Source organism: Nilaparvata lugens, chromosome 14, assembly GCF_014356525.2.
Source record: "Nilaparvata lugens isolate BPH chromosome 14, ASM1435652v1, whole genome shotgun sequence".
Lineage (NCBI taxonomy): Eukaryota > Metazoa > Arthropoda > Insecta > Hemiptera > Delphacidae > Nilaparvata > Nilaparvata lugens.
The window spans coordinates 19,580,308-19,708,036 of record NC_052517.1 but is presented as its reverse complement, the minus strand read 5'-3'; the positions used below and the strand labels follow the sequence as shown (position 1 = coordinate 19,708,036).

The 127,729-nt window shown below is 36.1% G+C and overlaps 7 protein-coding genes and 1 non-coding gene across 10 annotated transcripts; 6 read left to right on the top strand and 2 right to left on the bottom strand.

Annotated features, from left to right (window-relative positions):
* Window positions 1-12,277: 12,277 nt before the first annotated feature.
* Window positions 12,278-63,008, bottom strand: LOC111056750 (dnaJ homolog subfamily C member 16). The gene is made up of 16 exons (XM_039441004.1): window positions 62,715-63,008; window positions 61,855-61,921; window positions 58,136-58,311; window positions 56,322-56,455; window positions 53,705-53,851; window positions 49,775-49,955; window positions 48,295-48,496; window positions 43,130-43,358; window positions 38,065-38,342; window positions 33,803-34,002; window positions 26,120-26,350; window positions 23,720-23,821; window positions 20,440-20,650; window positions 17,564-17,689; window positions 14,204-14,517; window positions 12,278-13,353 (listed from the first exon to the last, which is right to left on the bottom strand). The coding sequence occupies exons 1-15, from the start codon at window positions 62,861-62,863 to the stop codon at window positions 14,380-14,382; spliced, it is 2,571 nt and encodes an 856-aa protein (XP_039296938.1). The 5' UTR covers window positions 62,864-63,008; the 3' UTR covers window positions 12,278-13,353; window positions 14,204-14,379.
* On the top strand, window positions 56,690-56,808 carry LOC120354303. The gene has a single exon (XR_005572932.1). It is a non-coding gene; the product is annotated as a 5S ribosomal RNA (ribosomal RNA).
* Window positions 63,009-74,973: 11,965 nt separating the features above from the next.
* On the top strand, window positions 74,974-78,561 carry LOC120354293 (odorant receptor 22b-like). The gene is made up of 3 exons (XM_039441203.1): window positions 74,974-75,100; window positions 76,617-76,727; window positions 78,391-78,561. Exons 1-3 carry the CDS (start codon window positions 75,026-75,028, stop codon window positions 78,559-78,561), a joined length of 357 nt encoding a protein of 118 aa, XP_039297137.1. The 5' UTR covers window positions 74,974-75,025.
* A 1,509-nt stretch (window positions 78,562-80,070) lies between these two features.
* On the top strand, window positions 80,071-81,564 carry LOC120354292 (the record flags this gene model as incomplete). Its single annotated transcript, XM_039441202.1, has 2 exons — window positions 80,071-80,219; window positions 81,417-81,564. Coding segments are annotated over 2 exons (186 nt in total), but the record flags the coding sequence as incomplete, so codon positions are not given.
* Window positions 81,565-82,495: 931 nt separating this feature from the next.
* On the bottom strand, window positions 82,496-102,208 carry LOC111056754 (proteasome activator complex subunit 3). 2 transcript variants are annotated; one of them, XM_039441035.1, is made up of 6 exons: window positions 101,924-102,176; window positions 99,503-99,681; window positions 94,692-94,799; window positions 92,513-92,621; window positions 89,689-89,859; window positions 82,496-85,050 (listed from the first exon to the last, which is right to left on the bottom strand). In XM_039441035.1, the coding sequence occupies exons 1-6, from the start codon at window positions 101,951-101,953 to the stop codon at window positions 84,862-84,864; spliced, it is 786 nt and encodes a 261-aa protein (XP_039296969.1). In that variant the 5' UTR covers window positions 101,954-102,176; the 3' UTR covers window positions 82,496-84,861. The 2 variants fall into 2 exon arrangements, with proteins under 2 accessions (XP_039296969.1, XP_039296968.1); XM_039441034.1 differs by lacking the exon at window positions 94,692-94,799 and having other exon boundaries at window positions 92,513-92,729; window positions 101,924-102,208.
* A 767-nt stretch (window positions 102,209-102,975) lies between these two features.
* LOC111062856 (cytochrome b5 domain-containing protein 1) lies at window positions 102,976-112,413 on the top strand. 2 transcript variants are annotated; one of them, XM_022350581.2, is made up of 3 exons: window positions 102,976-103,443; window positions 108,700-108,918; window positions 111,953-112,326. In XM_022350581.2, exons 1-3 carry the CDS (start codon window positions 103,135-103,137, stop codon window positions 112,181-112,183), a joined length of 759 nt encoding a protein of 252 aa, XP_022206273.2. In that variant the 5' UTR covers window positions 102,976-103,134; the 3' UTR covers window positions 112,184-112,326. The 2 variants fall into 2 exon arrangements, with proteins under 2 accessions (XP_022206273.2, XP_039296970.1); XM_039441036.1 differs by lacking the exon at window positions 102,976-103,443 and adding an exon at window positions 104,214-104,771 and having other exon boundaries at window positions 111,953-112,413.
* A 2,704-nt stretch (window positions 112,414-115,117) lies between these two features.
* LOC111060687 lies at window positions 115,118-124,221 on the top strand. Its single transcript, XM_039441201.1, has 5 exons — window positions 115,118-115,314; window positions 116,552-116,751; window positions 119,668-119,748; window positions 121,951-122,132; window positions 123,997-124,221. Exons 2-5 carry the CDS (start codon window positions 116,568-116,570, stop codon window positions 124,219-124,221), a joined length of 672 nt encoding a protein of 223 aa, XP_039297135.1. The 5' UTR covers window positions 115,118-115,314; window positions 116,552-116,567.
* A 660-nt stretch (window positions 124,222-124,881) lies between these two features.
* Window positions 124,882-126,897, top strand: LOC120354291 (multiple organellar RNA editing factor 4, mitochondrial-like). The gene is made up of 3 exons (XM_039441199.1): window positions 124,882-124,893; window positions 125,575-126,052; window positions 126,191-126,897. Exons 1-3 carry the CDS (start codon window positions 124,882-124,884, stop codon window positions 126,805-126,807), a joined length of 1,107 nt encoding a protein of 368 aa, XP_039297133.1. The 3' UTR covers window positions 126,808-126,897.
* The last annotated feature ends 832 nt before the right edge of the window (window positions 126,898-127,729 follow it).

Here is a 127,729-nt window from a genome sequence, read left to right as displayed (position 1 = left end):
ATAAGGTACACCAAGCAAAGCCATCAATTCTGTGTTATTGGTTCGTTTACAGTCCCCGTATACAGTTTTTCCCTATCTTATGCACTGTGGCGACTAAATGGCACCTAAAGACTGAACCATTGCTCGGTTGATATGCAACTCAGTGGAGTGATGGGGGCAAAGTTTTGGAATGCATAGGTGACTCATTCACAGACACCACCCCATTATCAATAGTTTTGTGCAGCAAAAAAACTGACACTGTTGTACTTTTTACAACAGCGCGACTATCGGAAGGTTAAAATTCAAGAACAGTAGTTAATGTTATACCATAGAGAAGAGATATTTACCATAGTTTGAGTGTCATTTGTGTAGATAAAGATATTAATGGAGAGATTTTGCTTGTTTGGAAGACCAATATTAAACAATAAAATATCTGATATAGCCTAGATTATATGAGTCACTATTACTATAAGATCCATGTCGTAATGGCAGTGGAGGAAAATGTAAATAATATTCCCATGAACTTTAATCAAATATTTGTTGATTAATTCCCACAAACGTTTATTAAATATTTGATGTGTGATTCTTAGGTATGCAGTTAAATAAACTACCTACATTGGAAAATATTCTTTTAAATGGGGAATAAATTTAACTTATAATTGAAATTTTATATTTTGATTGAAAAAAAAGATTTTTTCATCATTGTATTTTTTGTGAGTTAGGTTATGATTGAGGCCTATCTGTTATTTTTATTAAAATATTCAAAATATTTCATTATATTTTTCATTTTGTTATAAATTTTATTTCAATATATATATATCTTACCATAGAAATTTATTAAATTAATGAGAGAAATTTTAAAAGGTTGTATTGTTCTTGAAAGAGATTAGATGAATATTATCCTTATTTTTAGTCATCTAGGACAATAGACAAATAACTGAGTTTAGGTCTACTATTTAGTTAGACAAAATTTATCTTATCATTATCTCACCACTGACGAATAAAATATAATTGATTATTTTAAACCAGAATGAACAGTTAATATTACATTAAATATACCAGTATCAGCTATCCTTTTCAGAAGGGAGTGGCAAGGCGGAGAACCGGCAAAGATGTTTTCCTATCTTTTTCCACTATCATTATAACGAGGACCTAACTACATAGGTACAGTACCGTACCTAACTTACATATTATTATCACTTTGCTATCTAATTTGCAGTCACCTCAAAGATATATTCAAAGAAATATTTTTATAAAATGTGACATCTCATAAAAATTTCCAGGTTATCTCAATAATAGAATTGAATGTTATTCTCAAGATTCAAATTTTGAAAAACTGTTGAAAATGTATGAAAATTAGCAATTTTTTTAATAAAATCTCCCCGCAACGATTTTGAACGTTTCAAATACGTGACGACGTACAGGAGGTTAGGAGTCCGCGCATGCGCAGTAGACTACACCCACCATATTGCCATTAAAACATCAAACAGATTGACAGCATTTTAACAATGTTTTCGCATTAAAATCAAACAATACGTCGAATTTTACTCACCTGACACTTTCTAAACTCTAAAATCACCAGACAACACAAAATTTCATCCTCAAATTACGTGGGACACGAGAATTTTCGATTTTCCAGGCCTGGATGTTGGAACACAAACGCTCTAGGCGAAGTTCTATGGATAACTTGGAGATGGAGATCCGAGAAACGAACAAGAACAACGCTCGGCTTGGTAGCAAGCTGATATTCGGCTATCATCGGGTATCATCGGGCCTGCAAAACATTTGCAGAGATTCTATGATAAATTTTATAAAAACTCAATCAAAAACATAGAAATAAATCGATTTTGAGAATATTTCACAATGGATTACACTATATAAACACATAACAGTGGGATACTCATACAGATATAACCTCACTTTTTAGACTCTCATTTGATGATAAATCGAAAATCTTGATATTTTTAGTGGAATAAGATATTTTCAGGTTGTAATTGATAGAAACGATATTCTGAATATTTGTGATCCAATTTATAGTACAAGAGACAATAAATTATACATATATTGAGGACAGGGAACTTCAAGATTTGTAAGGTTGGTAGTACGGTTATTACCTTTTTGGCGCTTTGATTCAAATTCAAAGCGGAATCAAAAATTCAAAATGTGTCTATTACTTGTTAGACCAACCATTGGAAAATATGTTGTTCCACTCTGTATTGTAGCAAAACATCCTATATTATAGAACAAAAATTTCATGAAATCCATGAATATATAATATCATAGAATTTTGAAAAAATGGTCAAAAATTAAAATCGCTCAAACTCTGAGGAATGATAGTACTTGACGAGAGGAACAATAATATGTCATCACATTGGCCAAATTCGCTCCTATCCTTCAGTTATAAGCATTTGAAGATGAGTGATTTCTCTGAGTAGAGTTAAGATTTTATATTTTAATGAATAATTAACCCACCCTGTATTGTAGCGAAACGTCGCATATTATAGCACAACACTTGTTAGGTCAACCTCTATCCATAGCCCGAACCCGAATATCAACCAAATCTGGGAGATTTGCATTCACCATGAAATCCCTGAGTTTTTCATATATTATAGCACGACACTTTATTATATCGTTTATAGTCCATTTATCCTTCCTACAGATATCTGGGCAACTAAAATATAACTTACATTTCTATAATATTGATGATAGATTGTCTACATATTTGAAATGCCTACTTACCACATTATCTTACCAGCAAATGGATGTAAATTATAGTATTAAACTTTTCTTCAATCATAAAAATCTGGTGTGGCGCACTCACACAACTTTCCTTGCCATTATGAAAATTGATCAACTGACGCTAGTGTTCCCGCGCATCTCAAGTCCACTAATATTCAAAGATCTGAGCCAGCTGGTGACAGGACAATGACGCTGGAAACACACGAGGTCTGCTATCTCTTCATAGTGAATCATTTAATAGAATCAACAGTTGCCAACAGTTTGCAATTGGATAATCACGTATTCTCGAATTTCGAGCTTATTTTTAATCCTAGGTGAAAATGTTACTGGTCATTAGTTGTAGAGATTCTCATGCTCAATCTTTTCCACTCGAAATTTTTTGTTAAAATTGTATCTGAAGCCTGATAATTGAGAATCTAAAATCAAACTTTGCATAGATGGGGCGGAGCTCCTAAAATTTTTACAGATATGGGACTTGTGGCAGTTGATAGAGCTTATCAATGACTATTTTAGGTATAAATTTGATCAAAATCGTTGGAGCCGTTTTCGAGAAAATCGCGAAAAACCTTGTTTTTGACAACATTTTTTCCATTTTAGCCGCCATTTTGAATTTCATTTGATCGAAATTGTTCGTGTCGGATCCTTATATAGTAGGGACCTTAAGTTCCAAATTTCAAGTCATTCCGTTGAATGGGAGATGAGATATCGTGTGCACAGACGCACATACACTCATACACACACACATACAGACCAATACCTAAACACCACTTTTTTGGACTCAGGGGACCTTGAAACGTATAGAAATTTAGAAATTGGGGTACCTTAATTTTTTTCGGAAAGCAATACTTTCCTTACCTATAGTAATAGGGCAAGGAAAGTAAAAAACACTCAATTCCTTACTTCTGTCAGAATTGCTTATATATATAACTAACACAGATTTTCCCATCCATCTAAAGCTGTCAGATCTATGTGAATCTCAATATAAATGCATAAAAATCAGGTGCTATTTGAAATTAATTGACAAAACTCAAATAAAGCCAACAATATTGAAATTGGATAAGGTGGTAAAATAAACTATCAGTGAGTACTTTTTATAATCAACAATATTATCTTGATTGTTTCTGTTTTACATTATACAGAATAAAATATACATGTAAAATGTAATACGGTTCACAATATGCGCGTATAGGCTAGCTATATTATCTACATTATTATTCGATAGAGAAAGTATAGCTTACAATAATTTTATCAACAATTAAATATACAAAAACAAACAAAACCGATGTACAATAGAAGGAAGACAAGCATACACATTCTTCGAAAATAAAACTGACAAAAAATAATAAATAATTTGGAAAAGTTGAAGACAAAAAATAATAAATAATTTGTAAATTTAGAAAAGTTGAAGACAAAAAAATATTGCAGATGATAGTAATTTTTCTAAATATGATTTTGTGAAATAGTTTGAAATTTGAAAGGTGAGAGAGTAGAATAACATTATTAAAAGAAACTATAGTGAGGTCCACGTTATAATGGCAGTTGAGAAAGATAGCAGAACAATGTTGCCGATCCTCTGTCTTGTCAATGCCTTCTTTAGACGGTAGCTGATACAGGATTATTGATGTAATATTAACTGTTCATTCTCGTTCAAAATAATCAATTATATTTTTTCCTACAGTTACGTTGAAAAGTGGCCATTGCTGCACTGATTACAGAACGCAAAGAATCACTTTTCCGCTCTAGTGCGGGAAAAATTTTTCTGCACTCCAGATTTGCAACATGACAACGCAAAATACTTTATAGGTTATATGGAGCAACAGTGCAGCAAAATCAAAATGAAGTTGGTAACAGTGACTGCTGTGGCTGCTATAGTGAGCAGAGGTGCAACCAAGCACAACGAGCAAATTATTAGTATTAGATATTATAACCAAGGACAACATTTTTATTCAATTTGACAATAAATTAAGGTTTTTATCAATAATAAAATTACACAGAAAAACATTTGATGCATTTCAGGCAATTTTACCCATAATTACCCACTTTTCATATTCAATGGTAACTGTAGGAAAAACTTAATGTGAAATACGTGCGCAAAGTTCCTCTGCTGCACTCAAGAAACCATTCCGCCCTCTTTCGGTGAACGTTTCTTTCGGTGCAGCAAACTGTCACTTTGCGCACTAGTTGCACAAATAACTATTTCAATAATTTCAAAGTGAACTTACATAATCAAGATGAAATATTTTGTTAATTAATTATTAATTCTACATTGTTAGAAGACGATCTGGCAACCGAGCAAAACGAGAGAGATAGCGCTATCCGCTTTGTTGAATGATAGACAAGGATAGCAATACCATTGCTAATCAAACACTGCCATTATAACGTGAACCTCACTATAGAACAATATTCAAGTCTATTATTTCCTTACAGTTAGATAGCCTAATAATCAGGTTATTATTAATTTACAAAGCTTATAAAAGTGACTATATATACCAAAGTATGTGACCAACTTGAAATCAACCACAGAGTATATATAGTGAGATGGATTCAATTAGAAATGTAAGAATTGATTGAACGGCAACCATCCATGTTATTTATAAGGAATACTAACTTCTGTTAGATACTACAAAATCTGTGGTTTTTGACAAATTCTTAATACTTTCATTTAATGTGAATGATTACCACAGTATAATCTTCTCATCTACACAAAAAAAATTCTAACCTCCTTCAAGAATTTTCCTCTGAAGAACATTCACTTTATTTATTTATTTGTGGACAGAATCACAAATCATATAAATATGATTAGGAAGGAACAACAGGCTTGGCCCAAATCTATTCCATTCCCAAATTTTGATAAATTAATAAAATGTCAAAAAATAGGTTATGTTTCTACTGTAAAACGTTCAAGTTCAATTTTCGTCCAAAAATATATATAAGCTAAACATTTTGAATTTAGAGAAATTAAATCACCAAACTATTTCTAAATATAACAATTAATAATTATCACTTCACATCGAATTGTTTTAAATGAACTCCATTGGGTGAATAGGATCCCACTATATACCTTCCTGTCAATTTATATCAGTTACTTTACAAGCACTCTCAATATCTATGGTAACTATTGGCGAATTGATCAAAAATAAACAAAAAATTAAAGGAACTAAAATCAAAATCACAATGATAAAATCGAACAAAACAATATAAAATGATACAAAATAGATATAAATATAATAAATATAATTTTATTGATAATAAATATAAATTATTGGATATGCAGACTATTTTTCGAGATTTGAGTATGAATGAACAAATTATAAAGAAACTATAGTGAGGCCCACGTTATAATGGCAGTGAAGAAAGATAGGAGAACATCGATGCCGATTCTCAGCCTTGTCACTGCATTTTATTGAGGATAGCTGATACCGTTATAAGTTATCTGATGTAATGTTAACTGTACATTCTTGTTGAAATTTTATTTGTCAAGAGAAAATATTTTTTGATGAAAAAATTATTAAATTTTCATAATATTATTGACATGAAAATGTTTGTCAATTTTTCTACATTGTTGTAGTATGATGTGGGAACAGTGTGGAGGTGGTAGAGGATAGCGCTATCTGCTTTGTCGAATGATAGACAAGGATAGCAACAAATCAGACACTGCCATTATAACATGGAACTCACTAAAGGTTTGTAACAGACAAATTGAAATAAATAGAATGAAATATACACACATTAATTAATAAAAAAATAGCAAATTCATTCCGATTTTTCATTCAACATCAACAACATAGAATGCAGTTTGCGAAAAATACAGCAATATGGAAACAAAGAATCAATGATTGGTTTGTAGAAATACACATTTTTAAAACAAGAAATACACATTTTTAAAACAAGAAATACACATTTTTGAAAAGAAAAGTTTTCAACTGCACATTTTCAAGTTTTCAAAAGTTTTCAACTGCACATTTTCATCAATATAGTTATACACAAGGGAATGATACAAACTGAATTCATACACAAAAAACTATTTACAATGAGGCTCAACTGACACTTGGGCGACTCAGGTCGAGAAGAGACTGGACTCTAGTGGAGAGCATGTGTTTTCAAATGGTGACACTCAGACCAGTCGATTCTAGTCTCCGCGACGTCACCATTTCAAAACACATGCTCTCCACTAGAGTCCAGTCTCTTCTCCACCTGAGTCGCCTAAGTGTCAGTTGAGCCTAAGGGCATGATAAACATATACATTTATAACAACATACCATACTATGGTGAAGAAGCGGCAACAATGTTCAAATATAAATAATATAGTAAGAAGATTCAGTTTCAACTGTTAACATTGCCTATAGTGAAGACCACGTTATAATGGCAGTGGAGAAAGATAGGAGAAAAACGTTGCCGATCCACTGTCTTGTCAATGCCTTCTATGGAGGGTAGCTGATACCGGTTTATTGATGTAATATTAACTTCTCATTGAAAATAATAATTTGTGTACTTTATTTATTTGAAGATTTTGTTTATATTTATTCTTATTTCTTTATTTCAGATAGAATTTTAGGGGCTTTATATGTAAGATTTTTTTGTTCATTACAGTCTGACTTAAGGGTTTTAGTGGCTTATTCATAATTAATTTTAATCAAACAAAAAATTATATGTTTTAATGATTTCATGATGAATTTCCATTATCAAGATGAAATATTTTGTTAATTAATTATTAATCCTACATTAATCCTATTATGCCTTCTATAGACGGTAGCTGATACAGGTTTATTGATGTAATATTAACTGTTCATTCTCGTTTAAAATGATCAATTATATTATATTAAGCAAGAAATTATATTTTACAATAACTTCATAATTAAGATGAAATATTTTGTTGATCAATTATTAATTCTACATTGTTAAAGGACCACCTGGCAACAGAGCAAAGCGAGAAAGAGATAGGGCTATCCGCTTTGTCGAATGATAGACAAGGCTAGCAACACCAATGTTAATCAAACACTGCCATTATAACGTGGACCTCACTATAGGAAGATGATACAGAGATCACCTCAAAGTGATACAGTATCAACAAAATATGATACAGTATCACCTGAGCTTCCAACTGAGAGAATTGGTTAAAAGGCAAGGATTCTTGTTATTTCTATGGATAGTGTTAACAGTTTGAAGTATAATTCTCACTATAATAATATAAAACAAGGTATATTCATTTCATTCAATGAATAAATAAATAAATATTAAGAAAACGGTGAACAATTTGAGCATAAACTTTACAATATGTATTGAAGAAATCTACCAGCCACAAGAGCTGCGCGAGAAATATTGTAAAATATTACCCTAAAATCCTAATTTTATAATAAACCGTTACTGTAGTAAATATGCCTAACAATTACTGTATATAATTAATTATTATTAAACTTACAATTAGAATCACGGCTTGCTTCAATTATATAAATTAATTAAAAGTCGACTAGATTTTTCGGTTTCAGTGTGATTTATTTACTTCGAACTGTGAGCAATGGTTGAAGAAATGAAATGAAATAAAAATTCTTTACTAGGCGGAGTTAGGACTAAGTCCTCTCTACCACCCAACCTCGAAATGTTGATATTATATTATAAAAAATGCGCACAGTTTAAAGTGAATAACACTACAGAATCATAGAGAAAAGATAACACAAGACGATACGCCATTCAAAGTTTAGACGTTTTGTATCAAATTATGGTGTTGTGTATCAAGTTGTGATGATACTGTATCATATTGTGTTGATACTGTATCATTTATGGTGATATGCCATGGTAAAGGACCGTTATGTTGCAAATGTGATTGTTGCAAAGTTTGGATGTTTTGTATCAAATTATAGTGTTGTGTATCAAGTTGAGATGATACTGTATCATATTGTGTTGATACTATATCTCATGCCATGCTAAAGGACCGTTATGTTGCAAATGTGAGTGTTAACTGAAGCCGATAGTCCTAGTAGTTGTTATTGGTGAAGCTATGTGACGCTGGTAGTCTCTCATACTGTGCCCTTCTTACACTCTTACACTCCCAACAACACACTAATAATAGACAGTGTATAGGGTGTCTATGTTGCAAATGTGAGTGTTAACTGAAGCCGATAGTCCTAGTAGTTGTTATTGGTGAAGCTATGTGACGCTGGTAGTCTCTCATACTGTGCCCTTCTTACACTCTTACACTCCCAACAACACATTAATAATAGACAGTAGTAGACAGTAATCGGAGAATAAATTTGCAACATAAACCATGGAATATCTTCTTATGCTACATTTCTCTATGATATACTGAATTATAAATAATTGTAGATTAGATTAGAGTTAATGATAACTATAAATTATTTATTATCATTTTTTTACAATACTATAAACTATACTAATGGTTGATTGAGACAATGTTTACACATAGTAAAAGGTCCACGTTATAAAGTCAGTGGTTATAAAGATAGGACAACAGTGTTGCCGATTCTCTACGTTGCCACTGCCATCTATAGTGGATAGCTTTCCCAGAATATCTGATAAAATATCGATTGTTCACTCCAGTTCAAAATATTGTATCAATCAAGAATAGTTTATATTTCTCAATGATTCAATAATGAATTTCCACAACTGAGATTGAATATTCTGGTAATTAATTATATTTCAACATGGTTCAGATACAGACAATCTGACAACGTTGCGGAGGTGGTAGAGGATAGAGCTATCTGCTTTGTCCAATGTCAGACAAGGATGGCAACACCAATGTTAATTAAACACAGCCGTTATAACGTGGACCTCACTATATCATCAACATGAGATTCTAGTAGTTTTAACAATATTTTTATAACTTGTATCATCTATGATCAATGATATAAATTTATTATCAATTTGTATTATTTAATCTATTGAAAGAAGTTCATAGATATCTAAATACGACACAAAAATTGTAATGTCAAGAGTTTAAAACTTAGCGATAAAGATATAAATTTGAAAAATGATTGTTCAAATTTTTTACCAGTATTTATTGATTGTGGCGGGGAAAATTTGAAATTTAAAATCCGAGAGTTGGTCAGTGGAGAGATTCATTTTCAACTATGAGCGTCAGTAGAGTGGCAAGTATTTAGTTATCTATACTATAATAAAGGAAAGAACTGGCTTATACACGTAGGGCATAGGAAATTCACAAATGACGCATCATCACGTCTCAACTACTCAACTCATTAACTTGAAATTCTGCATATAGATTCTTAAATTTACCGAGGATGGTTATAGGAGTATTTAAAATTCTCCAAGATTTCTTCAAGTCAAATTTCTAATTAGATCTTTGCGGAGCACGGGTTACCTGCTAGTATTTTATAAGGAATGCTTCAACAATTTAAAATGAATCTCTATATTTTATTAATAATTTATGAATACAAAATTTTTATTAAAGATAAGATCGGGTAGTGTTTATGAATGTGTTTTTGATTTGAGAGAAATGTTTTTGGGTTTGGCAAGTTTAAGCTTTCAAAATTATCACTAAGTGCCGGTTGTACCTACAACAGCCGGTTAAATTTTAACCGTGATTAATTCCACGAGAACCAATCAGAGAAGCCGTCTTTTCAAAAACGCCTTCTCTGAATGATTCTCGAGAAATTAATCACGGTTAAAATTTAACCGGCTGATGTACTGATGTACAACCGGGCCTAAATCTATTAAGATATATATATATATATATATATATATATATATATATATATATATATTATATATATATAGTGAGATTCACTTTAAACTACATTACATTCCCTATCATATATATAGGTATAATATCAATGCTTTTCATTCAGCCTATGCTCAAAGTTTTAAAATAATCTCAAGAATAAGAAAGGCGTATTATTACAATAGATATTATACTCCTATAGTGGAGTCCACGTTATAATGGCCGTGTTTGATTAGCAATGGTATTGCTATCCTTGTCTATCATTCAACAAAGCGGTTAGCGCTATCTCTTTCTCAATTTGCTCTGTTGCCAGATCGTCTTTCAACAATGTAGAATTAATAATATTGATCAACAAAATATTTCATCTTAATTATGAAGTTATTGTAAAATATAATTTCTTGCTTAATAAAATATAATTGATCATTTCAAACGAGAATGAACAGTTAATATTACATCAATAAACCTGTATCAGCTATCGTCTATGGAAGGCATTGACAAGACGGAGGATCGGCAACGTTGTTCTCCTATCTTTCTCCACTGCCATTATAACATGGACGGGATTAGTTTCTACTATAGTGAGGTCCACGTTATAATGGCAGTGGAGAAAGATAGGAGAACAACGTTGCCGATCCTCTGTCTTGTCAATGCCTTCTATAGACGGTATCTGATACAGGTTTATTGATGTAATATTAACTGTTTCATCTCGTTAAAAGTAATCAATCATATTTTATACGTCAAGATAATGTATTCTCCAATGATTGAATAATAAAGTTACATAATTATTGAGATAGAAAATTTTGTTCATCAATAATTATATTTTCTACATTGTTGTAATAAGATGTGGGAACAGTGCGGAGGTGGTAGAGGATAGCGCTATCCGCTTTGTTGAATGGTAGACAAGGATAGACACCAATGTTAATCAAATACTGCCATTATAACAAAGACTACACTATAATTGGGAATTCGCGTAAAATATTAATTTAGATTGAAATGATAAAATTTCTGTGCATAGAAGCGGTACTATTAGATATCATATTGATTGAGTAAAATTATGAATCAATCCTCAATTTTATACGCAATTGATAAATAATTATAATGAATTAATTACAGTATTATATAGTAAACTAAAATCTAAATGTCATTTATGAAACCCCCTCACAGATCACACCGCCTTATCGATTCATTCATTTTATACAATTATTACAAATTGTATAAAATAAACAGCATTTAATCCTTGATTTTTCTTCATGATAACCATTAATTTTAAGATATCATGTTAATATAAATAATTACAATTTTATCAATGAAAATTATTTTTCCTACAGTTACGTTGAAAAGTGGCCATTGCTGCACTGATTACAGAACGCAAAGAATCACTTTTCCGCTCTAGTGCGGGAAAAATTTTTCTGCACTCCAGATTTGCAACATGGCAACGCAAAATACTTAGTAGGTTATATGGAGCAACAGTGCAGCAAAATCAAAATGAAGTTGGTAACAGTGACTGCTGTGGCTGCTATAGTGAGCAACGAAGCACAACGCGCTAATTATTATTCATTATATATTATAACCAAGGACAACGAGGACTTTAGGATTTTAGGATTAAGGTTTTTATCAATAATAAAATTACACAGAAAAACATTTGATGCATTTCAGGCAATTTTACCCATAATTACCCACTTTTCATATTCAATGGTAACTGTAGGAAAAACTTAATGTGAAATACGTGCGCAAAGTTCCTCTGCTGCACTCAAGAAACCATTCCGCCCTCGCCTACGGCTCGGGCGTAAACGTTTCTTTCGGTGCAGCAAACTGACACTTTGCGCACTAGTTGCACAAATAACTATTAAGATATCATGTTAATATAAATAATTACAATTTTATCAATGAAAATTATTTTCTATCCTTCTTGCTATAAATACTTCAAGAGAAATTGAACACAATCGATTAAAAATTACAATTTAAATTAAAACTGAAATCATACAAATTACACTCAGAAACGACTTTTCAGGGAAATGAATATATTATTCTTTATTCGGAGAATATTTACAGGAAAAAAATCGTTCAGCTCCCACAACAATCTATGGTAGTGAAACATGCTCAACCACACACTTTGTTCCATGGACAAAATCGGCGCACAATGCTTGAAATCATTTCGTTTTTTTTCTTCAATCCAAGCTCAAATTTTTCATAATTTTTTGAACAAAAATCACCTTTAGTGTGACTCAATCTTCACTGTCAGTATTCTGTCCAAATATCACCATTACTTCCCACATTCATCTCAGGCTGCCAGTGGATTCCACCTCCATACCAACACTTATCTACGGTCTTGAAACTTGAAACAAAGCCACCAACTCTGCCCTATGGTCTTGAAACTTGAAACACAGCAACCAACTTAGTTCTATGGCTTTGAAACATGAAACACACCAATCAACTTTGCTCCAGAGTTTTGAAACATGTATTCCAGCAACCACCTTTGCTCAGTAGTCTTGAGATCTTGAAATATAAAACACACCTTCCAACTTTGTAACAAGTATTTCGCCATACAACTCTAGTTAACAGTTGTGAAACATGAAACACACCCACACCAACTCTGCTCTATGGTCTTGAAACATTAAACATATATCAACCAATTTGGCTGTTTTTTTCATAACATTCTGCATACATAACAACTTTGCCGTATGATCTTGAAACACGAAACACACCTACCAACTTAGTTCTATGGCTTTGAAACATGAAACACACCAATCAACTTTCTTCAAAGATCTTGAAACATAAAACACACCTACCAACTTAGTTCTATGGCTTTGAAACATGTAACACACCAATCAACTTTCTTCAAAGATCTTGTAACATAATACACACCTACCAACTTAGTTCTATGGCTTTGAAACATGAAACACACCTACCAACATTGCTCTTTGGTCTTGAAACATGTTGCACACCTACCAACTTTGTTCAAAGGTCTTCAAATATGAAACGCACATACCAACTTAGTTCTATGGCTTTGAAACATGTTACACACCTACCAACTTTGCTCTATGGTCTTGAAACACGGGTTCTGAAGCGGACCATCGATGATGACTGTACAAAATGACACAATTTCAAACCAAGAACTCGCTCATTTTCCGATGAAATCGGGCCAATAGTTGATGTAGTAGCGGTGAGTGGACCCCTCAAAGAGCCGATCCAGCCAGTTTGGCAGGCCATCCAACAGAGTCTCCTGGAAGATCACTTGGCTGTACTTGTCACCACCATTCTATGCAAGAAAAAACATCACATTAGAAACATGTAGATTACAACATACACTATAACCGGGTTTTGAGACAATATGAAAATGAAAATGAAAAATTCTATATTAGGCGGAGTTGGGACTTTAAGGTCCTCTCTACTACTCAACCTCAAGAATAATATAAATCAATAGTACACACCAATGTGAATCAGTATCTGACTTTATGATGTAGACTTCACTATGTAGGTAATACCATGGGGAAACGATAGCATAAAAAGATATGCCATGGTGAAGGACCGTTATGTTGCAAATATGACTTTTAACTGAAGCCGATAGTCCTAGTAGTTGTTTTTGGTGAAGCTATGTGACGCTGGTAGTCTCTCATACTGTGCCCTTCTTACACTCTTACACTCCCAACAACACACTAATAATAGACAGTGTATAGGGTGTCTATGTTGCAAATGTGAGTGTTAACTGAAGCCGATAGTCCTAGTAGTTTTTTTGGTGAAGCTATGTGACGCTGGTAGTCTCTCATACTGTGCCCTTCTTACACTGTTACACACCTACCAACTTTGTTCAAAGGTCTTCAAATATGAAACGCACATACCAACTTAGTTCTATGGCTTTGAAACATGTTACACACCTACCAACTTTGCTCTATGGTCTTGAAACACGGGTTCTGAAGCGGACCATCGATGATGACTGTACAAAATGACACAATTTCAAACCAAGAACTCGCTCATTTTCCGATGAAATCGGGCCAATAGTTGATGTAGTAGCGGTGAGTGGACCCCTCAAAGAGCCGATCCAGCCAGTTTGGCAGGCCATCCAACAGAGTCTCCTGGAAGATCACTTGGCTGTACTTGTCACCACCATTCTATGCAAGAAAAAACATCACATTAGAAGCATGTAGATTACAACATACACTATAACCAAGTTTTGAGACAATATGAAAATGAAAATGAAAAATTCTATATTAGGCGGAGTTGGGACTTTAAGGTCCTCTCTACTACTCAACCTCAAGAATAATATAAATCAATAGTACAACACCAATGTGAATCAGTATCTGACTTTATGATGTAGACTTCACTATGTAGGTAATACCATAGGGAAACGATAGCATAAAAAGATATGCCATGGTGAAGGACCGTTATGTTGCAAATGTGAGTGTTAACTGAAGCCGATAGTCCTAGTAGTTGTTTTTGGTGAAGCTATGTGACGCTGGTAGTCTCTCATACTGTGCCCTTCTTACACTCTTACACTCCCAACAACAAACTAATAATAGACAGTGCATAGGGTGTCTATGTTGCAAATGTCAGTGTTAACTGAAGCGATAGTCCTAGTAGTTGTTTTTGGTGAAGCTATGTGACGCTGGTAGTCTCTCATACTGTGCCCTCTTACACTCTTACACTCCCAACAACAAACTAATAATAGACAGTGTATAGGTGTCTATGTTGCAAATGTGAGTGTAACTGAAGCCGATAGTCTAGTAGTTGTTTTTGGTGAAGCTATGTGACGCTGGTAGTCTCTCATACTGTGCCCTTCTTACACTCTTACACTCCCAACAACACACTAATAATAGACAGTGTATAGGGTGTCTATGTTGCAAATGTGAGTGTTAACTGAAGCCGATAGTCCTAGTAGTTGTGTTTGGTGAAGCTATGTGACGCTGGTAGTCTCTCATACTGTGCCCTTCTTACACTCTTACACTCCCAACAACACACTAATAATAGACAGTGTATAGGGTGTCTATGTTGCAAATGTGAGTGTTAACTGAAGCCGATAGTCCTAGTAGTTGTTTTTGGTGAAGCTATGTGACGCTGGTAGTCTCTCATACTGTGCCCTTCTTACACTCTTACACTCCCAACAACACACTAATCATAGACAGTGTATAGGGTGTCTATGTTGCAAATGTGAGTGTCAACTGAAGCCGATAGTCCTAGTAGTTGTTTTTGGTGAAGCTATGTGACGCTGGTAGTCTCTCATACTCTGCCCTTCTTACACTCTTACACTCCCAACAACACACTAATAATAGACCGTGTATAGGGTGTCTATGTTGCAAATGTGAGTGTTAACTGAAGCCGATAGTCCTAGTAGTTGTTTTTGGTTAAGCTATGTGATGCTGGTAGTCTCTCATACTGTGCCCTTCTTACACTCTCACAATCCCTACAACACACTAATAATAGACAGTGTATAGGGTGTCTATGTTGCAAATGTGAGTGTTAACTGAAGCCGATAGTCCTAGTAGTTGTTTTTGGTGAAGCTATGTGACGCTGGTAGTCTCTCATACTGTGCCCTTCTTACACTCTTACACTCCCAACAACAAACTAATAATAGACAGTGTATAGGGTGTCTATGTTGCAAATGTGAGTGTTAACTGAAGCCGATAGTCCTAGTAGTTGTTTTTGGTGAAGCTATGTGACGCTGGTAGTCTCTCATACTGTGCCCTGGTAGTCTCTCATACTGTGCCCTTCTTACACTCTTACACTCCCAACAACACACTAATCATAGACTGTAGTCTGAGAATAAATTTAGAACATAAACGACCAATATACCATGGGATATCTACTAATGCTATCTTTCTATATGGTTTTACTCAATGAATGAACCAACACATTGGGTCCATTGAATAAAAACCAGAATCTAGTGGCTAGCAACTAAAGTGATGTCCACGTTACAACGGCAGATGCCGATTCTCTGCCTTGCCACTGCTTTCTATAGAGGATATCTGATGGAATATTAACTCTGTTCTTGTTCAATATAGGCTTAATCAATTATATTTTATTCTTTATTGATTGATACAATAAGTACATCATCAAAAATGATAGGGAGAGGAAAAATAATGTAACCTTGTGCTATTCCTCTCCCAAATTTAGATAAGGTTACATATAGTCCAAAAAAGATTAAGTCTTGTAGTTGTTCACTTCACTAAATTTTTAGATCTTGATTATTTTCAGAAAGTAGATTCTCTTGCCTTCTATAAAGAATAGCTGATACTATTATATCTCAAGTAATATCAACTGTTAATTCTTGTTTAAAATAATTATCAATTATATATTTTTCTGTGAAGAAACTTTATTTTGCAATGATAAATTTTTAATTGAGATTAAATATATTGCCAATTAATTATATTCCTAAATTGTTGATGTAAATACGATGTGGGAACAGTTCAGAGGCAAGGTCTATAAATACAGGTCATGACACAATCCCGTGATGCATTGCAAAATCGCCATTTTATGGGGTTCTAGTTCACCAATATTCAAATTTATCAGCTGTTATCATTATAGATTGAACAACATGATGTGTTATTTTGTTATATTGTTCAAGGATTATTGCTTGGCTTTAAATTGTAAAATGAATTCTTCCTACAGAATAAAAATATTTAGATTCTAACTAGAACTGAATTGTTGATTTTTATATCAACGAACTTCAAACTCTTTTTGAGGTTTGCCTTTCGTCCCAATGCCTTATGAATCATAACAAGTTACAAGAATAAGAACAATTTTTGAAAATAAAAAAATGAATTATTGAACCATTTATTATTGAAATTTCATTATTAAAAAATCGAAAACCTGAATTTACATGTTAACTGAACCAAAATATTGTTTTTAAAAAGCATAATGCATGATTTTGTTATGAGCAGATTTGAATATTTCAAATGTACCGCCCCCATAAAGACCCCACATAATGGCCGCTCCATGAGGAACACGAGTGTCATGACCTGTATTTATAGACCTTGTTCGGAGGTGGTAGATGATAGCGCTCTTTGTTGAATGATAGACAAGGATAGCAATACAATTGCTAATCAAACACTGCCATTATAACGTGGACCTCACTATAGAAACAAGATTACAGAGACAATAGAGTGGCCGTAATAGCTTAGACAGAGTAGATACTAGAGAGGTGAGATTGTACTGACTGACCAGGTGATCTGTGCGCAAGCCCTGTTCGATATCCGAGTCTTCACTGTCCTCTGATTGGCTGTCGTCGAAGCCAAGGAACGAGGCCCCTCCGCCACTCTCCACCTGCCGAGTCATTCGGCTCATTCGCTGCAACATTACAACACAATCTAATCACAAGAGAATATTTTAAAAAAAACTTCAAATTCTCAAACATGAATGGTAGGCCCCACACTAATTCCCTGTTTTATTTATTTATTGGTTAGAGTAGCCTAAACAATACAGTGAGTCGGAAAATAAAAACAAGCTATTGCCAAAAACTTCTTCAATTTCCTAATTTTTTAAAAATTGTCCAAGTATTTTACCAACTAAATTCAATATTATTTTTTACTTTCCTTGTCCTATTACCATAGGTAAGGAAAGTATTGCTTTCCGAAAACAATTAAGGTACCCCAATTTCTAAATTTCTATACGTTTCAAGGTCCCCTGAGTCCAAAAAAGTGGTTTTTGGGTATTGGTCTGTATGTGTGTGTGTGTGTGTGTGTGTGTGTGTGTGTGTGTGGTGTGTGTGGTGTGTGTGTGTGTGTGTGCGCGCGCGTGTGTGTGTGTGTGTGTGTGGTGTGTGTGTGTGTGTGTGTGCGCGCGCGTGTGTGTGTGTGTGTGTGTTGTGTGTGTGTGTGTGGTGTGTGTGTGTGTGTGTGTGTGTGTATGTGCGTCTGTGTACACGATATCTCATCTCCCAATTAACGGAATGACTTGAAATTTGGAACGTGAGGTCCTTACACTATAAGGATCCGATACGAACAATTTCGATCAAATACAATCCTAGATGGCGGCTAAAATGGCAAAAATGTAGTCAAAAACAGGGTTTTTCGCGATTCTCTCGAAAACGGCTCCAACGATTTCGATTAAATTCATACCTGAGATAGTCATTGATAAGCTCTATCAACTGCAACAAATCCTATATCTGTAAAAATTCCAGGAGCTCCGCCTCATATATGCAAAGTTTGATTTTAGATTCTTAATTATCAAGCTTCAGATACAATTTAAACAAAAAATTTCGAGTGGAATAGATTGAGCATGAGAATCTCTACAATTAATGTTCAGTAACATTTTCACCTAAAATTAAAAATAAACTCAAAAATCGAGAAAATGTGATAATCCAATTGCAAACTATTGGCAACTGTTGATTCTATTAAATGATTCACTATGAAGAGATGATAGCAGACCTCGTGTGTCTCCAGCGTTATTACCCTGTCACCAGCTGGCTCTAATCATTGAATAGTAGACTTGAGATGCGCGGGAACACTACCGTAGCGTCAGGTGATCAATTGTCATAACGGCAAGGAAAGTTGTGTGAGTGCGCCACACCAGATTTTTTTAAAATTGTCCAAGTATTTTACCAACTAAATTCAATATTATTTTTTTAAATAATAATTCATAAACATCTGACAAGCTTTCATTCATGAATACGACTATGAAAACTACATGAATTATTGACCATGTACAGGTAATTTGCAATATAGATCTAAAAAATTAGTGAGGTCCACGTTATAATGGCAATATTTGATTAGCAATGGTATTGCTATCCTTGTCTATCATTCAACAAAGCAAATAGCACTAAATCTTCTTGCTTTGCGCTGTGCCAGATATTTTGTCAACATTGTAGAAATATAATTAATTAGAAGAATATTTAATCTTGATTATGGAATCATTGAAAATATATTTTCTTGCTTGATAAAATATAGTTGATTATTTTAAACGAGAATGAACAGTAAATATTTCATTAATAAACCTGTATCAGCTACCGTCAATAGAAGACAATAACAAGATCGACAATGTTGTTCTAATATCTTTATTCACTGTCATTATAACGTGGACCTCACTAATCATGTGAACACTTTCATAAAATACTATGCTTTTCATTACCATTGATCATTTGAACACTGCCATTAGAACAAACGCTAGTCATTTTCAGCCGTCTTGTAAACACCCCCATAAGATGCAACGCTTTTCATAACCTTTGCTTATTTGAACACTCCCATAAGAACAACCGCCACTCATTTCCAGCCATCTTGTAAACACCCCCATAAGATGCAACGCTTTTCATAACCTTTGCTCGTTTGAACACTCCCATAAGAGCAACCGCCACTCATTTCCAGCCGTCTTGTAAACACCCCCATAAGATGCTACGCTTTTCATAACCTTTGCTTGTTTGAACACTCCCATAAGAGCAACCGCCACTCATTTCCAGCCGTCTTGTAAACACCCCCATAAGATGCAACGCTTTTCATAACCTTTGCTTGTTTGAACACTCCCATAAGAAACAATGCTATACATAATAATACTACATAATTTGCTATACATAATTTTCGTGGAAAAGATCAGTTCCAATCAAGCCACGACCGGAATCACATTAAAAACCCAGAGGTAGCCTCGGGCATCGAGGGCTCAAAATTAACGAGTTACATGTGGTGAAATATAAGTGTGTAAATTTTCAAAATGTTTAATTCGTCCGATTTCGTTAAGTTATTTAAACTATTTTGAATTGAGTATGTTTTAGATAGTTTATTATGAATAACAGTGAAATAAACAAAATCAACGTAGTGTAGTGCAAAGTTTCAGTGGTGATGAGATTAATAGTTTTAAAGATAGTTTTATTTCCGGCTCTTATCAACCCTTCGAAATTTAAAATTCATCAGTCATATCTCGAATACGTATTCTCTGAGTGTTAATCTTTGGTGAAAACAGAAATTTTAAACTTAACCTCACTTTGGACTATTTATGTGCCAAAATCAAGGAATTGAAGAAGTTTTGGGCAATTGCCTGTTTCTCTTTCCAAATATCGTGTTTGTGACTGTTCTAATAAATAAATAAATAAATAAATAATAATTGTTTACCTTATTAGCCCTCTGGCCACGGCACTCGGGGTGTTTAGCGTGATACATGCAGAAGTACTTCCTCAAGCCGTTGAGCGAGAGAACAGTGCCAATACAGTTGCGCGGATTGATGGTCAGCTCTCTCGGCTCAGACAGACTGAGGCTCAACAGCTGACTGTACCAGGCCAGGCCACGGTCCAGGTTCAGATGCGCGAATAGCAGCGTCTTGTTTCTGAAATTCACAAAAAAAAAACACAAAATCAACTAAATTCGTCCTCACAAACACAAAAATTTAACAAAAAATTAATCGAATTGGTCCTGAAAACAGAAAAATTCGACACAAAGTGAATTGAATTAGTCCTGAGAAATACACAAATTTAACAAAAAATAAATTGGTCCTGAAAACATACACAGAAAATAACATTGAATCTATCTATCTATCTATCTATCTATATCTCTAACAACCCTTAGAGTTAAAATATTGCCAAAAGATTTCTTAGTGCGCCTCTAAAGGGCCAACTGAACATACCTACCAGATTTGAACGTTTTTGGTCCGGTAGATTTTTAGTTATGCGAGTGAGTGAGTGAGTCAGTCAGTCAGTCAGTCAGTCAGTGAGTGAGTGCCATTTCGCTTATATATATATATATATAACGTTCAAAAACGTTCAAATCTGGTAGGTATGTTCAGTTGGCCCTTTAGAGGCGCACTAAGAAATCTTTTGGCAATATTTTAACTCTAAGGGTTGTTTTTAAGGGTTTAAAGTTCGTCTTTTAGCATGTATATTCTTCTTCTCTCAATCTCTCAATTATAATTGGAATTTCCATATCATATATCATATATGTTACTATAGAACTATAATCTAGATAGAGTACCTCTTCGAAACAGTTGTTAACTGGCAACTAAATTAATAATTTTGTCAGGTTGGCATTAAGTTGAGTTGACTTTGTTGGGTTGGCACCAAGTTGAAGATTTAAATGCATTTATCGCGGAAAAATTGATTGGGCACTGCTACTTCAATCCTGGGAATATTATATTACTAGCAGTCAGGCTCGCTTCGCTCGCCATATCCGTTCAGCCAGCCGTTTAGTCTGGACCCCCGACTGGATTGTCCTAACATATGATAAAAATGCCCAAATGAAAAATGCAAATGAAAATGCTGATCTCATTCTTGGACGATCCAGTCGGGGGTCCAGGGGGCGGAGCCCCCTTGCTAGACGGATATGGCGAGCGAAGCGAGCCTGGCGGCTAGTACTATAATAAAGAAAAGAACTGGCTTGTACACGTAGGCCTACGGGATGGGAAAATTATGTTTGACGCATCATCACGTCTCAACTACTTAACTTGAAATTTTACATATAGATTCTTAATTAACCGAGGATGGTTATAGGCCTATTTTCAATTCTTCAAGATTTAGGGCCGGTTTCCGAGCTCGGGATTTAGCCAAGTCCTAGACTTTAAACAGCTGGAGTCAGAAAATTGGCTTTCCAAAACGGGGCCTAGTCGCAGTCATTGTCTCAGTCAAGTTTGAATTAAATTTCGAAAAACTAGAAACTTGAACGCAAAATAAAATAGAGAGAAAATAGTGTAAAGTTTCAGCTATTTTGAATTATTTGAGAATGTCTAATTTCTTCAAGGAAAAACGTTTCCAATATTATAGAAATGAGAAAATAAAAACTACGACTACTTTTATAAAAGCTGCGACTACGCCACGTTTTGGAAAGCCAATTTTCTGACTCCAGCTGTTTAAAGTCTAGGACTTGGCTAAATCCCGAGCTCGGAAACCGGCTCGTTTTAAAACAGACCCTAGCGGAGCACGGGTTATCTGCTAGTCTATAATATAATAAAGGAAAGAATTGGCTCATACACGGACTGAATAGGTTTCAAATATTCTCAAATATTTTCAATATTTCAAGATTTCATTACGTCAAGTTTTCAGTTTGTCAAGTTTTAATAAAATAGACCGTTGCTGGAGTATGGGCTCCATAGCTTTGCCACCGTCACTTTGAAACGGCATATAGACAAGGTATGGTTCGCGGCGTGATATTCCTACTTTTACAAAAACATACGTCCAGAGTACCTAGATCCCAAGATGGAGGAAACTCCCTATAGATGGCCGATGTTTTTGAACGGGTAGTATTGTAGTGTAGTGGCTCTCCGCCAATAGGCAAAGCTACAGCACCCGGACTGTACGATGCATTGTTGGAGAGTTATACACCATAGAGAAATAATAGCGTAAGAGATTACGATTGTTTCTATCATAGAGAAACAATAGCGTAAGTAGATATCCCATGGTATATGGCGTTTATGTCGCAACTTTTACTGTTATCTCAAGCCGATTTCTATCGATTTTTACTGTTTTGACCGGGTAAGAGTGTATGAACGGCACAGTATTGATTGATTACTTTATTTATGTAGATTACAATATACTGGCTTATACACTTATATACAATAGCTTACAATACAGCAAAATTATAGATGAATTTACATAATATAGACTAAGAAAATAATTATTGAACTGTATATGATATGAAAAAGCAATTTGTAATATAATAACTAAAGATAATAATCATATTGTAATGCATGTACATAAATTGGCGGAGCTTTGGACATATCAATGTCCATTCTTCGGAAAGAATATTAAAAATATCCTCCCCACTAACTCTCTACCAAAAAGTTAATTTCGTTATTTAAACTAAGGATTTATTTATTAATGGAAATATTGTAAAAGTTTCAATCAATATGAATATTAAAGAGAAAAAAAACAGAAAATTGATAAAGTAAAATAATTATATAGGTAGATAAGATCAAATAATTGATTAATAAAATGTAGTAGGCTGAAAGTAGATCAGGGTTATCAACTTTCAGTAATATACAGCAGTATGCAGTGGATAATTGAAATAACATGAGTTTATATAATATATATATATATATATATATATATACAATTCGTTCTATAACATGGTTTGAAGGTTTATATTGGTGGAATGGGTGAGGGATGGTTGTCATGTGATCGTTCTAGGGCCGGACAGTTTCAGTCATTTGTTCCAAAATATGTTTTTTTAAAGTCAGGATGAAGCTCGCTCGGCTCTCGATAGACCTGATAGAAACAGGAAGTGTATTCCATGCACGACAGGCACTACCAGCGTCACACAGCTTCACGGGAAAGAACTACGTGGACTATCGGCTTGAGATAACAGTAAAAGTTGCGACATAAACGTCCTAAACCATGGGACATCTACTTATGCTATTGTTTCTCTATGGTTATAAGCCATAAAAGTGCAAATACTCGTATGTACTCACTTGCGATAGGGCCAGACAATCTTGTGGAACTTAGGTAACAGTTTGGCCCGCGACTGTGTGTCGACCAGCAACAGAATCGTACGGCAACCCGGCCGAAGCAACCTGCAAAGCAACGCAACACAACGTTACAATCAATTATAGTGAGGTCAAAGTTATAATGGCAGCAACTGATCAACATTAAAATAGTCAGTAAGTTTTTGATTTTGTATTAAATTTTTTTTAAATAAGTGCAATATTTCTAAAGTTTTTAATTTATTGTGATACATTCTATGATTCATTTAGAGTATAAAATCAACCTTCAAAATTTTAAATCATCATTCCTGGACCGAAAATCAAGTAACGGAGCAGTGTGTGATTACATAACCTTATCTTTTGGACAACATTTACATTTTATCAACATTTTTGGAGAGAAATAGTACAGGCTCAGCCTAGTTTTTCCTCCAATGTCATAATTGTATTATGATTATAATATTTTATACAATAAATGAATGAATAAATGAATGAATAACATTGGTGTTGCTAACCTTGTCTATCATTCAACAAAGCTGATAGAGCTATCCTTGATGTGGCCAGATATGTGTTTTTGGACCATATTGAAATGGTAAACATTAAAATAAATCTACAGATGGAAATGAATTGGAAGTTGCATTATTTGTTCAAACGCTCATTAATTAATAATTATTATTAAACGAAATTCCAATTAAATGCTGTATAACACTATGTAATTAGCATTACAATATGTAATAAGCATTTGAACAAATGCAACTACCAATTTATTCCCATCTGTAGACTGGCTGGCCGCTATGGCTTCGTATAAAATGGGCGCTGCTATCCAGAGATTGTCAGTTTGGTGTGAGGGTAAGCATTCCTGACCGGCAATTAGGAGGTACTGGGTTCGATTCCCAGGCTGACACATAATTTTAGTATAGTAGCACTCATCGAATTCCATCTAGCTGTTCACCCTGATGTCAATATTTGAATAGAAGTCTTCGGGGTGATTTACAGAATTTAATTGGGATTTTTATTAGTAATATTTATTCATTAACTAGCTGGCCCGGCGAACTTCGTACCGTCGACTAGTTTAATGCATCTCATGCATTACTTTAGGTGGATGCACACCTGAGGAGGCGCGATGCGGCATTTCATCTATATAGATAATTTTCCAACTGCAAATCAATCAATTCTGAACACCGAAGACAGCACAATTATTCGAAGCAAAGCAAAGTGTTTAGAGCATGTAAGTCTTTAACCTGAGGCCGCACAGCTGGATGGTTACACACACATCAGTCATTTTGTTTTTAGTCGGGGCGTTTGGAATAAAATACATGGGCGGTTATGGAGCAGCACACACTCTTGTCTACTATCTACCGACGGCTGTTGGATGACGCAATGATTATAACAGCTGATTTTTATTTCTGTGTGTGGCGCACTCACACAACATTCCTTGCCGTTATGAAAATTGATCACCTGACGCTAGTGTTCCCGCGCATCTCAAGTCTACTATTCAAATATTTGAGCCAGCTGGTGACAGGGCAATAACGCTGGAGACACACATGAGGTCTGCAGCTATCTCTTCACAGTGAATGATTTAATAGAATCAACATTAATTTGCAATTGAATAATCACATTTTCTCGAATTTAAAGCTTATTTTCAATTTTAGGTGAAAATGTTACTGAACATTAATTGTAGAGATTTTCATGCTCAATCTACTCCACTTGATTTTCTTTGTTTCAATTGTATCTGAAGCCTGATAATTGGGAGTCTATCTGCATTGATGGGGCGGAGCTCCTGAAATTTTTACAGATATGGGACTTGTGGCAGTTGATAGAGCTTATCGATGACTATTTTAGGTATGAATTTGATCAAAATCGTTGGAGCCGTTTCCGAGAAAATCACGAAAAACCCTGTTTTTGACAACATTTTTGCCATTTTAGCCGCCATCTTGAATTGCATTTGATCGAAATTGTTCGTGTCGGATCCTTATAGTGAAAGGACCTTAAGTTCCAAATTTCAAGTCATTCCGTTAATTGGGAGATGAGATATCGTGTACACAGACGCACATACACTCATACACATACACACACACACACACACACACACACACACACATACAGACCAATACCCAAAAACCACTTTTTTGGTCTCAGGGGACCTTGAAACGTATAGAAATTTAGAAATTTGGGTACCTTAATTTTTTTCGGAAAGCAATACTTTCCTTACCTATGGTAATAGGGCAAGGAAAGTAAAAATAATCAAATTCGGTGCACACATAAAAAAGTTATTGAATATAAAAATTTGAGGCTCGATTTTTATTTATATAGATTAGCATTTGAACAAAATAATGCCATTTCTAATCTATTTCCATCTGTAAATTTATTGACTTGCGCACTCTCACTCACCTGACCAGGCCGTTGAAAGTCTCGGCTCGCATCTCGTGCAGTTTGAGTTGTTGGTTGTTGTTGTTGTTATTGTTGTTGCCATGGCAACCGAATGTTGTTGATGACGTGGCGTTGCTATCGCTTGCGGCGAACGGCACACTGTCGCTGTCGCGTCGTTTTGTCGCCTGTCGCTTCGACGAGTGTCGCTTGGTCGACTGGTACTCTTCCTGAACACGCGTCTCCTCCAGGCGCCTAAAAACATTCGAAAAAATACAACAATTTATTATTAGATTATGTTATTAGTGAATAATAGATTTCATTAAAACTTCATTCTTGAGATTCATATTCATCAGTGTTATATGTGATGACCCACATTAGAAACCACGGTATTCATTTCCAAACAACGTGTAAACACCTCCATAAGAAACAATGATTTTCAAATCAAAATTAAAAATATTTTTAAAAAAGCATACAGAAAATATCCCAGGACTTTTATGTTGCAAATGTGAGTGTTAACTGAAGCCGATAGTCCTAGTAGTTGTTTTTGGTGAAGCTATGTGACGCTGGTAGTCTCTCATACTGTGCCCTTCTTAAGCTGCGTACACATATTCGTGCTTCCAACCCGCACCGAGCACGCTCCTCCCTCGTACCGCCCTCGTACCACCATCGAACCACAGTCGCACCGCCCACACACTCATCATGAACGTTACGGAAGATGTTAGATCTTCTCGCGTTCCCCGGTCGAACCACTCTTGCTCGCCGGTCGATCATCAATCGCTCTGCTGGAGTGACGTTCGGTTGCGGAGCAGAGCGACAGTCTGTACGCACCTTTACACTCTCACACTCCCAACAACACACTAATTTTATAGACAGTATTCAGAGAAGAAATTTGCAAAATAGACTATAATATCTCTTTTCTGTATAGGGCCACTTGTAATATAAATAGAAAGAAAAATAAAAATCGCAGTACCCTTTTTGAATTATTCCATCTATTTATATTGATGTTGCGATTATAATAATTCAAAAATGGTACTGAGATTTTTATTTAGTTTTGTTCTATTGAAAAAAGTATATTCGTTTTATATTTGTGTTGGAGATCAGTTGTCAAGTGTTCTTGTTGTGAATGAGCAAATAGTTTTGGTGTGAAGCCAAGTGAATTTTAATTAGGTTTCGTTTCTTACAAACTAACCTATTACCTGACCATTGCACATAGAACAGTAAATCAGTGCTTTCGTTTTTCAATTTTAGACTTGTTGTTTCAATGATTGTTATTGTTATCGATAACTGACTTGTTGGCTGTGTCATTGACGTAGTTTCACAAGAAGCCGGTTCAACATAACCTAAAGAAACTTTTTGGGCGGGAATCTGAGTCAGCTGATAGTAGGCGAAACATCTGGTTTTTGACAGTTCTAAGACACCTGATGACCTGACATCATTCTGCTAACTTTGGAACGTTGTCCTATTTTGAACATTCAAATTTGATAATTCGCATTACACTAAACAATTTTCTCTGCATGTCATTCAACTCTGAACTGTCATCGTTAATATCTATTATATTAAGAATATAACTATATTTTATCTATGATACATCAGTTAATCTTGGGTCTCTGTGTGGATGGATGATACATTGAATTTGATACATATCGGATGATACGGAACTAATTTCTTGTTTGATGAGTAATCCTTTCTGCAGAACGAAGAGAATCTACTCCGTAGCCTGTAACCTGCTGTTCGATTCTTCGTGTGATGAAAATATTTTTGAATTTTGAAGTCTGCGGCTCCTTATCAAAACAGAACTTTCATTGAGGAATAAACAACATCATTCTGAACAATTCATTATGATAAGATATTGTGTTTCTGTTTCCAGTCAAGTGATCTAATCAAGCTCTTCTCATTTTTAGCATCACAGTGGAGTTTGTTTTGAAAAAGCTCTCACATTATATAATCTTTCAACTTTTCTCAACAGTTTCAATTTAAACGTACTGACTTCTTCCCTTGTTATTCTATAATAGATAAATTCAGTTTAGCACTATTTCTGATTGAGGAATAGAATAAATAAAATTCCATTACAAGTGTCTAGTAATGAGTGGTGACTATCAAATAATGATCTACACTACTCTTGTATAGATAGCTAAAATATTCATATCCGTACCTACTTACAGTTTTGTATATTAATTACTTTATATTATTATTTTTTTTCTTCGTCTCAACTCATGGTATTATGACATAAAAAAGTTTATTATTACCAGAACCTATTATTTAATTAATCTACTATTGACTCTGGATAGAGGAAGGAATGGCTGACTTTATTGTTGGAAAAACTAACAGAGGAAATCCTAAACTGACCTTTAATAGTTTTTCTTACCGAAAAACAAATGTTAATTCATTAGGTAATATACATTGGCGCTGTCTTGCAAAGGACTGCAAAGCTACTATCAAAACTGATAGTAAAATTAGAAAAATTGTAGATATGAGTCAGTCCAGTTCTCACATTCATTCTCCCCATTGTGATGATGTGTCCCAGACCAACAATGATTCCACTTATGAGGATTTGGTCTGTGATGATGCGTCACTGCTTTCAGCAAATAATAGTGTTATTATTTCAGTTCGTGATTCTGCGTCAAAGTCTTCTACCCCTATTTCTCAGGTCAAAGAGGCTGAGCTATACGATGCGGCGGGATTATTGAGCGGTCAAAAGGCTGTAGAAAGTATCAACAACGATAGGATGGATGAATCTGTTTCTCAAGAAGTCTGTGTAAGATGTTATCATCTTGTTGAAAAGCTAACGATTGAGAATCAGCTTTTGTTGGAGGAGAATTCTCGTTTATTGGTACAGCGAAATGCGGCTTTAGACCGTTCTATCATGAATGACAAGTTGATCATGGAACTCAATGATAGAGCAGAGGTTAGGGAATTTGGAGTTCAAACGGAGATAGTGGATGAGAGTATGATTGAATCAAACAATATCAATCAAAATACCGATTGCCATGCTGTTAGTGTTGTTCAGAATGAGGGGATGTACAGCGAGAAAAAACAATTTCTTAATAGATTTTCCAAATTGCAGTCTGAGTTGAAGGAAAATGGACGCTTACTGTTGGATATGGAAACCAATGTCGAGAGAGCTAGGGTGGTGCTGAAGGGTTTTCTTCATTCATGCTCCATGATGAGTTCTGTTTTCAATGTACAAAAGGTAAAAAGTATTGCTCATTTGAGGAATACGTCTTTCAAAGTTCCTGTTGACAATTGTCGCAATGTTTGGCTGTGGGGAGACAGCCATGTGAGAGGCTTGAGGGAGCTGTTGGATAGGAATAATTCATTGTCTGGTTTAAAGTTCAAATCGTTTATTGCATCTAGCACACCAATTGATATTATTTTGGATGGCATTGTATCGTCTTTCAAGCAAGGTGAGATAAAAAAGAATGACACAATTGTTCTTATAGGGGGAACAAATAGCTTTGATGAATCCTCTGCTGAGGGTGATATTTTTAATTGTGTGACAAAACTCCGCAAAGTGATTGGTGATTTGAGGTGGAGTTGGTTCTATCGACAATCCCATACAGGTATGATCTGAAGGCGGGAGCACACACCAACAAATGTATAGAGTTTTTTAATGGTGTCGTTCAGTCGATTTCACATGAGTTTTCTCTTAGTATGATTAACGTATGGAACTATCAGGCACGATTTCATACTGGACATGGGTTACACCTGAATATACATGGAAAAAAACGAATTGCAGGTGATTTGTTGGAATTATTGGTGGGTGCTCGGGTGCGTGGTGGAAGAGAGCGGACTGTTTCTCCTGTCTCGGCTGGCAATCCTCCTTCTATTGTCCTTCCTGCGGTTGAATCTTTCGATAGTGACTCTTGTTTGGTTGTGGCTGGGCCTCCATCTCCAAGCATGGAAATACCAGTCATTACAAGACCTCGATCTTTTTTAGAGGCAACAAAAAACATAGAGATCCATGTTTAGATTATGTAGATATAGTGGATAATTTTATTGATTCTAGATTCTCCTCAGATAAAAACAATAGTTATGAAAAGAAAGAAATGACAGTCTTTCACTGGAATGTCCAATGCATCAGGAACAAGTTGGACTCGGTAGAGTATTATCTTGGAAAACTCAATGTCGATGTCGCCTGTATTGTTGAGACTTGGCTGGAGCCTAGTGAGGTGGAATTCTTTGGCATTGATGGGTATGTTGTTGGTAATGACTACTGTAGGGGTAACAGGAAGCATGGTGGGTGTCTTATATATGTAAGGAATGGTCTAAAATACAAAAAAATTGAAAGTATAAACAAGTTATCAGTAGAAATGGTATTGGAAGTGACAGCTGTGCAGTTATTGGAAACAAATATTATAGTCCTATCCCTGTACAGATCAAACACTGACAACAATAATTTAGAAATATTCTTGGAAAGACTAAGTGGGGTATTGGAAAATGCCTTCAAATACACTGACAGACTTATTTTATGTGCAGACTTCAATTTTGATTTCATGAGTGATGATAATAATATTAAAGGGTTAAAAGAGCTTCTAGTTTCATTTGGTCTCAGGGTGGGTTTCAATAGTATAACTAGGCCCAATGCATTAAATGGAGGGACATGTATTGATAACATTGTAACTACGATTCCTGAGAATTCATTTACATGTGAAGTTGTGAGAACATGGTTTTCTGACCATTGGGGTCTGGTTATCAGGAATACTCTCTCCACTAAACAGACGAAAGGAAATATTAATGAAACGAAGACAATACGGCACATAAACGATAATAACATTTCAGTTTTCCAAAATATTTTATTTGAAATGAATTGGACTAGTTTGTATGTAGAGAATAATTTAGAATTGAAAACGTCATTCTTTCTAGATACATTGAAAAAAATAGTAGATACAGCTTTTCCATTGAAAATACTTAAAATTAAATCAACTGCTCCCAAACCCAGTAAGGTTTACAATCTAGAACTGCTCGCTATAAAGAACACCTGTGATCTGTTGTACAGCGCTTACCTTGCTACTGGTAATAATGACATAAAAATACAATATAAGAGAAACAAAAAAGAGTTTAGGGACAAACTAGAGACTATCAGAAGAAATAAGAATGACAAGATAATTTCTGAATCAAAGAACAAAAGCAAGGCAATCTGGGATGTAATTAAAAAACAGTCTAGTAAATCATTGTTGGTGAAAAACAAAAGTCCATTAAGTTCAGACCAGTTCAATGAATTCTTCATAAAAAATATTAGTAAAGTTGTTGCTGAGGTTGAAAGTAGGAATTCAGCAAGTAGTCCAATTGATTTTTTAAATTCTGGTTACTGTAAACCCTCTTCTAAGTTTGAATTTGAATTGATTGAAAAAGACGATGTTATTCGTGTTCTTGGGAAAATGAAAGCCAGCAATAGCACAGATGTATATGATATAAGTCCAAAAATGCTGAAAATGGGTTGTGATTATATTATAGATCCTTTGATAAATTTAGTGAATAGTTCAATTATTGATGGTGTTTTTCCACAGACTTTAAAATTGAGTAAAGTCTTACCTGTCCATAAAAAAGGTTGCAAATCCGACTTAAATAACTTCAGGCCGATAAATATAACCACCACTGTGTCCAAAGTTCTTGAGAGTGTTTTGAATATGCAAATAGTAAACTACTTTGAGATTAATGGTCTTTTTAGTAACTCTCAGTTTGGGTACAGAGTGGGGAGAAACACAATTAGAGCTGCTGAGGATCTCTATAAGGATTGCTTGGACTCCTTAGAGAATAAGTGCTTCACTCAGGCTAAGTTATTTGATTTGTCGAAAGCTTTTGACACGGTTTCTCACAAACTCCTACTAGATAAACTCTTATTCTATGGGTTTCAGTCCAGATCCATAAGGATGATTGAATCATATCTCAGCAATCGTTTTCAGAAAGTTGCATTCAATGGATCAGAATCTCAGTACTTGCCTGTCTCTCATGGGGTTCCTCAGGGGTCAATATTAGGTCCAATACTATTCCTAATCTACATTAATGACCTCCCAACTATAGTTGACCCTCCAGCTAAGAGTTATCTTTTTGCTGATGATCTTTGTGTGTTTCTGAGCACGCCAACAGAGGCTTCCCTGAATGTTGCTGCACAAGAGGTTACTCAGTCAATTGAGAGGTGGTGCAACTCAAACTTGCTGTGTGTGAACTCCAACAAGGTTCAAGATTTGAGATTCACTTATAGGAGACTGCTGGTGGTAGATGCGGAAAAGGAAGCCAAATTTCTGGGATTCACTCTGGACAACTGTTTGAGTTGGTCCAGGCACATTGATAAAACCGCTGGAAAGCTTAATAGAGGAATATTTATATTAAGAAAGTTAAGGACTTGTGTCAGTGTTGATGTTCTAAAGGTAGTTTACTTTGCTCACATTCAGTCACACCTGTCTTATGGTGCTGTACTGTGGGGGTCAAAGGCATATAGCTCAAAACTATTTCGTATCCAAAGAAAGGCAATCAGGCTTATTTGTGGTCTGCCAAAACGCGCTCAATGCAAAGAGAGCTTCAAAGAATTAGAAATACTGACATTTCCCTCTATTTTTGTTCTTCAGTGTCTGACCTATGTGAGGGAGAATTTGAATGGTTTTGTTGAGCAGGGAGTATCCCATGAGCATCAGACTAGAGGCAGGAATAATTTGATCACCAGCCGCTACGAGTATTCTAGCACGCAAAAAACATTTCTATTCATTGGTGTGAAGCTTTTTAATATGCTCTCTGAACAATTTAGAGGTTTGCCAAATCTAGTTTTCAAGCAGAGGCTGAAGATATTCCTAATCAGTAACCCCATTTACACTTTCCAGGAGTTCTATGAACTGGCTAGGACTTTTGTTTGGACATGATATTAATATATCATGATATTGTAGTTCTTTTAGAATAGTATATTTCCAATTATTGTATTGTATGTGTGACATTTGCTGTACATTGTGACGGAGGTAATGCTTCTGAAGACCTCAGAAGCGGTTACATTAAAACTTATTCTATTCTATTCTATTCTATTTTTCTTTCTATTTAGACTATAATACTATGGGATATCACCATAAATGATACAGTATCACCACACATGATACAGTATCATATCAACTTGATACACAACACCATAAATTGACACAAAACTTCCAAACTGAATAAATTCTACAAAGCATGGCATTATTTTTCTTATTTAAGCTATCTTTTTCTGTATGATGTTAGTGATTTACATGAGATAGGCCATGATATAGCCAGAATGTGTTCCTTTCCTAATGAGATATATATATGAACACCCCCATTAGAAACAACAGTAATCATTCCCTGCCAACGTGTGAACACCCCCATAACAAACCACAGTAATCATTCCCTGCCAACGTGTGAACACCCCCATAACAAATCACAGTAATCATTCCCTGCCAACGTGTGAACACCCCCATAACAAATCACAGTAATCATTCCCTGCCAACGTGTGAACACCCCCATAACAAACCACAGTAATCATTCCCTGCCAACGTGTTAACACCCCCATAACAAACCACAGTAATCATTCCCTGCCAACGTGTGAACACCCACATAACAAACCACAGTAATCATTCCCTGCCAACGTGTGAACACCCCCATAACAAACCACTGTAATTATTGCCTGCCAACGTGTGAACACCTCCATGAGATACAATGGTTTTCAAATCGAAATGAATATTATTAAGGTGAAAATTGACTGACATGAGGTAGGCCATGAGATAGCCAGCTGACAGTATGGCAATAACTGTGGCGAAGACCGAGATGGCAGGCAGAATGTGCTCCTTGCCGAGTGACTCTCGCAGAGACTCGTAGCTGAATAGGATACGTTGCAGCAGCCTCATCACAAAGCCTTGTGCGTGCTCGTCGATCAGCTCACCCACCACCGCCTCGTGTGCCAGCGGCTGAAATCAATCAATCAATCAATATTACAATCAATTGATCGTTTAATCAATCAATCAATATTACATTCAATCTAAATTGAACAACGTCTATAGTGAGGTCCACGTTATAATAGCAGCACCTGATTAACATTGGTGTTGCTATCCTTGTCTATCATTCCACAAAGCAGATAGCAGACATATCAAATCATTAAGTTGAGATGGTATTGTATCATATCGATTTGATACTGTATCATGTGTGGCGATACTGTATCACATTGTGTTGATACTGTATTATGATGTGGTTGTTCTTGTTCTATAGTGAGGTCCACGTTATAATGGCATTGGAGGAAGATAGGAGGCCAACGTTGCCGAACCTCTGTCTTGTCATTGCATTCTATAGACGGTAGCTGATACAGGTTTATTGATGTAATATTCGCTGTTCATTCTCGTTTAAAATAATCAATTATATTTTTTGAGCAAGAAATTATATTTTTCAATAATTTCATAATGAATTTTCATAGTTAAGATGAAATATTCTGTTAATTAATTATTAATTCTACATTGTTAAAGACGATCTGGCAACAGAACAAAGCAAGAAAGAGGTAGCGCTATCTGCTTTGTTGAATGATAGACAAGGATAGCAATAACATAGCTAATCAAACACTGTCATTATAGCGTGAACCTCACTATATCATTCATATCATTGAACAAATTCTATGGTGAGGTCCACGTTGTAATGGCAGTATTCGATTCACATTGGTGTTGCTATCCTTGTCTATCATTCCACAAAGCAGATAGCTCTATCCTCTACCACCTCCTCACTGTTTCCACATCATTCTACAACAATGTAGATATTTAGTTAATTGAAAAAATATTTGACCGAGCGAAGTGAGGTCTAAGATTCAAGTCGACGGTTTGGCATTTCTCTCAATGTTTGAATGTTTAAATGTTTATATGTTGCGCATTTACGGCGAAACGCGGTAATAGATTATCATGAAATTTGACAGGTATGTTCCTTTTTTAATTGCGCGTCGACGTATACAAAAGGTTTTTGGAAATTTTGCATATCAAGGATAATATAAAAGGAAAAAGGAGCCTCCTCCATACGCCAATATTAGAGTAAAAATCAGACTATAGAATTATTCATCATAAATCAGCTGACAAGTGATTACACAGATGTGTGGAGAAGCCAGTCTATTGCAGTATTTCCATAAGGTCTATAATTTCAATCAGGTACTTGTGGATGAGAATACTGCATGAGTCTACTGTTCACAGAACTACTAGTCAATCTTAATTTATTACGAAAATAGATAATTCCATCATTGAAAAATATATTTTCTTGGCGAATAAAGTATAATTGATTGTTTTAAATGAGAATGAACAGTTACATCAATAAACCTGTATCAGCTACCGTCTATAGAAGGCATTGACATGACAGAGGATCGGCAACGTTGCTGTATTTTAAACAAGAATTTGGGAGAGGAATAGCACAAGGTTACCTTATCTTTTCTCTCCCCCTATCATTTCGATGATGTACTTATTGTATAAATTAATAAAGAAGAAAAGAAAGAATGAACAGTTGATATTACATCACATACACCGGTATCAGTTCTCCTCTATAGAAGACAGAGGCAATGCTGAAAATCCTATCTTGCTCCAGTGTGGAGGTGGTAGAGGATAGCGTTATCTGCTCTGTCGAATGATAGACAAGGATAGCAACACCATTGCTAATCAAACACTGCCATTATAACGTGGACCTCACTATAGAACAAGAACAAAACCACACAAATGATACAGATAATTAGAAAGGAATTATCGTTCCTATTAGAATACAATAAGAGCCATAGTTACCTTTAAAGAAGCACTTTGACAAATGCTAGTACATTCAAAACCTTACAAACTGAAAGAGGAGGCATTTAATTTTAGACTCTCATTTTTTTCAACTCTTTTCTCTCTTTGCTTCTCTCACTCACTCTCTCTCTCAGATTTGTGACTCATCAAAACATTTGTCTATTTGTCACCAATCGTAAAAATACTAACCAATTGCTGCCAACGTAAACAAATCAATGCAAATAAGAGTAGTTAGAATTGCCTTTCAAAAGGTTCAAATGAGTTCAATAATACTTTAATCTGTCATTTATGCCTGTGTTGTGTTGAGGTCCACGTAAACAATAAATATCGGGGACCGAGCTTCGCTCTGGAGTACAAAAGCATAAAAAAATATTACGAGAGAAGAAATATTATAATAACACTAGCCGTCAGGCTCGCTTCGCTCGCCATATCCGTCTAGCCAGGGGGCTCCGCCCCCTGGACCCCCGACTGGATCGTCCAAGAGTGAGATCAGCAGGCTCGCTTCGCTCGCCTGCATTTTTATCATGTTAGGACGATCCAGTTGGGGGTCCAGACTAAACGTCTGGCTAAACGGATATGGCGAGCGAAGCGAGCCTGACGGCTAGTAATATAATATTCCCAAGAATAGCTCTGATTGAAGTAGCAATGCCCAATAATTTTTTCCGCGATAAATGCATTTCAATCTTCAACTTGGTGCCAACCTAACAAATTCAACTTAATGCCAACCTGACAAAATTATTAATTTAGTTACCAGTTAACAACTGTTTCGAAGAGGTACTCTCTCTAGATTATAGTTCTATATTAACATATGATATGGCCTTTTTTCAATTATATAATTAAGAGAATAAGAAGAATATACATGCTAAAAGACGAACTTTAAACTCTTAAAAACCACCCTTAGAGTTAAAATATTGCCAAAAGATTTCTTAGTGCGCCTCTAAAGGGCTAACTGAACATACCTACCAAATTTGAACGTTTTTGGTCCAGTAGATTTTTAGTTCTGCGAGCGAGTGAGTGAGTCAGTCAGTGAGTGAGTGCCTTTTCGCTTTTATATATATAGATTCATACAGAGATGTTCCATCTAATCACAGTAAATTGAGATTAATTCCTAGAGGAATGCAAAAAGTTCCCTCACAAAGGCCCAGTTGCACAAAAGCCGGTTAAATTTTAATCCTGATCAATTTGTTTTTATTAGTTTGAATAAAGTAGCCCATAGTAAAGTGATTTTCAAATTATGTTTGTTTTGTATATCGACACCGTTCCTAATGTATCTGTACATGATTATGAATTAGTTATTTGTATATCTAGAGTGAAAAGTACGACTTTTTCTCCCTGTGGGAAAAAGTTTGAAGCCCGAGGCGAAGCCGAGGGCAACAATTTTCCTGAGGGAGAAAAAGTATTTTTCGCTCGTGATGTACACATTTTTCCTCCATCTACATTTTTTTATAGAAACTGCAAATAAAATCATTTTAATAACTTACGTATTGGTGACAATGTTTCCTAACAACATAACCTAAAATCTAAAACTTTAAAACCGGTCATCTGATTGGCACTGCCGATTGCGCTATCTATCGGCTAAAGTTGTAACAATCAGCTGGGTGTTTACCAAAAATGGCTGACTCCAGATCACGCGGTTCAGATTTGAATTGCAGATCAAAAATATTTGTTGGCTGGTATTTTGAATAGAATAAGATATTTTTAAAATTGTATAAATTTTTATCGTCTACTTATATTAAGAATATAATATCATACAAACATATATTTCATGAGTTGATCAAATTTCTGGTTGTGGTATTGAATTCAGTTGACTCAATGACAGACACCTCTTTATGCTTTTCTCATCTGAGCTTAGACCTTCTAACCTATTACAATGTAAGTTTCAAAATAGAGATGCTCCCCATGTTATTTAAATGGAGTCACTTTTACTCCCTAGGGAGTTTTTCTGTTTTTTACTACCGAGGGCGAAAAAGTGACACTTTAGTATTATGTTTCAGGGAGTAAAGTAAGTACTTTAGCCAGTAGGTGGAGGAAAATTGATTTTTTTTATATATATAATATATATCATTACCTTCCTTAATGATACTTGACCACTTCCTGAATAGATATTTTATTTTTTGATTGTATGTATTATAGTATTAGTATTAGTACTGACAAGTTACCTGTCAAATGGGATTATTCCCAAAATTGATGTAACGTAATGATTATGAATAAATAGTTTTGAATAATTGATACCTGATTAGTATGCAAGACGCGATCAATGGCGGCTTCGATACGCTGCTTGGTCTCGTTGTAGGAGTTGATGGGCTGCTGGTTGCCTCGGCTCTCGCGCTGATCGCGCAGCCACTCAAACTTGATGTGCGACTGGTCGCGGCGCCACAGAATGGCCACGTTGTGCAGCAGCGCTTCACCTCCGTCTCCTACATCTCCTTGGTCATGGCCACCACCTTCGCCTCCTGGCCGACTCTGGTCGGCGGCGGCCTCTTGCTCTTCTGCTGTCGAGGGCGGACTTCCTGCAATCATCATTATAGTCTTCATCAAATAGAATACAGTATAATAAATAAATATAATCTTAGTGAGAAGGCCTCATGGAAGGCCAGAATTTCAAAGCTTTCCAAGGGACAGCATGTAACTAGGGACACTTATAAGAGAAAAAGTCTTTCCATTCGTACAAAACTGAAACATTACAAGGCAGTTCTAAGATCACAAGCAATGTATTGCAGTGAAACACTTTTCAATATTGATGGAAATGGAATTAAAGAAACTATAAGAAGAGTTGAAAAACGGATTCTTAGAACCTGCATAAACAAAAAACATGTAGTTGATAACCAGTTCAGACTCTTTCCAAGAGAACAGATTTATAGAGAAATTGAACCAATAACTGACGCAATGCGCACAAAGAGAATTTCTTTCTTTGGACATATTCTCAGAGCCCCAGCGAATCGATTGTTAAGGAGACTTATTGAAAAATTCATGAGTGCGGAAACAGACAGAGCCACAATTCCTTGGCTTGTGGAAATAATAAAAGACATATCGGAACTAAATTTAACTATTGACGATGTCAAAAATCGCACAAAAATCTATAGGGAAACCATCACTGACAGAAAGAGGATCTTATCTATAAAAACAATTAGGAGAAGGCAACAGTTTTGTTCAGATGAATTGAGAGAAGAAAGATCTGACAGAATGAAAAGGTACTGGGAAGAAAGGAAGAGAATTGAAGCGAATAAACGAAGAAAGAGGACTAACCAGAGACTACAGTGATCCTATGTGGTCATAAAATTGAAAAAAAAAATAAACAAGCAAATGTTTATTTCCCAAAAAACTAAAACTACTAGGCCTACATCAATTACAGAAAATATTAGATAGTTTACAATATTACATACAATAGTTAGTTTTCCTCTTTCTTGTTTTAACATTTTGACAGGGCCTTGTTTGTACTGTTGTTTGTATAGTGATGAATATTTGAATTCTTCTGGGCTTACTTTAGAAGTAGTTATGTTTATGTGTTTATATAATGTATATCGTATATAGTTTTAATCACATTAACTTATAACCTTCTGACTTGCATAATGTTAGTATAGTTTTGACTTTGTCTATTGCCAATGTTGCTTAATGACAATAAAAATTTCTTATAATGTGTCCTCTACATGTTTAGTGTTTCCTGTGAGGAAATTGACCTACTCCACTATGGCCTACCATGTTCTAGAGTGGGTTTTGTTTGTTTTTTTGAGCGAATTAGTAATTAGTTGGTGTTTAGTAAGTCATTGGGTGGTTAGTTGTATTTGAAATAATGTTTTCTATGTTCTGTCTTCCTTTGCTCAACAACCAATTGTTCAATTGTTCACTATTGTTTTGAACTTTCTAGGATGATTAATCTGTGTGGCTTTACGCAACTAAATTGTAATAATAATAATAATAATGATTAATCTGTTTACGGTTTGCAGGAAGTCGATTATAATATAATTTTGGTGCTAAATGATTGAAATGTCTGGTATAATAGAACAGAATAGCTCATGTGTGAATACCCACATAAGAAACAACAGTTTTCATTTTCTATAAAAGTGTGAACACTCCCATAAGAAACAACAGTTTTGATTCTTAGCTCGCGTGTGAGCACTCCCATAAGAAACAACGGTTTTCTTTTTTTCGCACATGTGTAAATACCCCCATGAGAAACAATGGCTTTCATTTTTTAGCTTATGTATGAATACCCCCAAAACAATCAACAGTTTACATTTTTTACCCACGTGTGAACACTCCACTCCCATGAGAAGCAGTGGTTTTTATAATACTACACATGACATTGTGTGAATACCCCCAAAAGTTTTAATGATTTATTTATTTGCCAATAACAAAATACAAAAAAGCTTTACAAAAAATAAATATAAGTATATGCTACTGCACTTAAACCAAGATACATACATTTCTTTAATTAGATATAATAACGAAATGATATCCTTTACATTACAAACAATAGTTTTAAAATGAAGATTGAATTTATGATCACATGCATAAGTACAGTAGGTGAGGCAAAAACACCGGCAAAAGGAAGATTCCTTGTGCGCCAGTGTGAGTCGTAAATCAGCTTAATCAGGGATGTAATATATAAACTTGAATCTAGCGTATGAAGTGTTCGAAAATATAATTTATAATATGAAGTTGATTATTGTATAAAAGTCAACCATTGGAAATAATTCAAGTTTAGCCATGCCTCTATGGCTCTTTTTCTGTGTTTATTATTTCGGAAATTATTAAGTGGAAATTCACTTTCTAGTATATTTATGAATTTACTGCTAATGTTGCCTTAAAGTTGAAGTAAAGTTGCCTTCTAAGAAGAGCTGAGTTGGTGTTATATATTTCATATTTTCTTATTGTATTAGGTCTAAGATTATAATTTATGTCATCGGCTAGAGGGGAATTATGCTCGTATTTAAAACTGTAATTTGTTATGCAACTAAGATATAACTGTCGTATAGTTTTAACATCAAATTCACTGAACAAAATCTTACTATCATAAGTTCTAGGTTTGTTTATATATTTTATTTATTATCATTTGTAGGATTGTTTATATTGTGTTTTAAAACACAGGTTGAAAAGCTGCTACAGAGAACCCATTATAATATAATTATAATGAAGAAGAATTTTTCAATTTGCCTGTGGATGTGATACTACTTATTATGAGTGATGATTATTTGTGTGGTCCATAGAATTATCAGTTAGTTTTATAGCTGGGATTTTATTCTTGATGACACCTAATGTACATTGAAATGTAGAGATAGAAATACAAATGGCATGAATGTCTGATAAACATGTGATAAAATAATTATTCAAAAACGGTACTGGGATTTATATTTCAAGTATTTCATTACAAGTAGTCCTAAACAGCCCAGGTCAATTAACATCTCCGACAAATAAGAAGACTGAATGATACCAAACTCACAATGGCAGTCTACCACTCACTCATAATGTCACACATCCGCTATGCCATTATTGTGTGGGGTGGGTCGTGCCAGAATTTGGAGAGGGTGTTCAAGCTCCAAAAAAAGCTGTTAGAGCGATCAAAGGTATTATGCCTTTAGAGTCCTGTAGGAACCACTTTAAAGAATTAGGCATACTAACCGTTCCCTCTATTTATATCTATGAGGTGATTATGCATGTTAGAAGAAAGACAATGACTAGAAATGCTGATTCACATGGATACAATACTAGAAATAGAGGAGACAATGCTTCACTGTATCACAGAACAGCTCTTTTTGAGAAAAAACCGACATATATGGGCCTTAAATTTATTAGAAAGCTTCCTACTCACTTGAAAAATTGTGAAGATGTCAATGTTTTTGAGAAGGAATTAAAAAGTTTTTTGATGCTTGGAGTATTCTATACCACAGAAGAGTTTGTGTGTAGAGAGGGTTCCTTTGTGTGATTTTTTTCTTCTTTTTTTGTAATACTGTATGTATTATAAATTTTTGACAATTCCTATACTCTGATTAGAGTCTCTGGGAAGCTTTAAAAACAAACAAACAAATCTATTCTATTGAGAGCCAATAGTTTTCAGAGTGAGCGCATATACCTTGAGTGAGCGCATTGACAAACTCAGCCTGCCGTTCCTGATAAGGTGCGTACAGATATACGCGCCACCAACATGAGCTATTCAATTTTAATCAGCTGACTATATCTGTATTTTTACAGAAACGGTATAAGATATAGATATAAAAAGCTTGACATCAGCTGTTTAAAAATGAATTGCTCATGTTCGCAGCGCGTAAATCTGTACGCACCTATAGACGTACATGAAGCGTACCCCGTTCTCTTGGACTTACCCTCAGCCTTATGTGTGAACACCTCAATAAGAAACAACAGTTTTCATTTTACGCCTATGTGTGAACACCCCTATAAGAAACAACAGTTTTCATTTTTTGCCGATGTGTGAACACCCCCATAAGAAACAACAGTTTTCATTTTCGCCCATGTGTGAACACCCCTATAACAAACAACGGTTTTCATTTTCAGCTCATGTGTGAACACCCCCATAAGAAACAACAGTTTTCATTTTACGCCTATGTGAGAACACCCTCATAAGAAACAACAGTTTTCATTTTACGCCTATGTGTGAACACCCCTATAACAAACAACGGTTTTCATTTTACGCCTATGTGAGAACACCCTCATAAGAAACAACAGTTTTCATTTTACGCCTATGTGTGAACACCCCCATAAGAAACAACAGTTTTCATTTTACGCCTATGTGAGAACACCCTCATAAGAAACAACAGTTTTCATTTTACGCCTATGTGTGAACACCCCCATAAGAAACAACAGTTTTCATTTTACGCCTATGTGAGAACACCCTCATAAGAAACAACAGTTTTCATTTTACGCCTATGTGTGAACACCCCTATAAAAAACAACGGTGTTCATTTTACGCCTATGTGAGAACACCCTCATAAGAAACAACAGTTTTCATTTTACGCGTATGTGTGAACACCCCCATAAGAAACAACAGTTTTCATTTTACGCCTATGTGTGAACACCCCCATAAGAAACAACAGTTTTCATTTTACGCCTATGTGAGAACACCCTCATAAGAAACAACAGTTTTCATTTTACGCCTATGTGTGAACACCCCCATAAGAAACAACAGTTTTCATTTTACGCCTATGTGAGAACACCCTCATAAGAAACAACAGTTTTCATTTTACGCCTATGTGTGAACACCCCTATAACAAACAACGGTTTTCATTTTCAGCTCATGTGTGAACACCCCCATAAGAAACAATAGGTTTCATTTGTGAATTACCTTGAGTGAGCGCATTGACAAACTCAGCCTGCCGCTCCTGATAGACGTACATGAATCGCACCCTGTGCTCTTGCGCCTGACCCGCGTTGCCCTTGTACTCCTGAGCGATGCGTCGCAACGTCTGCCTCAGCGCCTGGTGCTCGGGTGCATACTCCTGTGAGACCAGCACGACGCACAGGCGTCGCCTCGAACGCCACCAGCCAACCGGGCACAGGGCGTCCAACATCGCCTACACAAACAAACAAACAAACAATCAAGACAAACAAATTCAGAATCAAACTCTAGAATATTGTCTAGAAATACGGTGCAACGTCAATTTATTTAGGCTGGTTACTAACAGGTGATGACATAACAAGAAGGTTGCAAAAGGGGCAATTCTGCGCATGTAACATTTTTTTTTCATTTCATTTTTTTCATCCCACTGACCACCTATGAAAGGGGTATAAGAATTTGTCAATTATAATTTAAGTCGTCAATCTTTGCATTCTATAATGCAAAAAGAATTCCTCACTGGAATAAGGACAAACCTGCAACAACTCCTCCCTCACCTTAATTCTGAACTTTTCACCTGTAAGAGCTTTTATGCGTGTTGGCAATGAATTATAAAGCTGAATTCCTGCACTCTTTACCCCCCTCTCATACATACCAGTTCGATGACTCGTCTCTGAGGTTTTGTCTATATCTGGTATTGTATGAGTGGAACAACTCTCCTATATTGAACCTATCTTTATTCCTATCAATAAAACAAAGAGCCTCTAAAACATACACACCTGGTAGTGGGAGAATCTTCAACTCTTTGAAATAATCTCTACAACTTGCTCTAATAGATTCACCCACCATCACTCTAACTGCCCACTTTTGAATCCTAAAGGACTCGCCACACCAAGCTCGCCAGTACCGCCGAGGTAGTACCGCTGGTGGTAGTTTTCTCGGCTGAGCACGCCACACCGAAAAACGTCTGCTAGCGGTAGTCTCCGAGTAGTGAGTCTAGTAGTGGGGGGTGAGACGTACTAGTTGCGTGGTGTTGCAAGGAGGAGAGGTGCGCATGCGCTACCTCTTCGAATCGCCTGCCATGTATTCAGGTTGAGCGCGCCACACTGAGCTCGCTTTGTCCGCCGTACTACCTCTCAGCGAACTTTTGTTGAATCGCCTAGCAGGCGGTCGTAGGTGGTAGTGCGCCGTACTACCGCCGCGGTAGCGAGCTCGGTGTGGCGCAATCAACCTGAATACATGGCTAGCGATTTTTAAAACTTCGCTACCGCCGCGGTAGCGAGCTTGGTGTGGCGTGCCCTTAAATGTATGTATTGCATGAGTTGAATTGCCCCAAAATATAATGACACCGTATGAAAGAAGAGAATGGAACACAGCAAAATAAACACTTCTAAGCGTTCCTGCATCCAGCAATTTCTTCACGGTTCTAAGAACAAATACTGCTGAGTTTAGTTTGCTTTTTAGCTGGTCTAAATGAGGTCGCCAGGAGAGTTCAGAGTCCGGCACTACTCCAAGTACCTTTGCCTCAAATTTTATAATAATTATTATGAATATTATTGTCTTATCTAGAATGATAAAACATCACTTTCATTAAAAATGCTTGGTACTACGCAACTCAAGTCGAGGCTCGACCAACATGTCGAGTCGACGCTCGACTAAGTCTCACAGTCGTGAGGTCGCGGAGACTTGAATCGACTGGTCTGAGTGTCGCCATTTGAAAGCACATCATGCTGCGTCGAGAAAACACTGCCTCTTCTCGACTTGAGTCGCGTAAGTGTGAGTTGAGCCTGACGGACGGTCGTGCTCTGTAACCGGCCATAGATGTCAAAGGCACTAATTTACTTGACGAGAGATAGTACCAAGGTTTTCTCAATGTATAGTTAAGTATAGTTTGGCGGGAACTATAAATGAATAACGTTATACCATAGAGAAACAATAGCATAAGTAGATATCCCAAGGTATAGGGCGTTTATGTCGCAACTTTTACTGTCAACTCAAGCCGATAGTTCATGTAATTCTTTCCCTTGAAGCTGTGTGACGCTGGTAGTCTCTCATATTGTGCCGTTCATACACTCTTACACTCCCAACAAAACAGTAAAAATCGGAGAGACTAGCTACGTCATAAAGCTTCACAGGAAACCTGATATGAACCTGACGTACGCACTGACTGACGGTTGTGCTCTGTAACCGGCCATACATGTCAAAGGCACTAATTTACTTGACGAGAGATAGTACCAAGGTTTTCTCAATGTATAGTTACGTATAGTTTGGCGGGACCTATAAATGAATAACGTTATACCATAGAGAAACAATAGCATAAGTAGATTATCCCAAGGTATAGGGCGTTTATGTCGCAACTTTTACTGTCAACTCAAGCCGATAGTTCATGTAATTCTTTCCCTTGAAGCTGTGTGACACTGGTAGTCTCTCAAAGAATATTGGACATTGATATGTCCAAAGCTCCGCCAATTTATGTAGATGCATAACAATATGATTATTATCTATAGTTATTATATTACAAATTGCTTTTTCATATCATATACAGTTCAATAATTATTTTCTTAGTCTATATTATGTAAATTCATCTATAATTTTGCTGTATTGTGAGCTATTGTATATAAGTGTATAAGCCAGTAAATATTGTAATCTACATAAATAAAGTACTCAATCAATCAATCAATATTGTGCCGTTCATACACTCTTACACTCCCAACAAAACAGTAAAAATCGGGGAGAGACTACCTACGTCATAAAGCTTCACAGGAAAGAACTACGTGGACTATCAGCTTGAGATAACAATAAAAGTTGCGACATAAACGCCCTATAGCATGGGATATCTACTTATGCTATTGTTTCTCTATGGTTATACCCTGATATGAAGCAAGGTGATGATTTACCTTTACTCAAATTACTATTCAAATGGCTATTTGAATTTTCATCTATCTGTTTACCCTGTTGTCAATATTTAGAGTAGCAGAAGTCTTCGGGGTGAATTACATCATTTCATTGGGATTTTCGTTTAATAATAATTAAAAAGAAGCAAGAACCAAATAAAAATATAACTGAACTTAATTCCCTTATATAGTAATGTCCACGTTACAGTATTTGATCAACATTGGTGTTGCTATCCTTGTCTATCATTCCACAAAGCAGAAAGCGCTATCCTCTTCTACCTCCACACTGTTCCCACATCATACTACAACAATGTAGAAATATATAGTTAATAACAAAATATTCAATATCAATAATGGAAATGTATTATTTAATCATTGGAAAATATTTTTTCCTACAGATACCCTGAAAAGTGACCATTTGTGCACTGATTGCAGGCTGCAAAGAATCACTTTTCCGCACTAGTGCGCAAAGTGAGTACTTTGCGTACTCCAGATTTGCAGCATGACAACGCAAAATAGTTAGTAGGTTATATGGAGCACCAGTGCAGCAAAATCAAAATTAAGTTGGTAACAGTGACTGCTGTGGCTGCTATAGTGAGCAGACGTGCAACCAAGCACAACGCGCTAATTATTAAGTAGATATTATAACCAAGGACAACGACAGCACAGTGCCACCACAGCACACACCACACAGCTGCCCCCCGCCATTCAAACACACATACATTATTCAGGCAATTCTACCCATAATTACCCACTTTTCATATTCAATGGTAACTGTAGGAAAAATTTAATGTGAAATACGTGCGCAAAGTTCGTTTGCTGCACTCAAGAAACCATTCCGCCCTCGCCTACGGCTCGGGCGTAAACGTTTCTTTCGATGCAGCAAACTGTCACTTTGCGCACTAGTTGCACAAATAACTATTTCCTACAGATACCCTGAAAAGTGACCATTTTTGCACTGATTGCAGGCTGCAAAGAATCACTTTTCCGCACTAGTGCGCAAAGTGAGTACTTTGCGTACTCCAGATTTGCAGCATGACAACGCAAAATAGTTAGTAGGTTATATGGAGCACCAGTGCAGCAAAATCAAAATTAAGTTGGTAACAGTGAGTGGGCTGCTATAGTGAGCAGAGGTGCAACCAAGCACAACGCGCTAATTATTATTCATTATATATTATAACCAAGGACAACGACAGCACAGTGCCACCACAGCACACACCACACAGCTGCCCCCCGCCATTCAAACACTACTACATTATTCAGGCAATTTTACCCATAATTACCCACTTTTCATATTCAATGGTAACTGTAGGAAAAATTTAATGTGAAATACGTGCGCAAAGTTCGTTTGCTGCACTCAAGAAACCATTCCGACCTCGCCTATGGCTCGGGCGTAAACGTTTCTTTCGGTGCAGCAAACTGTCACTTTGCGCACTAGGTGCACAAATAACTATTCCCCACTTTCACCTTGATTGAATTGTATAGTTATAATTATTATAGTTCAAAATTCAATACATTCAAAAATTTCACTTGAACAGCAAAAATACAAGAAACCAATCATAAGTTATAAGCTTACCTTGTTGAATCAAAGTTTTTCTATTGGAATTAATAGTATCGTTTTCTGTTTTGGTACTCGTCACCGACACTCAAACTGTGCTTTTGCTGGTTTCGCCCCATTAGTATATTATTATGCTAAAAATTATACATCTTATTCTAAAATATTAAATTTTGTAATCTGTATTTATTTGTGAAAACTTTTAGTAAGGCAATAAAATTTGATTTGAATTTGAAACTATATCCTATTAGGAAATCTATTCCGAAACCATTCCGACCTCGCCTATGGCTCGGGCGTAAACGTTTCTTTCGATGCAGCAAACTGTCACTTTGCGCACTAGTTGCACAAATAACTATTTCTTGACCAGTAAAATATAATTTATTATATTGACGTTTCCTACTAACGTGTGAACACCTACATAATAGCATAGAGAAACAATAGCGTAAGTAGATATCCCATGGTATAGGGCGTTTATGTTGCAACTTTTACTGTTATCTCAAGCCGATTACTGTCGATTATCGTCGATTTTTACTGTTTTGACCGGGTAAGAGTGTATGAACGGCACAGTATGAGAGACTACCAGCGTCATAAAGCTTCACAGGAAAGAACTACGTGGACTATCGGCTTGAGATAACAGTAAAAGTTGCGACATAAACGCCCTATACCATAGCATATCTACTTATGCTATTGTTTCTCTATGGTTATGAAGCAAGGTTCGGATTTACCTGTGAGGAGAGACGAGGCAGTAGTAGATACTGGTTGTTGTTGATGATGTCGTGAATAGTCTGCTTGGGAATGTCGGCCATACTGACTGATGCGACCGGCTGCTCTGTGTTCTCGTTGAACAGCAGCAGACTGTCTTTGTCTGGTTGCGTCTGGAAACGGGTGCGAATGCCAACTGTGTCTGCACTCGTTGTCTGCACAAACCTACACACAACAAATAATAACCTAACCTTGTGCTATTCCTCTCCCAAATTTATTTAGATAAGTTTTCACATAGTCCGAAATAGGTTAAGTCTTGTCGTTGTTCACTTCACAAAGTTTTCAGTCCTAAAATATGCACACAAAGTAGAATTTCAAATTCAGATGCTTCAAAACCAAACATAAAACAAATATTTTACACTAGCCGTCAGGCTCGCTTCGCTCGCCATATCCGTCTTTGGTAGAGAGTTAGTGGGGAGGATATTTTTAATATTCTTTCCGAAGAATGGACATTGATATGTCCAAAGCTCTGCCAATTTATGTAGATGCATTACAAAATAATTATCTACAGTTATTATATTACAAATTACTTTTCATATCATATACAGTTCAATAATTATTTTCTTAGTCTATATTATGTAAATTCATCTATAATTTTGCTGTATTGTAAGCTATTGTATATAAGTATATAAGCCAGTATATATTGTAATCTACATAAATAAAGTACTCAATCAATCAATCAATCAATCAATCTAGCAAGGGGGCTCCGCCCCCTGGACCCCCGACTGGATCGTCCAAGAATGAGATCAGCAGGCTCGCCTGCATTTTTCATTTGAGCATTTTTATCATATGTTAGGACAATCCAGTCGGGGGTCCAGACTAAACGTCTGGCTAAACGGATATGGCGAGCGATGCGAGCCTGACGGCTAGTAATATAATATTCCCAGGATTGAAGTAGCAGTGCCCAATCAATTTTTCCGCGATAAATGCATTTAAATCTTCAACTTGGTGCCAACCTAACAAAGTCAACTCAACTTAATGCCAACCTGACAAAATTATTAATTTAGTTGCCAGTTAACAACTGTTTCGAAGAGGTACTCTATCTAGATTATAGTTCTATAGTAACATAATTATGATATATGATATGGAAATTTCAATTATAATTAAGAAATTGGGAGAAGAAGAATATACATGCTAAAAGACGAACTTTAAACCCTTAAAAACCACCCTTAGAGTTAAAATATTGCCAAAAGATTTCATAGTGCGCCTCTAAAGGGCCAACTGAACATACCTACCAAATTTGAACGTTTTTGGTCTGGTAGATTTTTAGTTTTGCGAGTGAGTGAGTGAGTCAGTCAGTCAGTCAGTGAGTGCCATTTCGCTTTTATATATATAGAAGATTATTATCACTAAAATAGGAAAGATTCACATAATTGAAGAAATCATTTTGAAGGACAAAAAACTTAATTCTAAAAGCACAGCTGTCTGATGTATGATACTGACCCGAAAGCGACTCGATCTCTGTGATAGAATACGGTGAGCAGATATCTGAGCCGGATTGGCTCACTCTTCTGGAAGAGCAGACCCCTGACCAGGTTGTCACTCCAGCCAGACAGGAATTCATCCACCGTCTCGTCATTCACCGGCTGAACCAGTCGATAGGGCAGTCTGTGTCTCACAAATTCTGCAACAAATGAATTATCTATAATATAATAAAGGAAATAATTGGCTAACACACGTATGGGATAGGAAATTCACGAATGACGCATCAGCACGTCTCAACTACTCAACTGGCCACTCCCGTGTTTCGGATGGACACGTTAAGCCGTCGGTCCCGGCTGCCTAAAAAGCAGTCGTTAGGTCATGTCAGAGGCTCAGAGGCCCTGAAATTGATCAGCTGCGACCTGAAAACTCTGACACCAGACCTGAGCCAGCAAGGTCACTCGATATTATTATTATTATTATTTAACTACTCAACTGATTAGCTTGACATTTTGAATATTGATTCTTAATTATCACACTTTTTCTCAACATATTTAACACGACATCCAGTCAAAATTCAAGTGAATAATCAGATTATATTACTCACTGACTGTAGTACTTTCGACCGTCTCGCGATCAATTTCAACAGTGCCGACCGGAAATATTTTGTAGGTTAGGAAGAACACATGGTTTTATCTATATATAAAAGCGAAATGGCACTCACTCACTGACTGACTGACTGACTGACTGACTCACTCACTCACTCGCATAACTAAAAATCTACCGGACCAAAAACGTTCAAATTTGGTAGGTATGTTCAGTTGGCCCTTTAGAGGCGCACTAAGAGATCTTTTGGCAATATTTTAACTCTAAGGGTGGTTTTTAAGGGTTTAAAGTTCGTCTTTTAGCATGTATATTCTTCTTCTCCCAATCTCTTAATTATAATTGAAAATTCCATATCATATGTTACTATAATCTAGATAGAGTACCTCTTCGAAACAGTTGTTAACTGGCAACTAAATTAATAATTTTGTCAGGTTGGCATTAAGTTGAGTTGACTTTGTTAGGTTGGCACCAAGTTGAAGATTTAAATGCATTTATCGCGGAAAAATTGATTGGGCACTGCTACTTCAATCCTGGGAATATTATATTACTAGCCGTCAGGCTCGCTTCGCTCGCCGTATCCGTTTAGCCTGGACCCCCGACTGGATTGTTCTAACATATGATAAAAATGCTCAAATGAAAAATGCAGGCGAGCGAAGCGAGCCTGCTGATCTCATTCTTGGTCGGGGGTCCAGGGGGCGGAGCCCCCTTGCTAGACGGATATGGCGAGCGAAGCGAGCCTGACGGCTAGTACTAGTATATTCAAAAAGTTTGTTTAATTTGAAATTGGGTTGTTCATTTAATATGTTGTTTTTATCGAGGATGGTGGCTTTGTAAAATTCAAACTGTTCTGATGTGTTCAATTCATGTCCTTTCCTGTTTCCTTTAAGTATGGTTAGGTTGGTATTTATGTTTGTGTAGGTGTGCGCGGTTTCTATAAAATAAATAAATTATCTATGATATAATAAAGGAAAGGTTATACACGTAGGGGAATGACGCATAATCTCGCCTTAACTACTCAACTGACTAACTTGACATTTTTGCCTATGGATTCTTAATTTACCAAGGATGGCTGGGCTATAGATCTATCTTTAAATTCTTCAAGATTTCAGTGGGTGAAGTTCTTAGTTTTTCAAGTTTTTAATTCGATCGTTGCGGAGCACAGGTTACCTGCTAGTACATAATATTATAATGTGGCCATTGTTGAGCTTATGAACCTTAGGCTAGGCGCACACCGGTTAGTCAAGACAAGACATGATCAGACAAGTTTAGTCACAATACTTCACATTGTTGCTTATGACGCAGCACACACTGATTAGTCATTGCAATTAGACATGTCTTCATAAGCAATACTATGTGAAGTATTGTGACTGATCATGTCTTGTCTTGTCTTGACTAAGTGTTGTGCGCTTAGCCTAAGCCATCTTCGAACTTATTTATTTATTTATTAGATAGAGCAAACAATACAATAGTCGGAAAAGAAAAAACAGGCTATTGCCCAAAACTTCTTCAATTTCCTGATTTTGTCACAAATCGTCCAAATATTATGTAACTTAGGTTATGTTTACTTCAATTTCAACACTAAATCTTCAATCTGAAACTATGAATCAGAATATTTCTATTATTGGGCTTGTTGATTTTTGATTCAAGAATTGATTTTGTGTTTATTTATACATATTTTTGGTTTTTGGTTTACTATCTTTTGTTTTGTATTTTAGAATATTATCACGGCAATCTACCAATAATTTAAAGAATATTTTCGAACTCGTGGCTGGAGATCAAGGCTTCTTTTTCCAGCCACACCAATGTATATTAGTTGATAAGTTGATAAGAATAAAACAAAGAATTTCAAATTTAGATAGATTGATAATGAAACTTCCGTTAAAACAAAAACCAAACTTCAAATATTCACAAAATATAGAATAAAATTACTTCAATTTTGAGCTCGAAAATATCACTTTCACCATAGCTGATTATAGAAAAAACTATCATATGGTTGGAACCAGCATTCAATCAGCTGACTACAGACGAAAAATGATAATTTCTTAATTAATTTCCTCTACATGTGAGAACACATCCATAACAGCCAATGCCATCCATTTCCTCCGCATGTGTGAACACTCCCATAAGAACCAATGCTATCTATTTCCACCTTATGTGTGAACATTCCCATAAGAACCAATGCTATCTATTTCCACCTTATGTGTGGACACTCCTATAAGAACCAATCCTATCTATTTCCACCTTATGTGTGGACACTCTCATAAGAACCAATGCTATCGATTTCCACCTTATGTGTGGACACTCTCATAAGAACCAATGCTATCTATTTCCACCGTATGTGTGGACACTCCCATAAGAACCAATGCTATCTATTTCCACCTTGTGTGGACACTCCTATAAGAACCAATGCTATCTATTTCCACCTTATGTGTGGACACTCCCATAAGAACCAATGCTATCTATTTCCACCGTATGTGTGGACACTCCCATAAGAACCAATGCTATCTATTTCCACCTTGTGTGGACACTCCTATAAGAACCAATGCTATCTATTTCCACCTTATGTGTGGACACTCTCATAAGAACCAATGCTATCCATTTCCACCGTATGTGTGAACACTCCCATAAGACCAATGCTATCTATTTCCACCGTATGTGTGGACACTCCCATAAGAACCAATGCTATCTATTTCCACCTTGTGTGGACACTCCTATAAGAACCAATCCTATCTATTTCCACCTTATGTGTGGACACTCTCATAAGAACCAATGCTATCCATTTCCACCGTATGTGTGAACACTCCCATAAGAACCAATGCTATCTATTTCCACCGTATGTGTGGACACTCCCATAAGAACCAATGCTATCTATTTCCACCTTGTGTGGACACTCCTATAAGAACCAATGCTATCTATTTCCACCTTATGTGTGGACACTCCCATAAGAACCAATGCTATCTATTTCCACCTTATGTGTGAACACTCCCGTAAGAACAAATGCTATCTATTTCCACCTTATGTGTGGACACTCCCATAAGAACCAATGCTATCTACTACCACCGTATGTGTGAACACTCTCATGAGATCCAATGCTATCAATTTCCTCCGCATGTGCGATCACTTCCATAAGAACCAAAGCTATCAATTTCCTCCGCATGTGTGAACACTCCCATAAGAACCAATGCTATATATTTCCTCCGCATGTGTGAACACTCCCATAAGAACCAATGCTATCTATTTCCACCTTATGTGTGGACACTCCTATAAGAACCAATGCTATCCATTTTCTGTCAATGTGCGAACACTCCCATAAGAAACAAAGTGTTTTAAAAAACGAATACTCACCAACCACTTTCTGTATGCTGAACACGGACTGTTTATAGATGTAGGTCTTGCCTTCGATTAGGATTGCTAAGCAGGGCAGTCCATGCACTCCCACTCGCCTGGCCAGCATTGGCTCGTGTTCTGTGTGCACTGTAGCCACGCCCACACCTGAAATACACACAACAATTGTACACAAGCTGGAGATCCCGGGTTCATACCCACTCATCACAAGCATTTTTCAACCAGGCCAGTCATACACACAAAAATAATACATGAAATGTGTAACCGCCCCATATTAGGGCACAAGACACATCTCTATAGTCTGGTTTTCACTAGTTGAGTTAGTGGTCGAGTTACTGGCATACTAACTCTACTCTACTTACTTGGTCGAGTAACTGTTTTCACTGCAATTGAGAATAGTAGGTAAAGTGTGTTGTCTAGTGAACAGAACTAACCTTAAAATGTCAATACTTTTTTAATAAATTAACACTTAAACACCTATTGAAACTTTTTAATAAATCAATACTTTTTCATAAATAACAATACTTCTTAAACTTAATAGCCACGGCACGACTCTACTCTACTAGCTCGACACTGTTTTCATTAGCATAGTAGTGGTAGAGTAGAGTGAGAAGCGGTGGTGGGGGAAGGCAAGTGGTAGAGTACTATCCCACGGAGCTACCCCACTCTACTATTGGGGGAAGGCAAGTGGTAGAGTACTATCCCACTCTACTCTACTCTACTAAAAACTATACTCTACTATGAACGTTTTCATTGGGAGAGTTCACAAGATAGTTAGTACTTGCCCAGAGAATTCTGCCATCAACTCTACTATTGAAAACCAGGCTTTATTTCTAGAAGGGCGAGTTGTTTTATAAACAACAATGTTTTGCTTTCTATCAAGCTTCTAATTTTATTGGCTGAGCTAACTACTAAAAATATAGACAACAAATAATCTGTAACACTTTATTGCACATTTTATAACTCAAGAAAACTGTCTGTAAGATTTTGCTAACTTTGATCTGAAAGTCTAAGGCCCGATTCCACAAAAGCCGGTTAGATTTTAAACATGATTAAATCATTTCACAAGAACCAATCGGAGAAGCATTCTTAAAAAAAAAAAAAAAATGGTGTGGTACACTCACACAATTTTTCCTTGTTCATTGAACTGTAAGCCTCATTCTCAAACGAGCATAATTTAGGGGAACAACATAATGACAATTGGCGGCAACATATTTGCAACTACGATCAGACTACTGTATATGTGTATATATAATTATTGTTTTCAGAGTACTTTTTCCTTTGTGTAAATTGTGAAATTCGATGATTTTAAAAGTCGTCAAAACAGCTGTTCTACAGATGAAATATCTTGACTACGACTGTGTACTTTTTATAAACTGCTCTACCTACCTACCTACCTACTTCATGCACGAGATAGAGGTTACAAAGTCCATTTCTCAAGGATGGGGTGGACCCCCCATTAGTTTCCCGGGAAAAAGACTCATGCCAGTTGATAGATCTGATGAATAACTATACAGGGTATGAATTTGAAAAAAATCGTTAGAGCCGTTTTTGAGAAAATCGTGAAAAACATGGTTTTTTGGTAATTGCCATTTTTCTCAAGAATATTACGGAGCTCCTGCAATTTTCTCAGAAATGAGACTCATGTCAGTTGATAGGGCTTATAAATAGCTATCCATGGTATAAATTTGAAGAAAATCGTTAGAGCCGTTTTTGAGAAAAACGTGAAAAACAAGGTTTTTTAGTAATTATCCGCCATTTTTCTCAAGAATATTACAGAGCTCCTGAAATTTTCCCAGAAATGAGACTCATAACAGTTGATTGGGCTTATAAATAGCTATCCATGGTATAAATTTGAAGAAAATAGTTAGAGCCGTTTTCGAAGAAACCGTGAAAAACATGGTTTTTTAGTCATTATTCGCCATTTTTCTCAAGAATATTACAGAGCTCCTGAAATTTTCCCAGAAATGAGACTCATGCCAGTTGATAGGGCTTATAAATAGCTATCCATGGTATAAATTTGAAGAAAATCGTTAGAGCCGTTTTCGAGAAAACCGTGAAAAACATGGTTTTTTAGTCATTATTCGCCATTTTTCTCAAGAATATTACAGAGCTCCTGAAATTTTCCCAGAAATGAGACTCATGACAGTTGATAGGGCTTATAAATAGCTATCCATGGTATAAATTTGAAGAAAATAGTTAGAGCCGTTTTCGAGAAAAACGTGAAAACATGGTTTTTTAGTAATTATCCGCCATTTTTTCCGCCATCTTGAATTGAATTTTATTGGATTTCTTATTGTCGGATCCTCATGGTTTAAGGACCTTAAGTTTAAAATTTCAAGTCAATTGGTTGATAAGGAATGGAGTTATTGTGTTCACAGACATACACACATACACACATACACACACACACACACACACAAACACAGACCAACACCCAAAAATCATGTTTTTGGACTCAGGGGGACTTGAAACGTATAGAAAACTTGAAATTAGGGTACCTTAATTTTTTTTGGAAAGCAATACTTTCCTTACCTATGGTAATAGGGCAAGGAAAGTAAAAATACCAGTCTCTAATTGGTTCATGATTGAAGCTGACTATAGACAATAGACTGACCAATAGGCTCTAGCTCGTCGGTGACCCTTCGCCAGATTGGCTCCATCTGCAGACAGGCGAAGCACCAGTCCGAGTAAAAAAGCAACAGGTAGGGCTGGCGGTGACTTTTCGGCATCAGTACATTCTCGAACGCCCTGTATAACACACACAAAAAGACCAATATAAATTACCATAAACATATTACTATTGGATAGAAAACTAAGACATCGTCAAAATATTACTATTTACTATTACCATAGAGAAACAATAGCTTCAGTAGATATCCCATGGTATAGGGTATTTATGTCGCAACTTTTGCTGTTATCTCAAGCCGATAGTCCACGTATTTCTTTCCCAAAAAGGTGTGTGTGACGCTGGTAGTCTCTCATGCCAACGGCCATACCACGTTGAATACACCGGTTCTCGTCCGATCACCGAAGTTAAGCAACGTCGGTTGTGGTCAGTACTTGGATGGGTGACCGCTTGGGAACACCACATGCTGTTGGCATTCATTCCTTTTTTTGGTAGAGAGTTAGTGGGGAGGATATTTTTAATATTCTTTCCGAAGAATGGACATTGATATGTCCAAAGCTCCGCCAATTTATGTAGATGCATAACAATATAATATCTATAGTTATTATATTACAAATTACTTTTTCATATCATGTACAGTTCAATAATTATTTTCTTAGTCTATATTATGTAAATTCATCTATAATTTTGCTGTATTGTAAGCCATTGTATATAAGTGTATAAGCCGTATATTGTAATCTACATAAATAAAGTACTCAATCAATCAATCAATATTGTGCCGTTCATACACTCTCACCCCAACAAAACAGTAAAAATCTTCAATAATCAATAGTAATCGACTCGAGATAACAGTAAAAGTTGCGACATAAACGCCCTCTACCATGGGATATCTACTTAAGCTATTGTTTCTCTATGGTGATACTAATAAATAATACTATTAATAATAGACAATAGACTCTAGACAACCTACTCTAGAACATGGTACGCCATAGTGGAGTAGGTCAATACACAGAAAATACTAAACATGTAGAGGACACTTTATAAGAAATTTGTATTGTAACTAACCATTTTATGTAATTGTAAACTATCTAATATTTTCTGTAATTAATGTAGTAGTTAAGTTTTTTTGGGAAACAAACATTTATTGACCGAGCGAAGTGAGGTCTAAGATTCAAGTCGACGGTTTGGCATTTCTCTCAATGTTCAAATGTTTAAATGTTTATATGTACAGATACAGGGGCAAGGAGTGTAATATGCTGTAGAAATTTGCGTTTATGTTGCAAATGTGAGTGTTAACTGAAGCCGATAGTCCTAGTAGTTGTTTTTGGTGAAGCTATGTGACGCTGGTAGTCTCTCATACTGTGCCCTTCTTGAGCTGCGTACACATATTCGTGCTTCCAACCCGCACCGAGCACGCTCCTCCCTCGTACCGCCCTAGTACCGCCTTCGTACCACCATCGAACCACAACCGGTTGCACAACAGCTGGTTAAATTTTAACCGAGATTAATTCCACGGGAACCAATCAGAGAAGGCGCTTTCGAAGAGACGGCTTCTCTGATTGGTTCTCGTGGAATTAATCACGGTTAAAATTTAACCGGCTGTTGTGCAACCGGCACTAAGGATGGAGGCCAACAGTGGAGAAAGAGCTTGGCGAGAGGTGAGAAGGATGGCGGCTATTCGTGGATGCCCTATGCTCCAACTGGAGTTACAGGAATGGTGTCAAGTCGACATTAATCGGCTTGAACTTTGAAACATACACGCCCTATACGATGGGACATATTTTATCTATGATGCTACTGACCTGGCACTGACGGACATCTTGTGGAAGAGGGTGATGTCTCTGTCGGGCGGATACCGGAACCGGAAGCCACTCTGTGCGAACAGGTCGTCGACCGGATCGAATGCGGTCGACTGTCGGAAGTCGTCGCTGCGTCCGAACGTGTCGTACTGGCGGCGTCGTTCCGGGTCCGATAGCAGCTACAAAATATTTTACAATAATATATAAAATTATAATTTAAAAGACGCTGTTTTATTTTTGTCACATCCACATCTATTTGATTTGTATATATATAGGACTGCAGTTTCGTGTTGAAACCATCTTCAGCTGTAGTGATAAAAATATACATCACTATAATAATAATAATAATAATAATAATAATAATAATAATAATAATAATACCGAGTGACCTGGCTGGCTGAGGTCTGGTGTCAGAGTTTTCAGGTCGCAACTGATCAATTTCAGGGCCTCTCACATCACCTAACGACTGCTTTTTAGGTAGCCGGGACCGACGACTTGACGTGTCCATCCAAAACACGGGAGTGGCCCGAGATGAATATCTTGCTCGAGCCGGGATTTGAACCCGAGCCTCTGAATCATAAAGCCAGCATCTGATCCACTCCATTATACATCACTATCTATGCATAGATGTTGTATTACAGCTGAAGATGTGTTGGCACAGAATAGATACAGAATGGAAACTATCAATCAAACGCCTATCCAACCAATGCTTTTTACATGGCACAAATACTAGACACGTCACGTGACTGCGCCATCTTGTTAAATATTAAAATACTGGTCTTTTGATTGGCTCGCGGCAATGAACAAGACCGATTGACCCGGATCAGTAAAGTGATCCGAACCTCCCATCTTTTCTATTACAATGCTGAACTTTCTTCCAAGATAGCGGATTTTTTTAACAGGGTACTAGCCGAGTTTCCATTCTTTATGTATTCTGTGGTGTTGGTTTCAACACTAAACTGCAGTCATGTGTACAAATCAAAGACCTTAAAGAGATATAGACCCACAATGCCTATGCCTTCCCCAATGATAGCTCTTACTTGAAATTGAAGGCCGCCATTGGGGTATTTTAGCACGAGATATTATATAAATAATATTTGTAATACTATAGATCACAAAGGCATTGGTGGCATTGGTATGTAATAGCATAGAGAAACAATAGTGTAAGTAGATATCCCATGGTATAGGGAGTTTATGTCGCAACTTTTACTGTTATCTCAAACCGATTACTGTTGATTATTGTCGAATTTTACTGTTTTGTTGGGGTGAGAGTGTATGAACGTCACAATATGAGAGACTACCAGTGTCACACAGCTTCACGGGAAAGAATTACATGAACTAGCGGCTTGAGATAACAGTAATAGATGCGACATAAACGCCCTATACCATGGGATATCTACTTATGCTATTGTTTCTCTATGGTAATAGTTTCATGGGTGTTGCCCCCTCAATGGCGGATTTCAATTCCAAGTACGACACTAGCGCTGCATGTGAGTCTATGCATCTTCAAGGTCTTTGGTACAAATACTACAAATCTAATAAATGAGCATACGATAAAAATAATACTGTGTTTTTTTTTTGTAAATTAACATATAGAGAAATTCCACAATAATTCAACAAATTTTATAAATAAAAAAGTATTTTAAAAGGGCTACTTTATTGTTTAATTATTGTACAAAAATACTATAGTGAGGTCCACGTGGAGAAAGATGGAGAAAAATCGTTGCCGATTCTCTGCCTTCTAAAGAGCTGATACTAGCCTATCTGATACCGGCAAATCTGATGTAATATAAGCTGTTCATTCTTTTTTCCTACAGTTACGTTGAAAAGTGGCCATTCCTGCACTGATTACAGAACGCAAAGAATCACTTTTCCGCTCTAGTGCGCAAAGTATTACTTTGCGTACTCCAGATTTGCAACATGGCAACACAAAATAGTTGGTGAGTTATTTGGAGGATTAGTGCACGAAAACAAAAATTAAGTTGGTAACAATGACTGTGGTATAGTGAGGTCCATGTTATAATAATATCAAGGACACCGAGTTCGAGGACAGCCACCACATCAGTGACAGCCGCCCCGCCATTCAAACACTACTACATTATTCTATTTTATTTATTAATAATAAAATTACACAGAAAAACATTTGATGCATTTCAGGCAATTTTACCCATAATTACCCACTTTTCATATTCAATGGTAACTGTAGGAAAATTTTAATGTGAAATACGTGTGCAAAGTTCCTCTGCTGCACTCAAGAAACCATTCCGCCCTCGCCTACGGCTCGGGCGTAAACGTTTCTTTCGGTGCAGCAAACTGTCACTTTGCGCACTAGTTGCACAATTTATCTGCTTTGGTGAATGATAGACAAGGATAGCAACACCAATGTTAATCAGATGCTGCCATAAGACATGGACCTCGCTGTAGTGTCAGGCAATGAACGCGAGCTTTGTCTCCAAAGAAGGAGGAGGAAGAGAAAAAGGAGAAGAAAATGTCATCAATTTTATTCAAAAGCAATGTTGACAGTATTGAGCAAATGTCACACTAAAAACGCTGACTCACCGTAAACTGACAATATGTGACATTAAAGTCAACAAAACAGAATCGTTCTTTGAATTAATAGAGCGAGACAATGAGATATTTCGAGGTGCCATACAATCTGAGCTTTTTGTTCTAAATCACTCGCCATGCACTTGGAAACAACACATTGAACAAACAGTGAGTATTCGTTAACAATACGCAGTAACGAAGCTAGCTAGACTTTAGTGTATTGCTGTAAATGAATAGGTTTGAATTGCTGCATGATTATAAACACTTGGTGCCAGTTGCACAAAAGCCGGTTGAATCTTAACCGCGATTAATTTCACAAGAACCAATCAGAGAAAGATTTTTGGAAAAGACGGCTTCTTTGATTGATTCTAATGGAATTAATCACAGTTACAATTGAACCGGCTTTTGTGCAACCGGGACTTGATGTTACACTTTCAGTCCTGTACCCTAGTTCAATGAACGCAAGGCTGTATTAGAGAGAAAATATAGCATAAGAGGATATACCATGATGAAGGACCATTATGTTGCAAATGTGAGTGTTAACTGAAGCCGATAGTCCTAGTAGTTGTTTTTGGTGAAGCTATGTGACGCTGGTAGTCTCTCATACTGTGCCCTTCTTACACTCTTACACTCCCAACAACACACTAATAATAGACAGTGTATAGGGTGTCTATGTTGCAAATGTGAGTGTTAACTGAAGCCGATAGTCCTAGTAGTTGTTTTTGGTGAAGCTATGTGACGCTGGTAGTCTCTCATACTGTGCCCTTCTTACACTCTTACACTCCCAACAACACACTAATAATAGACAGTGTATAGGGTGTCTATGTTGCAAATGTGAGTGTTAACTGAAGCCGATAGTCCTAGTAGTTGTTTTTGGTGAAGCTATGTGACGCTGGTAGTCTCTCATACTGTGCCCTTCTTACACTCTTACACTCCCAACAACACACTTATCATAGACTGTAGTCGGAGAAGAAATTTGCAACATAAACGATCTATACCACGATTTTATCGTTTGCTATCTTTCCCCTAAGGTTAAACCGTTCAAAAAAGATAACATGATAGAATAATGAAATCTGTAATGACATCTGAAGATAGCTTCAGATAGGTTCAGATAGATCTTACTTTAATACTGATATTTTGACTTGAATCTCACTACAGGTGGGTTCCGAACTCACCTCATAGGCCTGAGTGATTTCCACAAATTTATCCTCTGCTCCCGGATTGTTATTCTTGTCAGGATGCCTGCAAAAATTTAAAATATTTCAATATGTTTAAATTCCAACCATATATAACACTAGTATTTAAATTATCTACGATAATATGATGCTAATATTTATGGTAAGGTCTATGTTATAATGGAAGTATTTGATTATTATTGGTGTTGCTATCCTTGTCTATCATTCGACACAGCAGATAGCGCTATCCTTATCTAGCTCCTAAACGTTGCCAGATCGTTTTTAACAAAATAACAAAGCAAAGAGCTACACACCCAAATAAAACAAATCTAGTTTAAAAACGTAATAGCAAATAAATTTAATTAATAATAGATCTCTATATTTATTTACAATGCTTCAAAGTGAAATTTCATTTTTATATTTACTGTGGAATTCCACAAGTAAATATAGATCTAATTACACCAAAACTAAACCAAGTTGTTAAACACCTAATTGATCTTGAAATTAAACGTAACCTCAATTCACGGTCAATGGAAGATACCTAATCAATTACCTGACACCAGTTAGCATTGATCAAATTCAATCAAGGTTAGTTCCGTGTAAATAGATCTGTATCAAACAACTTTCCTAACGAAAAATAACAATTTTTTCATGACATTTATGATGAAATAGAAGTAAAATTAGAGAAATATATTAGAATTAGTTGATTTGTAATGAAAAAAAAGGTTGTAATAAGATATCAGAGTATATAGATGTACCGACAACATTGATAACCCGACCTGTGGGAGGAGTTCTAAAAGATGAGGTTTTATTTTTTCAAGTTTAAGAAGATTTATTATGTTTTTGTGCGACTAACTCACCATTCTTTAGCTAATTGTTTGTAAGCTTTGCGAATTTCCGGGGCCAGAGCCGATTTGTGTATGCCTAAAATTTTGTACGGATCTCCAGCTAGCGATAAACACACATCGATGAACAAAAGAAAACTCGACAACAACGTTAACCATTTCATTCTAGACAATTTTTTGATTGCCACTAGTTTTTAACTTGAAATAAATCACTCACAATGGCCTATTAGTCATATTGATTTAGCTAGGCACCTAGGCTAGAGAGAATAGACGAGACCGCTGGGTAGGCTACTTGCTAGCAGAAATAAATCAAGATGTTTTGTGTATTGCCAACCTTACAAACTGAAAATTACCGAAAGAAACGATCAAATTTTTATCCGTTTTTAATCAAAATTCTCATAGAAAACCATAAAACTATAAATAATCAAAAAAATATTGATATAGAATAATTTTTTAAAGATATCACAAGCATGACTCTCGAAAATATCATTTTGCCTCTTGAACATTTTTCACGACCAAAATTGAACAGCTGTTGAGTTGAAGGGTGGCCATCTTGTTACCGGGTGATTTGAAAATTTGGATCTATCGCTTATCAAAACTTTTAGTAGAATATTCTTTGAATATTAGCCTACCTCATTAATGAAATATATTTAGTTATTCATATTTAATTATGAAAAATATCATATAATTGTACTGTAATTCAAATTCCATTCCATCTCTATTGTTAAAATATTAAGCTCATTATCTTTGGAAACTCATTTCAATTAAAAAACTGTATTGTCAGTTCTTGTGAATTAATGTGGGCCTATAATTTATTATGAATGGAATGTATAAGCCAGCATTATATTATTATTTGAAATATAATAAAGGAAGAATTGGCTTATACTCGTAGGGGAAAGGAAATTCGCGAATAACGCATCAACACGTCTAAACTACTCTACTAATTAACTTGCCCCTACAATGAACTTTGTTTGCATTACTTGTAAAAATAGTACCATAGAGAAACAATAGCATAAGTAGATATCCCATGGTATACGGCGTTAATGACGCAACTTTTACTGTTATCTCAAGCTGATAGTCCATGTAGTTCTTTCCTGTGAAGCTTTATGACGCTTGTATCCCTCATATAGTGCTGTTGATACACTCTTACCCGGTCAAAACAGTAAAAATCGACAATAATCGACAGTAATCAGCTTGAGATAACAGTAAAAGATGCGACATTAACGCCCTATACCATATGGATATCTACTCACGCTATTGTTTCTCTATGATAGCACTCAAGCTTTCCATCATCCCATTAAATAAATGCCGACGGTTTGTAGTGCAACTCTATAATGTAGTAGCCTAGCCAAAAAGCTGTTACCATGATCAATTACCAGTCAAGAACAATTAGGACGCAACTAAATGTCATTGAATATTTTATTGATTGAAAATTCGACAGAAACAATTATATTCAACAGCTGCTACCACAGGCAATTATTGAAAGTGGTATAGGAGAGAATCGGCAACGCTGTTTTCCTAACTTTCACCACTGCCATTATAACGTGAACATTACTATAATTGCCTCTAGTTCTCTCTCTCTACTCTATGTATTTTTCAAAATTGTATTTGATCGTTCTGAAATATTTATTGAGCCACAGATTGGGGTCTTCATGACTGTAATTTTCATTTCGTGATCCTAAAAAACTCAAAATGATCTGAATCATCTTCACTCAAATTTTCATACCATTCTTGATTGCCCTGGAATATTCATCGAATTTCCAAATTGGTTACATCACTAATCAGAATTGCTATTTTAAGAAGGTATATATATCACCACACAATACCTTACCATACAGTATGAAGTTGTGTGCCTGAAGATTGTAATGTGAGAAGTTAGTAAGATTAGAAGTCATTAGGAATAGGACCGTAGAGTTGCCAAGTTTCTTTTCTCCACCGCTCTTTATAGGACTGCAGGGTTGTCGATTCTCTGTTAGCATCGCCATCTTTAGTAGATAGCTGTGAATCCAGTCATCTGAGTCTATCTGATTTAGTATTACCTGTTCATTCTTGCTAATAATGATCAATTATATTTCAACCACCAAGAAAAAATATATTCCCATGATTTGATAATATTTTTTTCCTGCAGATACCTTGAAAAGTGACCATTTGTGCACTGATTGCAGGCCGCAAAGAATCACTTTTCCGCACTAGTGCGCAAAGTGAGTACTTTGCGTACTCCAGATTTGCAGCATGACAATGCAACATAGTTAGTAGGTTATATGGAGCACCAGTGCAGCAAAATCAAAATTAAGTTGGTAACACTCATAGTGAGGCCCACGTTATAATATGGCAGTGGAGAACAGCTTTGCCTTGCCATTATGTGCTTTGATTATAGTCATTTCAATGCTTACATAATATGAACCCCCTTCAAGCAGTCACATAAATTTTCAATTGAATTACTAATTATTATTATTCAATTTAAAATAAATTAAGGTTTTTTATTAATAATAAAATTACACAGGAAAACATTTGATGGATTTTAGGGAATTTTACCCATAATTACCCACTTTTCATATTCAATGGTAACTGTAGGAAAAATTTAATGTGAAATACGTGGGCAAAGTTCGTTTGCTGCACTCAAGAAACCATTCCGCCCTCGCCTACGGCTCGTGCGTAAACGTTTCTTCCGGTGCAGCAAACTGTCACTTTGCGCACTAGTTGCACAAATAACTAATTCTGATAGGTGGGTAGTTCATTTCAATATTATCAACGTCCTTTATAATAGAAGCTGTGAATCCAGTCATATGAGTATATCTGATTTAGTATTACCTGTTCATTCTTATTAATATTGATCAATTATAATCTCAAAAATATTCTAATCAGTAACAGAAAATATATTTTCTGATTTAATTGACCGAGCCAAGTGAGGTCTAAGATTCAAGTCGACGGTTTGGCATTTCTCTTAATGTTTAAATGTTTATATGTTGCGCATTTACGGCGAAACGCGGTAATAGATTTTCATGAAAATTTGACAGGTATGTTCATTTGTGCGTCGACGTATATACAAGGTTTTTTGAAATTTTGCATTTCAAGGATAATATAAAAGGAAAAAGGAGCCTCCTTCATACGCCAATATTAGAGTAAAAATCAGACTGTAGAATTATTCATCATAAATCAGCTGACAAGTGATTGCACAGATGTGTGGAGAAGCCAGTCTATTGCTGTATTATTACTTAAGTAAGAGTAGGTATTGGTCGATTGCTGTATTTCCATAAGGTCTATAGTTTCAATCAGGTACTTGTGGATGAGAATACTGCGTGAGGTCTACTGTTCACAAAACTACTAGTAATATTTTATTCTGATAGATAGGTAGTTCATTCTAATTATACAATTTTGAAATCTCTATTATGGAAATCCATTATTAAATCATTGATAAATATTTATTGATGAGTAAAATATAACTGATTACTTAAAACAAGAATGTTCAGTAAGACTAGGCACACACCAGTTAGTCAAGACAAGACATGATGAGACACGTTTAGTCACATAGCTAATTGTGCCGCAACTCACACTGATTAGTCATTGCAATTAGACATGTCTTCATAAGCAGCTATGTGAAGTATTGTGACTGATCATGTCTTGTCTTGTCTTGACTAACCAATGAACGGCCAGCTGTTAGAGCGATCAAAGGTATTATGCCTTTAGAGTCCTGTAGGAACCACTTTAAAGAATTGGGCATACTAATCGTTCCCTCTATTTATATCTGTGAGGTGATTATGCATGTTAGAAGGAAGACAATGACTAGAAATGCTGATTCGCATGGATACAATACTAGAAATAGAGGAGACTATGCTTCACTGTATCACAGAACAGCTCTTTTTGAGAAAAAACCTATATGGGCCTCAAACTATTAGACAGCTAATTGAATAGACTTAGAACGTTGTCAAAAATCCACTTTAATTAAATAAAAATTGATATTTTTTACAGGAGCATGCTTTCGTGTGTGCTCACACATCATCAGCTGTAAGTTACAGTAAAGTTACAGGAAGTAGAAAGATTCCTACTTAACAAAAACAAAAGCAAGAGCTACTTGATCATTCTGACTAATTATCATTCCTATTTTTAATTTATATTTTAATTTTAATTCTAATTATATTCTTAATTCTAACAAAATTATTAGAAATTATAATTATGTAATTATAGTAGCTCTTGCTTTTGTTTTTGTTAAGTAGGAATCTTTCTACTTCCTGTAACTTTACTGTAACCTACAGCTGATGATGTGTGAGCACACACGAAAGCATGCTCCTGTAAAAAATATTAATTTTTATTTAATTAAAGTGGATTTTTGACAACGTTCTAAGTCTATTCAATTATGGAAAAGTTCCACAACATCAACATTAACACTACAAACTTAATTATTAGATAGCTTCCTACTCTCTTGAAAAATTATTATGAATATGTCGATGCTATTGAGAAGGAGTTGAAAAGTTTTTTGATGCTTGGAGTATTCTATACCACAGAAGAGTTTGTGTGATTTTTTCTTCTGTTTTTGTATTACTGTATGTATTATAAATTTTTGACAATTCCTATACTCTGATTAGAGTCTCCGGGAAGCTTTAAAAACAAACAATATTTCATCAAATAAACCGGTATCAAATATCCTTTATAAAAGTCAGTGGCAAGGCAACGAATAAAATATAATTGATTTCTATCAAACAAGAATGAACAGTTGATATTACATCAGATAAACCGGTATCAGCTATCCTCTATAGAAGGCAGTGGCAAGGCAAAGAATTGGCAACGCTGTTCTTCTATCTCTCTCTCTCTACTGCCATTAAAACGAGGGCTTCACTATAGGTAATAAATAAATATCGAGTGAGCTGGCTGGCTCAGGTCTGGTGTCAGAGTTTTCTGGTCGCAACTGATCAATTGGTTTTTGGTAGAGAGTTAGTGGGGAGGATATTTTTAATATTCTTTCCGAAGAATGGACATTGATATGTCCAAAGCTCCGCCAATTTATGTAGATGCATAACAATATGATTATTATCTATAGTTATTATATTACAAATTGCTTTTTCATATCATATACAGTTCAATAATTATTTTCTTAGTCTATATTATGTAAATTCATCTATAATTTTGCTGTATTGTAAGCTATTGTATATAAGTGTATAAGCCAGTATATATTGTAATCTACATAAATAAAGTACTCAATCAATCAATTTCAGGGCCTCTCACATGCTTTTAGGCAGCCGGGACCGACAGTAGTTAAAACCTACCAAACACACAAACTATGGAGAAATTCGGTACAAAAACAACTAAAAATTATAAAAAATTGAGCACAAATAATTCGGAACTTTGGAAAAATGAGAAAAGGAGTTACAAAAAACTACTGTATCTAATGAGCGTTCTCATGTGTACATCAGGTTTATGGAAGTCTCCCAAGAACCGAACCATAAACCGTTCCGTGGTTCTGCTCATTTTTGTGGTCTACCTGTTCCTAGTTTGTGGTGTAATAGCCAGTTACTTCGACCATGAAACGATAACTGATACCATAGACAGTTCCGTTATCGTGGTACTCATCATGTTGGATTTGGGCCAGTATTCAGCACTCATTGCCAAGAAGGAACACCTGGCCAGGCTGATTGAGTACGTGGAACGGGTATCGGAGGCAACCGGTTACCAGGAAGTAGCAGTTACTGGTAATGGTTACCAGGAACTAAAGGTGACAGTTACTGGTAACGGTAACAAAAGCCCTAGAGTGGCAGCTACCGGTAACGGTTACCATGAAGTAACAGCTACTGGTAACGATTATCAGGAACTGGAAGTAACAGTTACTGGCAACCCATCACGAATAACGACTCCTGATAATGGAACACGAGTAACAGTTACTGACCAGGAGCAAGCATCACAAAGTAGAAGGAATTCTTTCTCTGTGCAAGCATCAAAATTTGTAACAGCTACTAACCAGGAACGAGTATCGAAAGTAACAGCTACCGATAACTGTGACGAGTACGCATGGGCTACACGGGAGAAAGGCGAATTTTGGACGCTCTTTGTAACGGCTACAAATATCGTTGGGGTAGCGATGACTTTTGGAGCCTATTTGTATAAAACCAAATTTTATAGGTGAGTGGAAAAATAATTGTAGATTCTGATTCTGGTGAGATTGGAGATATATGAAGAATTTTACTGGAAATTTGTAAAGCAGAACTTGAAACAGTGTTGTAATAATGAATATTATAAATTTGCATGATACAAAGTCTTAGGCTCAACTGACACTTAGGCGACTCAGGTGGAGAAGAGACTGGACTCTAGTGGAGAGCATGTGTTTCCAAATGGTGACACTCAGACCAGTCGATTCTAGTCTCCGCGACGTCACCATTTGGAAACACATGCTCTCCACTAGAGTCCAGTCTCTTCTCCACCTGAGTCGCCTAAGTGTGAGTTGAGCCTTAATTGCAAAAGGATAATCCTTCCTCATCCTCTTCCACTTTCCCTCCTTCTTCCTCTTACTCACTCCTCCTCATCATTGTCCTCCACTACTTCTTATTTTCCTCCTATTCTTCTTCTTCTTCTCCCTTTACTTTTATTCATCTCTTCTACCAATCCAATACTTCATCTTTGACTTCTCCATCTTTTTCTTCTTATCCAATCTTCTTCTTCTTGCAAGCATAAGTCTAACCTATATTAAATAAAAATACTAAGAAATTGTCAAAAACCAGAGATTTATTGATATTTAGAAAGACCGGCTTCGGTTGTTACAACATTGTCAATCTCTGTTAAACAAACTGAGATAATATATTAGCTGTTTATCAGAGATTAACAATGGTGTAACAACCGAAACCGGCCTTTCTAACTATCAATAAATCTGTGTTTTTTGACAATTTCTTAGTATTTTTATTTAATATGAATAAACCACAATATCAACTACTCAACTACACAAAAAGTCTAACTTATTTCATTCAGAGTGGAACTGATAATAATATAAGCATAATATTATTCAGTCAAAATACAAGATTCTCCATTTGTGATAAATATTTGAGTAGGCTATCGATATTCTCTCTATGCTTATTATACCAACCAACACTTTTGTGTAATTTTTTCAATTTTCAATCGATTGTCCTCTCTTTTCTTCAACAGATTGCAAGATCGCCGCCTCCTTTTCCCTCTGAAACTACCCCTCAGCCACCAGCATCCCCTAATCTTCACAGCCCTTCTCCTTATCCAAGTTGTGGGCGGCATCATCTCCTGCCAGTTCCGTCTGTTCGCATCGGCCATGATCAACGGGCCATTGTTCATGCTGATCGCCGAATTTCAAATCCTGAGGCGGGATTTCGAACGACAGCTGCTGGCGCCATCCAACGGCGAAACTCGGAACTACCAGCAGCTAACAGCGTGCCGTGACTCAATACAGTGCAGGAGACGATCGAATTTTGGGAGACAAAGTATGACTGATTTCGAGTGGCAACTGAAGCAGTTGGTGAAGAGACACAGTAAACTGATCAGGTTAGACTGGCCACTAACGGTACAACATGCCTGTTTATAAACTCAAATATAACTAGAATAAACTAAAAATAATTTTGATAAACAAAAACTCAAAACTCTAATTTTGATAAATAAGCATGTCTATCATGCATAAACAAATAATCATCAGCAAGATGCTTTCAACAAGAAATAAACATACAATAATGATAGATAAACCACTGGAAAATTAAAAATTATGATAGAAAATAATTCACCCTCAAATAGAGCGGCGATGAAAAAATGAACAAAAATATCAGAGATACATTTCATTTATTGCTATAGTGAGGTCCACGTTTTAATAGCAGTGGAGAAAGTTAGGAGAAAAACGTTGCCGATCCTCTGTCTTGTCAATGCCTTCTATTGATGCCTTCTAATACAGGTTTATTGATATTATATTAACTGTTCATTCTCGTTTAAAATAATCAATTAGATTTTATCAAGCAACAATTATATTTTTCAATGATTTCATAATGAAGATTAAATATTTTGTTAATTAATTATCAATTCTACATTGTTGAAAGACAATCTGGAAACAGAGCAAAGCGAGACAGATAGCACTATCCACTTTGTTGAATGATAGACAAGGTTAGCAATACCATTGCTAATCAAACACTGCCATTATAACGTGGACCTCACTATAGAACAAGAACAACCACAACATGATACAGTATCAACACAATATGATACAGTAACATCTCAACTTGATACACAATACTATGATTTGATACATTCGCTATCAGCTTTGTCGAATGATAGACAAGGATAGGAACACCAATGTTAATCAAATATGGCTAATAAAATATAACAATAATTGATCACTCAAAAGAAGTAAAGAACAGTCAATATTATATCAGATACACCGGTATCAGATATCCTCTATAGAAGGCAGTGGCAAGGCAGTTTATTTATTTTATTTATTTATTGTATAAAATACTATAATCATAATAAAATTATGACATTGGAGGAAAAACTAGGCTAAGCCTGTACTATTTCTTTCCAAAAATTTTGATAAAATGTTAATGTTGTCCAAAAGATAAGATTATATAGTCACACACTGCTTCGTCACTTGATTTTCGGTCCAGAAATGATGATTTAAAATTTTGAATTTTGAAGGTTGATTTTATACTCTAAATGAATCACAATAAATTAAATTAGTTTATCGGCAACGTTGTTCTCCTATCTTTCTCAAACGCAACTATAACGTGGACCTCTCTGGGAGGTGTGATGCACATTAGAACCAGAAATTATAATGAATTATTCATCATATATTTATTTGACTTTCGGTTAACCTTCCGGTAGTCGCGCCCTACTCAATCACACGAGCAGTCGCGTGTTGTATTTTGTACAACATCCAATTTTCCAAGTGTTATGTACTCTGTATACTGTCAAAACATATCAATTGTATAAAATTACTTTTTCCATCTTCTTAGATTATTTTACGCCTATAAACATTTGGATGATTACCATTTCATAGCCCAATAAGGTACACCAAGCAAAGCCATCAATTCTGTGTTATTGCTTTGTTTACAGTCGCCGTATACAGTCTTTCCCTATCTTATGCACTGTGGCGACTAAATGGCACCTAAAGACTGAACCATTGCTCGGTTGATACTGCAACTCAGTCGAGTGATGGGGGGAAGGTTTTGGAATGCATAGGTGACTCATTCACTGACACCACCCCATTCAATAGTTTTGTGCAGCAAAAAAACTGACACTGTTGTACTTTTTACAACAGCGCGACTGCCGGAAGGTTAATCTATTTTCAGAATATTACAATAACCGAATCATATTTTCTTCCAGCCTATGCAAGAGTATAGAAAAAGTGATGAGCCTTCTTATTCTTATACTATACATAATTTGCGAGGTACTACTATGTTTACAGAGCTTCAAACGGTACAACATGCCTGTTTATAAACTCAAATATAACTAGAATAAACTAAAAATAATTTTGATAAACAAAAACTCAAAACTCTAATTTTGATAAATAAGCATGTCAATCATGCATAAACAAATATTCATCAGCAAGAGGCTTTCAACAAGAAATAAACATACAATAATGATAGATAAACCACTGGAAAATTAAAAATTATGATAGAAAATAATTCACCCTCAAATAGAGCGGCGATGAAAAAATGAACAAAAATATCAGAGATACATTTCATTTATTGCTATAGTGAGGTCCACGTTTTAATAGCAGTGGAGAAAGTTAGGAGAAAAACGTTGCCGATCCTCTGTCTTGTCAATGCCTTCTATTGATGCCTTCTAATACAGGTTTATTGATATTATATTAACTGTTCATTCTCGTTTAAAATAATCAATTAGATTTTATCAAGCAACAAATTATATTTTTCAATGATTTCATAATGAAGATTAAATATTTTGTTAATTAATTATCAATTCTACATTGTTGAAAGACAATCTGGAAACAGAGCAAAGCGAGACAGATAGCACTATCCACTTTGTTGAATGATAGACAAGGTTAGCAATACCATTGCTAATCAAACACTGCCATTATAACGTGGACCTCACTATAGAACAAGAACAACCACAACATGATACAGTATCAACACAATATGATACAGTAACATCTCAACTTGATACACAATACTATGATTTGATACATTCGCTATCAGCTTTGTCGAATGATAGACAAGGATAGGAACACCAATGTTAATCAAATATGGCTAATAAAATATAACAATAATTGATCACTCAAAAGAAGTAAAGAACAGTCAATATTATATCAGATACACCGGTATCAGATATCCTCTATAGAAGGCAGTGGCAAGGCAGTTTATTTATTTTATTTATTTATTGTATAAAATACTATAATCATAATAAAATTATGACATTGGAGGAAAAACTAGGCTAAGCCTGTACTATTTCTTTCCAAAAATTTTGATAAAATGTTAATGTTGTCCAAAAGATAAGATTATATAGTCACACACTGCTTCGTCACTTGATTTTCGGTCCAGAAATGATGATTTAAAATTTTGAATTTTGAAGGTTGATTTTATACTCTAAATGAATCACAATAAATTAAATTAGTTTATCGGCAACGTTGTTCTCCTATCTTTCTCAAACGCAACTATAACGTGGACCTCTCTGGGAGGTGTGATGCACATTAGAACCAGAAATTATAATGAATTATTCATCATATATTTATTTGACTTTCGGTTAACCTTCCGGTAGTCGCGCCCTACTCAATCACACGAGCAGTCGCGTGTTGTATTTTGTACAACATCCAATTTTCCAAGTGTTATGTACTCTGTATACTGTCAAAACATATCAATTGTATAAAATTACTTTTTCCATCTTCTTAGATTATTTTACGCCTATAAACATTTGGATGATTACCATTTCATAGCCCAATAAGGTACACCAAGCAAAGCCATCAATTCTGTGTTATTGCTTTGTTTACAGTCGCCGTATACAGTCTTTCCCTATCTTATGCACTGTGGCGACTAAATGGCACCTAAAGACTGAACCATTGCTCGGTTGATACTGCAACTCAGTCGAGTGATGGGGGGAAGGTTTTGGAATGCATAGGTGACTCATTCACTGACACCACCCCATTCAATAGTTTTGTGCAGCAAAAAAACTGACACTGTTGTACTTTTTACAACAGCGCGACTGCCGGAAGGTTAATCTATTTTCAGAATATTACAATAACCGAATCATATTTTCTTCCAGCCTATGCAAGAGTATAGAAAAAGTGATGAGCCTTCTTATTCTTATACTATACATAATTTGCGAGGTACTACTATGTTTACAGAGCTTCAAATTGTACAAGGTAAGTCATCTTTTTCTATAATCTATACTATAATAAAGGAAAGAACTGGCTTATACACGTGAGGGATAGGAAATTCACGAATGACGCATCATCACGTCTCAACTACTCAACTCATTAACTTGAAATTTTGCATACAGATTATTAATTTAACGATGATGGTTATAGGCCTATTTTGATTTCTTCAAGATTTCATTAGGTCAAGTTTCTAATTAGACCCTTTTAGAGCACGTGTTATCTGCTAATATATTATATAATAAAGGAAAGAACTGGCTTATACACGTAGAGGATAGGAAATTCACGAATGACGCATCATCACGTCTCAACTACTCAACTCATTAACTTGAAATTCTGCATATAGATTCTTAATTTACCGAGGATGGTTACAGGCCTATTTTGATTCCTTCAAGATTTCATTAGGTCAAGTTTCTAATTAGACCCTTTTAGAGCACGTGTTATCTGCTAATATATTATATAATAAAGGAAAGAACTGGCTAATACACGTAGGGGATAGGAAATTCACGAATGACGCATCATCACGTCTCAACTACTCAACTCATTAACTTGAAATTTTGCATACAGATTATTAATTTAACGATGATGGTTATAGGCCTATTTTGATTTTTTCAAGATTTCATCAGGTCAAGTTTTCATTTTTTTCAAATTTCTAATCGGACCCTCGCGGAGCACGGGTTACCTGCAAGTCTCACATATAATGTAATTATCTTTTACTACCACCTTCTATAGATGTAATTCTATAGTGAGGTCCACGTTTAAATGGCACCTAAAGACTGAACCATTGCTCGGTTGATACTGCAACTCAGTCGAGTGATGGGGGGAAGGTTTTGGAATGCATAGGTGACTCATTCACTGACACCACCCCATTCAATAGTTTTGTGCAGCAAAAAAACTGACACTGTTGTACTTTTTACAACAGCGCGACTGCCGGAAGGTTAATCTATTTTCAGAATATTACAATAACCGAATTATATTTTCTTCCAGCCTATGCAAGAGTATAGAAAAAGTGATGAGCCTTCTTATTCTTATACTATACATAATTTGCGAGGTACTACTATGTTTACAGAGCTTCAAATTGTACAAGGTAAGTCATCTTTTTCTATAATCTATACTATAATAAAGGAAAGAACTGGCTTATACACGTGAGGGATAGGAAATTCACGAATGACGCATCATCACGTCTCAACTACTCAACTCATTAACTTGAAATTTTGCATACAGATTATTAATTTAACGATGATGGTTATAGGCCTATTTTGATTTCTTCAAGATTTCATTAGGTCAAGTTTCTAATTAGACCCTTTTAGAGCACGTGTTATCTGCTAATATATTATATAATAAAGGAAAGAACTGGCTTATACACGTAGAGGATAGGAAATTCACGAATGACGCATCATCACGTCTCAACTACTCAACTCATTAACTTGAAATTCTGCATATAGATTCTTAATTTACCGAGGATGGTTACAGGCCTATTTTGATTCCTTCAAGATTTCATTAGGTCAAGTTTCTAATTAGACCCTTTTAGAGCACGTGTTATCTGCTAATATATTATATAATAAAGGAAAGAACTGGCTAATACACGTAGGGGATAGGAAATTCACGAATGACGCATCATCACGTCTCAACTACTCAACTCATTAACTTGAAATTTTGCATACAGATTATTAATTTAACGATGATGGTTATAGGCCTATTTTGATTTTTTCAAGATTTCATCAGGTCAAGTTTTCATTTTTTTCAAATTTCTAATCGGACCCTCGCGGAGCACGGGTTACCTGCAAGTCTCACATATAATGTAATTATCTTTTACTACCACCTTCTATAGATGTAATTCTATAGTGAGGTCCACGTTTTAATGGCAGTGGAGAAAGATAGGAGAACAATGTTGACAATTCTCTGCCTTCTATAGAGGATATCTGATACCGGTATATCTGATGTAATATTAACTGTTCATTACTGTTTGAAATAATCAATTAGTATATTTTATTCGTCGAGATTATATATTATTTTTTAATGATTCAATTAAGAATTTTTAAGATTAAGGTAAAATATTTTGTCAATTAATCAAATTTCTACATTATTATAGTATGTTGTGGGAACAGTGCAGAGGTGGTAGAGGATAGCGCTATCTGTTTTGTGGAATGATAGACAAGGATAGCAACACCACTGTTAATCAGGTACTGCCATTATAACGTGAACCTCACTATAGAACAAGAACAACCACAACATGATACAGTATCAACACTCAACTTGATACACAACACTATGATTTGATACATTCGCTATCAGCTTTGTGGAATGATAGACAAGGATAGCAACGCCAATGTTAATCAAATACTGCCATTATAACGTGGACCTCACTATAGAACAAGAACAACCAAAACATGATACAGTATCAACACAATATGATACAGTATCAACACAATATGATACAGTATCAACACAATATGATACAGTATCATCTCAACTTGATACATCAGCTATCAGCTTTGTGGAATGATAGACAAGGATAGCAACACCAATGTTAATCAAATACTGTCATTATAACGTGGACCGCACGATGCGAGTCAAATATTTCAATTTAATTAATTTTGTAGGACTGGACTCGTCTAAAAGCAGAGGACGTAGCTACAGGCATGACTATGCTATTGCAAACATTACAGCACCTGTTTTTCTACTTTTATGCCTCGCAAAATCTTATGAGCCAGGTAAGAACATTTCATAAATCATTTGCCAATAAAAATCCTACACTTAAAGCTTGTTCAACAAATAATGCAACAATTTATGTTGCAAAGTTTCTTCTCCTACTCTATAGTCTATTATAAGTGTAAGAGTGTAAGAAGGGCACAGTATGAGAGACTACCAGCGTCACATAGCTTCACCAAAAACAACTACTAGGACTATCGGCTTCAGTTAACACTCACATTTGCAACATAGACACCCTATACACTGTCTATTATTAGTGTGTTGTTGGGAGTGTAAAAGTGTAAGAAGGGCACAGTATGAGAGACTACCAGCGTCACATAGCTTCACCAAAAACAACTACTAGGACTATCGGCTTCAGTTAACACTCACATTTGCAACATAGACACCTATACACTGTCTATTATTAGTGTGTGTTGGGAGTGTAAAAGTGTAAGAAGGGCACAGTATGAGAGACTACCAGCGTCACATAGCTTCACCAAAAACAACTACTAGGACTATCGGCTTCAGTTAACACTCACATTTGCAACATAGACACCCTATACACTGTCTATTATTAGTGTGTTGTTGGGAGTGTAAGAGTGTAAGAAGGGCACAGTATGAGAGACTACCAGCGTCACATAGCTTCACCAAAAACAACTACTAGGACTATCGGCTTCAGTTAACACTCACATTTGCAACATAACGGTCCTTTACCATTGCATATCACTACATACGATACAGTATCACCACAATATGATACAGTATCATCTCAACTTGATGATACTCAACACCATAATTTGATACAAAACTTCCAAACTTTGAATGAATTCAACAAACCATGGGATATCTTCCTATGCTATCTCTTCTCTATGCTTCTATATAGTGAGATATAAGGTACAAAGTCAGTGGAAATGATAGGACTACAGAGTTGCCGATTCTCGGCTGCCACCGCCTTCTATAGTAGATAGCTGTGATTCAAGTCACCCCCCTATATCTGATCTAATTTTAATTCTTGATTCTTGTTAATGGAGATCAATTCCATCTCAAGTATATTTTATTCACCAAGAAAACCTATATTTTCATGATTTAATTATAGCAGTCCATAATTGAGAAGAAATATTCTGGTAATTAATCATATTTATTTGTAGCCCATGAACGGAGCGGAGTTGGAAAAGGATGGAGCTATCTGCTTTGTCGAATGATAGACAAGGATAGCAACACAAATGTTAATCAGATAGTGCCATTATAACGTGAACCTCACTATAGAAGAACAACTACAACATGATACAGTATCAACACAATATCATACAGTTTCATCTCAACTTGATACACAACACTATGATTTGATACAGTCACTATCTGCTTTGTCGAATGATAGCAACACCAATGTTAATCAGATACTGCCATTATAACGTGAACCTCACTATAGAACAAGAACAACCACAACATGATACAGTATCAACACAATATGATACAGTATCATCTCAACTTGATACACAACACTATGATTTGATACAGTCACTATCTGCTTTGTCGAATGATAGCAACACCAATGTTTATCAAATACAACCATTATAACAAGGACCTCACTATAGAACAAGAACAACCACAACATGATACAGTATCAACACAATATGATACAGTATCATCTCAATTTATTTAATTTATTTTAAATATAATTTTCAGACGCAGGACCTTCATACGTCGATCTACTGCAGTGAATGGTACAAGGCAGACTGCAAATACCAGAGATCTCTGACAATAGTGCTGTCACGGAGTGTGAGGCCTGTCATACTAACAGCTGGCAAAGTTCTACCAGTCACCTTCAGGTCCTTTTTGAAGGTCACCTCTTATTAATAACCTCCAATCAAAATAATAAAACACCAGAGTATTGTCAAAAAATATCATGAATCTATATATATAAAAGCGAAATGGCACTCACTCACTGACTGACTGACTCACTCACTCGCATAACTAAAAATCTACCGGACCAAAAACGTTCAAATTTGGTAGGTATGTTCAGTTGGCCCTTTAGAGGCGCACTAAGAAATCTTTTGGCAATATTTTAACCCTAAGGGTTCTTTTTAAGGGTTTAAAGTTCGTCTTTTAGCATGAATATTCTTCTTCTCCCAATCTCTTAATTATAATTGAAATTTCCATATCATATGTTACTATAGAACTATAATCTAGATAGAGTACCTCTCCGAAACAGTAGTTGTTAACTGGCAACTAAATTAATAATTTTGTCAGGTTGGCATTAAGTTGAGTTGACTTTGTTAGGTTGGCACCAAGTTGAAGATTTGAAAGCATTTATCGCGGAAAAATTGATTGGGCACTGCTAATTCAATCCTGGGAATATTATATTACTAGACGTTAGGCTCGCTTCGCTCGCCATATCCGTTTAGCCAGACGTTTAGTCTGGACCTCCGACTGGATTGTCCTAACATGATAAAAATGCAGGCGAGCGAAGCGAGCCTGCTAATCTCATTCTTGGACGATCCAGTCGGGGTCCAGGGGGGCGGAGCCCCCTGGCTAGACGGATATGGCGAGCGAAGCGAGCCTGACGGCTAGTGTATTATAAAGTTGTAAACATGTTTGAACATAAAGGCTCAACGCACAACATGATACAGTATCAACACAATATGATACAGTATCATCTCTACTTGATACAAAACACTATGATTTGATACAATCACTATCTGCTTTGTCGAATGATAGCAACACCAATGTTCATCAAATACAACCATTATAACATGGGCCTCACTATAGAATTTTTCACTGTAAATTCAAATTCATGTTTCACAGATAGTATATTTGTTGGGGATTTAATTTATTTTAAATATAATTATTATTGAACGAAAATCCTAAATATTTTAAATATACAGCTGTGCTTAGTGAGAGAAGTTGTGTGTATTTTTGCGTTCAAAATTTTATAAAATAACTAATAATAAATAATATAGGCTAATTTAATTAGTTTAAAAATAATATAATTATTATTGAACGAAAATCCTAATTATTTTAAATATACAGCTGTGCTCAGTGAGAGAAGTTGTGTGTATTTTTGCGTTCAAAATTTTATAAAATAACTTGATTAATTCAATATGAAGTGATAATCAAGTGTTATATTTTAATATAGTTTGGTGTTTTGATTTTCCTAAATTAAAATTTTTAGCTTATATATATTTTTGGACGAAAATTGAACTTCAACGGTTTACATACTACGAATGTAGAAACATAACCTATTTTTTGGACATTTTATTAATTTATCAAAATTTGGGAATGGAATAGATTTGGGCCAACCCTGTTGTTCCTTCCTAATCATATTTATATGATTTGTGATTCTGTCCACGAATAAATAAATATAATTTTCAGACGCAGGACCTTCATACGTCGATCTACTGCAGTGAATGGTACAAGGCAGACTGCAAATACCAGAGATCTCTGACAATAGTGCTGTCACGGAGTGTGAGACCTGTCATACTAACAGCTGGCAAAGTTCTACCAGTCACCTTCAGGTCCTTTTTGAAGGTCACCTCTTATTAATAACCTCCAATCAAAATAATAAAACACTAGAGTATTGTCAAAAAATATCATGAATCTATATATATATAAAAGCGAAATGGCACTCACTCACTCACTGACTGACTGACTCACTCGCATAACTAAAAATCTACCGGACCAAAAACATTCAAATTTGGTAGGTATGTTCAGTTGGCCATTTAGAGGCGCACTAAGAAATCTTTTGGCAATATTTTAACCCTAAGGGTTCTTTTTAAGGGTTTAAAGTTCGTCTTTTAGCATGAATATTCTTCTTCTCCCAATCTCTTAATTATAATTGAAATTTCCATATCATTTATGTTACTATAGAACTATAATCAAAATAGAGTACCTCTTCGAAACAGTTGTTAACTGGTAACTAAATTAATAATTTTGTCAGGTTGGCATTAAGTTGAGTTGACTTTGTTAGGTTGGCACCAAGTTGAAGATTTGAAAGCATTTATCGCGGAAAAATTGATTGGGCACTGCTACTTCAATCCTGGGAATATTATATTACTAGCAGTCAGGCTCGCTTCGCTCGCCATATCCGTTTAGCCAGCCGTTTAGTCTGGACCTCCGACTGGATTGTCCTAACATGATAAAAATGCAGGCGAGCGGAGCGAGCCTGCTAATCTCATTCTTGGACGATCCAGTCGGGGGTCCAGGGGGCGGAGCCCCCTGGCTAGACGGATATGGCGAGCGAAGCGAGCCTGACGGCTAGTGTATTATAAAGTTGTAAACATGTTTGAACATAAAGGCTCAACGCACACCAACTCGACTCTAGTTGAAAGCATGTGTTTCCACAAAAGGTGACACTCTAGCATAGAGAAACAATAGCGTAAGTAGATATCTCATGGTATAGGGCGTTTATGTCGCAACTTTTACTGTTATCTCAAGCCGATTACTGTCGATTTTTACTGTTTTGACCGGGTAAGATTGTATGAACGGCACAATATGAGAGACTACCAGCGTCACACAGCTTCACGGGAAAGAACTACCTACGTAGAATATCGGCTTGAGATAACGTTAGTAAAAGTTACGCCCTATACCATGGCATATCTACTTATGCTATTGTTTCTCTATGGTATAGCCTACTTTCCGTAAATACTTGAAGATCAATTTTATTTCCTATTAATAAATTCGCAAAATGACGAAATCTTTTCTAATTTTTTCAGGGCCTACAGGCGGCTTTCTCCTATTTCAACCTATTAAGAGCATTGACTCACTCTTAAGAGTTACCTACTGAGAAACAAACATATATATCATAGAATAAAAAAATAAGAGAAAAAAAAACACAAATTGAGTAAACTAATCAACCCAAGGCGGATGAACTGCATAGAATACCAAACTTACTCACTGTGTTTTCTATGGTGAAACTAAGGAAAATAAAAAGAAAAATTGCAAAAGTTAACGTAAATACAACTATAGTGATGTCAACGTTATAATGGCAGTGGAGAAAGATAGGGGAACAGCGTTGACGATTCTCTGCCTTGCCTTATATAGAGGATAGCTAATACCGGTATATCTGATGTGATATATATATTTTTGTGATGATTAAAATATAACTATTGATTAATTTAAACTAGAATTCACATTTAGGCTCAACTGACACTTAGGCGACTGAGGTGGAGAAGAGACTGGACTCTAGTGGAGAGCATGTGTTTTGAAATGGTGACGTCGCGGAGACTAGAATCGACTGGTCTGAGTGTCACCATTTGGAAACACATGCTCTCCACTAGAGTCCAGTGTCTTCTCCACCTGAGTCGCCTAAGTGTCAGTTGAGCCTAAATGTGAATTCTAGTTTAAATTAATCAATAGTTATATTTTAATCATCACTAAAATATATTTTTCAATGACTATATTACAAATTTTCATGACTGAGATTCAGTATTTTGTCAATTATTCATACTTTTACTTTGCTGTAGTACGATGTGGGAACAGTGCGGAGGTGGTAGAGGATAGCGCTATCTGCTTTGTGGAATGATAGACAAGGATAGCAACACCACTGTTAATCAGGTACTGCCATTATAACGTGGACCTCACTATAGAACAAGAACAACCACAACATGATACAGTATCAACACAATATGATACAGTGTCATCTCAACTTTATACACAACACTATGATTTGATACATTCGCTATCTGCTTTGTGGAATGATAGACAAGGATAGCAACACCACTGTTAATCAGATGCTGCCATTATAACGTGGACTCACTATAGAGACAAGTGGGGGTGAAATTAAACAAAAAAATTGATAAATCCAACTAGAAAAAATGGAATTTAGTTCGATCGCACAGTACACAACGCTCTTTCATAGTATAAAACCGAAAACAAAACTTCACACAATTTTATCTTTTTGTCAAAAATCCTTGAAACCCAATTCACTTCACCCAGTTTTCAAGACATCTAGTAACAGTAATACACAGATTTATAGTGAAAGATATACTGACATCTAATTATTTAAACCTATTACATCAATATTATATATTTTCATCACTCGAATTCCATTATTTAGTAACTCAAATACAATATTAATTACTGTATTCAGTTACTTACAATATAATGATAATAATTCACCAATATAATAAAGATAATTATAATCACAGAAGTACTAGATTAATATAGTATTGATAAATTAAAAATTGAACTTTGAGTTTTATTTCTAACCTGCAAATTAATCTGAGTCTTCACATTGAAGTTCTAAGGTGATTGGGATATTTCTTCTTTCTCTGAAAATCTCTGGCTTTGTCTCCAATGTTTAACATTTTCTTCTCCCTTTTCTTCTTCTTCTCCTCCTCCTCCTCCTCCTCTTCTTCTTCTTCATCTTCCTCTTTTTCTTCTTCTTCCACTGCTTTCAACAAGCTATTCTCTCTTCTTCCTTGAATTTTCGTAGCCACTGCTCAAGAGTTAGAAGAATGATACAGTTGAGAGAAGGTGTGAGGGAGAGAGAAATACAGTGGAAAGAGAAACTGAGTGAGAGAGGGAGCGAGAGAGAGATTGATTAAGTGATTATATGCCTTTAGGGCGGAGTTAGGACTCCTGGTCCTCTCTGCCACACAACCCACAAAGAGAGAGTATCTCTCTTTGAGCAGGAAGACAAAATCGTAGACAATGTCTGACAAAAAACGGGGTTATGACAAGAGCATGGAAATCAAAGTAGGGAGGTTTCTCTCTATTTGGAATTATGGAACTGATATAATAAATAAATAATTGAATGCGTTCCAGTTTTATTGTGAAAATTAGACCATTGAAGTGATAACAGCTTTTTGAACAATATCCATGTTGAAAAAGTGGGATATTTCTGATAAAATATGTGACTGGTATGGTAGATTTCTGGTATAAAAAGGGAGGCGGGATGATAGATTTCTTACAAAATAGTGGGGTGGTAAGGTAAATTTCTGGCAGAATAAGTTGGTGGAATGAGAAATTTCTGATAAGAAAGAGGGCATGGCATGGTACGCCTGTATTGCAGACAAAATATTGGGAGGTAAGGTAGATTTCTGATAGAAAATGTGGATGGTAAGATAGATTACTGACAAAATAAGTGGTCGCACCGTTGGTTTGACAAGGTGACAACTGATCCCACAGTACTATTGAGTAGAATGAAGTGTGCTAAAGTAGATTTCTGAAAGTAGAGTGAGGCTGTTTAGTAATTTTTTGACAAAACAGTGGATGGTAAGGTAGATTTCAGACAAATATTGGGCGGTGAGGTAAATTTCAGACAAAACAGTGGGTAGTAAGGTAGATTTCTGATAAAAATGTGGACGTTTTGATAAATTTCTGATAAAAAGTGAGACGGTAAAGTAAATTTCTGACAAACCAGTGGGTAGTAAGGTAAGTACCAGACAAAACAGTGGGTAGTAAGGTAGATTTCTTATACAAATGTGGACGTTATTGTATATTTCAGACAAAAAAGTGAGATGGTATAGTAAATTTCTGACAAAATAAGTGAGTGGTACAGTGACTTTCAGACAAAACAGTGGATGATAAGGCGTATTTCAGATATAATATTAGGCGTTAAGGTAGATTTCAGACAAAACAATGAGCGGTAAGGTAGATTTATGTCAAAATAAATGCTTGGTAAGGTAAACTCCTGACAAAACAGTGCGCATTATGGTCAATTCCTCACAAAATAAGTGGGTGGTACAATGGCTTTAAGACAAAACAGTGGATGATAAGGCATATTTCAGATATAATATTAGGCGTTAAGGTAGATTTCAGACAAAACAATGAGCGGCAAGGTAGATTTATGTCAAAATAAATGCTTGGTAAGGTAAACTCCTGACAAAACAGTGGGCATTATGGTCAATTCCTCACAAAGTAAGTAGGTGGTACACAATGGCTTTAAGACAAACCAGTGGATGGTAAGGTAAGTTTCAGACAAATCATTGGATGGTTAAGTAGATTTCAGACAAAACAGTGAGACGGTATAGTAAATTATAGTAAGTTTCAAACAGAATATTGGATGATAAAGTAGATTTCAGACAAAATATTGGGCGGTATGTTTGAGAAGGTGGTCGAAATTCTTAGACAAAGACGGTGGTCTTGTTAGACAAAGACAGTGGTCGGCGGCATGTCGAAAGCGGGAAATGAAAAGTATGGAGGTGTGTGAAGGGCCTAGTAGAGTGCATCGGTGTTGCTTGAGCGCGGCTTTTTCAGTTTCTCGAGGTTCTTAGTGATGATGTCGTGCAGAGTGCAGTAGCGGTTGCGTATTTCGCACAGCACCAGCCACACACTCAGGTACTGCTTCTCGTCCAGCTCTCGCACCGCTATTCTGTAGTCGTCTATGTGCGGATATTTCGCTACCTAAAAAATTACACAACAAATTAATATCTAAATAGAATTTATTTCCTTTTTGCTATCCTATACTATTAATAATAATAACTTATATTCACTTCATTGTACAATTTTACAAAGCATAATAACATAAAAAATATCAAGTGCACTCCTCATTAGGCTAGGCCTGCGTCGAGGAGTGGTTCGTCTTATGAATTACAGAAAATATATAAGAAAAACGATTCAGCTGCTTCAAGTACTATGTAGAGCTACTTACATAAATAGTATTATCTTATGCCATTAAGCAATCTAAACAAAAATACACATCTTCCACAAAAAGAAACAAATTGATTACAATGATTAGTTTATATAGCCTAGTTTACAGAATAAAGTTAAACATACTTCAATGAAACAAAACGAAACGAAACAATTTATGAAGCCCATAAATACAGTCTTAACCTTCTACAGAAAATCGATAAGGAGGACTCTCTAGAAATATCGAAAGGTAAAACATTAAATAAACGAGGACCCTGAAAGGCTGCATGACCAGCCGCAGATGCAGTTACACATCTCGGCTCATACAGTTTCTCTCTGGCTTGAACACGAGTTGTATATCCATGTTCAGGAGTCACTGGAAAATCTAATGGTCGTTCAAATACATATTTTAAAAAGTTCAATTTATATAAATCCTCAGGGTTTAGAACTTTGAATTCTTTATAGATTAGGTTAGTGGGATATCTAATTGGTCTATTCAGACATATTTTTACAATTTTCTTATACTGCAAAATAAGGGGTTGTAAGATGGAAGATCCACAACCTCCCCATCCAACAATGCCGTATTCAATTACAGAAGAGATTAGGGAAAGGAATACCATCCTCAACTGGTACAATGGAAGAATATTTCTCAATTGAACAAACTTATAAAATGTTTTCCTTAATCTATTCAAACATAAGAAATATGTGGCTCCCACCTTAGTCGAGAATCTATCATGATGCCTAGGTATTTTACAGAATCATGAACAAAGAGAGGAACACACTGGCAATAAGACTGATTACAGTCAGGTTTATGAATAATAATTTTAAGTTGGTACTCCTCAGAGGGCTTACCAGCTATTGTGAGGTAAAAGGGTAGAACCACAGTTTTAACTTTATTTATACATAATTTATTGTGGTCACACCAATTTTTTATCTTTGCTATACCACTATTTGCTTTCTCAAATGTTTCCATCCATAAATATTAAACGAGCAACTTCTATTTATATGTTCATATGTTTAAATGTTTGTATTTCACCGGATCTCGGAAAAGGCTCTAAGGAATCTCACGAAATTCAGAACATAGTAGGTTTATAATACTAGTATTTCTGTGAACAGTAGACCTCGCGCTCAGTAAGTTACATTGACCTGTTGTTATGTTTTCTCAAAAATTAATAAATAATTTATCATTTTAAAAAGTCTAGAAAAAATCCTAAATAAATATAGAACTTTCTGTCCTATCGTACCGTGACGTGTCGTCCCGGAATGTGAGTGTGAGCGCTGTTATGAGGTCTGGCTGCAACTGTCTACAACGTTGATGGAAACATACAATTTTCAAGATGTTCCAGGTTTTTGAACGGGTAGTATTATAGTCCACTAGACAGCTGATTTATGATGAATAATTCTATAGTCTGATTTTTACGGTAATATTGGCGTATGAAGGAGGCTCCTTTTTCCTTTTATATTATCCTTGAAATGCAAAATTTCCAAAAACCTTGTAAATACCTCGACGCGCAATTTAAAAAGGAACATACCTGTCAAGTTTCATGAAAATCTATTACCGCGTTTCGCCGTAAATGCGCAACATAGAAATATATAAACATTCAAACATTAAGAGAAATGCCAAACCGTCGACTTGAATCTTAGACCTCACTTCGCTCGGTCAATAAAGATTCGATTGCACTAGGTCTTATCCCTGGGAAAACTAGCTGGAGGACATAAAAAGGGAAATTATTATTCATCCTTGAAAAAGCAGCTGATAATAATTATTTCGTCGTCTGTTGTTGATGGAAGTGAGTGAGCGAGTTCAAGTGTGTGGGACTGTGTCAAAATTATGACTCAGCTGTTGAACTTTTGTAATTATTCAATCAGGTACTTAGTGCCGGTTGCAAAAAAGCAGGACTATTTTCAATCCTGATTAATTCCAGTAGATCCATCTTTTTGAAATGGTCTTCTCTGATTTGGTTCTCGTGAAGTTAATCAGGATTAAAATCTAACCGGCTTTTATGCAACTGGACCTTTGTGAGGGAAATTTTTCCATTCCTCTGGGAATTAATCTCAATTTACTGTGATAAGATAGAACATTTCTGTATGAATGTTATTATAATTTCTTCTTCCGTTATAAATTGTCTATGCTTTTGTACACCAGAGCGAATCTCGGTCCCCGATATTAATCTATAATATAATAAAGTCTCTAATCACTATAGTAAGATATAATGTTTAATTTCAAAGAGCAACTATTACCGGTGTGAATGCTTCCCATTAAAACTAATGTGTTTCATACTACTTGGCAACTATGGCCAGTGCGAACACCCCCATATAATCCCATGTATTTCAATCAACAAATCAAATATTGATAATGTTTAATTTCAAAGAGCAACTATTACCGGTGTGAATGCTTCCCATTAAAACTAATGTGTTTCACACTACTTGGCAACTATGGCCAGTGTGAACACCCCCATATAATCCCATGTATTTCGATCAACAAATCAAATATTGCCGGTGTAAACACCTCCATTGAACCCTCCATTGATTGGAGAGCAACTATTGACCCACCTTGGATAGGATTTTGGCTCTGCTGGCGTAGTACGAGTGATCTGGTCGAAGTAAGTGTGAACACCCCCATATACAATCACATTTATCACTGGTGTGAAAACCCCAATGCAAACCCATGTATTTCATTTCACACGGCAACTATTGCGTGTGTGAACACCTCCATACAAACCAATGTATTTCATTTCACACAACTATCACCTATGTGAACACCTCCATAAAATCACGTGTATTTTATTTCACAAAGCAACTATTGACCCACCTTGGATAGGACTTTGGCCCTGCAGGCGTAGTAGCGAGTGATCTGATCGAAATAAGTTGCTGCTTCACTCTCCACCGTACAAACCCCCTCATACAAACCCATATATATTTAATTTCACAAAGCAACTGTTGTCGGTGTGAACACCCCCATACAATCCCATGTATTTCATTTCACACAGCAACCATCACCTCTGTGAACACCTCCATACAATCCCATGTATTTCATTCACGAAGCAACTATCACAGGTGTGAACACCCCCATACAATCCCATGTATTTCATTTCACAAATCAACTATCACCTGTGTGAACACCTCCATACAATCCCATGTACTTCATTTCACAAATCAACTATCACCTGTGTGAACACCTCCATACAATCCCATGTATTTCATTTCACAAATCAACTATCACCTGAGTGAACACCTCCATACAATCCCATGTATTTCATTTTACAAAGCAACTATTTACCCACCTTGGATAGGACTTTGGCCCTGCAGGCGTAGTAGCGAGTGATCTGATCGAAATAAGTTGCTTCACTCTCCACCGTACAAACCCCCTCATACAAACCCATATATTTAATTTCACAAAGCAACTATTGTCGGTGTGAACAACCCCATACAATCCCATGTATTTCATTTCACACAGCAACTATCGCGTGTGTGAACACCTCCATACAAACCAATGTATTTCATTTCACACAACTATCACCTATGTGAACACCTCCATAAAATCACGTGTATTTTATTTCACAAAGCAACTATTGACCCACCTTGGATAGGACTTTGGCCCTGCAGGCGTAGTAGCGAGTGATCTGATCGAAATAAGTTGCTGCTTCACTCTCCACCGTACAAACCCCCTCATACAAACCCATATATATTTAATTTCACAAAGCAACTGTTGTCGGTGTGAACACCCCCATACAATCCCATGTATTTCATTTCACACAGCAACCATCACCTCTGTGAACACCTCCATACAATCCCATGTATTTCATTTCACAAATCAACTATCACCTGTGTGAACACCTCCATACAATCCCATGTATTTCATTTCACAAATCAACTATCACCTGTGTGAACACCTCCATACAATCCCATGTACTTCATTTCACAAATCAACTATCACCTGTGTGAACACCTCCATACAATCCCATGTATTTCATTTCACAAATCAACTATCACCTGAGTGAACACCTCCATAAAATCACGTGTATTTTATTTCACAAAGCAACTATTGACCCACCTTGGATAGGACTTTGGCCCTGCAGGCGTAGTAGCGAGTGATCTGATCGAAATAAGTTGCTGCTTTACTCTCCACCGTACAAACCCCCTCATACAAACCTATATATTTAATTTCACAGAGCAACTGTTGTCGGTGTGAACAACCCCATACAATCCCATGTATTTCATTTCACACAGCAACCATCACCTATGTGAACACCTCCATACAATCCCATGTATTTCATTTCACAAATCAACTATCACCTGTGTGAACTCCTCCATACAATCCCATGTATTTCATTTCACAAATCAACTATCACCTGTGTGAACACCTCCATACAATCCCATGTATTTCATTTTACAAAGCAACTATTGACCCACCTTGGATAGGACTTTAGCCCTGCTGGCGTAGTAGCGAGTGATCTGGTCGAAATAAGTTGCCGCTTCACTCTCCACCGACTGCACCTCGGCCAGTGTGTCCTCCTGCACTGAGACTCCAAAGTTGTTTCCGTCCTCGATTTTCGGGATCATGAACGAGATCCACATTTTCAACTGCAAAAAAGTACATCAATATTTTATTACAGTTTATTCTTTTCAACAGTAATCTATACTATAATAAAGGAAAGAACTAGCTTATACACGTAGGGGATAGGAAATTCACGAATGACGCATCATCACGTCTCAACTACTCAACTCATTAACTAGAAATTGTGCATAAATTCTTAATTTACCGAGCATAGTTGTAGGCCTATTTTAAATTCTTCAAAATTTCAGTGGGCCGAGTTCTTAATTAGATCCTCGCGGAGCACGGGTTGCCTGCTAGTTAATTATCAAGGAAGGAATAAGCTTCACTAAAAACAACTACTAGGACTATCGGCTTCAGTTAACAGTGACATTTGCAACATAACGGTCCTTTACCATGGCATATCACCATAAATACAATACAATATGATACAGTATCATCTCTACTTGATACAGTATAATCACAATTTGATACACAACACAATGATTTGATACAAAACTTTCAAACTTTAAACGAATTCTACAAACCATGGCATAATTATCTTCTTGTGCTATCTTTTCTCTATATTAAAACTCTGCTATGTAACTCTCTATAGCCTGGTTTTCACTAGTAGAGTTAGTGGTCGAGTAACTGGCATACTAACTCTACTCTACTTACTTGGTCGAGTAACGGTTTTCACTGCAATTGAGAATAGTGGGTAAAGTGTGTTGTCTAGTGAACACAACTAACCTTAAAATGTCAATACTTTTTAATAAACAACAGTACTTGTTAAACTTGATAGCCTACGGCGAGACTCTACTAGCTCAAGACTGTTTTCATTAGCATATTAGCACATTTGGACTGTTGTATAAATTAGAATTGGAACCGTTTTGGGCTTAAAAGCCTGTGGTACTTTTCCGTGAGTTGTTAATTCTGAATGATTAAATAATAGTTATTTGTATATCTAGAGTGAAAAGTGCTGTTTTTTCTCCCTGAGGGAAAAGTTTGAAGCCCGAGGCGAAGCCGAGGGCAACAATTTTCCTGAGGGAGAAAAAACATTTTTCACTCGTGATATACACAACATTTTTCCTCCACCTACATTTTTATAAAAACTGCTAATAAAATAATTTTTAAAAACGTATGTGACCAAACAATGTGTTACAACATAATCTAAAAAGTAAACAGAAACAGCTGGCTTGTAATCACAGTTCTCCTCCGACAGCACTATCTGTCGGCTAAAGTTGTAACAACAATGACAGCCAAAACTACAGCTATGATGAAGTTCCCGTTTCAAATTTGATTAGTTAATAAGTAATATTCGTTGGCTGATATTTTGAATAACATGGAATAAAAGAAAAAAATATATACATTTTTTTAGTATAGTGATATGAAGTTTGTAATAATAATTTCAGCATACAAACATAAATTTTATATATCGATCAAATGTCTGGTTGAGGTAGGCTATTGAATTTAGTTGGTTTAATGACTACTCTATATTGTTCCTCATCTGAGCTTAGACCTTCTGACCTATTCCAAATGTACGTTTTTAAAATAGAGATGCTTCCCTTGTTATTTAAATGGAGTCACTTTTACTCCCTAGGGAGTTTTTCTGTTTTTACTACCGAGAGCGAAAACGTGACACTTTAGTATTAGGTTTCAGGGAGTAAAGTAAGTACTTTTGACAGTAGGTGGAGGAAAATAAATATTAGTGGTAGAGAATAGTGAGAAGCGGTGGTGGGGGAAGGCAGAAGGCAACACACTAATAATAGACAGTGTATAGGGTGTCTATGTTGCAAATGTGAGTGTTAACTGAAGCCGATAGTCCTAGTAGTTGTTTTTGGTGAAGCTATGTGACGCTGGTAGTCTCTCATACTGTGCCCTTCTTACACTCTCATACTCCCAACAACACACTAATAATAGACAGTGTATAGGGTGTCTATGTTGCAAATGTGAGTGTTAACTGAAGCCGATAGTCCTAGTAGTTGTTTTTGGTGAAGCTATGTGACGCTGGTAGTCTCTCATACTGTGCCCTTCTTACACTCTCACACTCCCAACAACACACCAATTATAGACAGTAATCGGCTCAAGTTAACAAAATACTGGCTTGAAATTTGGAACAGAAAACATGACATATCTTCTTGTTCCATCTTTTCTCTATGTTGTGGACGCTCCCATAATATGCAACGTAAATAATTTCCGGCCTCTGTGTGAGCGCTCCCATAAGATGACATGATTTTCATTTTTTTTTTAAATCCACTATCAAACTGATAATTTCTAAAGACAACACTGAACAGGTTGGAATCTTCGACGAGTTCCTTGATCTGTGGCTTGAGAACGGCAATATGATACAGTACCACCACAAATGATACAGTATCATCTCAACTTGATACACAACAACATACTAGGACACAAAACTTGGTAATATCATAGAGAAACAATAGCTTGAGTAGATATCCAATGGTATAGGGCGTTTATGTCGCAACTTTTACTGCTATCTCAAGCCGATTACTGTCGATTTTTACTATTTTGTTGGGGTAAGAGTGTATGAACGGCACAATATGAAAGACTACCAGCGTCACACACCTTTTTGGGAAAGAAATACGTGGACAATCGGCTTGAGATAAGAGTAAACGTTGCGACATAAACGCCCTATACCATGGGATACCTACTTACGCAATTGCTTCTCTATGGTAATATTCTCACCAGGTTGGAATCTTCGACGAGCTCCTTGATCTGTGGCTTGACAACGGCGATGAGATCAGTGAGGCGTTTGTTGCAGGGCACGGGGCCCGAGAGCAGGGCCATCACTTTGGTGCCCGCCTGCTTCGGTTCCTCTCCATCCACACAGTTCTCCAATTTCCGCTTCTTGCCCCCCCTTTCGGTTCCCCCGCCGTTGGTGTCGCCCTCGGCCGGACTGTGGCTGCAACACACACATTGAAAATTACCATCATCTATAATATAATGAAGGAAAGAATCGGTAGCCTATAATAGACGTAGGAGATAGGAAATTCACGAATGACGCATCATCACGTCTCAACTATTCAACTGATTAACTTGAAATCGTATTTGTTTGTTCTTAAGGTTGTGCATTCAATAATTTTTTCTTCATTTTTTTCTCTTTTCCTAATCTATTGGACAGGTTCTTAGGACATAATCTATACAGTTTAAATATTTTTATCAGCTTCTGTTAGCTAACAATAGGGCTTCAAAAGTCCCTTTTTTGAGGCAGATGGTACACATACCCTACAAAAACTACTGGTCAGAAAAATATGCAAGTCTCCTCTTCAATATAGGCTAGCAAAAATTAGTCAACTTTGTTTTTGAAAATCTGAAAATAGTATATTTCGCACCTAGAGCAGAAAATGAGATTTTTCCAGCTCGAAATCGGTTTTCAAGTCCGAGGCCGTAGGCCGAGGACTAGAAAAGATTGAGAGCTGGAAAAACATTTTTGCCCGGGGTGCGAACGATATTTTTCACCACACTACAGGTATTGCTGACAAAATAAATAAAGAATACAAAATAAAGAATACTCGTTAAGCTATCATACCTATCTCTTGATTTTAGTGGTAGAAGATTTGCAGTCAGGATTTCAGATTCTTTTAAAATTTCACTTGGAATATCACAGTCATCTTCAAGCATTTTTGAAAATTCGGAATGCACTAATCAACAATAAATAATTGAATAAAACTGGTTGCGAAGCGAATTAGTTTGATTCGAAACTGGAACTGAAATCATGGCGACTTCAGCTGGTGATGAAAGTGGACACTCGCCCGATCTAGTGGATGACTTATTAACTACTTCCATGAGCGGCTGGAAAGAGACAACTTTCTGGCCTAGACCGGAAAAGAAACCCTTTTTTGATGTCGTCTGCAAACAAGGTATTTCAGATCTACGTAGGGACTGGAAAACAGCTGCTTTCTGTGCAGTGTGGCGAAAAATTAATTTTTATGCATTTTAAACTCTTTTTTCACATTCAATGTTCGTTCTATAGACTTCGAATTCATAGCAACTTTTTGCGCTATTCTTGATGGATAAAGTTGATGCTTAAACTTCTTTTATAGACACAATAATAGCCGCTGGTATGTGTACCTTTAAAGCACGGTTTTACGCCTGCTATGCTCGGGCAGCAAGTGAATAGTACAGCTGGAGCGATCTTGCGCAATTAGTTTGTCCCTAGAGCTAAGCGCTCGACGTTAAGCAAACATTATCGTATTCAATGATCTGTAATATCATTTGTGTAACGGAATTTGTCATGTAAATAATATCATTGAATAAAACTTGATTTGATTTGAAATGTTGCTTAAAAATTATGAATTTAGCGAGGATAGTGATAGGCTTTCTTCATTCCTATTAATCGATTAATGCTAATTTGATTATAGAAACAAACTAATTCTTATCTAGATTTAAAGTCTACATAACTATAAAAACCCAACCAAACAAAATAAACGAAATAAATCACTGGACTAAACAGCACATTTACTTCTCATTAGCTAAAGTATAAATTCTAATAACCAAATATATATGTATAACAACCACAATAATTATGTAAAATCACAGAAAATTCATCAATTGTACTCTGTCTTAAAACCGAAATTCTTATTAATTTTCAGCTTTTGAACTCGCAGCAGGCGCTCAGGTTTTCCTTGCCGGCTGTGCCAACAAGTAATATTTTTTTTGTTCTATTGCAAAAAACTTAAATTATTCGAATTGTATTGTATAATTTAAATTATAGTAAGTTTTATAATGTAATTTTGTTTTTGGCAAATAAATTATTATTATTATTAAGTGTCCCCACACAGGGTAGCCTATAGGGACAACGGCGATGAGATCAGTGAGGCGTTTGTTGCAGGGCACGGGGCCCGAGAGCAGGGCCATCACTTTGGTGCCCGCCTGCTTCGGTTCCTCTCCATCCACACAGTTCTCCAATTTCCGCTTCTTGCCCCCCCTTTCGGTTCCCCCGCCGTTGGTGTCGCCCTCGGCCGGACTGTGGCTGCAACACACACATTGAAAATTACCATCATCTATAATATAATGAAGGAAAGAATCGGTAGCCTATAATAGACGTAGGAGATAGGAAATTCACGAATGACGCATCATCACGTCTCAACTATTCAACTGATTAACTTGAAATCGTATTTGTTTGTTCTTAAGGTTGTGCATTCAATAATTTTTTCTTCATTTTTTCTCTTTTCCTAATCTATTGGACAGGTTCTTAGGACATAATCTATACAGTTTAAATATTTTTATCAGCTTCTGTTAGCTAACAATAGGGCTTCAAAAGTCCCTTTTTTGAGGCAGATGGTACACATACCCTACAAAAACTACTGGTCAGAAAAATATGCAAGTCTCCTCTTCAATATAGGCTAGCAAAAATTAGTCAACTTTGTTTTTGAAAATCTGAAAATAGTATATTTCGCACCTAGAGCAGAAAATGAGATTTTTCCAGCTCGAAATCGGTTTTCAAGTCCGAGGCCGTAGGCCGAGGACTAGAAAAGATTGAGAGCTGGAAAAACATTTTTGCCCGGGGTGCGAACGATATTTTTCACCACACTACAGGTATTGCTGACAAAATAAATAAAGAATACAAAATAAAGAATACTCGTTAAGCTATCATACCTATCTCTTGATTTTAGTGGTAGAAGATTTGCAGTCAGGATTTCAGATTCTTTTAAAATTTCACTTGGAATATCACAGTCATCTTCAAGCATTTTTGAAAATTCGGAATGCACTAATCAACAATAAATAATTGAATAAAACTGGTTGCGAAGCGAATTAGTTTGATTCGAAACTGGAACTGAAATCATGGCGACTTCAGCTGGTGATGAAAGTGGACACTCGCCCGATCTAGTGGATGACTTATTAACTACTTCCATGAGCGGCTGGAAAGAGACAACTTTCTGGCCTAGACCGGAAAAGAAACCCTTTTTTGATGTCGTCTGCAAACAAGGTATTTCAGATCTACGTAGGGACTGGAAAACAGCTGCTTTCTGTGCAGTGTGGCGAAAAATTAATTTTTATGCATTTTAAACTCTTTTTTCACATTCAATGTTCGTTCTATAGACTTCGAATTCATAGCAACTTTTTGCGCTATTCTTGATGGATAAAGTTGATGCTTAAACTTCTTTTATAGACACAATAATAGCCGCTGGTATGTGTACCTTTAAAGCACGGTTTTACGCCTGCTATGCTCGGGCAGCAAGTGAATAGTACAGCTGGAGCGATCTTGCGCAATTAGTTTGTCCCTAGAGCTAAGCGCTCGACGTTAAGCAAACATTATCGTATTCAATGATCTGTAATATCATTTGTGTAACGGAATTTGTCATGTAAATAATATCATTGAATAAAACTTGATTTGATTTGAAATGTTGCTTAAAAATTATGAATTTAGCGAGGATAGTGATAGGCTTTCTTCATTCCTATTAATCGATTAATGCTAATTTGATTATAGAAACAAACTAATTCTTATCTAGATTTAAAGTCTACATAACTATAAAAACCCAACCAAACAAAATAAACGAAATAAATCACTGGACTAAACAGCACATTTACTTCTCATTAGCTAAAGTATAAATTCTAATAACCAAATATATATGTATAACAACCACAATAATTATGTAAAATCACAGAAAATTCATCAATTGTACTCTGTCTTAAAACCGAAATTCTTATTAATTTTCAGCTTTTGAACTCGCAGCAGGCGCTCAGGTTTTCCTTGCCGGCTGTGCCAACAAGTAATATTTTTTTTGTTCTATTGCAAAAAACTTAAATTATTCGAATTGTATTGTATAATTTAAATTATAGTAAGTTTTATAATGTAATTTTGTTTTTGGCAAATAAATTATTATTATTATTAAGTGTCCCCACACAGGGTAGCCTATAGGGAACACATTAGAAATTAGGAAACAATATTGTATTTTTTTCTTTTTGGAATGTATTTGATTGTTATTTATTTTTTGAATAAAGAATTTGAATTTGAAAAAAAACAGGCATTGCTCTAAGGCTCAATTCACACTTAGGCGACTCAGGTGGAGAAGAGACTGGACTCTAGTGGAGAGCATGTGTTTCCAAATGGTGACACTCAGACCAGTCGACTCTAGTCTCCGCGACGTCACCATTTCAAAACACATGCTCTCCACTAGAGTCCAGTCTCTTCTCGACCTGAGTCGCGTAAGTGTGAATTGAGCCTTAGAGCAATGCCTGTTTGGTTGGGTTTAGTAATTTATTGAAAACTAAGCTAATATTCTCACCAGGTTGGAATCTTCGACGAGTTCCTAGATCTGTGGCTTGACAACGGCGATGAGATCAGTGAGGCGTTTGTTGCAGGGCACGGGGCCCGAGAGCAGGGCCATCACTTTGGTGCCCGCCTGCTTCGGTTCCTCTCCATCCACACAGTTCTCCAATTTCCGCTTTTTGCCCCCCCTTTCGGTTCCCCCGCCGTTGGTGTCGCCCTCGGCCGGACTGTGGCTGCAACACACACATTGAAAATTACCATCATCTTCATCTATATATAAAAGCGAAATGGCACTCACTCACTCACTCGCAGAACTAAAAATCTACCGGACCAAAAACGTTCAAATTTGGTAGGTATGTTCAGTTGGCACTTTAGAGGCGCACTAAGAAATCTTTTGGCAATATTTCAACTCTAAGGGTGGTTTTAAGGGTTTAAAGTTCGTCTTTTAGCATGTATATTCTTCTCATTCTCTCAATTATAATTGAAAAATGTCCATACCATATGTTAATATAGAACTATAATCTAGATAGAGTACCTCTTCGAAACAGTTGTTAACTGGCAACTAAATTAATAATTTTGTCAGGTTGGCATTAAGTTGAGTTGACTTTGTTAGGTTGGCACCAAGTTGAAGATTGAAATGCATTTATCACGGAAAAATTGATTGGGCACTGCTACTTCAATCAGAGCTATTCCTGGGAATATTAGGCTATAGTACTAGCCGTCAGGCTCGCTTCGCTCGCCATATCCGTTTAGCCTGGACCCCCGACTGGATGGTCCTAACATATCATCGTCCTATAAATGAAAAATGCAGGCGAGCCTGCTGATCTAATTCTTGGACGATCCAGTCGGGGGTCCAGGGGGCGGAGCCCCTGGCTAGACGGATATGGCGAGCGAAGCGAACCTGACGGCTAGTCTATAATATAATGAAGGAAAGAATCGGTAGCCATACACGTAGGGGGATGAGAAATTCACAAATGACGCATCATCACGTCTCAACTACTCAACTGATTAACTTGAAATCTTATTTAATGGTTCTTAAGCAAACATTATTGTATTCAATAATCTGTAGTATCATTCGTGTAACGGAATTTGCCATGTAAATTATATCATTGAATAAAACTTGATTTGATTTGAAATTTTGCATAAAAATTATGAATTTAGCGAGCATAGTCATAGGCTTTCTTCATTCCTCGATAGGATTTCTTCATTAATCGATTAATGCTAATTTGATTATAGAAACAAACTAATTCATTTAATTTGTGATTTAAAGTCTACATAACTATAAAAACCCAACCAAACAGGCATTGCTCCAAGGCTCAATTCATACTGACGCGACTCAGGTGGAGAAGAAACTGGACTCTAATGGAGAGCATGTGTTTCCAAATGGTGACACTCAGACCTGTCGATTCTAGTCTCCGCGACGTCACCATTTCAAAACACATGCTCTCCACTAGAGTCCACTAGAGTCTTCTCCACCTGAGTCGCGTGAGTGTGTGTTAAGCCTAAGTGACCCCGTAGCTTGGTTATTAACGCGCGCGGTTCATGAATCAAAAATTGCGGGTTCAAAATCTATCTAACTCATATTTTTTCTGGAAGTTTTCAATTCTTTTAGAGATTATCCACGATATTTTGACCAAAATAATAAGTAGGCCTACCTAATTAATATATTTTTTGTTTCCTGGACATAAGAAGATTGCATTTTACAACAGCAAATTTCCCCCAGTGCATATCACGGGTTACCTGCTAGTTATAAGTAACTTAATAGTATAATTTTCAAACTATGGCGCAAGAATTATCAGTATGATCACCCCCATAAATCATATAACCCAATGTGTTTCATAGGAAGCAGCAACTATTGCCAGTGTAAACACTCCCATAAAACCCAATGTGTTTCATAGGATGCACAGCAACTATTGCCAATGTGAACACCCCCATAAAAACCATTGTCTATTGTAATTTAGCATAGCTATTGCTAGTGGGAACACTCCCTTAAAACCCAATGTGTTTCATAGGATGCAGCAACTATTGCCAATGTGAACACCCCCATAAAAACCATTGTCTATTGAAACTTAGCACAGCTATTGCCAGTGGGAACACTTCCATAAAACCCAATGTGTTTCATAGGCTGCAGTAACTATTACCAGTGTAAACACTCCCATAAAACTCATTGTCTATTGAAACTTAGCACAGCTATTGCCAGTGTAAACACCCCCATAAAACACAATGTGTTTCATAGGCTGCAGCAACTATTACCAGTGTAAACACTCCCATAAAACTCATTGTCTATTGAAACTTAGCACAGCTATTGCCAGTGTAAACACCCCCATAAAACACAATGTGTCTCAAAACATGTAGCACCTATTGCCTGTATGAACACCCCCATAGAACCCAATGTGTTTCATAGGATGCAGCAACTATTGCCAGTGTGAACAACCCCATAAGACCCAATAGGATATACTGACCAGTTGAAAGCGATGGGCTCTGGTACAGGAATGTTGAGGCTTTCGTGGACACTGTTCATGTCCTTCTCGTTGAACTGATCTGTAGCCAGCAAATTGTTGAGTTTCACTATTTTTTCAGGAAATCCGCGCAGAATCAACGCCTCTGCCTTTGTTTTCAGCTCATTTTTGTACTTTTCAACCTGCAAAAATCAAGAAAACTGCCTGAAATCTATAATATAATAAAGAAATGAGCTGTCTTAGGGGAAAATGGGGGAATAAGAGACAGGGGTAATAAGAGACTTTTTTTTAATTTTATGTATGTGTTTTAAATTATGAATAAATTCACATAGCTACCTTGAAACTTCCTACATATCATATAGAAATTTCAAAGGATTCAGAAACTTTTTTGATATGAAAATCTACACTTCAAATGGACCCTTGCAAAAACTTTACCCACCCAAAGTCATGTTTTTGCGGAAATTTTTATTTTTCACAACTTTACTACTTAGTTTGCTCCCAATCTCTTCATCAAACCTTTTAATAGACTAATAGAGCATCTTAATCCAATTTTTTGTTTTCCTTTCAGCTATTTCTATCATCGTGAAAAAGGCTCTGTTTCTTATTACCCCAATTGAACAAAATGTCGGGGTAATAAGAAACATAACTGTTGAATTTGTAAAAATTGCATTAAATCAGTTTTTGTCTTTGTTTTGTTATTATTTTGTTGTGTATCACCTGTTTATCATGTTTAATGCTATGCTTCTTATTACCCATATATTTGAAAAACATGGGGTAATAAGAAACACCAATTGAAATCTCGAAGTACAATTTATATTTTACTTTATTGCAATTTTCAATAGTTTTTTCTAGTATAATTCTCAAGTACAACTTTCAGTTTGCTTTATTTCAATTTTCGAGTGTTTTTTAAGAATAAATTCCAAGTGCAATTTTTAAGCGCAATTTGCAAGTATACTTTCCAACTATGATCAACTATAATAACGTATTCAACATGTAAATCATGATTTTCTAGTACTTTACTCACAAATTAAAAGGTTGTAAAAAACTTTTGATCTTCAACTTTTTGAACCTGATTTTTGAATACTCATAACTTTGAAATGAATTGAGGTAAAAACCTGAAAATTGGTGGGGCATTTAAGATACACCAAGGAGATGTCCCGAACAGTCTCCTTTGATTTTTAATGTTATTACTTGGTGAAATGACTGCACTGTTCCTTATTACCCCTAGTGGGGTAATAAGATACACTTGAATGGGGTAATAAGAAACCGATTTTTATCTTTCTTCATTTTCTAGTTAGAGACTTGACAATTTTCCTTTAAACAGCTATTGGTTGTATAAGTATGGCATAAAAAATCAACATCATAAATCTATTGGTGTGTGCTGTGGAATTTTCATACGTTTCTTATTACCCCATTCGTATCTTATTCCCCCATTCTCCCATATTCATGTAGGGGATAGGAAATTCACGTATGACGCATCATCAACAACTCAACTGATTTAAGCTGCGTTTGCACCAAAATTATTAACAAAATGTTAATAACTTAATCCTTAACCTTCCAGTATTCGCGCCCTACTCAATCACACGAGCAGTTGCGTGTTGAATTTTATACAACATCCAATATTCCAAGTGTTATGCACTCTGTTTATTGTCAAAACAAATTAATGGCACCTAAAGACTGAACCATTGCTCGGTTGATACTGCAACTCAGTGGAGTGATGGGGGAAAGTTTTGGAATGTATAGGTGACTCATTCACTGACACCACCCCATTCAATAATTTTGTGAAGCAAAAAACTGACACTGTTGTATTTTTTACAAAAGCGCGACTGCCGAAGGTTAAGATAGATTCTATTGGATTCAACATAAATTACCATACACATGATGAACATATAATTATGTTTGTCAAGTTCCGTTCAAACTAATAGAATCTGAAAGAGTTAAGTTATTAATATTTTGTAAATTACTTTGGTGTAAACGCAGCTTAACTTGTTCTGCAACATAAGATATTATCAATTAATCTATGTCCTATCTTACTCCAAAGTTTAGTTATCTTCAATTTGGAATCAGAAATGTGGGCTATTGGACGGGATTACAGAGTAACTACCGTTTTAAATTGAAGATGTTAGAAAATATGGGGACGCACATTCAAACCACTGACTCATCTACAAGCTAGCATAAATTGATATGGTCTGGAAAGAACGTCCAATTATAAAAAACCAAAAAAAAGATATAATTATTGGTGTGATGATAAATCTTGAATAATTGCAAGATTATCTAGTAAAATCTTCAAGTAAATCGTTCAAGCCGCAATCTCCAAGATTGTACATACATGAAAGTGAGGTTAGGTGCATCTGAATTTGAGAAATATAATGAATTTCTAGGTATAAATAGGACAAATTATTTGAAAAGTCAAATTTCAATTACCTGCAACATGTTGGATGCTACCGCAGCCATATTTATCGGGAAAAAGTAACTAAAATAATTTAAGTTGAGATGGGTTAACCAGAAACGTGTTTCAATGGATGTATTGTGTATTGGCTTGGGACTTGGAACCGCTAATTTGATCAGTTTTCCTGTTGCTATTGAGAACTCAAGTTGTGAAAAATATAAAATTCTTGAAAATTAATATGAAAAATGGTTTTTCTATGATAAATAAACAGAAGTCGACTGAATAACACTAAAAAATATTAAAATGGAGAAGTAACCTCAAATACGAACAAAGTTTCATATGAAAGAGGCCTCGAATGTTAATTTATTGTAGAAAAGTACGAGAAAAAAAATATTTTTTGATCCAAAATGGATTATTCCAGCTCGATTTAATTAAAACTAAAAGTTATTTCATCATTTTTCAAAATAATCAATAGCGTTTGTCATTTCAGTAGGTTGGCAGCATTGGGTCTCACAGAGTATACAAAGCAGATATAGCTGTAATAGAGTTGATTGACTCTCCATTAAGGGGTACCAAGTTCACTATAGTGAGGTCCACGTTATAATGGCAATGTTTGATTAGCAATGGTGTTGCTATCCTTGTCTATCATTCAACAAAGCGGGTAGCGCTATCTCTTTTTCGATTTACTCTGTTGCCAGATCGTCTTTTAACAATGTAGATTTAACAATTAATTAACTAAATATTCCATCTTAATTATGAAATTATAAAAAATATTTCTTGCTTGATAAAGTGTATTCAATTATTTTTTAACGAGAATGAACCTTTGATATTACATCAATGAACCGGTATCAGCTACCGTCTATAGAACTCATTGACAAAACAAAGAGTTAGCAACGTTTTTCTCCTATCTTTTTCTACAGCCATTATATTAACGTGGACCTACTAAGGAAGATGATGGAGATATCAGTTTTTCCAATGATCGACAAGAATAGCAAACTAATATTCATCTGATGCTAACTTTATAACTTTGACAAGCAGCTGTTAATCAATTACTCAAATTTCCTATTAGTGAAATCTTCTCTATGCAATTTCAATTTTTAAACAACCTAACCTAACCTTCGAACCTATCTGCAAACAAAATACTTTAGTAGTCCTGAAAACCAATTTCTAGTTCAATATTGCCCAGTATATCAAAAATAATATACTGAAACATAAGGGGTTCATTAGTAGTATATTAAATAGAAAAATGTCTGGAGAAATTAAAAACCCTCCCAAAACCATCAGTCCATTTTTGAAATACATAGAAACACCCTCCTTACAGGACCTAAGAACTAAAGTGGTGGAAAACAAGAAACTGCCCTTTGTGATGGTGAGAGACGTTGTGCTACATAACAAACCTGACGACTGTTGGGTGATTATATTTGGACTGGTTCGGGATTTAACGCCTTTGATTGAGGAATACCAGAATTCACCAGAGGGGAAAGACATGGTAAAACCAATTCTGGCTTTCGCTGGAAAGGATATAAGTCACTGGTTTGATGCACGGACTGGAGATGTGAGTTTTAATCTTTAAACTTACTATCTTATAATACTTACGGTACTTTTATACTTAATTATTATAATAAAGTAATGATACAATTTGAAAACTTGTACTATTTGTCTCTAATTAAAAACTTGACAAACTGAAAAATTGACCTACTGAAATCTTGAAAAATTTGAGATAGGCCTATAACCATCCTCGGTAAATTAGGAATCTAAATAATGCAAAATGTCAAGTTAATCAGTTGAGTAGTTGAGACGTGATGATGCATCATTCATGAATTCCGAATGAGGGCCTATTGTGAGGTCCACGTTATATTGGCAGTGAATAAAGATAGGAGAACAGCGTTACCGATTCTCTGCCTTAAGAAATATATTTCTGCATTGTCAAAAAAATGGCAATGTTTGATTAGCAATGGTGTTGCTATCCTTGTCTATCATTCAACAAAGCGGGTAGCGCTATCTCTTTTTCGATTTACTCTGTTGCCAGATCGTCTTTTAACAATGTAGATTTAACAATTAATTAACTAAATATTCCATCTTAATTATGAAATTATAAAAAATATTTCTTGCTTGATAAAGTGTATTCAATTATTTTTTAACGAGAATGAACCTTTGATATTACATCAATGAACCGGTATCAGCTACCGTCTATAGAACTCATTGACAAAACAAAGAGTTAGCAACGTTTTTCTCCTATCTTTTTCTACAGCCATTATAACGTGGACCTACTAAGGAAGATGATGGAGATATCAGTTTTTCCAATGATCGACAAGAATAGCAAACTAATATTCATCTGATGCTAACTTTATAGCTTTGACAAGCAGCTGTTAATCAATTACTCAAATTTCCTATTAGTGAAATCTTCTCTATGCAATTTCAATTTTTAAACAACCTAACCTAACCTTCGAACCTATCTGCAAACAAAATACTTTAGTAGTCCTGAAAACCAATTTCTAGTTCAATATTGCCCAGTATATCAAAAATAATATACTGAAACATAAGGGGTTCATTAGTAGTATATTAAATAGAAAAATGTCTGGAGAAATTAAAAACCCTCCCAAAACCATCAGTCCATTTTTGAAATACATAGAAACACCCTCCTTACAGGACCTAAGAACTAAAGTGGTGGAAAACAAGAAACTGCCCTTTGTGATGGTGAGAGACGTTGTGCTACATAACAAACCTGACGACTGTTGGGTGATTATATTTGGACTGGTTCGGGATTTAACGCCTTTGATTGAGGAATACCAGAATTCACCAGAGGGGAAAGACATGGTAAAACCAATTCTGGCTTTCGCTGGAAAGGATATAAGTCACTGGTTTGATGCACGGACTGGAGATGTGAGTTTTAATCTTTAAACTTACTATCTTATAATACTTACGGTACTTTTATACTTAATTATTATAATAAAGTAATGATACAATTTGAAAACTTGTACTATTTGTCTCTAATTAAAAACTTGACAAACTGAAAAATTGACCTACTGAAATCTTGAAAAATTTGAGATAGGCCTATAACCATCCTCGGTAAATTAGGAATCTAAATAATGCAAAATGTCAAGTTAATCAGTTGAGTAGTTGAGACGTGATGATGCATCATTCATGAATTCCGAATGAGGGCCTATTGTGAGGTCCACGTTATATTGGCAGTGAATAAAGATAGGAGAACAGCGTTACCGATTCTCTGCCTTAAGAAATATATTTCTGCATTGTCAAAAAAATGGCAATGTTGCAGAGGTGGTAGAGGATAGCGCTATCTGCTTTGTGGAAAGATAGACAAGGCTAACAACACTAATGTCATTAAAGACTGGCACTATAATTCGGATCTCACTATAGAGCGGGAGCCTTGTGAAAGCGATCCTAGGGGCGATAGTCCTATTTTCTAAAAATTGTTTTTGGTGAAGCTATGTGACGTGGCAGTCTCTCAAACTGTGCCCTTCTTACACTCTTACACTCCCAACAACACACTAATAATAGACAGTGTATAGGGTGTCTATGTTGCAAATGTGAGTGTTAACTGAAGCCGATAGTCCTAGTAGTTGTTTTTGGTGAAGCTATGTGACGCTGGTAGTCTCTCATACTGTGCCCTTCTTACACTCCTACACTCCCAACAACACACTAATAATAGACAGTGTATAGGGTGTTTATGTTGCAAATGTGAGTGTTAACTGAAGCCGATAGTCCTAGTAGTTGTTTTTGGTGAAGCTATGTGACGCTGGTAGTCTCTCATACTGTGCCCTTCTTACACTCTTACACTCCCAACAACACACTAATAATAGACAGTGTATAGGGTGTCTATGTTGCAAATGTGAGTGTTAACTGAAGCCGATAGTCCTAGTAGTGTTTTTGGTGAAGCTATGTGACGCTGGTAGTCTCTCATACTGTGCCCTTCTTACACTCTTACACTCCCAACAACACACTAATAATAGACAGTGTATAGGGTGTCTATGTTGCAAATGTGAGTGTTAACTGAAGCCGATAGTCCTAGTAGTTGTTTTTGGTGAAGCTATGTGACGCTGGTAGTCTCTCATACTGTGCCCTTCTTACACTCTACACTCCCAACAACACACTAATAATAGACAGTGTATAGGGTGTTTATGTTGCAAATGTGAGTGTTAACTGAAGCCGATAGTCCTAGTAGTGTTTTTGGTGAAGCTATGTGACACTGGTAGTCTCTCATACTGTGCCCTTCTTACACTCTTACACTCCCAACAACACACTAATAATAGACAGTGTATAGGGTGTCTATGTTGCAAATGTGAGTGTTAACTGAAGCCGATAGTCCTAGTAGTTGTTTTTGGTGAAGCTATGTGACGCTGGTAGTCTCTCATACTGTGCCCTTCTTACACTCCTACACTCCCAACAACACACTAATAATAGACAGTGTATAGGGTGTTTATGTTGCAAATGTGAGTGTTAACTGAAGCCGATAGTCCTAGTAGTTGTTTTTGGTGAAGCTATGTGACACTGGTAGTCTCTCATACTGTGCCCTTCTTACACTCTTACACTCCCAACAACACACTAATAATAGACAGTGTATAGGGTGTCTATGTTGCAAATGTGAGTGTTAACTGAAGCCGATAGTCCTAGTAGTTGTTTTTGGTGAAGCTATGTGACGCTGCTAGTCTCTCATACTGTGCCCTTCTTACACTCTTACACTCCCAACAACACACTAATAGTAGACAGTAGTCGACAGTAATCGCAGAAGAAATTTGCAATATAAATGACCTATACAGTACCATGGGATATCTTCTAACTCTATTCTAAGTCTATTTTAACCGTTTTGGACAGTTGAGAGTGTAAGAAGGGCACAGTATGAGAGACTACCAGTGTCACATAGCTTCACCAAAAACAACTACTAGGACTATCGGCTTCAGTTAACACTCACATTTGCAACATAGACACCCTATACACTGTCTATTATTAGTGTGTTGTTGGGAGTGTAAGAAGGGCACAGTATGAGAGACTACCAGCGTCACATAGCTTCACCAAAAACAACTACTAGGACTATCGGCTTCAGTTAACACTCACATTTGCAACATAAACACCCTATACACTGTCTATTATTAGTGTGTTGTTGGGAGTGTAAGAGTGTAAGAAGGGCACAGTATGAGAGACTACCAGCGTCACATAGCTTCACCAAAAACAACTACTAGGACTATCGGCTTCAGTTAATACTCACATTTGCAACATAGACACCCTATACACTGTCTATTATTAGTGTGTTGTTGGGAGTGTAAGAAGGGCACTGTATGAGAGACTACCAGCGTCACATAGCTTCACCAAAAACAACTACTAGGACTATCGGCTTCAGTTAACACTCACATTTGCAACATAGACACCTTATACACTGTCTATTATTAGTGTGTGTTGTTGGGAGTGTAAGAGTGTAAGAAGGGCACAGTATGAGAGACTACCAGCGTCACATAGCTTCACCAAAAACAACTACTAGGACTATCGGCTTCAGTTAACACTCACATTTGCAACATAGACACCTTATACACTGTCTATTATTAGTGTGTGTTGTTGGGAGTGTAAGAGTGTAAGAAGGGCACAGTATGAGAGACTACCAGCGTCACATAGCTTCACCAAAAACAACTATTAAAGTCCGAGAGATACCACTTTTAACATAAAGGGGGGAAACCAATTTCTCCTTGCACAGTTTGTAGCATGGACAGAGTAGTGGAGAGGAGTAAGCATTCTGAGCACAATTGGATACTGATACAGATAGTGAAGGAAAGAGTATCAGGCCTCTCTGTCTTTGAAACGGAGAGCCGTGTTAAAAGTAATATCTCACGGACTATAGGACTATCGGCTTCTGTCAACAGTGACAGTGACATTTGCAACATAACGGTCCTTTACCATGGCATATCACCAGAATAAAATACAGTTTCACCACAATATGATACAGTATCATATCAACTTGATACAGTATCATCTCAACATGATACAGTATCATATCAATTTGATACAGTATCATCTCAACATGATACAGTATCATCTCAACTTGATACACAGCACCATAGTTTGATACAAAACTTGCAAACTTTGAATGATTTATGAATTTAAATCTGCGTTTGCAGATGAAACGCCAGGTGCACCAAATAACAGTTTATACAGTGTCATCACACATGATATTGTATCACTACAATATGATACAGTAGCAACTCAACTTGATACAGTATCATCTCAACTTGACACACAGAACCATAGTTTGATACAAAACTTGCAAACTTTGAATGTTTATTAACTCCAATTTGCATTTTTGTAGATGAAACGCTATGTACACCCGATAACAGATGATTCAGTGTCACCACACATGATATTGTATCACCACAACTTGATACACTATCATCTCAACTTGATACACAACACCACAAGTTGATACAAAACTTGCAAACTTTGAATGTTTATTAACACCAATTTGCATTTTTGTAGATGAAACGCTATGTACACCCGATAACAGATGATTCAGTGTCACCACACATGATATTGTATCACCACAACTTGATACACTATCATCTCAACTTGATACACAACACCACAAGTTGATACAAAACTTGCAAACTTTGAATGATTTATCAATTTCAATTTGCCTTAGCAGATGAAACGCCACGTGCACCCGATAACAGATGATTCAGTGTCACCACACATGATATTGTATCACCACAACTTGATACACTATCATCTCAACTTGATACACAACACCACAAGTTGATACAAAACTTGCAAACTTTGAATGTTTATTGATTTTTATTTGCGTTTGCAGATGAAACGCCATGTGCACCCAATAACAGGTGCACTCGTACAGTGGACACCCCACGGCCGCATCCCACACGTTGGCATTGAGACAGCGGGCACTGACTGGACGCCACCGCCCCGCCTGCCCTGGTGGATGGACAGCCGCTACGTTGTTGCCCGACTCACCGCCCAAGAGCGACAGATTCGCATACTCAACATGCTGACTGGCCTGGAGGCGCAGTTGTGTGTAAGCATATTGTGACGTCCATGACAACGGGATAGAATGTTTCATCATGGTTATATAGTACTAGCCGTCAGGCTCGCTTCGCTCGCCATATCCGTGTAGCCAGGGGGCTCCGCCCCCTGGACCCCCGACTGGATCGTCCAAGGATAAGATCAGCAGGCTCGCTTCGCTCGCCTGCATTTTTCATTTGAGCATTTTTATCATATGTTAGGACAATCCAGTCGGGGGTCCAGACTAAACGGATATGGCGAGCGAAGCGAGGCTGACGGCTAGTAATATAATATTCCTAGGATTGAAGTAGCAGTGCCCAATCAATTTTTCCGCGATAAATGCATTTAAATCTTCAACTTGGTGCCAACCTAACAAAGTCAACTCAACTTAATGCCAACCTGACAAAATTATTAATTTAGTTGCCAGTCTACAACTGTTTCGAAGAGGTACTCTATCTAGATTATAGTTCTATAGTAACATATGATATGGAAATTTCAATTTTAATTAAGAGATTGGGAGAAGAAGAATATTCATGCTAAAAGACGAACTTTAAACCCTTAAAAACAACCCTTAGAGTTAAAATATTGCCAAAAGATTTCTTAGTGCGCCTCTATATGGTCAACTGAACATACCTACCAAATTTGAACGTTTTTGGTCCGGTAGATTTTTAGTTATGCGAGTGAGTGAGTCAGTCAGTCAGTCAGTCAGTCAGTCAGTGAGTGAGTGCCATTTCGCTTTTATATATATAGATAATAGACTATTATAATAGAGTGAGGTTAGGACTCCAGGTCCTCTCTACTGCATCATAACCCTCCCTCAAAGGAGAAGGAGAAGAGGAGAGAATAAACAGAGAAACCCAGAGAAAAAGGAGAAGAAGAAGAGATAAAAGGAGGAAAATGAGAAGTGAATAAGAATAAGAGATTGGAAGAGTGATGATGATGGAGAAGGGAGCGAAGAAGCAGAAAAAATAAGTAGGAGAAGAAGAAGAAGAAGAAGAAGAAGAAGAAGAAGAAGAAGGAGAGGAAGATGGAGGAGTAAGAGGAGTAGTAGTGTGAGAAGGAGAAGAAGAATAAGGGGGAGGAGCACGTAGAAGAATATTCCTGCTCGTATAAAGATAACATAAATTAAGCAATTGTGAGCTCCACGTTATAATGACAGTGGAGAAATATGGGAGAGCAACGTTGCCGATTCTCACTGTCTTATCAATGCCTTCTATAGACGGTAGCTGATACAGGTTAATTAATGTAATATCAACAACTGTTCATTCCAGTTTAAAATAATAAATTATATTTGATTAAGCAAGAAATTGTATTTTTCAATATATTTCATGATGAATTTTCATAATTAAGATGAAATATTTTGTTAATTAAATTTCTACATAGTTAAAAAGCAATCTGGCAACTGAGCAAAGTGAGAAAGAGATAGCGCTATCCGCTTTGTTGAATGATAGACAAGGATAGCAATATAATTTCTAATCAAACACTGCCATTATAGAGTGGACATCACTATAGTGAAAATATATTAGAATAATTTATGCTACCTTTTCTTTTACTATATGGTATGACGAGTTTAGCAGGAATATTCTTCTCTTATTCTACGTGCTCCTTTAACTTCTTCTACTTCTTCACCTTATCCTTCTACTCCTCCTCCCACTCCTCCACCACCTCCTCATCCTCCTTCTACTCCATCTTCTTCTTCTTCTCCTCCTGTCTTTTTCTTCTTCCTATTCTTCTTCTCCTCCTCCTCCTCCTCCTCCTCCATCTCCTTCTTTCTCTTCTTCTGCTCATCATCACTTTTCCACTATTCTTATTCTAATTCACTTCTCTTTTTCTTCCTTTTATCTCTTCTCCTTTTACTTCTCCTTTTTGTCTGTTTTTATTTGCTCATTCTCTCCTCTTCTCTTCTACTTCTTGGTAGAGAGTTAGTGGGGAGGATATTTTTAATATTCTTTCCAAAGAATGGACATTGGTATGTCCAAAGCTCCGCCAATTTATGTAGATGCATAACAATATGATTATTATCTATAGTTATTATATTACAAATTGCTTTTTCATATCATATACAGTTCAATAATTATCTTCTTAGTCTATATTATGTAAATTCATCTATAATTTTGCTGTATTGTAAGCTATTGTATATAAGTGTATAAGCCAGTATATATTGTAATCTACATAAATAAAGTACTCAATCAATCAATCAATCTTCTTCTTCTCCTCCTGTCTTCTTCTTCTCCTCCTCCTCCATCTCCTTCTTTCTCTTCTTCTCCTCGTCATCACTCTTCCACTATTCTTATTCTTATTCACTTCTCTTTTTCTTCCTTTTATCTCTTCTCCTTTTACTTCTCCTTTTTCTCTGTTTTTATTTGCTCATTCTCTCCTCTTCTCTTCTACTTCTTCTCCTTTTTGTCTGTTTTTATTTGCTCATTCTCTCCTCTTCTCTTCTACTTCTTCTCCTTTTTGTCTGTTTTTATTTGCTCATTCTCTCCTCCCCTCCTTCTCATTTGAGGGAGGGTTGTGATGCAGTAGAGAGGACCTGGAGTCCTAACCTCACTCTATTATAATAATCTATTATTATAGACTAAAACCATCATGTAACATTCTATCATAGAGAAACAATAGCGTAAGTAGATATCCCATGGTATAGGGAGTTTATGTCGTAACTTTTACTGTTATCTCAAGCCGATTACTGTCGATTATTGTCGATTTTCACTGTTTAGTTGGGGTGAGAGTGTATGAACGGCATAATATGAGAGACTACCAGTGTCACACAGCTTCAAGGGAAAGAACTATGTGGACTATCGGCTTGAGATAACGTTAGTAAAAGTTACGACATAAACTCCCTATACCATGGGCTATCTACTTACGCTATTGTTTCTCTATGATTCTATCCCCTTCACATGATTAAGTATGCAACCCGCATCACACGTATAGTGCGGTTTAAGCTATAATGGCAGTGGTTGCTATCATTGTCTATTATAACGTGTGGACCTCATTTTAAATTTAACTTCTATTATTATTTAACAATAATTCAATGTATTTTGGTATAGGTATGCGCAGAAGACACTATCAACCAGATCCAAGAGCGTTATTTGCAGTTCAACGCGCATGCGCATAGCTATCTGTGGACCTATGATAGACGACCATTGCAAATGGACAAAACCCTTCAAGGCAACCGGATCTATGATGAGAGACAAACTTTCGAAGACCTTGAAATGCCGGCAACCTTCTATGTGCCATGTCTTATGCTATACTTCAAGGATGACTTGTCTCAAATGTGACTTGAATAAAGTGTGGAGTGCTGCTTGAATGAAGTGTGGAGTGTAACTTGAATGAAGATTAGTATGAATTTAAGTAAAGAAATTCGAGTGAATTTTCAAAATGTGATGTCATGAAATATAACAAAATCATTGATTACTGTCTATTAATTTTTATTGGTCTAAGATTCAAGTCGACGGTTTTGTATTTCTGTTTATGTTTTCATGTTTATATGTTTATGTTTATATATTTACTAGCAGGAACCCGTGCTTCGCAAGGATCTATTTTCAAAATTGATAATCTGAAAACTTGACGTAATGAAATTTTGAAGAATTGAAAATAGGCCTATAACCATCCTTGGTTAATTAAGAATCTAGCCTATATGCAAAATTTCAATTTGATTAGTCCAGTAGTTCAGACGTGATAATGCGTCAAACATAATTTTCCTATTCCGTACATGTATAAGCCAACTCTTTATTTTATTATAGATATATGGTTAATGACTGCAAGAGATAGGAGTGTGGAACAGAATAGTTGTGAAACTATGATAGCCCCAGAAGTTTCTCGAACACAATAGTAGGTACTACATGAACTTTTTGAAAGTGATTTAAAAAAAAATGTTAAAACAACAGAACTGAAAGTTGTCAACCTTATCATTCTACCTCCATTTAGAGAGTTCGATTCTTGTTGGCAAGAAACATGTTATTCAACGCAGAAATCATTGTTAATTTACTAAACGATGGGATATGTTGAATAGTTTCCCTTTCAGGGGGAGTTTTGACAACCCACAAAACTCATTTTTCATTTGAGGAAATATCGAAAAAAAAGATCTTATTTTTTGTTCAGCTTGCCAAAATACCCCTCATTTCAATATTAAAATTTTTGACTGACTCTACAGTGAGTCAATAATTCTATCATGGCTCGAATAATTTTGAAATTGTAATAAAATAAAATGGTAGAGAATAATTAATTCATGTGAATGTCAACACCTTTATTTAAAGACATATTAACTGCATGCGTTTTTGTATTGCCGATACAGCATTGATAAAACTGTAGACGTTTATTTAGCAGTCTCAAAAAACTGTTCTAGCTAAAAAATTAATAATCCATACATTGGGCCTATAGGCTACATTGCATCAGGAAAATGAAGTTCAAAACTATGGTTTTCCTAAACATATGTTGTTGACATAATTTCTTTGATGCAGCTGTTTCACATTCGCCATATTATAAACAGAGTTTGTGAAAAAAATATTGATTATCAAAACAATACTTTTATTATATTAATAATAATATTAAACATATTTATCAATTATCAGAACAATATTATTGAGGTTGAGTGGAATCAGTTAGAAAGCAATAACAGAACAGATGTTCTTTTCTGAATTTCTATCATATATTATTATTTTGTTATTTCCAATGATTACAACATAAATGTTAGAATATCACATGTCAATAAATAAATTATTTCATTTCCATATGGCACTCACCTTACCATGTTCATAACCTTACTTAATAGGATCCTTTTTCATCCTTTGAAACCCTTAGAGGCAATATATCTCAAAATCCGTTCTTAGTGCGCGTCTAGCATGTTTGAAGAATATTTGTGCAAAGTTTCAAGTCTGTAGGACAATTAGTTTGAGCTGTAGTGTGATTTTACATCAAATTTTTCGAAAAATGCCCTCTCCTGGACCCCCCTGTGCTCCTGATCGAAATTTTTCTGCATAGATCTAATTTTTTTTCGTAGCTGAACAAAAAAGTTCCTCATGACTTTGCTGTGCAATGAGCGGTTAAAAAGTACACAATTTTGGGGGGGCCCTAGCTCCCTCAGGGGGGCAAATTTCTGAAAATCCTTTCTTAGTGGATGTTTTCAGGCTACCATAAACAATCGTGCAAAATTTCAAGTTTTTAGGCTCAGTAGTTTGGGCTGTGGTGTGATTTCAGTCTGTCGGGGCTTAGCCTTTTATAAGTATAGAGATTTTTTCACTTTTTGTGTAGTTGAGAAGTTGATATTGTGGTAATTGTAATTATTCATATTAAATGAGAAAACTGAAGAATTGTCAAAAATCACAGATTTATTGACAGTTAGAAAGATCGATTACATTTGATAAACTCTGAGATTCTATCAGAGATTGACCATGATGGTGTAACAACCGAAACCGGTCTTTCTAACTGTCAATAAATCTGTAATTTTCGACAATGTCTTAGTTTTCTTATTGAATATTTATATGTTTATATTTATGCTCCGCATTTACAGTGAACCGCGGCAATACATTTTCATGAAATTTGTCTTGACAGGTATGTTCCTTATTGAATTTCGCGTAGACGTATATATCCAGGGGTTTTTAAATTAGGCTATGCATTTCAAGGATAATACAAAAGGAAAAGGACTCTCCTTCTAGCGCCAATATTAGCGTGAAAATCAGTGATTACCGTAAGATGCAATGACGTACGCAATTACTTACTAAAAAAAACATACTATTTTCTCTCGACCTTTCTCTGCTTTTTAACTCGGGCTGACCTGTTGCCAGTATGTCTTGAAGGAAATTAGCTTTTGATGTTAGCATTTTTTGATATATCAACCCCAACAGTCATTAGCTGTTTTCACACCGATATCTCGCCGACACGACATACAGACAGGGTTTACTCTGATGGGCAGTATAAGAGAAGGTTGTGGTTTATAAATTTGGAAGGTCTACTGTTCACAGAACTACTAGTAACTGAGGATAGAGATATTTTATTATTTAATTACATTTCTGAATCAAGTAATGATCTGGGAACAGTGCGGAGGTGGTAGAGGATAGCGCTATCTGCTTTGTCGAATGATAGACAAGGATAGCAACACCAATGTTAATCAAACTCTACCATTATAACGTGGACCGCACCATACATAAATCATCTTCAAACACATTTCAATTTCAACTACAGTGTAGCCAGACCCTACTCAACCATATGTTACTATGACAACTCAAAATTTTCCCAAACTTTCAAATCACAAGCTCTCACTACACTAATATTCATCAAACAACACATACATTTCTCTTGTTTTCAAAATTTTTCGTTAAATTTCCCATTAAAATGTCAATTTAAATCCGAAAATTTAAAAATTTTATTCAAAATTTCAGTGAATTTTGAACGTCAATTCGTTGGATTGAAGGTAAGATATTAGAAATAGATTTCTGCAGTGAGTTTGTACAGATAGGGGGTTTTTTAAGGGTGAAATCTTCTTTTATAGACCCACCTCACAAATTCCTAAAAAGGTTTTCATAAATATAATAGTGAAATTTGATGGAACGTTTCTACAACATCGACAGTGACTGATGATTATTTGATAAATCTCGGCAAATTTCCTCCCAAAAACTGATTCAAAATTAATAATCTCTTTCAAAATACACTTTTTTTTATCTTATGACTGCACTTTAATTGCACAGTGATCACCCACATCTATACATTAGTGAGGTCCACGTTATAATGGCAGTGTTGATTAGCAATGGTATAGCTATCCTTGTCTATCATTCCACAAAGCAGATAGTGCTATCTCTTTCTCGCTTTGCTCTGTTGCCAGATCGTCTTTAAACAATGCATAATTAATATTTAATTAACAAAATATTTCATTTTAATTATGAAAATTCATTATGAAATTATTAAAAAATATAATTTCTTGTTTAATAAAATATAACCTAATTGATTATTTTAAACAAGAATATGAACAGTTAATATTACATCAATGAACCTGTATCAGCTACCGTCTATAGAAGGCATCCGTCTATAGAGGATCGGCAACGTTGTTCTCTTATCTTTCTCCACTACCATTAAAACGTGGACCTTACTATATAATAAAGGAAAGAAGTGGCTTATACACGTAGGGGATAGGAAATACACGAATGACGCATCATCACGTCTCAACTACTCAACTTATCAACTTGAAATTTTACATATAGATCCTTAATTCACCGAAGAATGTTATATGCCTATTTTAGATTCTTCAAACATTTATTAAGTCAAGTTACTAATTAGACGCTTGGGGAGCACTGGTTACCTACTAGTTTAAACTATGATAAAAGCTAATACCACAGAGAAACAATAGCGTAAGTAGATATCCCATGGTATAGGGCGTTTATGTCGCAACTTTTACTGTTATCCCAAGCCGATTACTGTCGATTATTGTTGATTTTTACTGTTTTGACCGGGTAAGAGTGTATGAACGGCACAATATGAGAGACTACCAGCGTCATAAAGCTTCACGGGAAAGAATTACATGAACTATCGGCTTGAGATAACAGTAAAAGTTGCGACATAACGTCCTATGCCATGGGATATCTACTTATGCTATTGTTTCTCTATGCTAATACTTGATTGATGAGGGTGAAATCTAACCGCCGATTTGATTGCAGTTTAACAGCAGTTAAGATGGCACAGGAGCCGAGTATCACCCGTGAGGTGAGCATAGTCTCATCCAAAGGCCTGACCGAAGACCGTCCCAAACCAGCCAGTCTCAGTGTATCCAGTTCCAGAAAGAGTCGACGGTCCAAAACCCCCAGAATGCCCATGTTCCTCAACTGCCCGCCTAACCCGCCCTACACCAACTACATGGGTGAGTTTCATTCTATCCTGTATTCAATTCATCCTGATACCAATAACTATAATGTGTTGGAAAAATTACTCGTAGATAATACCATAGAGAAACAATAGCATAAGTAGATATCCCATGGTATAAGGCGTTTATGTCGCAACTTTTACTGTTATCTCAAGCTGATAGTCCACGTAATTCTTTCCCGTGAAGCTGTGTGACGCTGGTAGTCTCTCATATTGTGCCGTTCATACACTCTTACCCGGTCAAAACAGTAAAAATCGACAGTAATCGGCTTGAGATAACAGTAAAAGTTGCTAAAAAAACGCCCTATACCATGGGATATCTACTTATGCTATTGTTTCTCTATGATAATACCTTCTACTCTGTCAAAGGATATATGGAGGAAAAAATTATATCCAAGGAATCTCGAAATGAATTAAGAATAATGTAGATTTTAGAATAATGTGTGTTACTGTATATTATGAACTGTAAGTAATGTATATTTGAATTTAAAAGTCCAATGTACTGTGACTGTTTATTGTAGTGTTTTATTGACAGTTTTCATTGTGCTGTATTGTATTGTGTTGACTGGCCTATATGTCAAATTGTGATGTACTATTGAGGCTAATAAAGATATTCTATTATATTATATATGGGTAAGTTTTATTCAATCCTTTAATAAAATATAACCTAATTGATTATTTTAAACAAGAATATGAACAGTTAATATTACATCAATAAACCTGTATCAGCTACCGTCTATAGAAGGCATCATAGACAACGTTGTTCTCCTATCTTTCTCCACTACCATTAAAACGTGGACCTCACTATATAATAAAGGAAAGAAGTGGCTTATACACGTAGGGGATAGGAAATACACGAATGACGCATCATCACGTCTCAACTACTCAACTCATTAACTTGACATTTTACATATAGATTCTTAATTCACCGAGGAATGTTATATGCTTTTTTTAGATTCTTCAAACATTTATTAAGTCAAGTTACTAATTAGACGCTTGGGGAGCACTGGTTACCTACTAGTTTAAACTATGATAAAAGCTAATACCATAGAGAAACAATAGCGTAAGTAGATATCCCATGGTATAGGGCGTTTATGTCGCAACTTTTACTGTTATCCCAAGCCGATTACTGTCGATTATTGTTGATTTTTAATGTTTTGACCGGGTAAGAGTGTATGAACGGCACAATATGAGAGACTACCAGCGTCATAAAGCTTCACGGGAAAGAATTACATGAACTATCGGCTTGAGATAACAGTAAAAGTTGCGACATAAACGTCCTATGCCATGGGATATCTACTTATGCTATTGTTTCTCTATGATAATTCTTGATTGATGAGGGTGAAATCTAACCGCCGATTTGATTACAGTTTAACAGCAGTTAAGATGACACAGGAGCCGAGTATCACCCGTGAGGTGAGCATAGTCTCATCCAAAGGCCTGACCGAAGACCGTCCCAAACCAGCCAGTCTCAGTGTATCCAGTTCCAGAAAGAGTCGACGGTCCAAAACCCCCAGAATGCCCATGTTCCTCAACTGCCCGCCTAACCCGCCCTACACCAACTACATGGGTGAGTTTCATTCTATCCTGTATTCAATTCATCCTGATACCAATAACTATGTGTTGGAAAAATTACTCGTAGATAATACCATAGAGAAACAATAGCATAAGTAGATATCCCATGGTATAGGGCGTTTATGTCGCAACTTTTACTGTTATCCCAAGCTGATAGTCCACGTAATTCTTTCCCGTGAAGCTGTGTGACGCTGGTAGTCTCTCATATTGTGCCGTTCATACACTCTTACCCGGTCAAAACAGTAAAAATCGACAGTAATCGGCTTGAGATAACAGTAAAAGTTGCTAAAAAAAACGCCCTATACCATGGGATATCTACTTATGCTATTGTTTCTCTATGATAATACCTTCTACTCTGTCAAAGGATATATGGAGAAAAAAATTATATCCAAGGAATCTCGAAATGAATTAAGAATAATGTAGATTTTTAGAATAATGTGTGTTACTGTATATTATGAACTGTAAGTAATGTATATTTGAATTTAAAAGTCCAATGTACTGTGACTGTTTATTGTAGTGTTTTATTGACAGTTTTCATTGTGCTGTATTGTATTGTGTTGACTGGCCTATATGTCAAATTGTGATGTACTATTGAGGCTAATAAAGATATTCTATTATATTATATATGGGTAAGTTTTATTCAATCCTTTATTACAATTTAACCTGATACCAGTAGAATGAGTTTCATTCAATCCTGTATTTAAATCCATCCTGATACGAATAGTTATATGGTTAAGTTTCATTCAAACCTGTATTTCAATTTATCCTGATACCAATAATTTGAGTGAGCTTCATAATAGAGGAAATAGCATACAGGAAATAAGATCCCATGTGTGCCCTTCTAAAGCTGCGTACACATATTCGCGCTTCCAACTCGCACCGAGCACGCTCCTCCCTCATACCGACCTCGTACCGCCCTAGTACCACCATCGAACCACAGTCGCTCCGCCCACGCACCCATCATGAACGTTACAGAAGATGTTAGATCTTCTCGCGTACCCCCGGTCGAACCACTGTTGCTCCCCGGTCGATCATCAATCGCTCTGCTGGAGTGACGTTCGGTTGCGGAGCAGAGCGAGAGTCTGTACGCACCTTTACACTCTCACACTCCCAACAACACACTGATAATAGACAGTAGTCGACAGTAATCGGCTTGAGTCAACAAAAAATCAGCAATGGTAACTTTGAAGCATGTACCGCACATTTTTGACTCAGAAGTGGCTTTAATTTATTTTCCAAGAATCATTGCAAGACATCTTATCATACTCATTTGTCTTTATATATTTTGACTTTAATTGGAGAAATAATTATTTATTTAGGTTATTTGTTTATTTTACAGACGAAGAGCCGACTCTGAAGTATTACAAAGAGCGCAAATTGAGCCACAAGGAGAAGTACGACTATTCCAGCATTACCAAAGGTGAGTAGAAGCATTGTAACTATAGTGAGGTCCACGTTATAATGGCAGTGAAGAAAGATAGGAGAATAGCGGTGCCTTGGCACTGCCTTCTATCATAGAGAAACAATAGCATAAGTAGATATCCCAAGGTATAAGGCGTTTATGTCGCAACTTTTACTGTGATCTCAAGCCGATTACTGTCGATTTTTACTGTTTTGTTGGAGTGAGAGTGTATGAACGGCACAATATAAGAGACTACCAGCGTCATAAAGCTTCACAGGAAAGAACTACGTGGACTATCAGCTTGGGATAACAGTAAAAGTTGCGACATAAACGCCTTATACCATGGGATATCTATTTATGCTATTGTTTCTCTATGCAACTATAGAGGACAGCTCATACCAATATATCTGATGTAATATCAACTGTTCATTCTTATAAAATAATAGCCCATTTGTTATTCGTTAAGAAAAAAATTTCATCAAGTAAAGTTTCATAATATTGAAGTTTAATACTTTGTTGATAATTGACTTGAAATTTAAAAAAAAATGTGTATGGTAGTAAAATTTGAGAAGAGACAGTTTTGGGCATAAGCCTGTTGTGCCTTCTCTCTCTGTACATGACTGAATAAATAAATAAATATTTCTACATTGTTGGAGAACTTAACAGGTAACCCGTGCTTTGCACGGTGGGAAATTTGATGTTGTAAAATACCAATTTTCTTGTGTCTAGGGAACATGAAAGAATAATAATTATTTGTTAAAAGCATGTAACGTGTGCTCCGTAAGGGTCTAAAGACTTGACGGAAATTTTGAAGTATTTAAGATAGGCCTATAACCATCCTCGACAAATTTAGAATCTACTTGCAAAATTTCAAGTTAATCAGTTGAGTAGTTGAGACGTGATGATGCGTCATTCGTGAATTTCCTATCCCCTACGTGTGTAGCACGATTCTATCCATAATACTAGAAGTTCTGTGAACAGTAGACCTCACGCAATTATAAACTTCAGCCTCCTCTTATACTGTCCATCAGAGTAAATCCTGTCTGTATGTCGTGTCGGCGAGATATCGGTGTGAAAACGGCTAATGGCTGTTGGGGTTGGTGTATAAAAAATGCTAACATCAAAAGCTAATCTCCTTCAAGACATACTGGCAACAGGTCAGCCCGAGTTCAAAGCAGAGAAAGGTCGAGAGACAATACTATGTTATTTTTGTTATTAATTGCATGCGTTATTGCACGCCATCAATAGTTCATTTAATAGTGCATAAAAAATGCATTCAATGAGGCATGCAATTAATAGTCTACACAGCAGCTGAATTTTTACCAAGTTACATTGTGATATTGAATTGCATATGACGTATGCAATTTATAATCCACTCGACAGCTGATTTATGATGAATAATTCTATAGTCTGATTTTCACTCTAATATTATAGAAACACTAGCCGTCAGGCTCGCTTCGCTCGCCATATCCGTCTAGCCAGGGGGCTCCGCCCCCCTGGACCCCCGACTGTATCGTCCAAGAATGAGATCAGCAGGCTCGCTTCGCTCGCCTGCATTTTTCATTTGAGCATTTTTATCATATGTTAGGACGATCCAGTCGGGGGTCCAGACTAAACGTCTGGCTAAACGGATATGGCGAGCGAAGCGAGCCTGACGGCTAGTAATATAATATTCCCAGGATTGAAGTAGCAATGCCCAATCAATTTTTCCGCGATAAAATACATTCAAATCTTCAACTTGATGCCAACCTAACAAAGTCAACTCAACTTAATGCCAACCTGACAAAATTATTAATTTAGTTGCCAGTTAAGAACTGTTTCGAAGAGGTACTCTATCTAGATTATAGTTCTATAGTAACATATGATATGGAAATTTCAATTATAATTAAGAGATTGGGAGAAGAAGAATATACATGCTAAAAGACGAACTTTAAACCCTTAAAAAGATCCCTTAGGGTTAAAATATTGCCAAAAGATTTCATAGTGCGCCTCTAAAGGGCCAACTGAACATACCTACCAAATTTGAACGTTTTTGGTCCGGTAGATTTTTAGTTATGCGAGTGAGTGAGTGAGTGAGTGAGTCAGTCAGTCAGTGAGTGAGTGCCATTTCGCTTTTATATATATAGATTTCAACATGAAGAGAAATGCCAACCATCGACTTGAATCTTGAACCTCACTTCGCTCGGTCAATTATAGATTTCATGCTATATTGTTTTGCAGCATCGCGTCTACAGTGCCTGACAAATCTGAGATACAAGACGATGGATGAAATAGAGGCGGGTGAAAAGTCGACCTATGGAAAGCCACGCAAGATTGCGGGCGCTGAAGAGGAGGACTGCTATAGGACTGAGTTCATCACAATTCCGGCCCCAAGATATCCACCCAAGACCTCCCAACCAACTGTGAGTATAGCAGCATAGGGAGAAGATATGCCATAGTTTGTAGAACTCATTTGAATTTTGGAAGTTTTGTATCAGATTATGGTGTTGTGTATCAAGTTGAGATGATACTGTATCATGTGTGGTGATACTGTATCATAATGTGTTGATACTGTATCTTTTATGGTGATATGGCATGGTATGTTGCAAATGTCACTGTTAACTGAAGACGATAGTCTTCCCAACCAACTGTGAGTATAGCAGCATAGGGAGAAGATAGCATAAGAAGATATGCCATAGTTTGTAGAACTCATTTGAATTTTGGAAGTTTTGTATCAGATTATGGTGTTGTGTATCAAGTTGAGATGATACTGTATCATGTGTGGTGATACTGTATCATAATGTGTTGATACTGTATCTTTTATGGTGATATGGCATGGTATGTTGCAAATGTCACTGTTAACTGAAGACGATAGTCTTCCCAACCAACTGTGAGTATAGCAGCATAGGGAGAAGATAGCATAAGAAGATATGCCATAGTTTGTAGAACTCATTTGAATTTTGGAAGTTTTGTATCAGATTATGGTGTTGTGTATCAAGTTGAGATGATACTGTATCATGTGTGGTGATACTGTATCATAATGTGTTGATACTGTATTTTTACTTTCCTTGCCCTATTACCATAGGTAAGGAAAGTATTGCTTTCCAAAAAAAATTAAGGTACCCTAATTTCAAGTTTTCTATACGTTTCAAGGTCCCCTGAGTCCAAAAACATGATTTTTGGGTGTTGGTGTGTGTGTGGTGTGTGTGTGTGTGTGTGTGTGGTGTGTGTGTGTGTGTTGTGTGTGTGTGTGTGTGTGTGTGTGTATGTGTGTATGTCTGTGAACACGATAACTCCATTCCTAATTAACCTATTGACTTGAAATTTTAAACTTAAGGTCCTTATACCATGAGGATCTGACAATAAGAAATTCAATGAAATTGAATTCAAGATGGCGGAAAAAATGGCGGATAATTACTAAAAAACCATGTTTCACGGTTTTCTCGAAAACGGCTCTAACGATTTTCTTCAAATTTATACCATGGATAGCTATATTTATAAGCCCTATCAACTGAAATGAGTCTCATTTCTGGGAAAATTTCAGGAGCTCCGTAATATTTTTGAGAAAAATGGCGGATAATGACTAAAAAGCTTTGTTATTCTTGGTATTCTCGAAAACGGCTCTAACGATTTTCTTCAAATTTATACCATGGATAGCTATTCATAAGCCCTATCAACTGACACGAGTCTCATTTCTGGGAAAATTGCAGGAGCTCCGTAATATTCTTGAGAAAAATGGCGGATAATTACTAAAAAATCATGTTTTCCACGATTTTCTCAAAAATAACTTGACCGTTTTTTTTCAAAATCATACCCTATATAGTTATTTATCAGCTCTATCAACTGGCATAAGTCTTCTTTCTGGGAAACTAATGGGGGGTCCACCCCATCTTCGAGAAATAAACTTAGTAACCTTCCTCTCGTGCATGGGGTAGGTAGGTAGCGCAGTTCATAAAAAGAACACAAAGTCGAGTTATTTCATCTGTAGAACAGCTGTTTCGACGACTTTAAAAAAATGATGACTAGAAAAATCATCGAATTTCACAGTTTACACAAAGGAAAAAGTACTCTGAAAACAATTATATATAAACATATTATACAGAAGTCTGATCGTAGTTTCAAATATGAGCAAGGAAAGTTGTGTGAGTGTACCACACCAGATTTTTTATGGTGATATGGCATGGTATGTTGCAAATGTCACTGTTAACTGAAGACGATAGTCTTATATTGAGGTTATATAAACAATTTTTTTCCAATTAAATACTTTTACTTTCCAATATTTTCCAGGACCAAGACTTAGACACCTTCTCCCTGCCCAGTGCCAACTCGCAACAACCTTCCAACGACCTTGAAGATCAAGCAACAGCTGATCAGACTTGCTCCAAGGACAACGAGACAATTGAGAGTTATTCTGACACCTCAGTCAGCTATTTAACTAAAGGACTTGTACCGGCGAAAAGGAACTGTGTACCGGTAACAAAGAAGCATAAGAAGATATGCCATAGTTTGTAGAACTCATTTGAATTTTGGAAGTTTTGTATCAGATTATGGTGTTGTGTATCACGTTGAAATGATACTGTATCATGTGTGGTGATACTGTATCATAATGTGTTGATACTGTATTTTTACTTTCCTTGCCCTATTACCATAGGTAAGGAAAGTATTGCTTTCCAAAAAAATTAAGGTACCCTAATTTCAAGTTTTCTATACGTTTCAAGGTCCCCTGAGTCCAAAAACATGTTTTTTGGGTGTTGGTCTGTGTGTGTGTGTGTGTGTGTGTGTGTGTGTGTGTGTGTGTGGTGTGTGTGTGTGTGTGTGTGTGTGTGTGTGTGTATGTATGTGTGTATGTGTGTATGTCTGTGAACACGATAACTCCATTCCTAATTAACCGATTGACTTGAAATTTTAAACTTAAGGTCCTTATACCATGAGGATCTGACAATAAGAAATTCAATGAAATTGAATTCAAGATGGCGGAAAAAATGGCGGATAATTACTAAAAAACCATGTTTTTCACGGTTTTCTCGAAAACGGCTCTAACGATTTTCTTCAAATTTATACCATGGATAGCTATTTATAAGCCCTATCAACTGAAATGAGTCTCATTTCTGGGAAAATTTCAGGAGCTCCGTAATATTTTTGAGAAAAATGGCGGATAATGACTAAAAAGCCATGTTATTCTTGGTATTCTCGAAAACGGCTCTAACGATTTTCTTCAAATTCATACCATGGATAGCTATTTATAAGCCCTATCAACTGACACGAGTCTCATTTCTGGGAAAATTGCAGGAGCTCCGTAATATTCTTGAGAAAAATGGCGGATAATTACTAAAAAATCATGTTTTCCACGATTTTCTCAAAAATAACTTGACCGTTTTTTTCAAAATCATACCCTATATAGTTATTTATCAGCTCTATCAACTGGCATAAGTCTTCTTTCTGGGAAACTAATGGGGGGTCCACCCCATCTTCGAGAAATAAACTTAGTAACCTTCCTCTCGTGCATGGGGTAGGTAGGTAGCGCAGTTCATAAAAAGAACACAAAGTCGAGTTATTTCATCTGTAGAACAGCTGTTTCGACGACTTTAAAAAAATGATGACTAGAAAAATCATCGAATTTCACAGTTTACACAAAGGAAAAAGTACTCTGAAAACAATTATATATAAACATATTATACAGAAGTCTGATCGTAGTTTCAAATATGAGCAAGGAAAGTTGTGTGAGTGTACCACACCAGATTTTCTATGGTGATATGGCATGGTATGTTGCAAATGTCACTGTTAACTGAAGACGATAGTCTTATATTGAGGTTATATTTACAATTTTTTTCCAATTAAATACTTTTACTTTCCAATATTTTCCAGGACCAAGACTTAGACACCTTCTCCCTGCCCAGTGCCAACTCGCAACAACCTTCCAACGACCTTGAAGATCAAGGAACAGCTGATCAGACTTGCTCCAAGGACAACGAGACAATTGAGAGTTATTCTGACACCTCAGTCCAAGGACCTTGTACCGGCGAAAAGGAACTGTGTACCGGTGACAAAGAACCAGAGGAATTGTGCACTGGAGGTTTTGCAGCTCCCCAGGGTTATGGGAATGTCGGCAACAATGTACAGACTTATTACAATCAAGGAACGGGGCAGTATAATGCTGTTCCATATCAAGCCCAGTATAGCCCGGGGGGTGCAAGCCCCTATCAAGGTCAATATAATCAAGGTGCTATAAACCAGTATGGAAATCAAGGTCCATGTGGAGGTGGTCCAAATCAAGGTCAATACAATCAAGGTGCTATCAGCCAATATTCCAATCAAGGTCCGTGTGAAGGTGGTCCAAATCAAGGTCAATACAATCAAGGTGCTATCAACCAATATTCCAATCAAGTTTCGTGTGAAGGTGGTACAAATCAAGGTCAATATGATCAAGGTGCTATCAGCCAGTATGGAAATCAAGGTCCATGTGGAGGTGGTTCAAATCAAGGTCAATATAATCAAGGTGCTATCAGCCAGTATGGAAATCAAGGTCCATGTGGAGGTGGTTCAAATCAAGGTCAATATAATCAAGGTGCTATCAGCCAATACTCAAATCAAGGTCCTTGTGGAAGTGGTCCAAATCAAGGTCAATATGATCAAGGTGCTATCAGCCAATATTCCAATCAAGGTCCGTGTGAAGGTGGTCCAAATCAAGGTCAATACAATCAAGGTGCTATCAGCCAATACTCAAATCAAGGTCCATGTGGAGGTCAAAATCAAGGTTACGGAAACTCACCGCCTTGGGTCAATCAAGGTCAACAGTATAATCAAGGTGCTATAAGTCAGTACGGGAATCCAGGTCAACAGTGTGAGAATCAAGGTCAGTATGGACCTCAAGGGCAACAGTATGGGAGTAACCCTGCAGCTATTAGTCAGTACGGGAATCCAGGTCAACAGTATGCGAATCAAGGTCAGCCGTGTGGAAATCAAGGTCAGGGAGCGATTTCACAGTACTCTGAAGCGTCAACGCAGCCAGCCGCTAGCAACAGCTATGTGTGTGGACCCTGCCAACAACAGCTGTTGACTTCAAAAGTATCTGACAACTGTGGAATGATTCAACATTAATAAAAATGTTTCATAACATTGTATTATAATAGTCTTGATATTACACTGATATTGTGAAATATTTACAAAATATAAAAATAAAAAGTTCTAGCCCATCTAATTCAATTTTTGTATAATATTATTAAGCGAGCAATTTCTGTATTTATATATCTGGTCATTTTCATATCTGGCTATTTTTATATCTGGTTATTCATGTTTAACAGATCTCGAAAACGGCTCTAAGGATTTTCACGAAATTTGGAACATAGTAGGTTTATGATATAAAAATTCGATTGCACTAGGTCTCATCCTTGGAAAAACTCGCTGAACGACATTAAAAGGATAATTCATCCTTAAATGAAACAGCTGTGGATAGTAAAAAAGTGTATGTGGAAAATCAAAATATCGCATCCCCGAAATTCATAAGATGACGTATTAAATCAGCTGTGAAATATAAACACGATCATTTTAGAGAATTGTGTCCTGTTTTGTCATCATAGACAATTTAATTTAATCTATTTGATCAACATCATCTGATTTGTTGAAATGACATGATAATCTTCCTAAACTAGAATATATCATAATTTTCAAAGTTGATCATTATTTGACAATTTCAAGTGATTAGTGAGTGTTATTTTGTTATTCAATTTGGTTTGTATATGATCTAAATTATAATTTTTTTGTTTTCAAATGTTTGAACAGAAAATTGAACCTGAATTCAAGTGTATGGAACATAACCTACTTTCTGGACTATTTATAGTGTATAAATCAAAATTCGGGAAAGAAACAGTTTTGGGCTGTGCCTGTTAGTCCTTCCCCAATCATTTTAAAGAATTGTGTTCGGTTTATCAATAAATAAATAACGAGCGAATCTCGGTGCCCCGATATTAACAATCTAACTGAGGCAGTGTGAGAGAGAGAAAGAGATGTAAGAAATTTCTAT

What these genes read in the sequence shown, in the direction of transcription:
- LOC111056750 (XM_039441004.1), bottom strand. Translation starts at nt 62,863, where the DNA reads ATGAAATGGTTAACGTTGTTGTCGAGTTTTCTTTTGTTCATCGATGTG. An exon ending in AAATCACTCAGGCCTATGAG is followed by an intron (nt 58,312 to 61,854) that starts GTGAGTTCGGAA and finishes AATATTTTGTAG; the next exon opens with CTGCTATCGGACCCGGAACG. An exon ending in CAGCATACAGAAAGTGGTTG is followed by an intron (nt 49,956 to 53,704) that starts GTGAGTATTCGT and finishes CATTTGTTGCAG; the next exon opens with AATTTGTGAGACACAGACTG.
- LOC120354293 (XM_039441203.1), top strand. Translation starts at nt 75,026, where the DNA reads ATGAGCCTTCTTATTCTTATACTATACATAATTTGCGAGGTACTACTA. An exon ending in AGAGCTTCAAATTGTACAAG is followed by an intron (nt 75,101 to 76,616) that starts GTAAGTCATCTT and finishes TTAATTTTGTAG; the next exon opens with GACTGGACTCGTCTAAAAGC. An exon ending in CGCAAAATCTTATGAGCCAG is followed by an intron (nt 76,728 to 78,390) that starts GTAAGAACATTT and finishes TATAATTTTCAG; the next exon opens with ACGCAGGACCTTCATACGTC.
- LOC111056754 (XM_039441034.1), bottom strand. Translation starts at nt 101,953, where the DNA reads ATGGCTGCGGTAGCATCCAACATGTTGCAG. An exon ending in GAGCCCATCGCTTTCAACTG is followed by an intron (nt 92,730 to 99,502) that starts GTCAGTATATCC and finishes TGTGTGTTGCAG; the next exon opens with CCACAGTCCGGCCGAGGGCG. An exon ending in TCGTCGAAGATTCCAACCTG is followed by an intron (nt 89,860 to 92,512) that starts GTGAGAATATTA and finishes ACTTTTTTGCAG; the next exon opens with TTGAAAATGTGGATCTCGTT.
- LOC111062856 (XM_039441036.1), top strand. Translation starts at nt 104,463, where the DNA reads ATGTCTGGAGAAATTAAAAACCCTCCCAAAACCATCAGTCCATTTTTG. An exon ending in TTGATGCACGGACTGGAGAT is followed by an intron (nt 104,772 to 108,699) that starts GTGAGTTTTAAT and finishes TTGCGTTTGCAG; the next exon opens with ATGAAACGCCATGTGCACCC. An exon ending in GCCTGGAGGCGCAGTTGTGT is followed by an intron (nt 108,919 to 111,952) that starts GTAAGCATATTG and finishes ATTTTGGTATAG; the next exon opens with GTATGCGCAGAAGACACTAT.
- LOC111060687 (XM_039441201.1), top strand. Translation starts at nt 116,568, where the DNA reads ATGGCACAGGAGCCGAGTATCACCCGTGAGGTGAGCATAGTCTCATCC. An exon ending in CTATTCCAGCATTACCAAAG is followed by an intron (nt 119,749 to 121,950) that starts GTGAGTAGAAGC and finishes ATTGTTTTGCAG; the next exon opens with CATCGCGTCTACAGTGCCTG. An exon ending in CCAAGACCTCCCAACCAACT is followed by an intron (nt 122,133 to 123,996) that starts GTGAGTATAGCA and finishes AATATTTTCCAG; the next exon opens with GACCAAGACTTAGACACCTT.
- LOC120354291 (XM_039441199.1), top strand. An exon ending in TGAAGGTGGTCCAAATCAAG is followed by an intron (nt 126,053 to 126,190) that starts GTCAATACAATC and finishes GTTCAAATCAAG; the next exon opens with GTCAATATAATCAAGGTGCT.